The following is a 106424-nucleotide window of genomic DNA, read 5'->3' as shown; positions in this document are numbered from 1 at the left end:
TTTCTGAATCATATGCTGAAAGTATAGCTAAAATATTGCCTAATTTTATTTTCTATTTCAACCAACAGAAAAAATTCTTAATTGTTTGTTGTGTGGTTTTATTGTAGACTAGCAGCTAATATATGATGATAGTATTTTGAGCTTGTAACAATAGCAAACATTGTTAGCAACCCAATTTTTTGTGCTTTTTTTATAATTGTGTAACAGCTGGTGAAGCAGAGTTGCTTTATGAAAGTACAGTTTAAGCGTAAAAAATTTTCTTTAAAATTTTAGGTGGGCGGTATGTTTTGGCCCGAGCAAAATCGGCTCTGGCCTTGACCTTTTCCTCATTTTCCAGTAGTTCCTATTTTTCTGTGTCAATTCAATTTTCCTTTACCATTTTTCAAAATTTCCCTTATTTCTCATCCTATTTATCACATTCTGAGCTATAGGTCATTCTATGATGTTGCAACAGGGGCCCCAAACTCACGAGATGACCTCCAGTGATTGGTTCCTTTTTATTATACAGCCAACACCAAACTGTAAGTTTTTTTCTTTTATTTTCATTTTAATGTTAGTATCCAGTCCAAATATTTTCAGGCATGAAGTTTGTCTTTATCAATGTTAATGTTTATATAAAAAAGTTGTAATTTTATATGGCTTTATATTATTATTATTATTATTATTAAAATACAGCTGCCATGATAAATGGGGTTTAACACAGACATTAACGAATTATATTGGGTCATACAGAATAGCTGAAAGCTCACTTGTAATTTAATTTGTTCATCTCACTTAACCACAACATGAATTCTGTAATTTCTATTTTTATTATAGAGTTACAGTTTATTTTCAGCGTTGAATTATAATTGTAGGCTCAAAGAGCCTCTTAAAGTAAATATCGTCAACCACCCAACTTTTTTTTGCTACACAGTCAGTATTGCTGACTCATATGTCGAAGTATATAATAGCCATAACAAGGCCCTTATATTAGTTTCAGGGTCTTTATTCTTCCAAATTTATCAAGATGTTATTTTTATTTTGAAGGTTCAACATTTTCTTTTAATTTCATTTTTCAGACATTTTTAAAGCCAATTTTAAGGATCTTGAAGTGATATTTGAATAATATCAACGATAAGTAATAAATCATTAAAAATTCTTTGGCATTTTCACCAAACATTCCCGGACTTTGAAAATATTTTTTCTGTAAAAAAATTATTTTGTTACCTTGTTGGACCCCACCTTGAGTATGCTTCTAATATTTGTTCTCCACTTCTGTAATTCATTCTCTCACCATAGAAAAAATGTAAAAAAAAAACAAATTTTAACATGTAATTGCTTGATACTGAAACTCAAAAACAAGAAGCCTTCTGATTTAATTTTCTAAACAAAAAATTACATTATCATGAGAATTTTTAGATCTGCTAATTTGGTTCACATAAAATTGATTTTTTTTTGTTCAAATTAATCATATTAAAAGAATTTTGAAAAATAATTATGGAATTTTTTTTAAACTAAACATATTTTATATTTTAATCTACAATTTGATTTTTTATCTTATTATAAATAAAATAAATAAATGCAAGTAAATAAGATTATATTCAAATTTGTCTTCTATAACTCTGCAAACAATGTGAACCACTCTTTTTTTATTATTTATTAAAGAGTAACAGGTGGCATTACAAAGTTGCAAGCTTAAAAGTGTAGCTGATAATTGGAAAGTGTGCTTGCACACTTTTATCAAATTTCACTGACTTGTCTCATTCTGGACCTAATATAAAAATATATACAAAAAATTGTGCTATCCTAACTAGTACCTAGATGTTAATACAGGCCAGACATCCCGCTCTAGGAAATGCTTATATTTTATCATTCATTGATTAAGCACCACTTGAAAGTATAATGGATATCATTTGAAAAAGAAATATATACATATAATGATTTGGTTTTATTATAATCTGACACTTTACAAATGTACATACAGGTTAAAGTTTTCTTCGCTGAATTGTGATTAACAGAATCACCAAATATCTTGATCGCACTCTCTAAAACCTTTTGCAAATGGGTTGCTTGCAATTTTCAGTTGGGTTATCTGAAAACAAGAAGATATTGCGACATTGATGACATTGATTTGGCCAATTAATAATTTTATTAGACCTTCTATTGGTAATATATAATAATTTATTTTTACATTTAAGAACTAATCATACAAACCCTCTGATTTTGGTATGCAGTCACTGCTGTAAACTCTGTCTCAGCGAAAAGAAAAGTTCTAAAAGGTGCACCTTCTTGGTTTAAAAGTACATGCAGTCGTGGCTGATAACGGTGCATTGAATTCAATATTATCTGGAACAAAATTAATTTGGATGTTGACTTAGCTAGCTATAAGCTTGAGAATTAGATGTAGACAGTTGTAAAAAGTAGTAATATTTTCTTAATTTATATCTTATATAATTGTGTAGGAGTATGTTAAAAAATCGGGAAATTTGAAATCATGAGTTTATTTATTTATTTTTTGGAATGAGATATTTTGTACTTCAAGACCCTACTAAAAAAGCTCAAACTTAATGAACTTGCAAATTCAATAACTAAATGTAATGAATGTAAAACTTCTAAACTAGAACACAGTATTCAGTAGTTGACTGTATGATCATTTAAAATTTTTTTTAAACTGGGCTTAACTGTCTGGAAAATCCAACATATCGACTGTTTACGAGGTTAAAAATGTTCTTTTTACATAAAACCATTTTTGTTCTAAAGTTAAGATAAAATGATTTCCTGAAACTTATTCTACAAAATATTCAGTTTTATTTCCTACCACTTTTACCCATACTTTAAATTTACTGATATGCCATTAACAGCAAAGATCATAGCTAGATGTCACGACATAAAGCAGGGTGTGGCAGGAAACAGATTTTTTCCATTTTTGACAATTCTGTCTTTTTGCAACATTACAATCAGTTGTATTTTCAGATTAGCCACCAAAGTTAGGTGCTAAATGGCTATTAAAACTTGGTAATTCAGTCCACAATGCTGCAATTTGTATACTAAACATAGTTTGATGGAGTACTTAACATTCACCGATCACATTGCACAAAATAACTGAGCTAAGTCTAGTGGTAATATTCCAACATTGATTCTCTAACATGTATGCACGCGAATGCATATATTTACTCTCATAACAACTACTCTGAGACAAAAAGGGGCCACTCTTAATATTTTTAGTTATCTCTTACTCAAACCCTTATTATCTTAAAATATTTTGTCTGTTTTAAAGGATTAGAGGTAAATAATACACAGATAAAATCTCCCACTTATGTTTACATTGGATTTTACAAATATATTTTCAAATAGTCAATCTCTTCTTTGTCGGTTTTTCTGTAAACCTTCTTTCTAATGTTTGAAAGGTTCAATTTGTTTAAGTTGTACCATTTTTAAGTTTCAAAATAGTTTTAAGTGATACTGGTTTGGCTATAACGTAGCATTATTGGAAGATGGAAGAAGTCAAGTCTCAAGGTGCTTAACATTCCCAGACCAACTGTCTGAAGGGTCTTCCATCTCAATGAAGATACTGGAAGTTCTCAAGAAGGCATGGATCAGATTGCCACCATGTCACATCTAAAAGAGATGATCGTTTTATTATTTCGAGTGTACTCCATTGACATTCTACTTCTGTTGAGATCAAGCAATGACTTCAATAAGTTAAAATGTTAATGTCAATTTATGCACTGTAAGGCAAAGTCAGATGCAGGATGCAGAAGCCATGTGAAGGCCTGCCACTGGTCCAGAACTTCTGACCAGGCACAGAACTGCTTGGTTAAGTTTAACAAGAAATCACATCATTTGGTCTAAGCAAGATTGGATTAAAATTTTGTTTTTGGATGAGTCAAGGTTTTGTTTGAGGACTTCTGACAGCCTAGAAAAATTAAAAAAAAAAAAAAAACAGGAGAGCTAATATATTGACACAAAATTTTCACTCTGAAAAGCTATGGAGATAGTGATGTTATGGTTTGTTATTTTTGGTAAAATTGTTTTACTCAATTTAATTTTTTTATTTATCTATATCTTACATTTTTCTTTAAAAATATCCAATAAACAATTTTAAAAAAATATATAATGATTAAAAAACAACAACTCAGGACTGAGAAAGTTCTTCTGGTTCTTAAGATTCTCATAGGTCACATATCTACTTTCACTCTATAATGACCCACACATTAAGCAACATTTTAAAGCATCAATAGGGTTATTTTGTTTGTACGTTTTGAAACTTATTCGATTACTCCACAAATAAAAAAAACTTACATGACCATTGTCGTCCAATTGATTATTTGTGAGCTTAAGCTTGTCGAATGACACTACTTGTCTTGTCCAATGAGCCCCTGTAGCAGGAGAATCCGGATGAATGTACACTCTTGGAGGGCTGATTGGATCAGCCTTTCCTGCGACAACCCAGCTTGAACTGGAAAAAAATACAGGTCAATTGTATCAATTATTTAATATTTGACTCTTGACAGTAATTCACCTGTGAAATAAATATCGGTATCTTTTGTCGTCTAGAGGGACAAAGTCAACCATTAGGACATACGTAGAATCAGGCACCATCCCGCTAAACTTCACTTGAAAAGTTGGAAACATTTTTCTAAAAAAAAAAAAGAAATTTGACAATTTAGTCATTTTGTCTTTAAATTTCTCCCTTTCTCATTTTACCTCCCAGATTTTGTAACTATCATCTCAGTGCCTAAGCTGTTAAACTCCCTCCAAAGCTCCCTCGTCGTCAGAGTGGCTGTGATTCTTTCCATGTTGTTGAAGTTCTTTACGTCCGGTTTCCCGGGAGATGGTCTCACCCATTCTGAAACGCCTTGTCACAATTTCACATATCGTATATTAAATTTCACTGTCAATTAATGCGATTAAAATAGCACATGTATCAATTAACAGATTGTAAGTTTCTATGGGTGAGCAAGTCTGTTGGTAAATTGTCAGCTATGATAAATATCTAACTCACCTCTGGTTTTGATGTTTGATCATGATCTAAGTGTAATAGTTTACTAAAAGAAAGAAAATTTCTACAAGTATTACTGCTACTTACTATGTAATTCTAATATGTATTACTGTTTTTGATATTTCTACTTATATTACAAACAATAGTTTATTTTCATATGTTAATAGACAATATTAAATGGGTGAATAATTACATGTAGACAAGAATGAATATGCCATATATACCACATATTGGAAGCAATAATCAAAAAAATACCCAACAGCGCACCAGCATGCCTACTAAGAATTATTTTTGAAGTTATGTCATATACTCCTATTCTAATGTACAAAATTGTATATATACTAGGTAGGGATTGTGCTAATAAGGAAGAAAAAGATGAGCCCGCCAGATATTGTAGTACATGTAGACATACCATTCTCAAAAACTAGATTTGAAGAAAAAAGTGCTAGTAATGATGATGCAATGATGGGGCAGTTAACAACCAATATAATAGAAGGATGGCTGTTGACCAAAGCATCTCTCTGTGAAGTGTTGAAAAATTGTTACAGTTTCAGCGAAGAGTTTTCATCCATTTCATTCCATGAAAGAAGGGATAATAGTAAAATGAAAGCAAATAGTTGCACCAAACAAAATAGTGCGGACAGTTCTTCACAAAATTTATCATGGTCAGAGAGGCACAGAAGCAAAGTGGCAAGAGAAAATCTATTTTGGCCTAATATATCCACAGATTTCAACAGTTTTGTGTTGAGTTGTCCTACTTGTCATTCTATTCAGAAAAGGCAAACCTGAAGAGCCCAAAGTTAGTGAAATACCAAACAGACCCTGGAAAATAATGGGATGTGACTTGTTCAACTGGAAACAATAAGAACGTTTGATCATTGCAGATGTTTATTTAGGATTTTTCAATTTCCAAGAATTGATCATGAACACTAGCTCAAATCAAGAAATCAAACAATTGGTGTTTTCTTCCTGTATTACCTGACAAGAAAACAAGGTCTGGAGGTCTGCAGTCCAATTGCAAGCAATGTCATGATTTGGTAATGTCAAGGAACTTTCCCCCAGTTTTTCGGCCCAATTTTCTTGCTCAAATTGAACAATTGAGTGCAAAAGGCCAAGCTTTTATCGGGTTGTCCGGAAAATAATGCAGGATTTTAAGTTTTCATTAAAAAAAATCTATATAAAATATTCTGTTTACGTTTACAGGATTACTCATTTGTATGAATGTCAACACTTATTAATCCTCTTCCAAATGATATTGTTTGTTTACCTCTGTAGCATTCCGCTACTTGGAAATAATTCAGTCATCCTTACAATGTCAAAGCGAGAATTTCGTACGATTTTCTTTTACGAGTTTAAACTCGGCCGAAGCGGAGCCCAAACGGCTAGAAACATTAACCAAGTCTGGGGCGAGGGTTGTGTTAATGAGTGCACTGTGCAAAGGTGGTTTAAAAAATTTCGGGAGGGAGATTTCAGCCTTGAAGATGAAGAAGGTCGTGGAAGGCCTTCCTCTCTTAATGATGATGTTCTGCGATCAGTGGTGGAAGAAAACCCCAAAACAACTGTTCGAGAACTTGCAGAGCAACTCAAAGTCAGTAAAACGACCGTCGCTGACCACCTCAAGGCGATTGGAAAAGTGAAAAAACTCGAAAATTGGGTTCCACACTCATTAAACGATCGCCAAAAAAATCAGCGCTTTGATGTTTGTGCATCACTTCTTTGTCGAAACAAAAATGACCCATTTCTGGCCAGAATTGTTACATGTGACGAAAAGTGGATTCTCTACGATAACACTAGACGTTCTGGACAGTGGCTCGACAAAGGAGAAGCTCCAATACATTTTCCAAAGCCCCCAACTCATCAAAAAAAGGTAATGGTTACGGTATGGTGGGCTTCATTTGGTTTAATACACTACAGCTTCTTAAATCCTGGCGAAACCATCAATGCTGAATCATACTGTAACCAAATTAATACCATGCATCAGAAATTGGCAGTAATGAAGCCCTCTTTGGTCAATCGGAAAGGGCCCATTTTGTTGCATGACAACGCTCGACCACATGTGTCACGTGTAACGTCACAAAAATTATTGGAGCTTGGCTATGAAACTTTGCCTCACCCACCCTACTCTCCGGACCTCTCGCCTACTGACTACCATTTTTTTAGACACCTGGACCACTACTTACAACACATAATATTCAAAAATCAAACGGAACTGGAAAATGCATTTATTGACTTTATCAATTCTAAAAATTCTGAATTCTACTCAGACGGAATTAATAAGTTACCAACACGTTGGGAGAAATGTATTGAGAGTATGGGAAATTATTTTGATTAAAGAACATTGCTTTAAAGTAACTAGTTTCTTTTTTTTTGTTTAATACCAAAATCCTGCATTATTTTCCGGACAACCCAATATTTACAAAATGTACCAAAGAAGACTCAGACATTCATGTAGCACTTTTGAACCAGTGCAACACTCCCAGCAACAGCATCGGATCCCCTGTGCAAAGACTGATGGGTATTTGAATAAAAACATTGATTCCTTGTCTTCCAGCAATTTTAATGCCACAAACCATATCACTGAAAAGATGGATAAGCTCTAAAAATTTGGCAAATTGAGCAAAAGAAAATTGTTGGTGTTTTGATATTAGAAAGACACCTCACCAACTATTCAGAGATGGAGTCAAGATATATGGAGAAAAGCATCTCGAGAACGGGTACCTGCAAAAATTATTAACAAACATTTTGAAGGCTCCAACTCATACATTATAGAAACTCTCGATGGGACCAAGTTTCAATGAAATTCCTGCTTTCAAAGAACAAGGAATGAACGACAGCAGAGACATACCACCTATGATTCAATATAGGACACCAGAAAGAACAGGAACTTCAATGAACCAAGAAGCCACAGCCATGGGAGAGAGATACAACCTATTCTAGTACCACCTAGCCCAGGGAAACACAAAAAGGCTCCCATAGAGCATACGCCACCGAAAACCCTGGAGCCAAAGTCACCAGCAGCAGAAAGGCCCAAAAAAACTAATCTGCCAATGCTTCCATTTGCTGAGGGTATAGGGTAACTAAAAGTGGTAAGTTAGTTAAATACCCCAGAAAATCTCAGTAGAATACTCATCCTAAAAATACAAATGAGCTCCTGAAGAAAGGGGATGTCAGGAACCAAGATGTCATTGATACAATGAACATCTGGACGGACATATCATTCTTGTAAAGAGGGGTTTTTAAGCTTTAGACTAAAGAGTTGATTACAAAACAGACTTCTTGATCTTCTTTAGTAATAAATCATTGGTATTAACTTACATTATAATTAATTAATTAAAATCTAATAGGTATTACAATTTTTGATATTTATACTTATATTGCAAATAATACATTATTTTCATATGTTAATAGAGGATATTAGATGCGGGAAATAGTTATTTGTAGACAAGAATGAACGTGAAGCACAATAATTATATGAGATTTCTTGTTGAGGTCTGCAGATAGATGAACCTTTAGTTTGGTTGTTTTCTATCATTTTGGTCTTCCTTTTCTATGTTTTGACCTGTCAGACGCTTTTCACCAACTTGCCGTCTTCAATGGCGAGTATGGTAATCTAAGAAAAGGACAAACACTGGGAAACGTACAGCCCAGCTTCCGAAAATGCCGAACGTGCTTGGCAGTTTGAATGAAGATACCACTTGACTTGTCACGACTGTAGAGAACCATCCTTTTCAAATATTAAAATTGATGTACCCACTTCATCATATTTATTTTATTTTTTACGGCTTACGTCTTTATATATTCCATATAGCATTTTAAGCCTTTTGGATAATGACATCTGGCTAATATAATTCTTAACATTAGAAATGGATGTAGACCGATCCATTTGACCAATATACCTCAAGGTGCTTTGAGTGGTAAAACTTTCATCGGGCTCAATATTTATCCAAGCTGCCAAGACTAAGATTTACGAGCAAGGGAAGTCTCACGGGGCATCTGTTTACATAATACACATCTCCGGCCCATAACAGAATCCCCACGGCAAAACATGTCAACTTGGAAGAGTTACTAGTAGTAACTCAATTTGTTTGCTTTCTTCCAATTGATTCATTAAACTTTTCTTCTTCTTCTTTTTTCCACCTCACCGTGTTTAACCGGAAGAAAAAACAAACAGACTTTTCCCATGATCAAACCTCGAATTAACAAAAAATAATTTTTTTATTCAATCAAATCCTCGGGTCCCAAACACCGGCGGTTTGTGGCGTTAAATTCCCTTTTGACCCAAAGTCAGTATTTGACCCCATTATGTAATTATAAAAAAATGAACGCAAATATATTAAATTCAGTTCAAGGACATAATTTAAACAATTGTTACGATACATTGTGGTACGTAGTTTGTTTTTGTCCAATCATTTCTGGTACACCTATTCCATCTCGTTCCCGGCCGGACCTGCCATACTCGAAACTAATTACAATGGGTTCTATTTGAGGTTTATGTCTAAAAGTTTTATGACTAGCTTACAATAAAAAAATAGATAGATAGGTACAACGCTACATTAGTAGTTGTCAGTATCTGCCTACTGAATGTATTTTCACCTATCCCAGAGAAATAATTAAAATTATAAAATCCCCCAAAAACAATAAATCCCCTGGCCTTGACAACATTCATAACATCTTCCTCAAAAACCTTCCACAAAATGCCATAGTTCACCTAACAAACATCTTCAAAATTAAATAATGATTGTTGGCTACTATCCTCATCACTGGAAATCCTCTTAAGATGTCCTCATTTTGAAACCTGGCAAGTCCCCATCCGATCCAAATAGTTACAGACCTGTTAGCCTACTTAGCTCGGTTAGCAAGATATTCGAGCGTGTTACGCTCACCCGCATAGCTGCATTTCTGCATGAAAACAGCATCATTATGCCGGAGCAGTTTGGTTTCAGGGCCAGGACTATCTACCACGCCCAATTTGCCAGGATAGTACATGACATAACGCTAGTGTTTAGCTTACGAAAGCATACGGCATGGTTCTTATAGATGTCCGAAAGGCCTTTGAGACTATTTGGCATAATGGTGTAGTCAGCATAATGATAGAATATAGCGTACTTAACGTAAAAAAAAAAAAAAAAAAAATAGTCTACTCCTATCTCTTATCCAGACAATTCCGTGTTTCCTTTGGATCATCCCTTTCCCAACCGAGAGACATTGTTGCTGGTGTTCCTCAAGGCTCTAATCCTTGGACCCATTCTGTCGCTCCTATATTTTAACAAAATACCTCGCCCCAAGAATGTAAAAATGGCTCTCTACTCCTCTTCTTGGAGGATAGACACGACATCGAACAGATTAGACAACGAATGCGCTGCGTAGGACGTTTTTGCAACCGTTGGTAAATTAAAATTAATCATAGCAAAATGGAGGCAATAATTTTTAGCAAGCGTAGACCATTGCTTTATAAAAAGGTTCAATTTGAAGGTATAACTATGTCGTGGTCTCAATTTTCAAGTACCTCGCTCAATCATTTGCGCTTCTTGTCTGCTCCAATGTCAGTGACAAGCTTGTGGAAAGTTTCATACCATACCAGACTTTGTTTTTCTAGTTGCCAAATTGGAATTTGCATTAGCGGCTCTCTGTGGTTTTATACAAGAGGAACAGGAGAATTTCCATTACCTCTTCTGCATACTACACAGGTTGACAGATGAAATCTGTGCAAGTATGACCATAAGCTGCCATGGGGCCGTTCAGGAACTGCGAGAACTAAACATTAAGCATAATCAGGAAGAACTCTTCTGATATTATTGTGCACTATCCTCTATTTCGGATATTGTCATCTACACGGTAATTTTGAACTTTATATAAATTTTATTTGTGTATTTTTAAATAAGCAAACGCTCATTTTATAAGTGAAAGTAGTTGAAATGAACTTCGATTCACGCAGGCTTTGTACAGTTTTGGGTCCAGTTTCGATTACCTTAAGTTCGTAATATTTTTTTTACCAACGTTTAAACAACTCTTAAAATGTAGTATTAGCTAAGTTTTTATAATTAATGTATACAGTGAACGGATTACACTGAAAAATTTGTCTTGCCCTCTACAAAACTTCAGTAACAAAAAGTTACTTTCAACTTGCACTCAGATACTTAGGACTATACCTAGACAGCAGACTTAGGTGGAATCCTCACACAAGACAAGAGACAACTTAACAGAAGACTTGAGCAACTAGGAAGAATTTTAGTACCGAAATCTGTTTTTACCATCAAAACACAAATATGATGCGGCCACTTTGGAGTTCCGTCAAGCCGTCTAACACCTAACGCATCCAATTCTTCCAGTCAGAAGTCCTCTGGCAAATTGTCATTTAAAACAATTACATAACGAAACTCTGTCACAGTTTATCGCAATTTGACGGTTTTGTCACGATAATTTCACTTTTTTTTTTAACGTTCAAGAACCCGTTTGAACCACTTTACAATACATTTTTCATATTATTCTCAATTAAAATTTCATGGGATATGCTGGGAATTCGAACTAAAAAACGCTAGTTTGGCAAACACCATTTAGCCACCCCGGTCCCCATTCTCAGCCTTTTAACGTTCAATATTGATTTAAAACTTTGAACAAATGTGTGGTGATTAGTGATCGTTAGTCGATCATTATTCTGAGATCGTGAGATGCGGCCTGGTGTGACGTAGGTTTTAGAAAAACATTTTCTTTATTGTGACAACGTTTTTCGTTTTCTTTATCGTGCCAACGTTTCGATCTTTGGCACGATAAAGAAAATCTTTTTCTAAAACCTACGTCACACCAGACCGCATCTCACGATCTCAGAATAATCAACTTTGAACAAATTTGACATTGTTGCATCAATTTTATTTTTTCTTTTCAAGTAAATAATCTTTAATTAAGGTTTTTTATCTCAACCAAAACCTTAATTAAAGATTACTTAATTGAAAAGAATTTATTTGGTCCAGCGGACCACGAAACCTAATAAATTTATTTTTCATATCTCCCTCAGAAACGACGTTTGTGTTTCGAAAGGCCATCCATAAAGCATGTTCTCTCTATATATAACTAATAAAAATAAACGAATTATTTTAAAAAGATCGTCTAAAATAAAATTTTGTATGGCCTACAAATATGCAGTGTTCCACGCTCCACATGTTCTAACTTTTTCATTACTTGTATATTTACTCTGTTTCAATGTGGTGTATTTGTGGTATTTTTTTTTTAAAGAAGTAAAATACAATTTTACAAAACTGCAAAACGTTTTTGGTTATCTTTTACGAAAACCAAGAGTGAAATTGACATATTCAATTTTATTAAATATTTATTTGAATAATCAATAAAAAATGTCATTATAAAATTGCAATTGCGTATGTATATAAAATGTTAAAAAACAGAATATACAAATTTAAAAATACACAGTTATTCTTGACTAGAGCCGTGTACGAAGGGCCTACAAAGATCAGGAAAATATTCTTTAATTTTAAATTTTGACTATTAACAACTATTTTTAAACTGGATGCCCAGCATGCTAAAATTGAGCTGTCTCGAGACGAAATTTACTATTTCACAAATTCATCAATCTACTGCTCCTAGGTGTGCATGCAGATGTTTCGAATCCGGTTAATTATCCGCCAGCCGACACAGACTGCTGTGGGATGCCGGAATTAGGCGTTTCGAAAAAGGACAAATCCGGTGACCACATGCCACGTGATTGATGATTTTACAAATAGCTCTCCGCCCAGTGAGGGATTGATGGCACAGACGTCCACAAACCAGATGGAGGAAGATCTTTCGGCATAGTCGACTTATCAAATTCAGCCTCGACGAATCAAAAAAACCCCTAGTTTATTCAAAATTAATTTTGATCTTGACTGGAGAGTAACCGATACATCTCTTTTATTTATTGGATTAATGTGATTGATGACAAGATAATATCAGGAATTTGTTGAGATAAAAATATTATTCGTTCCCTTTATAAATTGTACATACAAATCCATGCATGTAAATTTTAAGAAATAAAATTCCGACCAATAAAAAAACCAACCAATAATATTTAAAATACATAATAAATTAATCTAAAAAAGTATTTAATTGTATAAGAAATCAACAGTTCGTCGTGAAATAAACGAAAAATTACCGACAACCGAGTTATTCCAAGCACGCAGCTCGAAATACGATGTACAAACATATGTTTATAATAAATAAAAATATATAAATGCAGTTAGTAAGTATAAATGAGAAATATTTGATCTAAGCTAACAAACCTTTTCATCAACTGTACTCCTACTTAATAATTAATTTACAACAGTAATTTTTTAAACAGTTTTTTTAGAACAATAATATAGCCAGTTTCCTTATTCTTTTATTTCTTTAGAAAATCCATTTTTCACAGCCTACTGCTATTGGTATTATATTGTAATATAATAGACTGAAAATGGGAGGTGGAAAAGTGCCCCAGAAAATTTTTCTTCAGAAATAAAAGAATAAGGAAGCTAGTTATATTATTGTTCCCAAAAATTAAAAACTGTTTAAAAAATCATATAATAGAAACGAACAAAAAAAAAAAAAGAATATTGTACCAAATAATTTAATGATTTGTTACATTAAGAAACCTTATCGATAAGATAAAAACAAAATACCCACCCACACTTACAAAAATCTGACCTTGTGTTTTTTGCAGCAAAACATTAGAAACGAATCGAGAATATATCAAAAACTTTTTTTTAAATAAAAATTTGTTTATTACCGTATAAGACATGGTTCCCAATAAAAGGGATCGACGACAAAATAAGAACAAAAAATGAAAGAAAACGGCAAATATTACCATAAAAATTACGTTTAAGAGTCCGATGAAGTTCTGAACACCATGCAAATAATTCCAGAACCTTCAGAAAAATAAAAGGTATAGCCTAAGTATAAGAGAAAATCGAAATTAGCTAGAAAATGGAATAAAGTCTTGAACAGTGGCTGTAAAAAAAAAAAAGAAGAATGAAACATTGATAAAACTACAGATATATTAAAAAGCGAGTATATCAAAGAAAACAGCAAAGACGTAAAGGATTATGATTAAGGTATATTTAACAGACTTATGAAAGTGTTGAACACAATCTAAGAAAGAATAACGACAGAGTACAGCTAAAAAATAATTATTCCGCAACCGACAGAAATAATCCAAGGCCAATTAAGAAAGATAAATTAAGAGCAACGGCCAAAATATAAGAAATTGGGATCTAAAATTTTTCCAAAATGTAAAAAATTCTTGGTGAGTGATAATAAAACAAGTGATGATAAACAAGAATGAAAGGAAACGTCTAAAGAAATAATACTTCAACGTATCCAATAATAACATGGAAATAATGAAAAGCGCAAGTATAAGAAAGGAAAAAAAGATCCAAAAGATTCGGTTTTAAAGGCTTCAGAGCCAATTTAAGTATTGACCAGCAATCACATAATAAAAACAATGTATTATATTGCTTATTTTTCTGCCATTATTTTTTATACGAATACTTCTGTATGTGTACCGTTCACTTTTTATTGGCACAAAATATACAATGACAGTGGTATAAAACATTTTCAAGCGAAGAAACGGGTTAACAAATGCAATAATATAATGAAGTCTTGAACTTCCAATGACAAGAAAGAAGAAAAAAAGAACAGTTAAGATGTAATTAATAAAACGTTAATAGACTTAACCTTTCACAAATAATTTATTTACGAATATTTTATTTTTACTCGATTAAGATAGGCCATACGAGGTTGACACACACACGTCCGGCATTCAGAGAAATACTTGGGTACATACAGAGAGCACGTTGGAATGCTACCCGATTTGAGAATTATAGTTGAGCACGCCAGCGAGTATCTGGCGTCCCCCCTGTTCTTCCAAGAAACAGGGTTGTTTTAAATAATACTGATAGTTTTGTGTCTAGAGTGTGTTGAGAGTGAATGTATTTACTGACGTGAATGTGTGTCTAACATAGCAACAGCATGTAAATAGGGTAGAATGTATTTAACAATGTGTAAAGATTAGTGACCGTTAATCGATAGTTATTCAGATATCGTGAGATGCGGTCGGGTGTGATGTAGGTTTCAGAAAAACGTTTTCTTTATCGTGCCAACGTTTCGATCTTTTATTGAGATCATCTTCAGGGCTCAAAGTGTTTGTCTTCTGTGTAATTGTGCCATCCTAGCGTGTCGTGTTGAGAGTATTTAACAATGAGGGATAGTGTGAATGAGTTTAAGTCTCAAAACTTACACCGTTGAGGGCGGGCGAAAATGACCTAGGAACAAGCTTTTGATAGACCCTGGAGCCGTGGTAGGAAGGACAAGACTGAGGTTTCACCCGGACTGCCAAAACCGGTTGATTCTCGAGACCTACCGGAAGTTCCTGGTGAGGATTTGAACTTATATAAATCAGTAATCAATCAGTATATATCTGTTCAGAAATAATAATAAAGAAATATATTATTGGCTTTGACCCCGAGGGGTATCACTCCCAATGTGCTGACTTAGGGTCTCAGGGGAGTTCATCTACCCCGTTATGCGGCTGGGTCGCCAGTAACCACCTTGAGGACTCAGGAGGTCGCTTCCCAGCCAAAGGAGTTAAGCTTCTCCCCTTTCAACGATACGTCATTTTAGCCTCTAACGCATGTAAAAATATAATCTATCCTAAAACCAACATCTTATACAATCGCGCAAATAAATATATTCACATCTATGTAAATTGCGCACATTCTAGTTAGTCGGTGGAGTACTAGATATTCTTCCATCGACCTACACAATAGTAATAAGCTAATCTAAATTGTTGATGGCGGAATATTTATAAAAGTATTCCATCGACCAATTGGAGGGGCGATGGTGAAGGTATATTTTACCATCAGCCCCTTCCCTCTCACACTAATAAATACACGCACTCAGACAAAACACGGAACCAAAAAACACATAAAACAGGTTTATACACGATAAAAGAAATATATTATTATAAGTTAAACTGTAAAGATTTATTTTTCTTGTTCATTTATAGATTGAATTTATTTTTTAACATACAATTTTTATTTGTATTTAGTTTTTTGAATTAAGTTATTCCATTATTACAATGCTGATGTTAGAAACTAAAATATAGTTATTTTAACTCAAGGATCTGACTTCAAGTAAAAAATACATGCTACGTCAAAAGACTTTAACGCTTCGTCATAACATTTATTCATGTTCGACACGACTTTATTATTTGTTAACATCAAACAATGCTATAAGTTAATTAAAACTATAAATAAAAATTAAATATGGTGGAAGAATAAATGAAAATGCAGAAATATATTAAAGCGAAATAAATCGTTATCGTCTTTTCAAAAATATTCACCTAATTGACAAGTATTTTACTATTTTATATAGACATAAATAAATAAAATTTAAACCTCAAAACTTTTTAAAGACTTTTCAGTGTATTTGTAATTTATTCGGAGATGTTATTATGTCATACAATTTATAAGATGATGATGATATGAAGAAATGTCAAAACATATTTATAATGTGATGAAGAGCATTGAAAAATTCTGGGTAGAGACCATATACAAAAGCAATCCTACAAGAAAACACCAAAAACAAAATAAGTAATGTGCAAAGTTAAATCATTTAAGCTACTCGTACATTATTATGATGAGTATTAATCAAGCTTAATTCATGAAATATTTATTTGAAAGAATCGTTTTACGATTATAATTATAATTCGTAATAAGCAGAATTCAAGCTTTATTCAAGGCAAAATGGAAAATCAATACATAAAATAGATTATATTTAATACATAAATTAATTTAATTTACCATTAATACATAAAAGACATAACCGTCATTTGAAGAAATAATTATTTATTTGAGATTTTTCGACTTTTTGTAAAATAAAATAAGACAAGGGGTTTATAAATTATATGTGTAAAATTTTCTGTAAGAATATCATGCTATAGAAGATCTATAACTCTTTCTAGATGTGGTTTTAAATGAAATTAATTGTTTCTATTGTTTTAATGTTTATGGTATTTAGCATACATTGCAATTTTATATATTCCAATTAATTTTTATTTTTGTAAATTCGTCATAGCAGTCATGTCGTCTGAACCTAATGCCATCATCAGTGTCCTGCCGACTGTCTATACATTCTTAGAACAGAAAACTGTATGAAAATAAAACAATTCAACTTACAATGGTGAGCATCCATTCCAGAGGATCGAACTACGTGAAGGACGATTATATTTTTCTGACTCGAAGGAGGAGTGGTCTCTGTACTGGCCCACGACCAATGGGGAATCCTGTTTTGAGGAGGTGTCCTGCGCTTTGGAGTTAACTATTTTCAACCTGACTTTTATAGCAAATCCCACCAAATATCGATATTTATAAATAAATAATATGGATATTTTTCCTGAAATTATTTGAGTGAATAAGAGGTCGAAAACTATCTGCCTGTTTTTCAATTAGGATTAAAATCGAGCCCTTCGGCAGTTTCTAGAGAAGAAATTTTGCGTTAGTAAAAATTCATATTAACATCATTTGTTATATTCAAAAGTACCAATAATTGATACATCAAATATATCAATGCTTGAATAAAATTTTAATATATGTTCAAATCATAGTCAAAATACTATGTGATGAGATTTCTCTGTGATGTGTAGGTCGACGTGCCTGAAATTCGGTCGTTACCGATACTTTTGGCCTGCCCATCCATGCTTGGCTAGTCTGCCAGACATGTTTCGGCATTTTGCGCTCTTCACTGTGACTAAGAACTCAAAAACACCAAAGAAGATGACGAAATGCCGAAACGTGACTGAATGTCCAACCCTGCGAGGATAGGAAGACTATCGGTAACGGCCAAATTTCGAAATATTAAAACCACATTTTAATCTCTAATTTGGTCATTCGCTCATCCTGGTCCTCCTACTCTCCATGGTGTGTTTATCAGACGTGTTTCAGTATTACACCAATGGATAGTGCCTTTTTCCATGTAGTCAAGACCTTATCATAACTGTTTTTTCATCCACGCTTTCTTATTTTAACGTCTGTGTATATTTCAAACGTCTGCCCAATTGCAATTAGAAAATTGTTTATTATATATATTTTTACTTCGATATTGAGGAAGAACCGTTTGTCCGAACAGCCACCATGAAAATGCCTGAAGTTTGCAGTCATAAACTGCATATTCAGTGCACTGGAAAACTAACTCAAGTTAAGTCAAACACATGTGATCTTAGCACATTTGACACAATAAATCATAAATTGCTGAAAGATAAATTATCGAAATATGGTATAAGAGGAATGGCTGCAGGCTTCTGCAGCTCTTCCCTTCGACAAGTGGCAAAATAAGAAGTCTAAACTTTGAGAGATAAAGTGAGGTGTTCCCCGGATTCACTGTTGGGTCCTGTATGTTTCATTCTGTCTGACAATGACCTGGTAAATAGTTTGAAAGGGATAAATACAGAGAATGCCAAACCGTATCAATTTGATGATGACTCTCCATTTGTAGTAATAGCCAAAGTCCTGCTCTGTTATAGACCTATTCTGCAAAGGCACTTGGAATAAAGGTTCCACTCAAATTCTGATAAGAGCCAGAAATTCCTCTTTTCACTAAAAAGTGATAAAATTGAAACCTCTTGCAAATTATTGGGCCTAAGATTGGACACATATCTCACACCTTGCAAGTACGCTTTCTTCATTGTGTTGTGTACTGTTACAAAATATCTGGATATCCGAAAAAGTGTATATTTCTCTCTTTTCCAAGGCATAATGTCCTAGGGACTGTTCTTTTTGGGAAATTCTAGTCATTTATATGAAATCTTATCGGTGCAAAAAAGGGTCTTAAGAATACAGCTGGGAAAATCAAAAACTTAACATTTTCAAATGAACAATTTCACATCTCTCGTTTCGACAAAAATAAGGACCAGTACGCAAACCAATAGTACCAATACTTCTTGTATAGCCGCTATTACAACTTTTGGTTTGTATGTTCATTTCTTTGCATGTTGGTATTGTATATATTAATTCTTTGAAACAAAACGTATGGCAAGTAATATAAAAATAAGTCAATGCAAAAAATCGGAAGATGTGAAATGGTATGCTTACAAGCAGATTCTGCTACGCTGAAAAAGCTGAGCATCCAAAGTGATGGAAGAACAACTTCAACGTCCATGTAACTGAGTCACCACTTTGAACACCCGTTTTCAATTTTTGTTTGTTTCGATAATTTTTATTTATGTATTTGTTTTATTGCTATATTTACTAAGAAAATATTTGAGCAAATCGTCAAGCTATATTTGTATTTGTCAAACAAATATGACCGAACGCGAGGGGTAGGGGAGAGTGGTCAGATAGTGCTGTAAGTTTCGTTTATTTAGTTTGAATAGGTTTTGACAAATTAAAACTAAACTAAAATTCCAAAAAAAATAAAACGTAAAACGTAAAAATAAAAATAACGTACTGAAAAACAATTACAATTAAATAAATGCATAATAGGAGGCGATTTGCTTGGATACCAGGTATAATCCAGTAATTTCTTATTAAAAATTGCATCCTCTCATTCTCTATTCTTAGTCTCTCTCTATGACTTTCTCATTAAATAATAAAGAAAGCTTTCGCTCATTATCTTATTTTTCCCTAGCTTTTAGCTGCCCCTCTTGCATTTTTCAACAAGGTATTGTAAATTTGCATAAGAACTTAATTCAATCAGTCTCTCTCTCTCTCATTCTCTCTCTCACTCTCTCTCTCTATCAAACTCACATTCTCTAACATTCCCCTCACTCACACGATCTCTCTCCCTCTCACGCTCCCTCTCTTTCTCTTTCGCTCACACACACTCTCTCTCTCCCTTTCTCTATCTCTTTTTCTATCTCGCTCTCACATTTCCCTCACTCACGCGCTCTCACTCCCTCTCACTATCTCTTTCTTTCTCTCTCTCACACGCTTTCTCTCCCCTTTCTCTCACTCACTCTCTCTCTCTCTCTTTCTGTCTATCTCTCTCGTTAATAGTTTTCACACATTTCGATAGTTAAGATCGCAGGTAGAAAACATAGCGAACAATTTTCAATAAAACTCATTTTCTCCACCCCAAATCAAACGGAAAATATAAATGAAAAGACCACCCCGGTTGGAAGCCGAGAGTAAATCATTTGTGGTATATATTTGTTCTGTCACGTAGATTGTAAAAAGACTTGAATCCCTTTGAACAAATACCTACGTTGATGACCGGTTTCCGGATGGCACTACCCACTTTCTGATGTAAAATCGGTGATTCCTCATCGCTTATTCTTGCATTACCGTCTAATTGGACGACTTGTCCCCCTTAACTCGAATTTATCACCGGCATGTTAGAATTATATACGGTGAAACTAAAAATAATTTCATCCCTTCTCGGTTTAAAACAAGTGATCTATTAATTAGAGTCAAATAATAATTCATAAATAGGAAAAAATTAAAAAAAGGATATCAAAATTAAACGAAAAATACACTATACAAATAACATTACTGAAAGTACAAAAAATCAGTCTTACGAAAATTCCAAATAAAAAAATAATAACAAAAAATCAAATATTTAAACGATGATGAATCACGAAGGAATACAAATATTAAACAGAAAATGCCTAGCCATTAACAATAAAATACATATTATTTACAGTAATACAAAAATAAAATAATAATCAAAATAAACAAAAATTAAAAATAAAACCTCAATAAAAACGTTCATTTATTTCCTAAAAAATCATTTCAATTTTGTAAATATTCATAGCAATAAAATACAGAACAAAAAACAAGAGATATTGCAGAGGTAAAACTAGAAACAAACTCAAACCAAAATTATATACTGTAAAATTTCAAATACAAACTAAAAAGGTAATAGACCAAAAAGAGAAAAGAAACAAAAATTTCAGGAAAAAAATTCACAATAGACGACTACTAAACAGCAATACTTGGCTTGGTAATATGTCGTTGAAGGGCTGGAATATCCGGTGTAACATTAAGTTATAACAGTCCGTACTAACTACTACTACATACTAAGTAGAGACATACTTCCTTGTTACAGAGGAACGTTCTTGCTCGGATGGAGTTGCAAAAGTGTCCGATTGCGGAGTTGATTCTGACGGAGAAAATTAGCCATTGAGTGATGATGTATCAGTCCTATCGGTGTGAGTGCTATACGCGGTATTGGTCAACGGATGATGAAATGTTGAGAATGTGTCCGTTAGAGATATTGTCGTTAAAGTGCTATAATATCCAGTATACTCAGGAGTTGACTCTGTCGGGACCGATGTTCTCTGAACTGATTCTGAGCTAGGAAGGTGGGAAGTTTGTGGTGATGTCTGAATCCCTGCCGTGAAAGTTCGAAATGATTCAGTTTGGGGGTTTGTCGTTAAAGTGCTGTAATATCCAGTATGACCGGAAGTTGGACCAGTCGGCGATTTTTCGCTAGTTGTAGGGAGATACGTTTCTGTTACAGGGACGCTAGCTGGCTCAGAAGAAGTGGCGAAAGTTTCCGTTTGCGGAGCTGATTCTGAGCTAGCAACGTGGCCAGTTTGTGGTGATGTCTGAGTCCCTTCCGTGTTAGTGCTGTACGCGGTATTGGTCGTCGGATGATGAGAAGTTCGGAATGTTTCCGTTTGGGGATTTGTCGTTAAAGTGCTGTAATATCCAGTATGACCGGAAGTTGGACCAGTCGGCGATTTTTCGCTAGTTGTAGGGAGATACGTTTCTGTTACAGGGACGCTAGCTGGCTCAGAAGAAGTGGCGAAAGTTTCCGTTTGCGGAGCTGATTCTGAGCTAGCAACGTGGCCAGTTTGTGGTGATGTCTGAGTCCCTTCCGTGTTAGTGCTGTACGCGGTATTGCTCGTCGGATGATGACTATTATTTTCAGTATTTCTTGTTTTTGTTGACAGTTCTGTGCTACCCTTGTATGATTCAGTTAACGGGTTAACCGGATTTGTAGAGTAGTTTTCTATTGAAGTTGTAGACGATTTTACACTGCTTGTTGTATGTTTCTTTCCCGTTACTGGATTGCTAGCTGATATTGATTGCGATTCAGTAAATTCTCTTGTAATGCGTTCTGATGTTTTACCCTGGCTTGAATTTTTCTCTTCGGTTTTTTCAGTGTGTTCTGTATTTGTTGTTTGTTCTGTGCTACCCTTGTATGCTTCTGTTAAAACTTGGACGTCTGGAGTTGTATAATAACCACTAGTATGTGACGGTAAGTTTATACTCCATGCTGTATATCGTGTTTCCGTTGGAATGTTCGTTTCATTCGATGTTGGAACTGTCCATTCAATTTCTGATGTTCCTACAGCGGTTGAATATCTTCCTTCTGTATTTTTGTTATATCTCGTTTTTTTTGTTGAATATTCTGTGCTACCCTTGTATGATTCTGTTAACGGGTTAAGCGGGTGTGTAGTGTAGTTTTCTATTGAAGGTGTAGACGATTTGACGCTGCTTGTTGTATGTTTCTTTTCCGTTACTTGATTGCTAGCTGATATTGATGGTGATCTCGTCGATTCCGTTGTAATGAGTTCTGATGTTTTACCCTGGTTTGAATTTGTTTCTTCGATTTTTTCAGTGTGTTCTGTATTTGTTGTTTGTTCTGTGCTACCCCTGTATGGTTCTCTTAAAACTTGGATGTCTGGAGTTGTATAATAACCACTAGTATGTGACGGCATGTTTATACTCCATCCTGTATATTGTGTTTCCGTTGGAATGTTCGTTTCATTCGATGTTGGAACTGTCCATTCAATTTCTGATGTTCCTACAGCGGTGGAATATCTTCCTTCTGTATTTTTGGTATATCTCGTTTTTGTTGAATATTCTGTGCTACCCTTGTATGATTCTCTTAACGGGTTAAGCGGGTGTGTAGTGTAGTTTTCTATTGAAGGTGTAGACGATTTGGCGCTGCTTGTTGTATGTTTCTTTCCCGTTACTGGATTGCTAGCTGATATTGATGGTGATCTCGTCGATTCCGTTGTAATGAGTTCAGACGTATTATTTTGGCCGGGATTTGTTTCTTTGGTATTTTCTTTTTTTCCTGTTTTTGTTGACAGTTCTGTGCTACCCCTGTATAATTCTGTTAACCGGTTGTTGTCGTACGAACTGTAATATGAAGTTGAACTAGTAGACAATTTGGAACTGCTTGCTGTCAGTTTCTTTTCCGTTACTTGGAATGAAGTTGGTTTTGATTCTGAATCCGTAGAGTCTGTTTGTGTAGGCGTTTCTGACGTTCCAACCTGAAAAGAATTATTTCCCTCGGTATTTGCCGTATTTATTGGATTTTTTTTGTTACTTATGTGCGATTCTGTTAACGGGTTACTGTTTAATGTACTGTAATATCCCGTTGAACCAGAATGTGTCAATTTGTTGGTTGCGGTATGTTTCGTTTCCGTAAATAGGATGGGATTAGTTTTTGATTTAGATACAGCAGTGTCAGTTTGTATTGGTGGTTCTGAGATATCAACCAGCCCAGAATTGATTCTTTCTCTATTTGCTGTGTTTGTTGGCGGACGTGTATTACTCCCATGCGATTCTGTTAATGGTGGGTAGTTTGAACTGTAATGCCATGTTTGTGCTTTTATGCTGCTCGCAGGAATTTTTATTTCTGATACTTGAACGCTGGCAAGCGTTGAACGGTAGACAAAAGTTTCACGCTGCATATTCGATTCTGTGCTACTAGCTTTGCCAGGTTTACATAGTTCATTTGGTCTTCTTGTACTGTGCGTCAAACTATTTTTTTGACTGCTCGTTTCAGCCAATTTCGTTGGGTCGTTCTCTATACTCGTGTACCGAACATGATTTAAAATTGGACTTATTTCGTATTTTTTCTTGCCTTTACTTTTGTTTCTACCGGTCAAATGGAAATCTTCACTATAAGTTGGTGTTAAAGGTACGTCTTTGTTCACATTTGTATTGTCCGTATAATTTGCTATAAACGATTTGGTATTTGTTTGTTTTCGTTTTGTCTGTTGGGCTCGTGAATGGTTTTTCTGAATCTTCCAATAATTGAATGTTTTATTATTTAAATCTTTTCCCTCTTTATTTGTTATTGTTTGCGTTAATTTTAAATTGGTGTTTACTTTTGTTGGCAGGGAATTTCTTTTTCTCAATTTTTTTGTTCGGACTGTGTGAAATAATTGTAAATTATCGACTGATTCTTTTGGCTTCATCCCATAATGGACTCTTTTAGTTGTTATTTCAACGAATGGCGACGAATCTGATGATAAATCAATCAATTTATTTAGCATATAATTTTTCGTTTTCGGATTTAATCCTCGTCTTCCATTTTTACCGTTCGATTTTATTTTCGTTTTAGTCCAATTATAAATATTCTCGTCCGACGAAGCCCTAATTGAGATTTCATTATTCTGTATTTCTTTTTGAGATTCGTTAAAATTGTATTCCGAAGTATCCTCCTTCTCTCCTAATAAGGATTTAACAGTCTTCATTGAGAAAAATGATATGTTGTAAATATGTGAGTCGTTATTTTGGGCGTAATTGGCTCGTCTATTTCTTTCAAAATAGTCATGGCCAATGGTGGCATTTTTAGCCTCCAATATTGTTTTGTTCACTTGCCGAACATCGTTCGTCTTTTGGTTATAACTATGTGAATCTGGCAGATGTGCTGCTGAACATATATTCGCTGACAAGAAATGCTGAAGGAGAATGAATCCACTCCAATATAAACCTAAATAAAAATTATAAAATTATATTTACTGGCAATGATAATAAATATTTAGCCTTTTAGAAAAAGGCAATAATCAATAAATATTTATTATTGGTGTGCAATAAAGGCTTTAAGTACTTCAAGTCCAGCCATAGCATACTCATCAAGAGCATTTTTGTTTTTTGGGAGAAAAAAATTATAGTGTTAAGTACATAAAAATTTAATCTTACCTATTTTTCTCCAATAGAGATATGGCGTGTAATATGCTCGAATATTCATTTTAAACAGGCCCCATGTTTACTTGTAATATACCACTTTCAATAGGGAACTGCCTCCCTAGTCACAGACAAATCTGTAAATAGCAAGTCCAAAATCTTTACTCTCACGTTCTAAACTTATAAAAACATGTACATATTAATATGTGCTATCATGTGATAAGCATTAACTATCTTTGATTTTTATTGATATGATGGAGTGAGTATATCAATTGAATAATTGAGAAGGTGGTTCTACTCACAAACTGATTCATTATTTGCATACATTGGGGAATTTTTAGAAAAATTAAGAATACTGAATCTTGAAAGATTTTGAAGCCATTCTGCCTTTACTTCTTTATCTTACTTTAAGATAAGGTGAACAATTTGTCAAAAAGTGAGGTATACCAGCTCACATGTGAAGACTAATATTAGATGATAAAGCGGTGAAAAATAAAAATTAGGGTTAAAGAACACATGCCAAAATCAAACAAATTCTCTAAATTTAAAGACCATTTAAATGATACTAAGTAAACATCACTTCGTCGTTAATTCAAACACAAACAGTTTGTGAGTAGAACCAGCCTTTTCAATCATCTTTGTCTCGCACAAGTCAGTTGTTGAGAAGTAAATAAGCTAATTAAAAATCTCAAAATAGAAATTAAACAATAACTAAAAGCAGACCTCTGCTGGAGGACAGAGATTGGAAATACAAGTATGGCTTAAGATCAACAACGATCATATATGGACCATAGGTGATCAGATTTGAAAAGACTGTGAACAAGAGTTCTATTATGAAATTATATTCAGCTAAAATTATTAACAGAACATTATTCTTGTTGTTGATGATGTTATTAATTGTTTGCTTTATCAAAATGGGTGAGCCAAAAGCCAGCCTGCTAAAACCCCATTAAACATCAAAAATTGTATGTTTTATTCCAGAGGTTCAAAATTAATTTTAATTTTCATAAAATTATTATTTGATTGGACTTAAAACATCACATAGTGAAATGCAATAAATGTTATTGAACCAATTAATAAAAAAGTTATTTTCATCCGTCTTTGATGTATTTGATGATGTGGATGTTAGTTAAATAGGGCTTTTTTTCTGGAAAGACAAAAACAAAAAAAGGATTATTTTCATCCACACAACCAATTGATATTATAAATTTTCTATGATTAAAGTGATTTTATTTAATTATTGATGTTTTATTATTTTTTTAAGATTAAACTTCAGAGTGAGAATATTAAATCTTTTGAAATTGTAATTGTGTACTGATAATTTTTGGCCTTTTAATTTCTACTATGAACAATTCAGAAAATGATTAATTTATTATTTGGCGGTACATCAAAATCTGGACACTTCAATTAGATTAAAATTTTTCAGTATAAATAAAATCAGACATCTGCCAGAATTTAAACAGCAGCAAATAAAGTGTGGATAAGAAAGCAAATGCTTAATTAAACCATTACATTCAAATTAACTTATTTTATTAGGTAGTGTGAGTTAATCATTGGTGTAACATAATCTTGATTACAACTTCCTTGTATTCCTAACAATTCCATCATTATTTTGAAATGTACACTATATACATTTTTTTAAATAATAATTCATTTATTTAATTATTAATTAATAGTTTATATCATAGTATAATTTAAACTGAGATTTGTATTTTAAAATGTTAATGGGACAACTAAGTAAAACATGCATATATATTTTGATTTAACTTACACTGTTTCAGCTCATAATTATGTCTGCATATCGTATGAGGGCGAGAATAACACAAGTATATCTACAATTATGCCATATTTGCAACTGAAACTCTTGTTAATAAAAAAAGTTTTTTTTGCATGAGTTAATCCATTCTTATAGCATTCCGTCTCATCACAATGAAACAACCTAGTCTGATCACCTTTATCAATAATGCTCTCGACCCAAATGCAATCTAAAAAACTTGAGTAATCTGCTAATCTATGTTGTTACCTAATAAATAAAAAAATACAAGTGGGCACTTCCAGGCTAAGAAACGCACGTACAAAAATTTTTTTAATTTTTCTTTGATGATTTGGTCTGATTGAAGTTGTTAACCAAACATCAAATATATTTTTAGATACCATTCATTTTATGAGAGCCCAACAAAAATTAAAAAAACATGAATATTACAATTTATATAAATCTTATTTTCAAATGTGTTTAGCAGGCTTAGAAAAATTACAATAAATTATATTTACTTTTTTAAATCCATCCAACAACCTAAGTAGCGTTTATCACTTTAATATACATATTTCAATTTCCTTTTTGTTAAAAATGCAAAATTATGTAATAATATAAAAATATGAAAATTCTAAGTTGTCTGTCAATCTTTCTTATAATGATCGGAATATATGATTTGGTAGTACTTACAAAACTGAACAATCTCAAACTTCCGCCTGTTGTGAAGTTTTGTTCAACTAGTGCTCAAAAAATCATTGATGACCAACACAAATGGATCAATATTATCCTCCTATAATTTTTTACAAAAATTAATATAATTTGTTTAATGATTCAATCGAGTTCTTAAATATATAAATTAAAATCAATTTTTTCTCAACCAACTTACCTCCTATCCTGAGCTATGTTGGATAATTGATATTTTCATTATGTTTGGTGGTCTACTGACCAAATTACTTCTTTCCATTAATTATTCTTTTTATGTAAGGTCTTGGTTGAGATGAAAAGCTAGTGTCTCGAGCAGGATCCAAACCCATGACCTTCGGCTTATTTATTATAATTATTTACTGCATTCTATAAAATATTCCTATGCACATAATGAAAAATCCTAATCTACCAGCATTCCAAGGCATTCCTAATCTACCAAGTTTTATCCAAGAAATCAATTCTGAAATAATTAAATGTGTTTATCTAATTTAATTTAGTTGTAGTATAATCAACTAGGCAAAGAACATTAATTTTTTTTTAAAGTAAGGTTTTGGTTGAAATGAAAGTCACGATAGCTCAAGTGGTAGAGCAGCGGCGTATTTAGCCGAAGGTCGTGGGTTCGAATCCCGCTCATGGCAGCACTAACTTTTTCATTTCAACCAAAGCCTTACATAAAAATATTAATTAATTAAAAGAATTAATTTGGTCAATAGACCACTAAATGTAAAGGAATTAATTAAAATAATATTTTTTATTTGTTCAACATAAAAACCTTGAAGAAAAATTTTATTTTGGGAGAGGAATATATATTTAGAAATTTATGAATGATTAATAGAACTCAATGGATCAATGACTTTTGAGTCTTTGGTCTATGCCTGTTAATTTTTTTTTTAATGAAGTGCAAGTAAATTCGGTTCAAATTCAGGGCTGTTGGATTCAAACCCAGTACCTTTACCTTACAGTGATATGCGCAAAACTGTCGCAGCCACTAACGCCCCTTAAATAACTCTATAACTTATTAGGCAACATTTTCCTTGATATTTTGATCATTTTATTTGTGAATAGTTGTGATAAAAATGGCTATAATTTCTATAAAAGGTTAATGTTTTTGGAGTATTTGGAATGTGGACAAACAAGGTGGATCCCAGTAGAATTAGAAGGTTATAAATAATTTTTATTGTTAAAAACATTTTTTTTTAAAATTGTATTTACACATTGCACTTAAATACTAAATTTAAAGTCTTTATATGTTCTCAGATTTTTCTTTTCCAACTAACAATGAATATTGTTTTTTATCTGTTGGAACAAGACTGTAGAGAAATATTGATGTAATAACACATGTAGCACCAAGCACAAACATAAAAGTTAGTTTAAACTGAAAAAAATACATTGAACATACACAACTTATCACTATCGCTAATGAAGTCGCAAATCCTTTAAGTATGTTATCAGCATATTTAACAACTAGCGCAACGACGAGTCCACCCCCAGCTTGAAGGAAGACAAGGTAGAAAATAAAGAAGTCATATCCGTACAACCAACCTTTAGAGTTGATTTCGGACCAATCTGTTGTTATGCAAGTGATGAATCCAAATGGGAGGGATAAAAGAGACAGTTGGACATTTCTCATCCAAACAGAAATCTCGTTTGAGCCTTTGAGTATCATTTCAAAGTAAATACCTGCAAATCCAGATAGAACGCAAGCACCAAGAGCAGCGGAGAAACCGATTACTTTGTTTTGCCCTTCCCTAGGTGATTTGCCTTCAGAACCTGAGAGCTGAACCAAAGCGACACCAACTACAAGAACAACGAGAGCAAACCACTGGCGCTGGGAGAGCTTTTTTTTCAAAAGCGCTACTGCGAAAAGGGCTGTTGTCAAAATTTTCAGCTGATAAGTCACTTGATAAGTAGCAGCATCCAAATGGGATGCAGAGACGTATAGAAGGTTATTTTGAATTATGTAGACAAAACTCGGCACACACACTTTCAATGTATCTAAAGGCTGTTGTATGACGGTACTGTACAAGGACGAAGACCACTTCTTACTACAGAAATGATTTTCTTTATACACAAGAAATAAACAAGTTAAAAGTTTCACAAGTTCAGACATCACAACAGCTGTTGAAGATATGAACATAGGTCCAACTCTTGTTCTCGCATATCGCATACTCAACCCAAGAACAGCATTCTGCAAAGTCAAAGTGACCAGGCTGGTCACTTTGAGCACCTGACTTTTGTTATCAACTGTCATGTTTTGCTGCAACCTGTTATAAACAATAAAATAAGAATTAAATCTCTTATTAAAAAAATAACTTATCAAAAGACTAACTTTAAAACTTTCACTCATGCCTTCAGTACCTCTAGTTATACATTTCACCTGTGGAAGTTCAAAGTTGGATATCTTCTGGAGAAGTGTTGATGGGTGTTATTACATAATAAACCAAGAGTCAGGAAATTAAATATCCTGTGTTACCTGCAATTTTAATGCTATAATTAAATTTGGTGGAATTGCATTGTGCACTTTACTATATTTCTTTACTTCCAACACTATTGTTATAAACTGTATGTAGTTGAATTTGGGACTTACTACAGTGACAGAGCTCTTGCCAACATATGTGATCAATAAAGATGATAAATGACAAATAGTCACCAGGGTGATAAAACAGTAAGAATTTAAAACCTAAGTACTTATAACAATAATACAACTTGGGAGTAAAGATAATAGTAAATATCATTTACTGAGGTGTTCTGTTAATGCTAGTGTATAATATAACAATAAACTGGATAACTTGTTATTAATGTATCTTTTAAGCCTGAACTGAAACTGAAAATTGAAAAGTTCTTTATTTTTTGTCAGCATATTCATTAGAGTGAATCTTTAAGCTAGATCACTAAGCTGCCTGACTTTTGGATGTTGTTATAATCCTCTTCAATAATGATTGTTTGGAGATCGTGAGATGCAGTCTGGTGTGACGTAGGTTTTAGAAAAACGTTTTCTTTATCGTGCCAATGTTTTGATCTTTATTGAGATCATCTTCTGGGTTCAAAGTGTTTATTTTCCGTGTAGATGTGTCATTCTAGTGTCTCGTGTTGATCATCAAGATCAAGAAAATGTTTTTCTAAAACCTACAGCACACCAGACCGCATCTCATGATCTCCAAATAATAAAAGAGAAAATATATACTATACTATACTAATACATCTACATCTATATTCACAGTTTTAGCGATTTTGTGTAAAGATTTCCTCACAGCTTTGTGGTCAACAATAAACTGTCTTAGCTCTCGGTAAATTTCCATGGTGGTAAATTGAACTGGTGTTTCACCTCTCAAGTTAAAGTAAAAAGCAGTACTTTAACATGAAATATAAAACCACACAAAACATTTTTGTTTATACTGAGTGGATTAAAGCAAAGTGTATGTGTACTTATTAGGCGTAACAAACAAAAGGCAGACATTTATTATATAACATTATGCTCCTCACTAATTCCAAAATGATATTGTGTAATTTTGTCCTCTAAAAAAATAAAAAATTTATGTTTTTGGCTTTTAAATACACCAGTTAGTGAATGGTTTGAAATAAACCAACTAGCTCTTGACAAGATCGCTGTCAGACGCCTTCACTCCAAAACAGTCAAATGTCAAGTGAAAGTAGTTTCTTCACCTCCTGACACCATTTAAATTTTTTTTTAAATATTTAAAAAAATAATTTTTCAGAAAAGAGTTGTGATTATTGGTAAAAGGGGGAAATAATATATATTCATTATTAAGTAAAATTAGATTGTACGGTGTAGACTTTTTTCGTCAACTTCATTAATACATATTACAGAAAAAAGTTTTTTGTTTTAGTCTTTCATTGCTAATTACATCCAAAATTTTAAAAAATGATTCTCAGAAAATATACTGTAGTTTTTTAAGACAAATTTTTAATTGCATAGCGTTAAGATCATTGAACATTTTATTATTTGTTTTAGTATTTAGTCACTGTTACACTCTAAAAGGTTGTAACATCTCAGTTGCATTAATTTTTTTCTGCTAGCGACAAGATCGTAAATGTCAGATGACAATATTCTAAAAGGTCAAATGCAGGCAGTAGTTTTTTCACTTATTCCCAGAGAAATTATTAAAATATTTGAAAACATGCTACTAGACACTTTAAACTTTGTTGTTTCGACTTGATGTTTTTTGCCACGTAATTTTAATTTGGCTTTTAAATATACCAGTTATTGAACGGTTTGAAATAAACCAACTAGCTCTTGACAATAGTGTTTATAATCAGTTCTTTATAAGGAAAATGATATCAGCATCGCTATTATTTTGTCCTTATAAGAAAACCGCTGATAAAAACTTATACATTTACCTGGTGCTATTACATAGTAGAAAAAATGTTTTTAAAGCCATTATCGTTGAAATACTTCAAACGACTTTACTCACAGAAACACGTTCAAAGGTGTACGCTGTCAGTTACCTTTCGATTGTTATAACAAGTTAACAACGTTTTCCTGATGATGAAAGCTACCATTGACAAGATTGCAACTGTCAGACGCCTTCACTCCAAAAGGGTCAAATGTCAAGTGAAAGTAGTTTCTTCACCTCCTGACACCATGATTTAAATTTTTTTTTAAATATTTAAAAAAATAATTTTTCAGAAAAGTGTTCTGTAAAGGGGGGAAACAGGGAAAATATTAAAACCCCAACCAAAAAAACAAAAATTGGCTTTTGGATTTGATTAGCCTTCCACTGTTGATAACGAAACAGAATAGGAATTGTTCACTACAAAATATTGACCCAAAGATCGTTCTGAGGGTAGAGTAAATATTTTGTATAAAATAATAAAAGCCATGTTTTCTTCAAAGTTTTTACGATTTTCTTCGGTGAGTAGGAAACGTATAAAATATATTTTGGCTGTATTAATTGTTTGTCAAATAGGCAAAAAAGGCTTTTGGTTCGAAACCCTTGCATAATGGATTCAGCAGAAGATTCTTGCACGATGAGGGTGACCTGGTTCAAGTAACTGAAATCGATGGAGTCAGGAGAATAAGGATGGTAGATAACAAAACCAAGTGAGAATTGTTATTGACAAAACTAGATTTACAAATCAATATTTTATTTTTCAAATTTATGACTTAAAAATGTTCATTATACGGTTTTGGACAAAATATCGTAGTCATTATTATACATAAATTTTAGATATACATCACATTAATATTATTTGTTATATTTAAAAATACAATTATTTATTTGTTTTAAAGGTACAAATAGGGAAAATCATTGTTAAAAACCTTTCACTTTTGTCTGTTAATTAAACAAAATATTTTGTTTTTATTTTAAAGGTACAAACAGGGCTTCAAGCCCCTTTACATGGACATATAGAAATGAATTTAGTTTTATAAACTAATTCCAAAACAACTATCATAAGAAATACGACAACTTCATAAAACAACTTCGTCACCTGATCATGATTTGATAACAGCTGAAGTTCCTCAAGAACTTCTCGAAAAGTCGTTTTTCTTACTTCTTTATTTAACGCAATATTGAGAACTACACACTTTCACATACAATGGAAACTTTCTTGCATTAAAATGATCCCTAAGCCTCTTAAAAGCTCCCCATAATCTTATTAGTTCACCTCCCCATTAACATCCTATTAGTTTGTTACCCGTTCCTTCTAAATTATTTGAAAAATCAATTTACAAAAAAATTATCTCTCTTGCTACTTTAGACAACATCTTACCAGACCATCAATTTGGCTTTCAAAAGGCCTTCAACAAAGTTTTTTTTTTTACAAGGTTTCGCAACAGCAGAGGTCATATAAACCCTCAGGGTTGATTGTCTCATTTGTAAATATGTCGGGTTCAAATGTAGGGACAGTAGATTCGATCCTGGGTCCTTTACCTTACAGTGATTAGCGCTGTGTCAACAACATCGACACCCCCCCTTATGAGGGATTATTACACTAAATAAATTTATTTTTACCATATGTCTTTTATCTGATTATACAATCGTACCTTGAGGAAAGATTTTTCGCAGTAAACCAGGAATCAGTAAGTAATGAGATGAAATAAGTGCTTGCAGGTGTGCCACAAGGGTCATTACTCCGATGTTGTATAAATTTTATGTATGCAGATGACACACCATATTAACAAACCATCCTTCTACATAAGCTTCAATTATATTAAAAAGCCACATATCAACAAGTGAAAATGAAGCAATCTTCGCTAAATAAAGTTTAACCACTCAAAGTCATAACATATCACCTTTACACTCCACTGTGGGATATACACTTAAACAATGAACCTGTTCCTCAATCTGTCAAAGTTAACTATTTAGGTCTTATATTTGATAGAAGACTGACTTGAAATCCACACATACAACTAAAAAAACAGACTAAAAATTATTTAAAATGCTTTATTACCTATTCAACCGATAATCAGAAATACCATTACAATCTAAACTTTCGACATACACATACCTACTCAAACCTATTTGGATGTGTGTGGGTGCCAAGCTTATGGATCGGCCAAATATTCCAATATTCAAAGTTCTCAATCCAAAATTTTAAGATTGTTTCTACCCCTGTCTTACGTAAACAATAAGGCACTTCACAGACATCTTCCCATGCCAACTGTTTTTTCATTCATCAAAACATATTACGGACGTTTTCACAGTAAATTACAAGATCGCAGTAACAGTACTAACACGCAAATATGATTACTTCATTCCCCACAATTACCACATAGGCGACTGAAAAAAAATATGGATAAGAGACCTCTTGAATGATTAATATCATATTATTAATCCAGATCGACTGCCAATGAGTAGCTTTCTCTGTAATGCCTGAAATATCGCAGTCACAAATTGAAATCCAATCTGTTGGTTGTATATAAAACAGGTGCATAAATTTACTAAAAAAAGTTTTTTAAACATAGAAAAATAACAATAATAATTATAAAACCTATAATAAAATATACAAAACAATAATGACAATAATACATCCTTTAAAATATTGATTATTTATAATTGATGATTAAACCACATAAAGAAAGAAAAACAGAAAAAGAAAGAAGATAAATGGAAACAGAGAAAAGAAAAGAAGATATCTCATTTTTAAAAATTCAGATGCCATGGACTTGAACCAAGTCACCAAGGAAGAATAACGTACTTCCCAGGGAAGCAAATTCCACAGTTTTGCCCCTGCAATTCTGAAAGATAAGGCTAAAATTTTAGAGGAAGTTGAAGGCTTGAAATATAAATTGGATAAGGAATGTGGGAAAAAAGTTTATAGATATTGAGGACATTTATTTGATTTAATTTTAAATATGTATATTAAAACTAAAGTTAAAAGTTTATAAGTACTTAGAATTAAGATTGCTGAAGAAGTTAAGGAAGAAATATGATCTCTTAGTTTAATATAACAGCATCTAATGCAGGGTTGATAAGCAATTTGAGGGCGATGAACAGATTGAAAGTCTAAGGAAAGTTTAAAAATAGCGCTACCGTAATATAATAAAGGAATTATTAGAGATTTAATAAGGAGGACTCTAGTTTTCTGGAGGATGAAAAAGCTAAGGCGTCAAAGAGAATGGAGGCAATAATAGAACTCACATGGTAATGCCATCTGAACTTGGAGTAATACCAAGATTTCTATCCCTGAGCAGAGTTCTTTTAACCACATAAGGATATGAACCAAAAAAGTGCCACGGGAGTCTATCGTTGCCTATATATAAGCAAACTCGGTGAGGGTTCGAATTCCTTGATCCCTTTTCGCTAATCTGAAAGAGTGGTATTACCTAGCCAATTTTTCTCTTCTTATGTGCAATGGAATACGCCCTACTTCAATTATAAGGCATTTGTGGGGTAGATGCCATAGCTTCTATAGAACAAGAGCTTTGTTTGCAGTTGGTCAAGGTGGGTTTGTGTACAATTCCCATAGAAGATGGTCCCATAGTCGAGTAAATAGAATAAAAGTTCACCATATTGTTAAACGTGTACGAGCACCATATTCATTTTTTTAAATATTTAAAGCTTATTCATACTTTTTATCCACATAGTCAATTTCAGGTTTATTGTCATAAAATCTTAATTTAGATTGATTAAAATACCGTTTAAAAATTTAATTTTCAATGGTCTTTTTATGTATAAGCATTATACTGGACTGATTGATTGTTCTTTGCTTTAATATAACAATAATAAAGTGCCTTTATTTATACATATAAACAAAATTAATATATTTTATAAACATTTTACGTGCATTCTGCAGGCTTTTTCCCATGGTCATAGACTGTCAGTGGGGATTTTGCCTTGATAAAATGACTAAACCAGTGAGAAGTACATAAAATAGTGAGATAATAAGTTGTAAGGTGCAGTTCAACTTTATTGTATGAAAATAAAAATTTAAAAATCATGTTTTTTATAACATATGATTTTTGAACAAAGAATTATGTATCAATCTAATAATAAACATTTAAAAATCCAACACCTAGCCCATCTTGGGTTGGGTTACAATATCAATAAGAAAACAAAGAAATGTACTGAAATTACCAGTGGAACGTAAATATGTTCTTTAGGCATAAGATAATGGCCGATGGACAATCCTTTACTGCGGTATGTATCACTTAATCAATCTAAAGAGGATAAGGGTTTACAAGGTTCCGCAGTTGGGAAAAGGATTCAAGATGACTGCATAACAAGAAAATGCCATTAATGCCGAATAACTGCGGGATGTAAATAAATCTCTAGATAGTCAACACAGGGGTGAGAAAGATGCCAGTGACACCAAAACATGATGTTCCTCCACTGGTCTTCGACGATTGCCCACTGGACCGGCGGCAACTTGGGTACATGAGCTGGGGCCTTCTTCACACAATAGCCGCTTATTACCCTGAACGCCCGACTTCCCAAGATAGAGAGGACATGTTACACTTCATCCATCTACTAGCAAAGTTTTACCCGTGCCGAATGTGCGCCAGACATTTTCAAAGCGAGCTTCAGCAATATCCTCCGAGAGTCAGCAGCCAGAGAGAATTCGCTGAATGGCTTTGCACTTTGCACAACAGCGTCAACCGGCGGATTGGAAAACCACTTTTTAATTGTAATGTTCTTGACCAGCGATGGAAATACGGATGGGATGACGGCTCCTGCGATGACTGAGAATAGTACAGCTCACAATCTTAAGGAAAGTCTTGTCTGTAAAAAGTTATACGTAGAGAGCTCCCTTTTGTAAAACAAAATCAGTACAAAAAAAATATAAAAATTATCTTAGAAGTCTTATCATTGTGTTTTGAATTTTTTTATTGTAATTTAATAATAGAATGGCCTTTAATTCCTTAATTTAGTTGTATAAAGTTAATGAATTACAAAACTAGGAGTCTCAATCAATAACCAATAGTTTTTGTCATGCAAGGGGTTCTTGGTTTGTATTCCGGTGTTTGAATTGAGAATAATTTTGAGTAAGTAAGTATTGTAAAATGGTTTTGACCACTCATCCAGGTTGTGGAATACTAAGTCCTTACACGAATTACTCATACACAGTAGTTGTTACAGACAGTTTATGTATTCCCAGCTCCATGTGCAAGAGTAAGTTTAATTAATTTTTGTATCTAATTATGAATCAACAGTTTTGTCATATATTCATCATAATTTTGTTAAATGTTTATGTTGGAAAGATCATCTTTAATATGTGTTATTTTTAGGGCTTTTCATTAAGGTGTTATTAACTGTTTGAATGTACAATGTTCTAGCATCCTGTGCCATTTTCAAGTACAAGGTTTTATTTCCGGAAAAATATTTTAATTTAATGTTATTCTTAATGAAAGAATAATTAAAGAGAAGAATAATGCTAAATTGAAATAATTTTGCCAGAAATGAAACATACTTGAGAAGGGCACAGGATGCTGAAATGTACATTCAAACAGCTTTTTAAAAGCACCTTCATGAAAAGCCCTAAAAATAACAAATATGAAAAAATCCATTCGTAGGATAAAAAGGACAACAAAAATTAAGGAAAGAAGAATCTTTCATAATCTCAGAAGTTAATAAAAACCAGATACTAAATTTTGAATTTGTTTAAATCTATCAATAAATTTTGTTAAAGAAAATAAATATAGTTTTTTGTTGTCATAGTCAATTATGGCTAAATAGAGTCATCATATTTGTTGTTTGTATTGATTCTTTTACATCAGTAAATAATCAACTATATTTTTGTTATTTCAGAAATTCCATGTCACTGGAAATGACAGCGGCCCTTGATAGGAATATAACAACTGGATTGCATGAAATCAGTCTCAGATGTATCGTAATATCTTCTTCAGCGTCGGTGTTCTCTTCGGGTCACAACCTCAAAGAAATTGTAAAACTTATTTTCAGCATAAATTGCAAAATGTAAAAAGCTTTTAAATTTTTTCCAGGCGAACAGCGAAGGACGAAAAGTTTTTTATACATTTAGTGACCTTATGATGAATATGATTAGATGCCCAGTGCCAATAATTACTGTGGTTGACGGCTTAGCTGCTGCAGCTGGGTGCCAGTTGGTAGCACAGTCCGATATTGTCATTGCATCACCCAATGCTAAATTCTGCACACCAGGGTATGTTTAAAAAATACTTTTCTAATAATAATTAAATATCATAATGCTATTGAAAAATTCTAGAGCAAGAGTAGGTGTATTTTGCAACACTCCTGGTATTGCTCTGGCAAGGGCTGTGCCACGCAAGTTGGCCACTTACATGTTATTCACAGGAAATGCGATCGATGCTAATCAAGCCCTCAGAAGCGGCCTTGTTTCAATTGTTGCAAAAGAAGGCGAATTAGGTTCTAAAAATATCATTAGGTGATAAATTCAGATGACAATAATTTCATTAAATTGTAGAAAATGAAGTGAATAATGTAACAAACGCAATTAAAAGTCTAAGCCGAGTGATTGTTCAACATGGGAAACAATTTTTTTATAAACAAATCGATATGACTACTGAAAAAGCATACAAGTATGTATTACTAGTATAATACAATTGTTTGTCCCTTAACCAATAGTTCATTTTAGTAAGGGAGCTAAATCCATGGATATAGGGCTGATGTTTTCTGACAGTACAGAAGGATTGAAGAGTTTTTCAGAAAAAAGAAAACCTAACTGGAAGCATTTGCATTTTGATTAAACACACAATATCAATGATAAATCTGTTAACAAAGTGTAAATACATTATTTTGATATAAATAAAAAAAATAAAACTTTTACCATTTACTGGTATAGAGTAGAGAAAACATGTGACAACAATAATTTTGTAATCTTTCATTAAATAAAAATATATGTTACTGTTAACAAGTTTTTGCCTTTACCAATCTTTATGATCATAATTTAAAAATTATATTTTATTATAAAATCCCCGAAATATTTAATGTTAAATGGTCGTTTTCAATCATCCTGACCTTGCCTAACTTCACAGGTTTGGTTTATGTTTCCCGCAATTCAACATTTCTTGATCAAAAAAGATTAATTAAATCTGTTGTGAGAACCTTCCTTTTTAATAAAGTTGATCAACTTGTTTTAAGTTTTATTTCTTTTATATATACTTGTACAGAATTACAATATAAAACTTTCCGTGGTAGCAGTAAATGAAGGTATACTTTCTCTGCATACGTATTTGCACAACATTTAAAATTATTTAATTAATGTAAACTATTCTTAGGGAAAAAGTGAAATTAAAAATATTAAAAAAAACTAATGATAAGAATAAATAATTTAACAAATTATATCAGCGAGCAAGTGAAAATATTAAGCATTGGTCTTATGATTATTTTATAATTATTTTATTTTTTCACTGAGAGAAGAGTGCACAGCAGCAGGAACAATATTTTACATTTATTTCCAAGTAAGCTTATATGGTCGTAAAATTTAACTTACTGTCCATTCATTTTCTAATATTTAACTGATGGATACCCTGGCACAGCAATATCTCTAAAATCAACCTCTGTGTTTATGGTGGATTCTTATTTTCCACCATACAAAATATTTTTCAATTTTCTTAATAGCATTGTTTAGTCTGTTACCACAGCACTGACATCCGTCGGGAAATAATGCTAGATTTTTTGCTTAATAAGCTAAGGAAAGTTATTTAGATATAATAAGAATAGGGTAGGGTCTAATACTGATCCCTGAGGTGGCAGAAATTGTATGAATAGTCAAGTTCCCATTTTCAATGTGGATTTCATATAGCTGATTCGTAAGTATGAACATTGCTGTTTCCTATTGCAATTGCTATATCGCCTGTTTTTAAACTATTGATGGCTCATAGTAGTTTTGTTGCATTTTGTAAACTTTTTTTTAATAGATAAATATTTATTACCATTTATATATATCATTGATGTACATCTTACAATTCAATGTGCTTTCCATTTAAAAATAATAATAATACCGTTAAAACACCCTTAAAAATTAATAATAATAATTATAATAGAAACAAAACTGATTTTAACTATCACCAATAAAGAATCCAAAATTGATAGTAAAAGATTTTGTTTCTTTCCTTTGAAGTCATTCCAAATTGTTTTGAGAATTTTCCATTTTGCAAAACTCACCCAAATAACTATTTAATATGAAAACATATTTTTATTTTATTTTTTTTTTTTTGCCACAGAGTATGTGAGAAATTTAACTAAATCTTATTTCATTTTCTGTGAATAGAATGGCTTTAGTCTTGCACGGATTAATTTTGATATCAACATTAATTAGAACTGGATTTAGCCTTTTAGCAAAAGTAATGTGCACTATGATGCAGTATAAAATGCAATATCTGCATACAATGCCTTATTTAAAACAGGGATGACATTCATATAAATAAATACAGTAGGCCCAAGTACAGATCCTTGGGGTACTGCTGTCATCTGCTGATTACATATATGCATTGGGCCTATACACAAGTTCTATTTGTTTAATTATGAACTTTTAAAGAGAAAAGGAATGTTAAAGAATGGTATTCCACTTTTTTTTTTTTTTTTTAAATAATGTTTATTACAATCTACAATAAATACTCATTTCAGTTTTGCTAGTTTTAGTGATTAAATCACCTTTAAAATATGGACATTACAATTAAGTACAACATTACCTAAAAAAAAATTTAATAACAAAACAATAACGGAATGGCATTTTTAAAATTTTTTTAGTAAAAAAAATTCAATTTAAACAAAAAATTAATATAATGAAATACATGTTACAATACATAAAATAATATATACAAATAGCTAAAATAATAATTAGAAAATACATTTAAACAATACAAGTTTATATAAAATAAAGCGTATCAATAAGTGATGTGTAATATTAAGTAGTATTATTAAGTACTATTTGGTTCCTGCGTAAACAAATCACAAATACTATATATATGTATGTATATAATACTAAAAATAATTCTGGGATTGTGTTTTGGATTTAAAGCCTTCCAAAAATCATCACTATGAAAATATAACTTTCAATATTCCTACATGCTAACAATACTGTGGTTGTGATTTCCAGGCACTTACGTTTGTATTTTATACCTAAAATATGAATTGGCAACTAATCAAAATTTATTCAATCGACCCCAAAAAACATATGTGCGACTAAGGTGTATTAATTTTGACATAAGATAATAGAATTTTTTTGCCAGACTCATAACATTCCCAATTTTAGAGGTAGGGTGGTTCATTTTGATAATTTTTAATTCATGCTAGCATTTGATATTCAAAACAAAGATTTTGACTTTACAGTAAATAATATATTGAATTGTAAATAAAGAATGATATTTTCATAATATAAAAAAAAGACCTGCAACATTTTTAAATCGACGACCTTTTCGGCTGCAGCTTATTCCTGGCCATTCCGAGTGTAAACGAGCAAAAATATTATCACAGCTTTTAAGATTCGGCTTTTTTCCCTTTCTTACAATGACAATTCATGGCATTCATAAAATAAAACATCCATTGCAAAAATAAAAATAATTAAGATCATTAATTTATTAGAAGAAAAGTTAGTTTGAATGTTATGAGACAAGATGGTGTAAATAAAAATTAGTAGGTTTATAGATCTCAAAAAAAAAAAAAAAAAAAAAAAGTGTGGGACAAAACTAATTACACAAAAAATTGGAAAAAATGGAACTTACAATTATTTTTGGCACAGTACACAAGCCAATGTCTATGGAATGTTGTAAGCTAAAATAAAACTGTAAAATAAGTTACAATTTGGACATATACAAACAATGTATATGCTTATATTTTTAACATGAAAACTTAAAGGCACACCATAAACAAAGATACTGTTTTTTTTAAGATTATTTTTTTAAATAATTAAATATAAGTACAATAAATACAACTTTTAAACAGAGAAATCCCTGTATTAGAAATATGGTAAATGGATGGAGGATTTCTATTTCATATAGAAAATATTATATTTTAAAGAATTCACTTCATGATTATTGATATAATTATCAAATTTCATTTCTTCCTTGTTGGCTATTCATAAATTTCAACAGATGTTACCAACAATATAAAGCACTAAAGACAAACACATTGAACATAGTCATGAATATTAAAATAAATATTTTTAAAATTTACGAACATTTATTGAGCCTTCAGGTTGCCATATATATGTTCAATTTGCCATAAAAAAACATATAATAAATATTTTATGTAAATAATAACATTTTTAAGGCCACATCTGTATAAATAAAACATTTTAAAAAATATATTAAACCCTATATTTTTCTTATTGTGGAAATGTCTGTCGTTCGGTTAAAATAGTTTATATTTAAAGCTTGTGAATATCTTTTGCCCTTTCATTACTACAATTTAAAATACTTTAATTCTAATTTTTGGAGAGTCAAGTGCCAATTCGGGTAATTTAATTTTCCTATAAGGTTTTTATCCGGTACACACCTAAAATTACATGGTCAATGATTCTTTTATAAGAAATGCCGTAATTGATTGACCCGACTTACTAACTGATTAACAATTAGTATGTGCGGAAGCTCTCATCAAAGGTACTAAAAGCGAAGGGGGGCCGGCTTGTCTGAGGAAAGGATGCTGCAACAGCTCAGCAGCAGTAGCCCTTTGGCCTGGATCTCGGACAAGAAGACGTTCGAGAAAACCTTGCAGTCGACCTGATACCTATGAGAACCAATTAGATTTATGTATAAATTAGAAAAATGGATTATTTACCTTGTGAGTGTTTTTCAGCTTGGGAGGAGCCATATCACGAATTTTTCTCATAGCTTGGAGTGGCGGCTCATTAAAGAAAGGAGGTTCTCCATCAACCATCTCAATGACCATAATTCCTTTTAAAAATAAATAAATATTAATAATAATATTAAAAATGCAGAAGTAAAATGTCCTTTTTCCTGCCTAGATTACAATTTAATTTATGGGGAAATTTTTATTACTATTTTTGGGCTTTTTCGGAAGGTATATCACCACACTAGTTCAGCATTTGTATTTATTACAGGTAAACTTAAATATTTCAATAAACATTTTTTGTGACAACCACGTGATTGGTTAGGTATATAGGTGTTGAAACATCTTCTGAATAAGCCGAAGAAATGTATTAATAATGACATTAATTTTTTTTTTAACATACCTAAGGACCAAATATCAACTTCTGGTCCATAAAGGAGACGAGAGATGACTTCAGGTGACATCCAGTAAGGAGTACCAACAAGTGACTTTCTTTTTGGCAATTCTTCAGATACTTGTGCACAAAAACCAAAATCTGACAATTTAACCTAAAAATCATCATTTGTCAAAGATATTTTAACATCAACTTCATACAAAGCTATAATTGAAAAAATTACCCTTCCGTCAGCAGCAAGGAGTATTGAATCACTTTTAATATCCCTGTGTATAACTCCTTGAGAATGTAAGTAAGCAAGTGCTTTAAGACACTGCTTGCACACTGTTGCTATTTGTTCCTCGTCCATTCTCGCATGTGTGACAATGTCTGTGAGAGCGCCTCCTTCGAGATATTCCATGACGACCCAAAGCTCATCGCCGACTAAGTAGCTTTCGTACATGTCTACAATGTTGGGGTGATGATAATCCCTCATGATGACAACCTCGTTGAAAAGAAGCTCTCTCCTCTGCTGTTTCCTTAGGTCCATTTTTTTCACAGCAACTTTTCTCCCAGTTGCCCTGTCTGAAGCAATGCAAACGGTGCCAGTCGAGCCTTCACCGATTTTCATAAATCCTTCAAGCCTATCCCTTGGGTCTCCAGGGCTCACTACTAGCTGCAGTGCAGCTCGGAACTGATAAATTCAACAATAAAATTTTGAAAATCATAATTAAAAACACTAAATTAAGGTGAGTAAAAAACAACCCTGTTATCAACTTTTTGAAATATTGTATTTCCCATTCTGTCTTCCAATTTCATTGCTATTCGTGTAATGATAGGCCTTCTCTATACTTGCCCCTTCACCTTTTTCCTTGTTAATATTTGATATTCCTTCATCCATATTACAAAATTTCAACCTGTCATTTCTACCCCATATTCCTGACCTTTCTCATTCATGTAAGTACCTTCTCTAAGCAATGGCTCATACCCTTAACGTATTGACTGTAGTAAATTACCTCACAAGTATGGACACATAATGTAATTTGCATAGGTTAACCACTCACACATGTTAAATAATTCTTTCTTTTCATTTCAAACGCCCAGTAAACATTGTGGCACACAAAGCATCACATCAATGTGTTTATACATTGGAAAACATAAAACTGAAGTAAAAGACATTTTTTAACCAAAATCAGTCCTGTCTGTCAAGGAGACCAACTTGTACATGACAATTAACCATCAAATATTCTAGTCTACAATATTCTATTATTGCAATTTTTTTTTTTAAATATAAAATAAATAAAAATTTTACAGTTGAAATGGTCATTTTTTACACACCCTAAATAAATTGTGTTGGTGTCTACCTGCTCATGGGATATCCTTTGCTGGTCTTGATGTTGCTGTTGCTGTTGTTTAGCAATACTTTGCTGCATCTGTTGGCTTTGCTGTTGTGCCGGTGTCATCGTACCGTTGACTTTATTCATATTTTGGTCTGGACTACGAATTTGTTGTGGCCCTCCATTATTTGCCTAATAAAATATAACATAATAAATATACAACGTTGGAAATGATTTCTTTGGATTTCCAAGTTAATATTTTCCTACGTTTACTTTTCTAATTAAATCTATGAAATGTGCAGTGCTCTATCAAACTAAAAACATAATATCTAATGTCATTATACAGCTTATAAAAAGAAAATGCATCATTTGAATAATAATATTTAAAGTACAAATAAAAAGTCTTTAATTTGATAATTATTTGTGAAATAAATATTTTATTAAAGCCTTAGTAGTATATTTATTGGACATTATTATTCATGTTATTGTGTTATTTTGTTCATTTGAAGTAGTTAAAAAGCAAAATGGCATATTTACAACGCATAATTTAGTTTTGTATTATAATATATGCAGTGACTTGTAAGTGAAACATAAATGTGATTCAATTTTAATGGTTTATTTCATATTACAGCATTAAAAAATAATAATGTTAGATCATGCCCCAAACAGATTTACACTGAAAATGTATTTGATGAAAACATTAAATTTAAAAAATGTGCATTTAAAAAATATATATTTTAAGTTTTAATATGTAAGTATGCAAACATAAATTTATAATGTGCAAGGTTTAGTTCAAAACAAAAATCTCTGGACAAATGGATCAAACTAGTGATTACAAATACTACATGTTTTTCATTTGTGTTAAATATACAAAAAAATAACAGTGGTTTAGCAGCGTTTGACAGGTTTGTATAAAAGCCCTGGAATAGAACAAAACCATTCAAAGCCTAAAACTTTCAACTTCGTAACTCACTCTGAAATGATGTTGAAAATTGCTCATATAGTAAGAATCGTAGTACTGCATATTACTGCTTCCCATCCACTACACAAATTTTTGTTTCATAACATTCTATTTAATGACCATGTCTACTATCTGATTTTCTTAAAATTTTAATACAACTTACTTGAGCTGGATTGTGAAAGTTGTTTCCATTCACGACATGCTGGTTTGATGCAGGATGATAAGGCGGCAAAGGAGGCCCTCTCCAGTCGACTGGTGAGTTTCCTGGTGCGCCTCCCTATTGCAGAATTAAATTTAACCTATCATAAAACTTTTATTTATTTTATTTTTTTTTTTTTAACAAAACTTACAGTATAAGGCATAGTGAGCATTTGCCCTTCTGGAACAGCAGGGGGGATATTGGAACGAGGTGGTCTCCTGAGCCTCGGAGGACTGGATGACCTGAGTGAATTAGACCTGGCGACATTTGAAGTCTTTGGAATTCCATTTGTCTGCTCTTCACCAGGACTGATTAACCCCCTAATCACTTTTGTATCACCACGTACAATTGTCTAAAAATAAATCAATATAAAAAAACAAAAACAAATAAACATTACATTTACAATTTTCTGTCTTTACTTTAAGATCGAGAATTTCAGTTGGTGTAATTTCTGACGGATCCACTAAAGGAAGAGGTCGGTTGGTGCTCTTTAGAATTTGATTGTTTCCGACAATGGAAGCCCACTGTAGAGGAAGACCAACAAATTTCCCTTCTCTCTTATCGAAGCCGGTGTGGACCCTATGTTCGAAATTGGTCGGTGGAGAGATTTGGGGCTTTCTTTTCTTCTTCGCAAACATATCTGAAATTAAAACAAAGATATTTTTTAAGTACGACTAAAATAAACCAGAAACAGAAGCATACAGAAGAACAACTGACTGAAACTATAATAAAAACAAAAATAATTTTTAAAAAAATTAACCAGCATTAACAAGAAACTATGTTTCAGGTTTACGATAAAATCAAAAGAAACTATTGCTTTGGTTTGCTAAAAGATATAAAAACAAAAGAAACAGCAAAAAATATTTTTTGCTAATGTTTTTATCAGAATGAGAACAAATAGACCATGATAACTAAGTAAAGTGTGACTGTTATATTCAGTTTAAAAAAATGAAATAGAGAAAACAAACAATTTACAAACTAGAAATTCTGATAATTTTAATACCTAAATGAGTAATTTTGTTTTCTAAACCCTACCTTTGTTATCCATAACTGGCTATTCTAGATATTATAAATGCAATGAATAAAAAAATTAATGACACTACACTATTATTAAACTGTTAAAAATGCCGTCAATGCACTTTCAAAACAATAGTCACACTGACCATTCAGTTAACAACAACAAAAAAGTGTTGTTTTCCTTTCCTTGATTGTTCCTTTAGATTGTAAATCCTTTGCAATAGTAAAATGCTGTGTTAATTTACGAGTGGGTGAACTCATGGCTGAACTAGCACTGGTTCACTTATTGGTACCATCTTCACTCACCAAAGATGGCACAATACCGAAACATCTTTGAGTGTTCAGCAAAACTGCGAGTGAAGAGGACCCAATAAGTGACCTACAGCCAGGTCAACATTAGTAAAATAATAGTTTCATTGAATGCACTCTCCTTGTCATTGATAATGCACAAATTGCTGACACTGGATTATACAGAGGTGCAAGATTTATGCTGTTATATTATATTTATTTAATAAACCTTCATCCTGTTGATGAGTTTGACCTAAATTGATGCCTGTTTCAGTAATATTTTTCATTTTTCTACGTGAACAACAAAATATAATATTAATATAGTTTAAGTGAGTGTATGATTTATTCTTATCATGTTTTTTTTATTCACCAAATTTGCCTGTATATTATCATTTTGCCAAACAAAAGCGTTGATAAAAAAACACAATCAATAATTTATTTTCAATAATTTAGTTGATTTTTATAGATTTTGTTCTGTAATAAGCAAAAATAAGACCAGAGAATGGACACCAACCTCGGAAATACTAAAGAAAATTCTATGCAATTTTTTTATGCTTGTAAGTAATTTTCCTTTGATTGATCTTTTTCATTTGTCAAATAATAAAATTAAAATTAATTATAAAGGAATTATTTATATTTTTCTTCTATAATTGGCAAGTTTTACTCAACGATTTCATTGTACAATGTGAATACTGTTGTCTGTTGTTTTGCATACAAATTTTTGATAACACCATTACCAGCTTGTACCTTATATCTTTTTTTTGGGCTATTCTAACTGATTTGTCTGTCAAATCTTTTTGCATTTTGCCAAACAAAAGCATTGATAAAAAAGCACACAGGACAAGAAGGAGATTGTAAAATGCCAAAATGCAGACCATAATAATTGGAGACGAGCAAGTTATAGGTTTATCTTGTCACAGACTTACAATTTATTTTTTTGTTGCATTCATTTGCAATATATTTCATACAAAGAAAAAAAATAGTTAACTTGATAAAGTAATGTATAAACAATTTTGCAAAATTGCACCTGACAGGCCAAACCAGCGAGGAAAAAAGAACAAAAATGACCAAACTCCATATTCTAGGTTAAATACATTTTTCTGACCCACCAATGAGGAAACCCAAAAAGATCAAAGGAAGCAGAATTTATTCTTAAAATCAAAAACTAAAATATGGGTCCTTGTGCAAGATTGGAATACATTATAGAGTAATTTTAAGAGAGACAAGGTAAGATGTAATAGTAATCCCAAGGATTTCAACAAAATGACATTTCAGAATGCATTACAACGAAGATAATGTGAATATGTGTAAATTCTGCACACAAAAAAAAGCTAGTTCTCTTGTGACAATCATAACAAAATCAAGAAATAAAATTCATAGATGACAAGGGTACTATAAGAAAAGAACAAAGGACACACGGGTTCTTGAGCCTGTAGTCTCACCATTTATATTCATTTTCCTCTGGCTTCAGTGCTGCATCTGTGTTTGGCTTTTTTAAATTATTATGATCTGTAGCAAACCTAAAATATGGCAAAATACCAAAACATGTCTGCCAGACCAAAATGATTGGAGAGTACAAAAATATAAATTTTGGCCCTGCAGACCCCATACAAAAATGTAATAAAAGTTCTTGAAGCCATAAAACACCCTGAATTTAACTTACTATGCTTAAATACAGAATTATTACCAGTATTTTGTTTTGTTTTTTTAAATAAAAACGTAAGTAATTAGTATAGCTGTTAGTTTTAATGTTTTACTTTTTAATCTGTATATGTTTAGCGGTTGTAACTGACCATATTAATTATTTCAATTAATTATTTTTTTGTCTAAGGTCTTCGTTGAGATGAAAAAGTTAGTGTCACGAGCAGGATTCGAGCCCATGACCTTCGGCTCAATACACTGTTACTCTAACTACTTGTACTCGAACAAGTGGTTCTTATCCCGCTCATGACACTAACTTGTTAATTTCAACCAAAACCTTAGATAAAAAGTAAAACTAACTAACTTTTGGGGGGTTAAATCCCCCCCCCCCCGATGATGACAGAAGCCCCACCAATAATGTCTATAAGTTCCTTCGTAAAAAGAGCCTATCATACACTGTTATACTGTAGCATAGCGCCTTTTTGGGTTTGCCAGCATTCTTCGAGGCTGAAGACATTGTATTGATCCGAGCCGATAGCTCGACAAGGTGAGTGTCGCACAAAGAGGAGAAAACTTAACTCGCAATCGAAAACTCCACATCAGATTGAAATCGTCATCATCCATCTCATATTTCATAACAACTTAGAATCACAGATCAGATGTGGATCAATAATCAGATGATTTCTTGAAGTTTTGAAAAGTAAGAGATTTGAGGGTTAATGAACAAAATAGGTAAAAATGTCATTATGTTTCTTGACTCTAAAAGGAAAGGGAAGTAATTCCTGTCCCACATGAAGGCTAACTGCCCAACTACCTGTTCGGTGTTGCATTCAAAGAGTCAAACAAGTTTACAATACATTTTATATACTATACTAAAAAAAAAAGTCTGCAGGGTTTCAATCCAGAACCTTGGAACCATGGGAAATACGAATCAGGCGCCCCAACCACTTGGCCACCAGGGTTTCCAAATCAACTTTAATTATTAACTATCGGTACATTACAAAATAAATTTTATTTTATTTTTAAAGCAATCGTATTTTATTGCCTCATTTCTAAACAAATATGCCTTTCATATTAGGCAAAGTAAGTGTAGTGTGATTTGAACCTTTTCCTACAAAATAGTAGTTCAAAATAATACCTCTTCAACTTAACTTTTAGCACTGTTTTGTTTTTTTAAATAAATACATAAGTAATCAGTACAACTGTTAGTTTTAATGTTTTATTTTTTATTGAATTTTTTGCCTTGGGCAAATATACTAGCATTTTTCATGCTATTGTTGAAAAGATCTTTTCATTTTTTCTTTTTTATGATGACAGAAGCCCCACCGATAATGTCCATAAGTTCCTTAGTAACAAGAGCCTGTCGTACTCTGTTATACTGTAGCATAAGCGTCTTTTTAAGTTTGCCAGCATTCTTCGTGGCTGAAGACATCGCATTGATCCGAGCCGAAAGCTCAACAAGGTAAGTGTCGCACAAAGCGGAGAAAACTTGACTCGCGATCAAAAACTCCACATAAGACTGAAAATCATCTCTGTCCACCTCGTACTTCATCACAAACTCCGTGTCGGCAATGACCGAATATGAGTACAAATTCGATGCTTGAATATTGAATGAAAGCATGTTTTTAAATATGGGATAAACCATGACAACATGATAAAAGTCTGTATAATTAATCAGCTTCAAAGTGATCTCCGATGCACTTTGAAAAGTTGGCGTCCTGTGGCCAATCCCATTGACGACAATGCGGACCAACTTGGGGAAGTCAAAAGCAAGGATTGACCTACTCTTTTCCCCTATACAGAAAAAGCTGTAATTTCCCGGATTGTCTTTCAACACCTGCTTACCCTTCTTACAGACTTTATTGTGGACCCCACCGCAGAGCCCACGGTCAGATGTGAAAGTGGCCAAGAAGTGATGCCAGTCGGACTGTTTTACAGATTGGCTGAAACTGTCATAAAACCTCCTGACGCAAAGCCCAATCGGCCTGGCGACAGAGACGCTCTTCTCTGCCTGGATGAACCTGGCAGCGGCAACCATCTTCATGGAGCCAGTCACCTTCTGGATGTTGCCGACCGCTTTGATGTGACTTTTCAAGTGCTTCAGACCGGACGCCATACCTTTATCTCGTCCGGTTCTCTTTTTCTTTTTAAAAACAATTCAAAACTGACAAGGCAACCGATAAATTACAAATTATACGTGCCAGACAAACCTCCTCTTCCTGTTTTCCAAAGGTGTTTCCTCGAATTCCTTCCTCTTTCCTATATCAATTCGTTAAATCCGCATTTTATACGGACGACCGGTTATATTTCACATAAAATACAATGAGTAAACCGACCATCAATAGGACAGAACAAAACACTGACTCGATATGAAAAATAATAATTCTACACCATATTTGATTTGGGTAGAAAACAGTTAGGCCAACTTAACTAAGGAATGTGAATGAAAGTGGAACACAAATTCCGTTGTAATTGACATTCTGTCAACGACTTTCATCAACCGGCTGAAACGTTTAATTACTTTAATTCAAATCAAAATTCATCTACAAATCGACATACAATCTTTAAGCACAAACATTACCAACATAAAAAAACATGTAATAAAAGGACTAAAACATTTTGACATTTTTCTATTTTTAGTAAATTTTTTGTCATCATATCATAAAAGAAATAAAAACATCAAACAAACAGAAAAATATAATTAACGAAAACATACGAAATCATTATTTTATTGTCTGCAATTCAAAAAAGCAAATATATCGGCATTCTGTCGGATAACAGTAGGTCAACGTTTAAAACTTTAAACATTGAAGACCTGTTAATTACATTCAAAACTATGTGAAATGTTCAAAGAGAAGTTTAAATATTATAAGAGGAAATCACCACTTCCTGATTTATCTTCAGTTCTAGAAATGAACCCACCTTTCGACCCGAAGGTATGCCATTCAAAATCACACAAAAGATAAAAGTGGTAATAATAATGAAGTGAAAAGAAAAATGAATGAACTCGTTTTCGGAAAAAAATCAAACGTTCAGTTAAAAGTGAACATGCCACCTTATAAAAAATAGTATCAAAAAACTCCGAATACCTTCAATGAAATTAAAACAAACCTTTAAATTAAAATAATAAAGGATTAAATTATTACAATGACTTGCAGCTGTAAACTTTAATCAACAACAAAAACCATATAACACGTAATAGTATTCAACAGTGTATGCAGATTCTGCAAAGAAGCAGAGGAGGCACCAACACCTAATACCAAACTGTGGTGCCACCATTTACCCACAGAAGAAAGTTTTGGGGTGTACAATAAGTAATAACTGTAGAAGTAATTCAACCTCTGAAACCAGCCCTACTAATCAAGTTTCTTGATGGAGTAGGATTCACCAGTGTGATATAAGTACAGAACATACAAAAGCTCTCAAAGGGCACAGTATATTATACACCCTGAACATTTCATCTACTAAATCTATGTCTAAGATTCAATATTTAGATATTAAACAATGAATATTTAGAAATCGTGATATGTGGTCTAGTGTGCTGTAAGTTTAGAAAATGCACACTTTGAGCCCTGAAGATGATCTCATTAAGTTGAATCTTTAGCATCATAAAGAAAATGTTTTTCTAAACTTACATCACTCCAGATTGCATCTCACACTCTCTAAATACTGATTAAGTAACGGTCACTAAATATTACACATATTAAACAATGTACATATATAAAATGTCTGTTGTCCATCCCTACTTTTTATTACCGTTAATAAACAGTTTTTCATTGATAGAATTAGTTATTATTATTTTTTATTTTTTTAGCTGCTGTGATGATATGGTTTAAATCGAGCGATTGTGGTGTCTGGAGCTGCCTAGACACATTATATAGTAGCGATTCTTGAATTTTCCAAGTCATGTGTTTGGGGTCATTGTATTCCCAGAAAGTCCTTTCTACACCCAATTTAATAGTGCTTTCCTTTAAATTCTGTGTTTATTGGTCCATGACCCATCTATCATTGTAAATTGACAATTCCTCAATAGCCCAAACAAGCATGTCACTACCCCCATGTTTATCCATGTGTATTGTATTCTTTAATTTCAAGTGTTCCCTGGCTTACACCACATACTTTCTACCATCAGATCCTGGGACATTAAATTTTCTCTCATCAGTGAAAATAAGTCTCCCAAAATGCATCAGGCTCTGGGTGTAAATGTTCTTTAGCAAACTTGAGGCGCTGTTCCCTGTTCTTCTTGCTTACATAGCACGTCCTTGTTTTTTATTAGTATTTCATACCGTTTAGGAGTGTATCTGGAATATTATAATCCTGTTACAGAATACATGCAAAATATTTTTATTACTTCTTGACAAGTTTTGTTCATTGACATTTTCTTCTTTTTCTGGACCATCCTTTTTTTTAGCACACCAATGGTCACATTTGTCATCAGTATGATCATATTTGATCTTCCTAGTTTTGCTATACGTTCTGGACTTGTGTCTTCTGTGGATTGTTGGGTTGATAGGTGAGAATTGATAGTCATAATGATCATGTGTCATCAAAGTATAAATTAAAATATAATTTCTGTTCATATAAACAGTGGCCAAGTGGTTCGGCCGTCCAATTTGTATTTTCCACGATAATAATAATCGATTATAATTAATAACCGATAATCTGTCAATGTTCTAGGTTCGAATGTCAGTACAGCCCTTGGAATTGTATTGATTAAATTGCAAAAAGTATCAAAGTGATTTTGACCCCTCCGTGACACCCGACAGGTTGGATGTTACGCCCCTCTGTAGAATAAAACTTACTTTTGCTCTTGCTAGTATCTATCTAAAATCTAAATATCTATCATTGTTTGTCAATATGCCTGCAGTATGATCATCCGTTATTGGCTAATGAACCGAGAGACCAAAATTACTGAAAATAATCTAACTAAAGGTTCATCACCCTGTGACTAATATGAAATCTTACTTCATTAAATGTAAAATTGACAACAATTTTGTACAGTTTGTTAAAAGGCAACAATGAACACACTTTTTAATATCAGACTACATTTTTTCTGCTATGTATTGATTATTATTTCAACAATACTTTTATTTAATTATTGATTTTCAGCAAGTTCGACGCATATCACCAAAAATGCCAGGTCCCTTAAATTTAGATTCTTATGGAATTAATAGCCTAGACACATGGGTTCTTTTGGAATTAATTCAGCATCCTGGTTAGCTCAGGTTATATTATTAATAAACTTAACTATCATATTTTACGTTCTTTTTGCTTTATTTAGATTTTTAACATTTCTTGATGTTCTACCATAATCTATTAATATTATGTCCAAATAGGTTTAATTATTTTGAGAAATCCTTTTACCCCTAAGGGACAAAGGTACTGGATAAGAAAATGCTTAGAAGAGTATACAAGACCGCCAAACAAAAACAACTTGTTGACTCATGGACTACTTTCTGAAAATGATGATTGGTGGCACATGTGCAATGAGTAAGTATTTGGAAATTTGGAATTATTTTGACTGTTATATTTTCTTTAATTATTGTCAGAGTAAAATTTTGGTAATGAAATTTATATTTATCTTGTTTTAGTAATGAAGCCAAGAGTAAAATTTATAAACAACTAAGATGGGTGACCCTTGGCTACCATCATAACTGGGATACTAAAGTAATTTATTTTAAATAGAAAAATGTATACTTGGACTGGTTTATACCCATGTAGAACGATTATTATAGGTGTATTCTGAAAATTTGAAAAATGATTTTCCGCCTGAGTTAAATGAACTGTGTAAAATCATTGGAAAATGTATTGGCAATTGGGATGTCGATGCGCAGGCAGCAATAATCAATTTTTATCACATGGATTCAACACTGTCAGGTCATACTGATCACTCTGAACCAAACAACACGGCGCCTTTGTTCTCTTTTAGGTAAAACACTTCTTTCTTTATATATATTCACTCATAGACAAAATAGGACTGGACACTCCTATTTTGTTGTTTATTATTGTTATCATATGTATTTTTACCTTTATATTAATGAAAACATGCTTCTATTAATGTAAACCAAATTAAACATGGTCAGAAATTCATGAGTTTTAATAAAAATCATTTAATTATTATGGGTTTGAAAGAAAATTCTCCAAAACACTAGAAAATTATTTAGTAATAAATTAAAATTTAAATAATTATTTATTATCTGGATTTGCACTTAATAGTGTGTATTACCTTGAGGAGGGATTTAAGTCGTCTAGGCATCATGTAATTAAGTGATCAAATTTTGTTTTATGGAGCAGAGGGTTTGAAACTGGTCAGCGATTGTTGGAAGTAGCGCACGATCTTTTTTCCCCACCTTCTTCGTTTATCATCATTATTATTAATGCATTTATATATTAAAATTGGTCAAATGGGACTATCTATTAATGAATAATGTCTTTATCATGTACCATAAGTGTTCTTTGGGATCATGTCAGGAGAACGTACTGACACTTTCATTATGGTAATCAAAGCGTTCTTCATTGTGTCTTCTCATTCAATCCTGGTCATCTAATTTCCACAAAGTAAACTGGTACTCATTTGTGAAGAGAACAGCTTCTCATTGTTCAAGAGAGATGCTGATTTGCTTTCTACTTGACCAATAGTAGGATGTTGGATGTCTAGAGACTGCTATTCACATGAAGCTTTGTGATGACAGTTTTAGAGCTCATCCTTACATTACAAACAGTTTATAGTTCATTACCTATTAAGGACACCCTTAAATAACAGTTCCATAGTGCAGTACAAGCAATAAAAAGATTGTCTCTATCATATATTGTGGTCGACCACTACCTTCTTTTCAATTGAGACTTCTGATAGCTTTAAATGCTGTAGGCCATCATGGATGATAGACAATGGACAATTAGCACTTAAAAATGACAGCATGATAAAGAAAATGTTTTTCTGAAACCTACGTCACACCAGACCGCATCTCACTATCACCAAATAATCATTAACTAATGGTCACTAAACACCATACACGTTATTAATGTTGTGTTTACATTTTAAAACAACTATTAATCTTTATATCTAGTTATTCTGGAAAATAAACAAATAAATCTGCTTTTTTGTTTTTGAGTGTAAATCCTAGTGATTAATTGATAAAATTCATTTCAGTTTTGGACAGAATGCTGTATTTTTGATCGGGGGCCAGGATATCAACGATGATGCAACAGCGATTCTCGTTGAAAGCGGAGATTGTATTGTCATGTCTTCCCAGAGTAGACTGAGTTACCACGGAGTTCCGAAAATCGTCGCAACGAAATTAAGACCTTGGAGCAACGAAGGGATGTTGTCAGAGGACTGGAAAGATTTTGAAAATTATGTAACTGAGTCAAGGATAAATATGAATGTTAGACAAGTTTTGAATCCTGGGCAGAAACATTTATAAATATTTTAATAAATTTTGTTTGGTCTTACAAAAGGTATAATTCTTTTGTTTTCTAATTATCCCTTCCAGCCTTCTAAAGAAACAAGGCTGAACAGTTTCTCAGAGCAAAAGAAAAGTATCTAACCAATAATAATGATAATAATAATTTCAGAACCTTTTTTTATTTATTTTGTTTTTTTACTTAATTTATTTATATCTACAATTGTATGGCATTGTAGAGGAAGCTATTCATTGGCAACCACTCTGGATTAATCATTCAAGAGGTCTCTTATCCATATTCTTTTCAGCCTTTGACGGGGTAATTGTTAGGCATTGAGTAATTGTATTTGTGTGTTAAATGGGATCTGGTAATTTAGTGTGAAAACGTTTGTAATACGTTTTCATGGACATAAAAATAGCATGTGAAGATCTCTGTGAAGTATGTTCTTGTTTACATAATAAGGGACAGAAGCAATTAGTCGTAAAGACTTTTATTTTTGTTAAACTTTGTAATCTTTGAATATTGGAATATATGGCCGATCTGAAAACCTGGCACGTGTACATCCAAATTGGTTTAAGTAAGCATGTATATTTGAAAGTTTTGATTTTAATGGTAATTTTGATCATTTTTTTGATAGGGAGTGAACCATTTTAAATCATTTGTTGTGTCTGTTTTTTGATCGTTTGTGCACATTCCAAGTTAGCCCCTTATCAAATGTAACCACTAATAGTTCGCCGGATATAGAAACAGGTTCATTGTATAAGTGGTTAAACTTTATTTTCCAGACTTCCATTTTTTAATTGTGGACATATGATTTTTGTAACGTATGGTTAGCTTTGTGAGCATCTCAGAAACTTTAAATACATTATCTTACTATATGTGTAGTTGATTTATTTGTAGTTATAATATACTTTTTGATTATTATTCCATGGCATAAATATTGGTAAAATAAATTTATAAATTTTAAAAAGTTATATTTATGATCTTAATTTGTCTCTGGTTTTGTAACCTTACAAATTTCTTGACCTAAACAAAGCAACAGCTTTATTTTTAAAATTTTAACACTCTCATTTTCATATAAATAAGTGTATAAATACTATAGGCATACTTTACAGTACAATATAACAAAAAACAGATATATTCGCAGTAATTTCAATTATTTATCTGAAACTTATAACAGTGTTGCATTTTGAATTTAATTTTATTTCAAGCCTAATAAAAAAATTATGTAGGATAAAAACTTTTCTTCAAATTTTCCAATCACAAATGTAACATTAAATGGAAATTAATAACAATATAATAACTATTTCGTGAGTATAAAAACGAATAAATAACTATAAATAAAACTAAGGAGAATAAGAATGAGGATAAAACATAGCTAAGGCAGGATCTTCAGCCTCACAAGTTATTAAAACGTCTCTGAATTTGTCAAGAAGCTGTAGAAGTTGAGATCTTCTTACGTTTTCCATATACATGATTTCTTCCAAGTGATGTTCACCCTGAAGATGATCTAAAAGGATAAAAATTAATATAAAGTTTCTAACTTTAAATCATTGGGTTATACCTTGTAGAATAAGCCTAACGAGCAGACGGAGTTGTTCTTGAGAGGCAGGGGTGTTGATAATAGCCGCCCTTTCAGATGCACCTAATCTGCTCAAATAATCCTCCCTGTCCCAGGACACCTGCCTGCCCGTTCCTATAGGTGGTGATGCTTCTTCACTGGACTCATCAATACTATCACCGCTTACTGATAGCGTCTCCGAAGGCGTGCTCGCATCCCCTCCTGCTATCGAGCCTTCACTTTTTGACACAACTCCTCCCTCCTAGAAATTAATTTTTTAAAATCTTCTTGTTTGGTCCTGTCGTTCGTCTTTAACTTACAGGCATGGGCAAGCCTGTGTGAGTTGGCATAAAATAAATATAAGTGTGGAGTTGTAAGAGCAATCTATGTTGTAATAACCATATTATTACTTGAACGTCATTATGATTACTTCCTACCAATGGTGACATTCTTTGGCGTATTGATATAGGCAATGAAAATTCAGACATCACCTAAAAAATAGTACAACTGAAAATGACAAAAAAATTAGAACTGTACATCTATTTTTTTTTTAAATCTACTTTTCATCCATAAAACTATTGTTTCTAAAATTTTCAACTCTTAATAGGACAAAAAATACAACATTTTAAAAATGATTTTTTGCTTGTAAAAACCTAACTTCCTACTTAACTAGCAATGTACAGTTCTTTATTTGTTTTATTACCTGAATTAAGGACTGAGCAGGGAATTGTTCAGAAAACTTTTCCACGAGTGGGGAAGATGCGTGGACTGGTGCATTCGGTGCAGTCATGTAGACATTGCTTTCACAAAGAGGGTAAATAATAATGGCTTTGCCCCAATACACGAGGTGTCCGGCTAAATTGAACACCTATTGATTTACCAACAATTAATTTAATTAAATAAAGGTTTTCTTTTTACTATAGAATTCTACTTGAGCCAGTGTTAAGTCTGCATCAGCAGAAAGTATCTGTAAAGATTTAAGCGGCGTGTAGATTTTAATAAGCCGTATAAGGGCAGGCGAGGCATCAGGTACAAGGCTGTCCAACAACTGTGTCGCATCAACGAGCAGCAACAAGCCATGGTACGGCCTTACACTCTGCAGACATCTAAAACATAAATAAAGCAGCTCTTTAACTAATCGCTGGAAGGGAAAAAAGAACGGAATACAACATAATGTAATCAGGCATTCAGCAATTTTTACACGTTCTGCAAGTCCTATTCCTTTTGACTTGTTTAACAACTGGATATTTTCTAAGACATTGCAAACACCTGAATGCTTTGTGCCACAGCATCATCTGAGTGAATGTGTTAAGATTACATTTATATGTAATGAACAAGAGGTCAGACGATTAACCAATAGTTTCAAATTTTCAAATAAAACTCCAAGAGCAATGCTTGGAATTAATAGAAAGATCACTGCAAATACAATCCAAAGTTTGTTTTCAATGTTTTCAGCTTTCGTAATAATATAATATTGTGTTGGAGTCTGAGGTGAGCCTGTTAGTTCAGATCATTCTGGAATGCCTACACCAACGAAAATGCAGAAATGCATCCAACAGATTAAATTATCAATAATATGCTGACTTGGATATTCAGGGAAGACCTAATAATCAAAATACAGTGTGAGCAGAAGGTCATGGGTTCGAATCCCACTCATGATGTTAACTTTTTCATCTCAACCAAGACCTTAGATAGAAAGTATAGTTAATTAAAATAATCAATACAGCCAATTATGACTACTAAACATATATGGATTAATTTAATAAAAAGGACTGTAACAAATACGAATCAGATGCCCTAACTATTCAGCCATAGCAATCCCCAAGTTTCTTTACTGGCAGACTTCATAAACATCTGAAAAATAATTATGCGAGTCAATATGGGATGCGTAGATCTTGAAAGAAGCAGAAGAGACTTTGTCGCATTTTTTAAAGAATGCAGATTATAAACTTTATATTTTCTTTAAAGAATATCTCACACTGGGCAAAATTATTTCAAGTAGAAAGAAAAAAGTGCCTCTCACTCAGGAAGTGACGGAATTGAAGAACATAATCGACGGCTTGTTGTTTGAATTGTCTCTACTTCTTCAATTCACCAGGGGAAACTTTTTTTATAAATATTAATAGAGAAACAACAGCTCATACTTGTCTATTGCTTCAGGATCAACAGAAAGGGCTTTGTTGTGAAGCTGATGAACTTTTTGTGGCAGGCAGAAGCTGAGAGCGATCCACCTATTCACCCTAATCTGCACCAAGCCAGAATTACAAAGATCATTGTAAATAGTCATTAAATCTTTTGCAAGTGAGCAACGCTCAAGGATGATTTCAAAAGGCGAGTAATCTTCATCATCGCCCAAGTCCTCCGGTCTATCGTCATGAGCAGATATCATAGATTTTATTTCGCTGTTGACATAACCACAGCGCCTTTCTTCATGGCGGAGCGCTGCTCCGAGGCGCTTGCTCAGCTCGTAGTAGCACTTGACAATAGAATGGTTGGCAGCGGCCTGAAGTGCGAAAACGACGTTTATGAGTATGATCGGCCTGTTGGGCGGTTTGCCCCTCCTGGAGCATGGTTGGACGAGTGTCGGATGGCCGACAAATCTGACGTTGTTCACCTTCAGCTCGAACTTGGCCTCGCAGAGCTCCTGCTTGACGGCGAAAAGGTTCGAAAGCACTTCGTCGGGGAAATTGCCCAGACAGCCGTTCTCATTGTTCTGAGGAGGCGGCCCATGGATGTCCTCAGTGATAGTCAGGGCATAGGGGTTCTTCCTTCTAGACTGCTGCCCGTTTTCGTGGCCTTTGACTTTCTCGCACGGGTACCTGAAAAGGAGCCGGTCACCCTTGCTGTCACGTTTCACAAGAATCACGCTCAGAGGGTCCGCATCCATGCCCCAAGTGATTTTTGACCACTTTTGACATAACGAACAGCCGAACTTTAACTTGTGTGTTTTGACTTTCGACAACAACAAAATGAAACCTCCATCCACCTGGTTTTATAACAGTATAAACTTTTTTTATATACAAACTTTCTAATTTGACGTCAAACATAAACACACTGATCTTATTTTCATATCGTGATTAAATCATGAATATTTAAAATTCAAATATTTATACTTACAATGTTTTTCAGTTTCAATCATCAGAATTAAACGCAATACTCTACAAAATCATGTAATTAGTTGTTTATTTAATTTTAAAAGGCTAATTTATAGATAATTATAATATATACATAATAATTTTCCTTCCATAAAATCCTCACATTCTTTATTATTAAATATTATATAAAAATGCAATAATTTTTTTTACAAATAAGTTTGATCTTTCAAATTTCCTTATCTTCTTTCCTTATCAATCACAGGCTTGTCAGTTGTCATCAGAAAACTGTTATATGTAACTCTTCGGCTGTCGATTTTGTGGAATCAAAATATTATCCTCGATATTATTTCGGATGAAATTAAAGGATAATAAAATTATGCTAAAAACTAAATTTTATATCCGTCAATAATTTGTTCACGAAGAAAAACAACAGCAATAAAAGTCCTGAAAAGGTTTCATCGCTCAGACTGGACAGATCGACGTTCCTCGAGGACAACGGGCAAAATGTATGTATTACCACTTATTTTTATACGTAATAATAATGTTTCTTTAAATTTCGTGGCTTGAAATCCTTCCTTTAAAGAAAAGGCTCGATTTATGTGATTATGTTCTGCATGAAATCATACCCATCTCTCGACGTTTGTATTTTGTTTGACAATGTTTTGCCAAAAAATAACGTGGCTTATTTTCAAAATTTGTTTCGTCTTTTGGCCATAGTAGTTTCTTTTGTTGTATTAATTCTGTTTTGAAAGGTATTTGAAGCTTAGAATAGAATTGGAATTCAATTTCTAGCCTAGTGTCCAAAAGGAAGCAGCCACAAGTTAAATTATAAATATTTTATTATTTCATTTTAAAAAACAACATAATATAGAATTTTACTTTTAAATTGTGGTTTATGCTAGGCAGATCAATCTAGGGTTTTATTTAGAGTAGGTAGACTCGACATGGCAAACTGTAAGAATTAATTAGTGTGATGTTACATTGTGAAATAGTCCATCTGTTCTGATGATCATCATGGCTTGACTATTCTTGCTGACTTTGTCTGTCAGATGCGTTTCAGCAGTCATAAACCATTAGAACCATCATCATAAAGACTGTCTTTTCAAAAAGTCCAATACTGAATATGATCGAACACAGACCAAACCAGCAAAAATACGCAGTATGGTTGTTAGGGGCAATCACAATAATAATGCACTGACAGACAAAAAATTCTACCCACTTGTAATATAACTTGATTTGTATATATTTTTATATAATCAAAGTTTCACGTTTTTTAAGGTTTAATAATTTTCTTCGTCTAAAAAAATGTAAATTACTGATGAAAATGACAAATGAAAAAAAAAAAAGACGGAAAGATAAAATTTGTTTTAATTTTGTTTTAGATTTTCAATTAATATTTCAATATCCTATATTTCCTCCTCTTGACTTAATTACATCTCGAAGACGCTTCGATGAACTTTCCACCAGTCTGGAGGTTAACCTATTCTTCATGAAGAGTCGTTTCAAGATCGTGGAGAGTATCAGGAAGTGATGGACATGCTCTTATTTGTGTTTTCAGGTTATCCCATAAATGTTCGATGGGGTTCAAGTCTGGAGAACGGGCTGTCCAAGCTAAGACCCTGATGTTATGCTGTTGAAGGTACGTTTGTACTATGTGAACGACATGTGGACAGGCATTATCGTGCATTAGATTAGGTTTGTCGCTGATTTCATCAAGGATAGCAGCATGATGTTCCAAAATTTCATCCGATAGCAAGTGGCCGTCAAAGACCATCCATGAACAACAACCAACTCTGTAAGACTCTCCATTGAAATTCCCATCCACACCATCACTGAACTCCGTTGAAAAGGTTGGCTCTGGGGGAAATTGCAGGATTTGTACCTTTCATTTTGCCTTCTCCACACTCTTTCACACTCATCTGGAGATCGTAGAGCAAGTCTACACTCAACTGTTGTACATCAGACCAATCGTCCTAAGACCATGGCTACGTTCTCGAGTAAATACAAGCCATGCTACTCCGTATGTTTCGATCAATTCTGGTCTTCTTATGGGGCAAAAAGCCATCAGTTCATACTGATTTAATCTTCTTCGAGCAGTGCGTTCAGAAATTTGGACACATTGACCTTCTTGGAGCTGATGATTGCTTGAACAACAGTAAGGTGCCTGTTTCGAAAAATTCTCAAAGTCACAATAAATGTTCATCCTAGGGTGTCCAGAACCGGGCCTTCTATGGTAGGACGTTCATAGGGAACTCCAATGGAAATAGCCTGCACACCTGATAGAACATCCATCATCACTTAGTGTCACTCTACGCACAACATCCTCAGCAATAAGTGGCACTTTTAAGTTTAAATTGAAATTAAGAAAACAAAGGGTAACACAAAGATAAACAGCTTATTGCTTCAAAATTCAAATGAGACTGAATAAAAATTTTAATTGTTACGCAATAACAGTAAACATTTATCCTTGGTCTGGGTTAAGGATTAAGTGTGTTTACCCCTAATTCATATTCCAATTTAAAACCAAGCTTAAACAAATATTTATTGGAAAAAACAATGAGACAAATGACAAGGGCAGAATTTTGTTTTATTGAGAAAAAAAAATCATTGGGCAGAATTTTTTGCCTGTCAGTATATAATTGTTAGAGGTTCTGTTTTATTACATTAATTTTGAAGCACTGTGATGAGGTTTGAACCTATAAGCATGCAAATGAATGATGTATCTTGGAAAAAATATCACTCAGATCAACCACTGAAGATGATAAAATTCCTTAATCAGCCTGAAAAACTAAACCAGTAAAAATAGGTTGATGATAAAAAATAAAAGTTGATCGTTTCAAATTATGAATGTCCATTTGATTGTAGTTTTACTTTCAAATAAATCATTAATCTCTGTTTTAAGCCTTGGGTTGAATTTTGGGTGGTGTGGGTGATTGAGTTTGGGTGGTGAGTGAATTAGCAAGTGAATATGTGAATGATAGATGAGGTATGTCAATTGCAGATAGTCCTTACCCAGACTAGCCCCTATTCTGGAAACCCCACATTTCCCAAATCTCCCTTCACTGCTTCTCGACCCTCCTCCAAATCCTTCATGCAAGCCAACTCTTCCCAATCTGCACCTGCAAACTCCCTGGTGTTTCGCCATTCAATTATGGTTTTTGGTCTATGGAGGACTTCTCAGCAAGCTTGTTAACAGACTCAAGATAATCATGCTTTGTTCGGTTCATTCTTTAACTCCCTAAAGAGATCACATGTGTCTAATAGGTATCGTGTTTCACATTCGTTCCTGCCCTTCTGATCTCTACCACTCATACAAATCCACTGCTTTTAGTCGCTCCTTTCTTATTCGTTCCCTCAACCACTGGAATTTCCTCCATTCACCATGCTTCAACCCTTTCCACCTTTAAGTCCCATCTTTTTATAACCTCCTGTTTTCGGTCTCTCCAATTGAACACCAAGTATGATTAATTTTCTGTTTTCCCAAAGACGCAAAATAAAATATAGTTTCTTCTTGTTTCTCAATCAAATGAGTGTCACTAGACTGACCACTAAAGGTGGTAGAATATTGTAAAAAACAGACCAACCAACTTGATCATTATTTTTATTCAAAAATAGTAAATCTATCACATTTTGGTGAGGTCTGAATCTTGTAATCTTCTTATAGGGGATTGAATCAAAGTGATAGGTTTAATAATGTGAAGGATTGTATGGTACCATTTCACTCTCCTCATTCATTCACATATTCATCACTCACTTAATTTTATTATTGCATACATTTATCATCTTCTTTTCTCTAGCCATTAGAGAAGTAATAAAAAATACTAATATTCATTTTATTATTATTTTTGATCCAGGCATTCAGCAAGTAAATTTTTTTTTAAATATGACTGTGTATATATAAATTACAATTTAATTTTTCATTTTATTGCAGAACAGACAAATATGGGTGAAACTGAAGGAAATGAAATCGACACAAAAGAGAAACTCAATACATTGAAAAGTTGGCTTAACAAGATAATGAAAATTGTAATGACAGACGGAAGAGTTTTAGTCGGCACATTTCTTTGTACAGATCGGGACGCTAATGTTATCTTGGGTGCTTGCACTGAATACGTCAATTTTGAAGGTAAAAAGCATTATTTTTTAAAAAATCATTAGTGGTGCTATATTGTTATTCATTGTTTATGTTGGACAACTAAAATTTCTTCTTATTTGTTTAATGAGAGTTTGAAGAACAATACCAAGGCTATTTATTTATTTATTTTATTTTTTAATGTTTTGGGTCATCAACAATAATTTTATAACAATGTGAACAGCAAATGAAACAAATAGTCATGTTGTTCTTTGAACTTCCATTAAATAAAATTTTATTGTTTAACACACATATTTCATTAGTCCGAGGTCCGTTCGAAGAGTCAAGAGTTCTAGGACTCGTGATGGTGCCAGGAAGGCACATCGTCTCAATACACTTGGACGTTTCAAACGCATCTGCTGAAAAAGAGTAAGCCAATTTGTATTGAATAAATTGTCTTATTATTAAAAAAATCATCAAACTTTTAATATTGCTTGTTTCTAGTATCTATAATATTTGGTACATAGAAGTAGTAAATTTGGACAAAATAGATTGACTGATGATTTTGAACGTAACCAATATTAGTCTAGATCATTGGCAACATACAAAGCCACCAAATTAATTTAAGGTGAAATTTTGTATTTTGTCAGATAGATTTTTTAAAAAATTTATTTCTTAAATTTTGGGAGGCTCACAAGGTGATAAATCATAATCATCTCCAGTTAAGCTGGTGCTTAAATTTTGGTTTTTAAGGTATTCATGACACTTAGCAAAATACTTAATAAACTTCATTTTATTTAGAAAAAAAGTTTTATAAATAATACATGCAGTAGCTATTTACATACTGTTAAGAAAACTTCACTATCCTACGTTTTATATTTTTAAATACAAGAAATTAAATGATGAAAAATTTACACTTTGACTGGCGTCGGCGGATTGAGCATAAGTTCGATAAAACTCTGAAATTTAAATTGGAACATGTTCATATCATGAGCTTCGGAATTATTCAGCTTTTCAATCAGTGTGAACTGCAGAGAGAGTTTTTTAGCAATGATGTACCAATATCCGTTCAGAAGGATTTTTTTATTTGATGTATGCTCTTCAGTGAATTCTAAGAATTTAATTGCCTGTGATCGTAAAACTGGTAAATACAGTACTGCTTCATCTTTTAGGAAATAATTCTTTGCTTCTTGGCTCTTATCCAATATAGAAATTAAAATTTCATAGATCATCTCGGCGATTTTAACATGCTCCTGGTAGCAGTTGTCTCTTGAGTCAAAAGGGTTGAGTTGATCTATTTTTACAAGAGTTTCAATTTCTTGTTCAGAGCACTTCAGTTGTGACCATAAACAGTTAATGCAGTATTGCGGTGGAAACAGGCCAGAGACATTGTTTTCGTTTAAAAGAAAGTTTAAGGACACGTAAGGGTTCCTGGTTTCTTCTGGTGTAGGACCTTCGACAAGGCTGTTTGCAAATTTAGAAGCTTCAACTCTCACTTCTCTAGATTCATCTTGAAGTAAATTTACAGCGGTCATCCATATTTCTGACCTAGCCTTCAGACTGTCTTGGGTCGCAGAGCGCATCATAATTGGGGATAAAAGATTTATACCCTTGGAACAGAACAGTCTCGAATGTTCACTCTTGCTCGGCTTACTCATTTGCACCAATATTGACATAATCTTATTTAACAGTTGAAAATTTGGCATTCTATCTAAAACAAAAAGTCCACAGGATACGGCTATGGCAAGACTCGACTCTTCATTGCACAGAGTTTCAATAATTGGCTCTAAATCTAAAGTAGGCACTAAATTGCTGTATTTTGATAAAATTTCAAGTAAAATATTTAAAGCAATTTCATCTGGTATTTTCTTCACAAATTTTAAAACCGCGTTTAAAGTTCCATTACTGACGACTTCAAAGTCGTTCCTCTTGATCCTTGAGCTTAGAGCTTGTAAAACAAAGATGTGAAGCTCAGATTCGTTTGTGTCCAATGCTGTATTTAAAGTTGGGAGGAGTTCATTTAGTGGACAGTCTTCTATAATTTGTTTAGAAACGATGGAAGCCCACATAGGATAACCTAATGATTTATGGGGAGAAATTTGGCTAGCACAAAGGTTCAAAATCTGTTCTCTTGCAGGTGTAGTTCTATCAAAACCAACAATCTCTTCTAAAACTGATTTACAGACAAAACTCATGTTAAGTGAGTACCGGACTGAACATAATTCCTCTATTGACTCTTCGACTACAGAATTTTGCTCTCTTAAAGCTTCAACACCTTCCTTTTCTGCCTGGAAGCGTTTGTATAAATAAAGAGTATTCAAAAGAAAACCATGAAGGCCATTTTCCGTTTTGATTTCATTCTGTAATGTCCGATCGTTAACGTAAGCAACTATTTTCCAAACACGTGTTCTCACAAGAGAAGGGAGTTGGCTTAATGAACAAAACCAAGCATTACTCCTTGCCGCTAGTTGTCTCACTTTGAACACACCACTTGACATAAGCGTTTGAAAACAACTGACTAATTTGTTAAATACACTTTCTATACTACGATCAATAATTGTAAGAATGCCAACTGACAAATTAGAGAGGAGGGTCAATAAAGGGACTAGTTTTGAATGAACTGCAAAAGCATCTTTTTGACTGCAGTTTGCTCCAGTTTCAAGTTGTGAGAGAAGAAGGTTGATGAGTTGAGGCGTATGGTAGTACAATTCTTCATACGGCAAATGATAGCAAGAGCATGTAGAGTCAAACTCGTTCTGTTTCCTTTGTCCAATTAATTTTGGCACAATTGCTCCGAAAAGTTGCAACCCTGTATTCCTTTAAAAACAAAATATAAATGTTACAAATATTGGGTGGTATTTAGTGAGCGTTAATTAATGATTATTTGGAGGTTGTGAGATGTAGTCTGGTGTGAAGTAGGTTTAGAAAAACATTGGCACGATAATGAAAACGTTTTTCTAAACCTACCGCATCTCACGACCTCCAAATAGTTACAAATAATTGAGTAACCAAATCAGTACCTGATTGCCCAACTAGAATGAGAAAGAGAATTAAAGCAAGCTGCGGCCAATTTATGATTTATCCTTGCTGTCTCTTGGGATACTGAACTGTCTTTTATAAGCACACCTAGGAGATGTAATGCCTGTGCCAAATCACCTTTACGTCTTTCAGCAAGAGACAAAACTTGGTTTAGGCATTGTTCAAGCAATGGCTGTAAAATTATGTTTATTATTTATTTAATATTAAACAAAAGTCTTGTCTTTATTACCTTATCAGGTCTTGTGTCATTCGCTACAATCCTATGAATTAAAATTATGGCTCCAGCACCTCTTGTAGATTGGGTCTGGCCGACTGTCAATCTGTCTAAAGCTTCGTTAAAAAAAAATTCCAACTCCTCGACATTTCTATCATCAGTTAATGATTTTGTTAAATTCGCTAAAGCCAACCCGGCAGCTTCCAAAGCACCTTTATGTCTTGTTTGCTTTAAAACCGAAGTTATGACTGAAAGAGATTTTATATGATCTCCCACAGGCTGTCTGTACAACCTGCTTGCCAGCATACAACAAGCCTTGAAAAATTCATTAAATATGCAATTTTATACCTTTTTAATTTTTGGTTTCAATTAATTACCTTGAGGTTCAGCCATATTGTATTTAAAACAAGCTGATGCGCGGGTGACAATTGATGTTTGTCACTTTCTTCTACATTTACTGAAGACTCTTCAATGGCAGATTCAATCGCCTCTCCCATTTCCAGAAATGAAGGAGCATAATCTTAAAACACAAGGCAATTTAATAAAGAAATAAAATTACAAATGTAATTAATACATACTCGATAAATTAGAAGTTTTTGAAGCAAGGACTTGTAAAAGATGCTGTGTCGTTGTTTCAATAATTGTTGTTAGCCTTATACCTTCAGAATGGCTTATTTTTCTGTATTCTGGGCTTTCTTTATCATGCGCTAATCTATCTATTATCCTGAGGATCCCATAAAGTGGATAGCCATTCGTTGCCGCTCTTAAAATATCTACCTTTAATTCAGAAGCATGTCTTTCTGCTAAATTAATTAAGTAAGATATCACTCTTTCTTCCTTCAGTTCAAGGCATTTGCTATCTCCTGTGGGATTTTTATAAGCGAGACATGTAACTACAAATAAAAGTAAAGCTCCTGCATCGGCTATGTAGAACATAGGGTCGCAGCAAAGTGTCAGGGCACTGTTGAACAGCTCTTTAAATCTTTGGCCTTCATATTCTGACATTTTGAAATGAGTTATAAGCAACGAAGCAGCACTTTCTCTCACTTCTTCACTCTCATCGGTCAACGTGTACAACAGAGCTTCGCGGCTTACTTCATTAGTGAATCCCCATTTTCCGACTGCTATCGCATATTTCATCACTCTCTGACCATCGGATTTTGGAGTATTTTTTCTTGAATTGCTTTCATTTGACAAGTGGCTAAGTATTACTTTGTACAATTCTAATGAGGTAGTCTTCCGCTGATAGTTGCAGCATATTTCTAAATTTGATCTAAGAAAATTATAAAGCCAATCTAAGAAAATCATGGCTCTTGTTAATGTTCGGCTTTCAACATGACTTGGTTCAATCCTTTGGTTATATCTAGTTCTTAAAACCTAGAATTAAAAGGAAATGAATTTTGGATATTGATTTGTATACAAAAGTTGAAATATTGATAGTTTTCATTGCAAAATAAACTAAAAAAGATTTAGAGTATTGCCTACCTGCAGACAAGCGTCTCTGGTACGGCATAGAAAAATTGTGAAACTGTTAATTAGACTGTGACGTAATGGTGCACAATCTGCATTAATGTTTTCAGCCAGGAATGTTTCCACAATTTGGAACTCTTCTTCACAAGGGAATATCGATGTCTTGGATGAATGGCAAACAGTTGCAAAAGCTTGCGCTCTTGTTATTTCGTCATAATGTCTCAATGCTTTCGCTAAATGAGGAGAAGTTGATATTGACGACCATCTCATCGACTCATAGCCTTCTTTCCTTCCTGTCTTTAAACAAGAAACTATTGGAAAAATTACATCCTTGTGTTTGTTCTCCAAAAGTGAATCATGTATTATTTGTAATGATATCTTATATTTTTTTATCGTGGGACTTAGCCAATAATTGAAAAAATTCTTTTTCTGCAACCTGAAACATAAAAATTCACATTTATTCAACCACTTTATTTTTTTTTTATTTGTATTTATTTATTTTTTTAAATACAAGCTTACAAATATTCAGAGGTTGTTAGAACATTTATAATGGGTTTAAGAAAAATTTGCTCCCACTGATCCAAATTCATTGAATCAATGCAGACTCTGTACAAATCTGTTCCTGCTGAAGCTAAATGAGGATAACACAGACTTGTTAGCAATCCAAAAACAATATCTTCAGAATTAGTGTGAAATGACTGGAATTTAAACAAAACAAATTTACTTTATTACAGTTATTATTATAGGTGAGATTTCTATACCTTCATTAGATTCGCTTTAGGGAGGATAGCAGCCAAGAAAAAATATTTACTCTTTGTCATCCATGACATTTCTGTTATGACTAAACCTAAAAGTGCTTGTGGCTGCAGAGGAGACGGAAGTTCTTCATCATTCTGTGTACCAGTGGCATCTGGGATTTGTGTAAAATGCAACAGTTGTTCAAGCAAGAGAAAATTCTGTTCTCTCACACCGTTCAAAGGGTTTTCCCAGTTGGAAGCAATTATATTCATTATTCTAACAGCCATACTCGAACATATTTGACTATTGATAATAGTTCTAATTCGTGAACACCATGCCACAAGTGTTTTAAAAGATAACAAAGTTAAATTTGAATAACTTAAACAATGTTTTTCCAAGATGGGAAACATTCTTCCTTGAAGAACAGTCATCCAATTAACCTAAATTTTATATTTGATTTAAAAAATATTAATTTATAAATAGCAGCTTTGTTTAAAACATACCTGACTCGAGTTCCAAAATGCATCAGGGACCTGAAGCAGTCCATGACAGAGAGAAAGCCTAAACACTTCTTCATAGATGTCAATTTTAATTCTTAATATTTCCGCAGCTTTTGATAACTTTACACTCAGCTCCCTTGAATTGTCATCCCTCGGGTGTAGAAAAGTCTTTGAATACATCATCGCAACTGCACTCGCATCTGCAACTAGCGACAGCACCAGTGCAAATGCGACGCCACATAATGTAACAGTTTCTAGAGGAATTTTTTTGGCAAGTGTTTTCAACAAAGTTTCTGCAAGTTCGGTCAAACATGGCGGCAAGAGTGCATTCGGGGTTGTTGTCAATTTTTGACACGAATTTATTATAATCTGTAATAATTAAAAATAAGAGAGATACATAAATATAACAGGAAATCTTGATGTGTATTCTTACTCTAAACTGATCAAATATTCTGTTGTTACGGAAATCTTCATTTTCTATGTCAATGTTCTTCAATGTGTTCAAACTCAATGTTAGTGCTGTTGCTATGTTCATATCGCCTGGTATTACTATTAAATATGATAAAGTAATAATAAAATAAAAGTATTTTATACAAAATTTAAGAAAAAAATTCAAATAGTACCTTTTTAAAAGGCCTCTTTGGGCGAAACTTTGCTACTAACTTCTCATCACCTGAAGTTTCAAGTGAACTGTCTGGTATACTAAAACATTTTATAAATTAAATTTAAATTAGTTTTATTTAGTACAGTTTGATAATAGAAACATAATAATTTAAAATCAAGATTCCTCCTACACTTCTTTTCAAGTTTTCCCTCCAATCTTAAAACAGCTGATACATCTTACATTCATTGTTAAATAACAAAGCTTAAAAATTACCACAACCTTAATTGAATTTTGATCATTTCCCTTAAATAAATGGATAATTTTAAAATTTACAAGCACTTTTCATCAAGGATCTTTAAAATTCATTTTCAAAGATGAATTGTAATGAATGTGAATGAATTGTAATTTTAAGTGTTATCTCATTATGAAATTGCGATTATATATAATTTTAATCTAATGTTAGAGTTAAATAGTGTACTCTTGTTTTAAAAAAATCAATATTGTATTAAATAGATTTTTGGACATGAACAGATTTGGCCTGAGGTGTAACGAATCTGTAGTTTGATCCTTTCTGATCATCTTGGTTTACTTATTCTGACTGGTTTTATCTATCAGAGTAATAACATTTATCAATGGGTTGGCCAATCAATAATTAGAGACAACCAGGCTAGATAAATCATGAAAAAAAAAAAAATCATCATCTAAACTTTTTTCTTTTTAATTTACATTTAGGTAGATACAAGTTCATGTTCATTTGCAATTTGTTTAAGAAAATGACCAACAAACGAAAAAATTAATTGTCACTCTATGTTTAAAATTGTTTGAAAACACTAATTAGTTTATTTTACATAATGTTGGGATAATATAAAATTATCTATTTTAATAACAACAATTTTAAAATATCAATACCAAATTTGTTTTATTTATCATATAAAGAAAAATTAACTTGTTTAAGTTATACGGTGACCATTTTATATGTACTTTTAGAATATCATCACTTTTAACATTTATTAATGGTTTTAAAGATTTTTTCCTCAGTTTACAGCTTTTTATTTTTCCATAACTGTTCCATTTTTTTTTAACTCCCTCAAAAATATAAAAAATTTTATTTATTGTTTAGTTTTATTCACAACAAAAATTTAGTGGTACTAGGGTCGGGATATAAAACATGTAGCTTGAACATCTATTATTATCTTGATCTGTATATCTTCATCAGTTTTATCTCTCAAGACATATTATAGCATAATCTAAAGTGATTTATTTCTTATGTTTCTTTCTTTATTTATGCTTATTCTAGTTAGTTTCTAATGTTTATCAAAATGGCAGACTAAACCAAGGAGAATAGGCAGACCAATATGATCGGAGATGATCAAGATACAAATTAAAGGTTAAAAATAAAGCGAAATAGAGAGCGATTTAGAAAAAAAGTACCTATTTACTAATTTGTTATTTCTATTTTTCAAGCTTGAAAAAATTGTGTGACTTGATACTATTTCATTTTTTTATTAAATGCATATTGTAATATTAATTGTAATAATGATCTCTTAAATAAATAAGTATGATTTTCTCATTTGGTATTCTTTTGTTTTGTTTTCCAGGCATATTAAGTCAGCACAAGAATCGTCTACATCTACTCAAGAGGGATTGTATACATAAACACAAAGTACACTGTAAATGATTTTTTAAAAATATAATTGCGATAATTTATTGTTATTATTTTATTATCTACACAATTCTACAAATATCCAATCTGTACAATTGGAAAAGTTAAAAAACAGCAACAAACGTTAAGTAGAAAGGCTAGGAGTTATTATTTTTATGCTTTGGAGTTTAGTTCTTCTAAGGGTTCGTACCCATGTTGCTCTATCTTCTCTTTGAATTTAAGATAAGACCGTTTTCTGTCAAAGTGTTTTACCTAGAAAAGAAAAAAAAAATGTAAAAATTGGAGAAAGCCAGAACAGATGCTTCATATAAAATATATTTAGTATTATAGATTTCAACGCTAAACTTGTGCACATATCTTTAAAATATACAAATCTGTATTTCCCAAAATAATCTGACCTAATAATATTCCTATTTGACTTGGCACAAGATTCAAACACATGCACTTTACTTCCCATTAGGAGATGTTGCGTTTGAAAGCCAGTTAGCTAAATTTTTTAAATGAAATTTAGTTTAATTACTGCCAGTGGTTCATTTATTGGCAATATATTGCCTGATAAGTGAAAATAAAAATTAAATATTTGTTTAAAATTATTAAAGTGAGAACAGGCATAAAACAGGACTGGAAATCGGTTGACAGGTTGTCAAATCTGAACTTTTTTTCCTGTTTAAAACAGTTAAATAAGAATGTGACAAGGAGATTCATTAGAAACTAACTTTTCATTGCTCTGAGATAAATTGGCATTCATAGAGAAATTGGACTATTTTAAATTTTTTCAATGTATCTCCATACAATTGGCAGTTTAAACAAAACATAATACATTAAGAAAAGAGAATTTTTTACACCTTCAGTTTTTAAAAACAATTCTTACATTTGCTACAAATAAATTAAACCATAAAAAAATTATCAGGGGCGTCAGTGACCAAAACAGATAAAGCATGGACACAGCACTCATCGCTGTAAAGTAAAGGTCCAGAGTTCAAATCCAGCGGCCTTGAATTTGAACCAGGCACACTTAATAAATGGGCTTTTTTTCAGTAACACTTGCAGCACCCCGAGGGTTGATAGCCCTCTGCTGTTGCGAACCCTCGTACAAAAAATAATAATAATAATAATAACTAATGAATTTTTTTAAAAATTACTAGATAAGTTATTAATCTAAAAGATAAAAAAGTGAGGTGTATTTTGACATCTAAGCTCATTTTAAATAAAATAAATTATATAGAAAAATCAGGGGAAATGTAACATAATTTTTACATTGTTATCCTAATAAAGAAGTACCTGAAATAAAAATATGAATGATTAACTGCTTAGTTTCAAGTAATTCAGATATTTCATTACAAAATATATATTTGTAAAAAAACATATGATGGTAAATTTCTGCACAAATCCATCCAAGTGTATAGGCAAACATTATTGTATTTACATAATTCATACAAACAAATAAACACACACACACACACATTAAAATAAAGTTTATAAGTTACAATTCAAAATGTAAAAAATGATTTGTAAAAATGTAAAATCTCACTACAACATATCAGATGTGTTTGAACCTTACCAAGAAATTAAGTAACATTAGAATATCAAAAAAGTTAATAAATAAACACTTCAATTTCAACATAAATAACAAAAATTATTGTAGTAGTGTGCATGTATCCATGTTTATAACATTTTCAAATATTTTTGGAATTGTGACCTTGACTTTTTCAAAGATAAGAACATGGTATAATTTTAAACCATATTGGCATATTGAAAAAGATAAATTTTTGCAAATAAACTTCTGATGGAATATAAATCCCACAGGAGCAAGCAATATGGAAGTATTAAAAAAAAATCTGCTACACTTTTGATCATTACACAATTTCTTTAAAATGAATGAAGACTTACCCACTGGACAGGACAAGACGTCTCATAAAATTTCCTTAATTGTGCACACTGTTTTTCAGGTTCGGTTGCTGTATCTAAACATTGCCAATATTTGTCTCTAGAATCCCAGCATGCTTCACGTTCTTCTTTTTTGGGGAAAGACATCTCAACCACGTTTTCTGTTTATAAAGATTTTTAACTAGGCACCAAGCGATGCCCTACAATTACTACAATTGGAGGGAAGGACTTGAAATTGTAAAAAACACATGTCTAGGTGCTGTCTGCTTCTTGTGAAATCAAAATTAAGACTGAGAAAACCTTTGAACTTACAGCTGTGAGGGTGTCGACACTCTGTGTGGTGAATAATTCAGTTGCAAGGCCGTCTTATCCGAGACTTTCAAGTCCTGTCAAAGTTATAAATAATCCTTTTTGGCACGTACAATAATTAAATGTCTATAGCCAAATTCCAATCTCATTTACTCTGTAAACAAACAAAATAATTGTAACTATTTTTTTAATTACATACAAAATAGAAATCCTTTCATTTTACAAATTTACATTAACAAGTAAAGATTGTAAAAGTATTTCCTGTCATATTATATATTTTTAGCACACATTTTATTTGAAAATTTGTGAAATTTATAAGTGTTTGGAATTCATTAATTGAATGTCTAGCATGTACCATTTCTGACGAATTTTTAAGTTTGTTTCAAATCTGATAGCATTTCAAGTTTATTGTATGTACCAATTTAACTAGTAAAAGGTTTCTACCGATTTAACAATCAACAAACAACATAAGTGGTTGAAGTGTTTTTAAATCTACTGGAAAAGAATGTTACAAACCAAGTTCCTCAAAAAGAAAATTATATCGTTTTTAAAAATTAACATTTTCTCACTTATTGTCAAATAAAACTGTTGAACTGGAATAATAATGTAGATTTTTACATATTTCTACACATTAATTTGCTAACAGTAATATTTTACTGAAACATAAAGCAAAAATGTGTTTTTGATCTACTCAATTTCTCTGCTCAGTGATAACAATTCCAGCCTCAAGAAATCACAATCAATTTTTAATACAGTTTCGCAAAAAAAGGAGCAATTTTTTCTCATTCCTCTGACACCGTTTCAAGAAATTGCAATCAATTTTGGCATTGATTCAAGAATTATCAATTTTTTGAATCACATAATTTCTGAATCATGAGCATAAAATTCTGATTGATTTTTCTACTCTTGAAGAAAAAGCTAGTATCATGAGCGGGATTCCAACCCACGACCTTTGATTAAGGTCGTGGCTTCAAATCCCACTCATGACACTAACTTTTTCATTTCAACCAAGACCTTACATACAAAGAATAATTAATTGAAAGAAGTTTGTCAATCAGACCACTAAACATAATGGATTCACACCACTTCAAACAATCATGATAAACATAAATGTCTCATTTAATAATTAATTGAAAAAAGTAATTTCATCAATCAGACCACTAAACTTAATGGATTCACACTAATTCAAACAATCATAATAAACATTAATATCTCACTTTAAAGAACCATAGACTCCTCTCTTTTTGTATAATTAAAATGTAATTTGAACTGTTTGTTCATACAGTATTTAGCTTCAACATCCTATCTTTTTAGCGTAAACAGACCAGCAACTAAATATGGTAAGGCAATGAAAGGCATCTGACAGACATATCCAGCTAAACTAACAGTCAATGCGATCAGAGATGATCAAGATCAAGCTAGATCTTCATTATCTCATAGTTAATTTCATTTTTTTTTGTCTAATGGAATGATAAATCAAATTAGACTTATTTTAATTAATTGTATGCTCAGTCTTCTGATTTAGATTATTTCCAGAGTTCATCACTGAAGATGTCACAATGTCGAAATACGTTTGAATAGTTCAAGAAATCTACGACAGACCCAATAAATGAACAAGTGCCGGTTCAGCATATTCCTAAAGATGACTCATTAGAAACGACTGCATATAGTTATACGATACATATAGTATCATCGCAATGACCTTTGTTTACCCAAAATTTTGAACAAATCAAGATATACAAGAGTAGTTTTGTTTGTTGTACCTTGTTTAAATGGCTTTGCTTTATATATTGGCTAATTCAATCTTGTAGGTGTTGAGATTTTTTTTTTGTTATTATAATCAGTCTGATGGATTTGTTTCAGGACTTGTAAGAATTCTCAAAATACTCCATTCGGTTTTGGTCAGGTTGATGTATATTATCGGTTTTATTTTTGGATTTCTTTATTTAAAGCCGTTGAATTACGACGGGGGTGTAATTTATGCCATACCGTTTTTTAGGTTGTTTAGTCAGGGGGAGAGCCGTATAAATAAAATTTACACAGTCGTCTTCTTAAAATACCTCAAAATTATTTCCAGCATATTTCTTTGAGAAAGTATTTGAATATTTAAAAACTCAGGAATATCCGACACTCACCCGTGTGCAGAAGGTACTTGTGTTGACATTTTGACAAGGGTCTTCACGGCCTATGCATACTCACCGCTAAGAATAAAAGATGAAAATTAAATTTTCAACAAACAGAAAAGAAAAGGACAAGATTTTTTTTAAAGAAAATAATTAAAAAATTGACTTGATATTTTCGCTCGCGAACAAAGAAGGTAACACGTTACAAGTTACAACTGGCAGGGATGTTTTGTTCCTGAACTAACTAGATCAAATGAACGAAGTATGTTGACTAGAAAAAAAACATACATGTGTTTTGTAGTTCACCCAGGCCCTGAAGATGACCCGAATAAAGGTCGTAACATCGGGAAAAAAAGGAAAAAGGTGTTCATCTAACTTTCAACTAATACTTAATTCCTGACTCCTCACTACTTCAACAAATTAGTAAATAACTATATTTCACTGTATTTTGTATATTTTCTTATGTGTACCTAAAGAAAAAAATATTAGTGAATTTCAATTTATTTCATGTATTCAGTTTTGAATTTAGATGTATCCATATTATAACTACCTCATTAATTAAATAACATAATTACCGTATCTCCAGCTCCTAGTTTTTTATGGGTTTACTGACAATTTATTTAACAGTTTAATGTCAATGAAAAAAAAAAACTTTGTCTTATTTTTGTCTTTTTACATAATGGATACAGCAACTTATTTAAATTTATTGTTTTATGTTCATGTACATTTTTTAAATATGTACAATTTGCAGTGTTTTTCTTTATATACACTAGAGCAAGGTATACATGCAGATTTGTCATTATTTTATTTCTCAAAAATCATTCTACAAGTCTGATTCTTATTCATGTGTAGTATATTCCTCGTAAACTTTTTTTTTTTTTTTTTTTTTTAAATTATGAGTATTTCCCATAGAGGAGAGCCATTTCCCCACACTAGCAAGAGATAGATTACGTGGAAGAGTGAAAAATGAAGTACTCGTTGCACAACAAGTGAGACAGTATCTCAAATTTTAAGCATGAGAAAGCAAAGGGAGGATAATTTGTATTTTCTTTTACATATTCAGACCACAATAAATGATTATCTATTCCCTACATATATTTTTTTTTAAATTTCCGTGCATTCATTGACATGTGGTATTTTCCAAACCACTGAGTTACATTACTCAAGGTGTTTTTGCTTGAACAGTCTAAAAGTCATCATGGGAACCATAAAAGGTGAATTATCCCACAATGAAACGTGGTGACATTTTCTATTCCAGGGGTCAAATCCTTAACCTACACAATAAATAAGAGTGGACCAAGTTGTGAGCAATGTGACACACCATGTTAACTAAATATTTCTTATTTGGAAGATAACATTTACAGAAAACAAGAGCAACACCCCTTAGTCCATGTACATTTAGCTTCTCCAACCAATTATTTCTGCCTTTATATTAATTTTGGGGCTCAGCTGCCAGCCTCTGACCTTTTGGGTGTTTAAATGTTATTTGAGGAACTTTAATAAAACACTTAACTAATTACTGTATGTACAAAACTGCCAGTTATTTATTATTTTCAATGGCATCTGAATTTTTAAAAATTACATCAATTATCCCCTTTTCTTTTCCTTGTTTGCTTTTATCTTTTTTCTTTTTCTTAATGTGGTTTCATCATTTGATTATAAATAATTTATATTTTAAAAAATATACTATTATTATTATTTTGAATACTATGATCAAAGTTGCGTATTATTAGTTTATTACTGCAAAAGTTCCTTAAAAAGAAATCTTGCACACAGAATTCTCATTCAAACACTGTCAGGAAACATTTAAAGGTATAAGAACTTGGAAAAAGGCCTTATAAAATGTCATTATAAATTTTAATAAATTTAAGAAAGCTGAAAAGTGTTGTGTGAAACAAACACTGGGGACCTAGTAACTCCTTTAAATCACTCAAAAGGTTGAGCCTTTGCCTAAAGGGTTGCAAAGTGCGACAGTTGACCAAAATATGTTACAGTCAGAACGATACGTTCTCCGCTTCGAAGATATCGAGAACAAGTTGGAAGGTTGTTGCCTATTAAAAGCCTATTGTGGATTAATTTGATGTGACCTATTCACAAATCTAGAGAGAATCACAAATTCTTTTCTCTCAAGTTCCTCAATTGGCCATTTATGTATCAACTGGCTTTATTTCTTTATTATTATTTTACTTTGTTTAAAAAACTAAATTTATTTCTAAGATGTATACATTAGGCTTAAATCCCCCCTATTTGTACCTTTAAAATAAAAACGAATGCATTTTGTTTAGTTTCAACTAAACCAAAACAAATCTGAAAAATTTATAAATGAAAAGAATAAGAATCAAGAAACATTTTGTTTAATTAACCTTTTTAACAACAACATTTTGTTTAGCAGTCACAATTGATCATATTAATTAATTCAATTAGTTATCTTTTAATCTAAGGACTTGGTTGAAATGAAAAAGAATAATTAGTTTAAATTTTTGAACGATCTACTTCATATTTTTCCTTTCCATTTATGTACTTACATTTTGTACTTTATATTATAAATAAAAATGATATTTGGTTTATTTGTCAGTTTGTTTATAAAAATACTGTAATAGTTGTGCTGTAGCATTATACTTGAATCGTAGAGAGCAGAGTTGTCACCTTTCATGGTTATCAATGTCGTGACCTCCGTGGAGGTGGAAGAGGTTGCGTTCAGCTCATAAGTTTTAATGGTTTAGCGAAGTTAACTGGAAGTTCCCTTCCCTTTTATTTTATCCCGTCCCGACCCGGAAGGGAAGATCTTCTCGAACTTCACGATTATGCTGATGTAAGTGGGATAAAAAGACTTTCAAAGGGCCGACGGGCCCGTTTCGTCTCGAATCCATTTATAAAAGAAATAATGCCATCGCTGATACTTGGCGTCGGGATAGGGACTTTTATCGTAATAACGCTCGTCTTGGCGTCGGTTGTCCTCTGCTGCATATCGCTACGGACGCAAAGCAACGTCGGGCCGATTTTTATCGTCTTCTCGACCGTTATCCTCACGATTCTTTTTGCTATACCGAGAGGTCCCGATAGCACTCATGTCACCGCTCAGAAGGTAACAGGAAGAGGCGATGATACTATTATTTCCTTCTCAGATTGATTCGTAGTTGACTTCTCTTTGAAATCACAGAGGCACCTTTTAGTTTTTGACAATTGCACCATTTTACACTTCATGAACTTAAAGTAGATTTCACAAGTGAAATGTCATCTTTCTCTCACTTCCATTTCGTAGATAGTTTTGGGTGTTCTTTAGTATAAGCCCCAATTAAAATCGATATCTCTACTATTTTCTCATGGATCTTAGCATTCAGTAATACCATTGTAAACTATACTTTCTTTAGTGTAAAGGGGAATAAACGGTCCTAGTGAAAGTGGAAATTTATACTAAAAAAACTGACTTGTGAGAAACTGTAATATAACTCCCCTTGTGATTATGTTTGTCTGACCACTGTGTTGGTTCATTGTGCTTCACTTTATTTGCTTATACTAAAAAAACTGACGAGACAAAACTTAGTATAAGTGCCCTCTCACAATTACGTTGTCTGAACACTGTGTTGGTTCATTATGTTTCACTTTATTTGCTTATACTAAAGAAACTGACTTCTGAGAAACTTCAGTATAAGCTCCCACTTAGATTATGTTGTCTGACCACTTTTAGTTCTTTGTGCTTCACTTTATTTGCTTATACTAAAAAAAAAGACTCGTGAGAAACTTCAGTATAAGCTCCCACTCACTGTTATGTTGTCTGACCACTGTTGGTTCTTTGTGCTTCACTTTATTTGCTTATACTAAAGAAACTGACTTGTAAGAAACTTCAGTACAAGCTCCCTCTCACATATTTGTTGTTTGACCACTGTTGGTTCATTGTGGCTCACTTCATTTATCAATACCTTCAATATCGATAATAATCTCTGTATAATAATAACACAGTTTGTAACATTTATCTGTTAAGCATTTGGATTGTAACAATCTTGTACAGGCTCAAGGAAAGCCATAAATGGGTCCACTTTCCTAATCTGGACTATCTTTGCCAAAGAAATTCTGCCAGGTGGTTAGGAACTTTTTTAACTTTGTCAGTGTGAATCCCTATTTTGACAGAACACCATGTAGACTCTATAGTCTGAGTTTGCGCTAAACTTATAGGATCTACAAAGTGGACTGAACGATTGATTGTCAGTTTTTCAAAATGTAGAGTTGTCAGTGTACAGTAAGCATGCCATTGATCAGAAATAATCAGTTGCCTCTTTCAATCATCCCGAATAATCAAGTTGGGATATATTTTCATCTTTGAATTTTTGTTTTGTCAGTTTCAACAATTATGCTTGAGTTGCCAATTATTTTGGATTTACGGTTTTCTGCCCAAAATGAACAACTTCTCGTCAGTAGTTCAGCCAGTCAGAGATTGTAGCCAAATTAGTGGTCACGTCATCATTAGATGTTTTCTGCTGAAGAAACATCATTTTTAATATTATAGCCGAAATAATAATTTAGCAGCACTTTTTTGTAGGACCCACAATGCCTGCTAAAAAAAAGAATTCTTGAACACAGGAATAGTTTTGTTGTATTTTTCTGCACCCATCTTCAAAATTGCATGGGCTCACTTAATGTTGACAAAAATCTATTGGTAGGGAACAGACAGGGCAGTTACGATGACTCATGATCAACCCCTTGTCTTAATTATATGTTACATACTTTTTTTTTATTTTTTTTTTTTTATTGGCCTTATGATCTTGCATATTAGCCATAGTACGAATTCTTGTGTGTTCAAATTGGGGGTTATCGGGAAAAAAGGGCCAGAGGCGACGGTGGGAATCGAACCCACGACCGCGGCGTGAGAGTCTCTTATGCTAACCACTCGGCTACCGCGGTCCCCCATGTTACATACTTGTTAAATGAAAACTATGTTTAAGAACAAGTTAAACTGACTTTACAACAGTGTAATCAAGACTATAGATTACAGTTTTTGTCTAATGAGTTTCTTTAGAATAAGCCCTTTTATTTCTTTTATTGTATTTTTTTTAATGAAATTTTTTATTTACAAACAACTTTCAATTTAATTATTGTTATTTTCTTTCTATTCACAATGGTTAGTATTTTGAAAGGAACCTGTTGAATTTGACACAGAAACAAGGAAGACTTTTTCAAAAATGAGGGCATGTACTAAAGAACACCCAAAGTTTTGTTTTAGTTTAGTTGATTTCTCTTCTTACAGTTATTTCCATTCAAATTTTAATGATATTTCACTTACAAACTTTCAATAAAATTGCATTACAAATAGTTGTACAATTCAACATTTGCATTGTACAAGCTTCAATTTTGTTTATTACATAATAAATATTGTTTTTTTCAAATGGAATTCAAGGTATTTTAAAAATTCACTAATTTTGTGGTCCGCTTGACCAATTAAATCATTACAATTAATTAAGGTTTTTAGTTGAGATGAAAAAAAGTCAATGGCACAAGCGGGATTCGAACCCACGATCTTCGGCTAAATACGCCGCTGCTCTACCACTTGAGCTATCGTGACCTCGATCCACTCGGACATCAACTTCCTATCTCAACCCCACCTTATGAGTTTTCCCTCCTTTTTGCCATTTTTTGGCGTATCTAGCCGAAGATCGTGGGTTCGAATCCCGCTCGTGTCATTGACTTTTTTTCATCTCAACTAAAAACCTTAATTAATTGTATTTTAAAAAGAAGAATTATATGCAATTAGACAATCAATTTTGAAAATATTTGAAAACAGATTATTATAAAGATTACATTATACAGTAAAAACATTATAAAGTATGTAATACTATCACTGACAACACATAGGCTGGCCAAACACATTGCAGGAGAGATTTACCTGTACCAAAAAACCAGAATTGAGTGTCGACTACTTCTGGTGAAACTGCACAGGCATCACGACCTGTTCCGATAACCTAGACCAGATTGAAATTCGATTCTTTCTACCTGCACAGTTGTCTACATTAGGCTGTGTGTATGTGATCAGTGATATTGAAAAGCTGTGTTGTGAGGTATGAGAATTCCAAAATACATAGACTGAAAGAAAATCACAATATGTGTATTTATTTACATAATAATAAAACATTTTGAGAAATACAATGAAAGAGAACTTAATAAAAAGAGCTTGGGATTAATCATTGTTTAAAAAAATTGTAAAATTTATTTCTTGCATATTGTTCTCTCATAATTTCTCTTTGGGGACTATCTACAGATATTTCTTGCAATTGGTAGTTATGCTCAACCGACGTGTTATTCTTCGTTGAACTGCTGAATGTGTCATTGGCCTTACAGCAATCATTTTGTTTGTTTATTGCCAAGTATATTTTATTCGGGAATAGTGATTATTTCATTGATTATTCGGAAATCGTGAGGTGCAGTCTGGTGTGACGCCACACATTATTTACATTAATTTTTTTCCACACCTTAAAGGCCTTGGGTAAGATTATGAATCTTAATCTAATAATATTTAAGTGTTAATTTAAGAATATTTTACTTTCCTGATGGAAAAGATTTGCTTAATGACCCTAAGTTTTCATCTGCCAATCTAAATGAATTGTTGACAGGAATGATAAAATGAGATCATTACTTTTCCATTTATCTTTGTCGGCCTATAGACAAGAAAATTTGCCCTAAAAGAAAATCTGTGTAATGTTTTTTGCAAAATGCAAACTCAATGTTAAAAAGGTTTGTCTTCATTCATTTATTTTAGTTAAGTACTTTTTAATAGCTCATAAAATAATTTTAGATAATTAATAATAGATACAAAAATATAAATAATATAGTTTTATAAATCAGGAATAATTATATTTTTTAAGGCATAAATAATTTTCAGCTTGGACTTTAGTTTGAGGCAAAAACTATGAACTATTCTATTATTTTTTCTCACACTTCTTGCATTTGTTCTTTTATTATAAATATTTTTCTATGTTGAATCTTTTTTTTTGTTTTGTTTTTACAGAGTGAATACCCACTTTTTATCTGGCGGCTTTGCCTCCTTTGCCTTTTAGCGATATCAACCTTAGGGGGGGTTGTTTTCCTGATTGCTGACTCTCTCACATCGATCCATCGCCCAAAACTTTTAAAAGTCTGAAATGGTTTTAACGACTGTTCTTCCCTCTGCTTCTACATTCTTACGAGGGCTGAGAAGGCTGAAGAACCCGTTTCTCTCTTCTTATCAAGTCAGGGATAAGAGTTTTTGTATAAAAAATAATGAAGAATTTTTAAGCAAAGTTAGTAAACCAATCAGTTAAAATTATGGTTACATCAATAATTGTTGGAATTTCACAGGTGATGAACAGCCAAATTCCTGTAATAGTCAACTTCCATGCCGAATGGTGTGATCCCTGTCACATCTTGACGCCAAAGCTCCGAGCACTCACCGACCAATCAGAAGAGGTCAACCTTGCTATTGTTGATGTAGAAGCTAACCCTGAACTCGTTCACACTTTCGAAGTCAAAGCTGTTCCTGCAGTTCTGGCAATAAGAAATGGCCTTGTAGTCGACAAATTCATTGGCCTAGTCGATGCAACCATGATCGAAAAACTCGTTAATAGGTTAACTGGAAAATGTATGAAATAATACCAAATGTTTAACACTTCCTATGTATAAACTTCAAATCAACTGTATATTAAATTGGCCAAAAATTATTTAACAGTCAAATAAATGTAATCATATTAATATTAGTTATATTTTAAGATAAACTCATATGACAATAAAAAATTAGGCTTTAGTCATTTTTTTCTTTTTTTGTTAATTTTTATTAATTAATGTTAATGTCACAGCCTTAATTATAGTAAAAATTAAATTGTTGTTCTTTTAGACTAGTTGAAAATTAAAAGTTTTAGTCTTGAATCATGACATTAGCAGTAATAAGGAGTTACGAATATTACAATATTTTGGTGTAAATGGAACAATTTAAAAAAAATTTAATTTCTTAATTATTGGTTGATAATATAAAATTTTATAAATTTATCATAAAAAAATGTAAAAACTAAAAGCACTGTGAATGTTGCATTATCACAAAAGTTATCGTTCTTAAATTTACACTTTCACTATTCTACTTGTTAATGTTTTGCTTTTTAAACATTAATGTGCATCTAGTTTATAAACAACTTAATAACATTCGGCCAGTTTCATTCGATTGTTTTCAAAGTAAATGTTTTATAATGCAATTTTATTTTATTTTTCCCCCCTAGTGTAGTGTAATATTTATATTTTTATAAGAATAGCTGGTCAGCCTTTTTGGAAGGCAAGAATAGTTTTTTATATCATAAGAAATGTTCAGTGATTATTATTCTTGAAATTATATCAATAATCAAAAGAAGCCACGTTTTTATCAGATAATAATAAAAACTATTTCAGTGCAATTTGTTTCATTATATATTTTGTAACCACATTCAATACACAAAAAGCACTAGTTTTTATTAAATTTGAATAAATTAAATATAATGAATTTTGATTTATTGATACGATTGTTTTGTAATATTGTATCAAATTGATTGTTTACAAGAAAAACAGTTTTTTATTTAACATTGAAGTAATTTTGTACTTAATTCTGTGTTCATTGGTAATGACAATAAAGCAATATTTTGTTTAAACAAATAATGTTCAAAATTTTCATTTTTTCCAAGAAAAACCGTCATTTCAATTTTCTAGTCTATCTTTATGTTACTTATGTTCAATGTTACTATGTCTAGTTAATTAGTATTGTAGTTAATAGTTTGTTTAAAATAAGAGATAATAATTAAATTTGTATCACTTGCCTTTTTATAGTTTTTATTCACATTGTTATTGTTGTATTATTAATAATAAAGACTATTTTAAATTATTGAGTCTCAATTTGTTTAAAAATGATTAAATTTGCATGTGAATACAAATAATTTGCATTAATTTAAATTAACAGGTGTAGATAAATTTTGATGGTCACTGATCTGTGTGAATGTTCATGCTAGTTTGTCTACCCAGCTGGTTTGATCTGTCTGTTGCATTTTGTACAATATCTGTTTTGCACAATCCTCACTATCGAAGATAATGAAAAGGTGAAAAGTGTCTCAAAAAAATAAATAGCATTTTTATATTAAAATTTCTATGAATATTTCTTCCTTTTGTTGATTGTTTGACTTCCTTTAATTAAAAATTCTTATGCAGTTAATTTATAGATTGATTATATTCAGATAGGCTCTTTTTAAATTGAAACTATTCTTTTGTATGGGTTTATTAAAATTTTTATTACTGGCCATTTGCAAGTAGAAAAGACAATTTTTTTAAATATAAACATTGTAAGCCTCTATAGTGATTCGTTTGGATGTGTATAGGGTGATAATTGGTAGAAGACAACCGGTGTATAGAAATTAATAAGGGAACAATAAAATAACATAAAAATAAAAATAACAAAAAACATTCAGTGCAGTACATTGGGTCGTATATCTTCGACACCGCTCGGCCAATTTCGTTCGGGTTACTGCTGCCCAACATCGGCTTTGGGACTCTAGTGAACCGTAGAAAAACCTCTTGCTGTTAGAGATGTTCGGTACTGACTGCTGGTACTAGACTTGTACGGTCCGGTTTCTAAATTGAACTTGAATCCGTTTATGTTTATGTTTGTTTCCGTATTGTAATACTGTTCGTTGGAGATGATATTCAAGCGGTAGTCGATGAAAATGGACCAGACATTACGTGCCCACCTGGCGAGCAGAAAAAAATTCGACGATGAAGGTATTCCCACGGCAACTTCGGAAGCGCAGAAGGAAGTCGAGAAGATCGTGGAAGACGTGTACCTGGAATACAGCTTGTCCAAAGAGGCCGTCGTCAACCCGAATTTCCCCGAGTTGAGGAAAGAACAGCATATAAGCTACCTGGAAAAAACGCTGTCGAGTTTGAGCTCCTATTTTGAAAAACTTGATGTTAGTAGGGCATGGTTCTGTTACTGGACTTTGCACCCACTAGCTCTACTTCATCACGAGGTGGATAGGTCTAAGAAAAAGGCTGTAATACATTTTCTAAAATTATGCCAGGCACCGGATGGCGGTTTTGGAGGTGGACCGATGCAGTACCCACATCTAGCCACTACTTACGCCTCGGTCAACGCCCTCGTCATATTAGGCACGACTGAGGCTTATAAAGCCGTTGATAGGGCTGCTTTGACTAAGTTTCTCTGGTCTCTCCGAGTAGGAGATGGATCTTTTTACATGCACGAAGGTGGCGAGATCGATGTAAGGAGTGTCTACTGTGCGCTCACTGTAGCTAAGATACTTAACATTTACAGTGATAAACTCTTTGAAAATACGGTTGATTGGCTTGTGCGGTGTCAGAGTTATGAAGGAGGATTCTCAGGTGAACCTGGCATGGAAGCACATGGCGGTTACACTTTTTGTGCAGTAGCGGCATTGGTTCTTCTCAACAGTTATCACCGATGCGACATCCAGTCATTGCTACGCTGGACTGTAAACCGGCAGATACCGTTCGAAGGCGGTTTCCAAGGTAGGACGAACAAACTTGTCGACAGCTGTTATTCCTTCTGGCAAGGTGCTTCTCTTGCAATGGCAAACATGGCCTTGCTCACTGAAGAGGGTATTGACCGTCCTAAATGTGACTCATGGCTTTTTGACAATCGTCTGCTCCAGGAATACGTTTTGATCTGTTGCCAGCATGCTCAAGGAGGATTTCATGATAAGCCTCACGTGAACCGTGATGCATATCACACTTGCTATGCAATGAGTGGTGTCTCAATCGCCCAGAACGTCCCACGAGGGAAGGGAGAAGACATCAGTGGTGGTGACAATATCTTGGATCGGGTCCATCCTGCTTATAATTTACCTATGGATAAATTAGCCGATGCCTTTAATTATTTTTATAACACTTTTGTAGAAGAACCATCGTAAAGTTTAACCTCTCATTTGTATGAATAGTTTTTCCAATATCTTTTATTAAAATAAAAAATGAAATTTTACATGAGTGTTTTATCAACACTGTCCATAATATAAGAAGTAATTTCAACTTATCTTGATCTCCATATCATTCAATTTGTGATAAATGAATCATTATTCAAATTAAATTATTAATTAAAATACAATTTGATAGACTTTTTGATTTCTTATAATTAAACAAAAGATAAAAACATCAACAACAGTTTAGTGTACATTAAAGTGAAAATGTCATTTTGTGACAATACAAGGAAGAATAAAGTTTTTGATGTTGTCCATTATATTTGGAACAGCACTATAATAATAGGTTTTTACTAAAATATTTATTGTAACAATAACATGATTAAAATTTAAAAAATCCCAGTTTCAGTACCTTCCACTGGCTTTCTTGCCGGCTCGGAGTGACGAGAGGAAAAAACATTATTAGCAGGATTATTCGGAAATCGTGAGATGTGGTCTGGTGTGATGTAGGTTTCAGAAAAACATTTTCTTTATCATTCTGAAACCTACATCAAACAAGACTGCATCTCACGATTTCCGAATAATCATCAACTAACGGTCACTAACCACCACACATTATTAGCAGGCTGTAACTGAAATAGGAAGCACCCGGTGAGTCTTACTTTTTTCCTTAGTCCCTTTTCCCGGAGTGCGCCTGCTTTCTTTGTCTGTAAATAAATTGTAATAATAAATTACAAATAAATAAAACTCAGAATAGATTAAACCTTATTGTAGTCATAATTGACCTTATTAATTTTTTTTTAAAAAGATATTTCAACTACAAGGTAATATGAACCCTTGGGGTGCCGGTGTTTTTGAAAAAAGCACATTTGTCCTTGCCCTGCATGACGGGTTCAAATGCTGGTCGGGCTCTTGCCTTACAGTGGTGAGAACTATGTTAATGTCTAAACCATTGTGGCCACCGATGCCTCCTTATTACACTTTTTATCTAAGGTCTTGGTTGAGATGAAAAACTAGTGCCATGAAGAGCCGAAGGTTGTGGGTTCAATTCTCGATCTTTTTTTTTAAATCTCAACCAAGACCTTAGATAAATGGTTAAGTAGTGAGGAGTGGTCAGGTTAGATGTATGACAAACACCTTTTTCATTTAATTGATCATCATTCATCCTAATCAACATATTTTTGTAACTTATCCAGGCCTTAAAGATGACCCGAATAAAGGTTGAGATGTCGGCAATTAAATGAAAATGGTGTTTTTCTGAAATAGATCTAACCTGACTGCTCCTCATTTCTTCAACAACTTAACAATATTAAAGTGGGGGCATTCCATTCTAGTAGAATTTTATAGGGAGTGATTTCGACTAAGGGCAGTTCTCAGCAAGGATTGCATTAAGTGATATAGCGGATCCATATCTTTTTTTTTTTTTTTAATTCCCTCCACAAACTTAAGACATTCAGCGTTCCATTGGGACTATGGGATCCAATTTCAATGTTGAGAGAAATTATCAACTTAACACTTAGATGTTTACCACTTATTTTTATTACATTATGATTCAATAATAAATCATTTAATTTTTCTAAAGGTTCTGTATTAAAATTTGGCTTGTGAATTTTTTGGAAAAATAATTTTAGTTGCTTATTTAAAACTGGTATGACAACATGGTATGACATTTCAACATAACACAATACTTTTACACATATTCGAAATTTATACATTGATGTACTGTAATGTTTCCTTAAAAAAAACAACAAACAATTTTTAAAAATTTATTTATTTAACATTTTCTTCATTGGTTTTTCCCTCAATTGTAGCCTATTTGCTGCACAGCATATCATTCTTGTTTGCCCATGCATTGGTTAAAATGTGACACTGCAGCTTCACGCTTCACTGTTATAGAATTGAAATCGTCACCTTCAATTTATTCATAATTATTCCACTTCCATAACGCTATTTATTATTTCATCATTGTTTTTAATGTAAATTTGTTCTCTTTCAGTCCATAATAAAACGTCGTGTTCTATGTTGTTCAGCCTCTGTGTCTTTTTATCAAATTGGGTGACTTGTTGGCTGATGTCATCAATGTCTGTATATTCTTCACGGATGCCCATTCCCAGCAATAGATTCTACTTGATGTAGTGTAGTTTTTGATTGAACTTCCTTCACTAGAGTTAAGAAAAATACATCTTTAATATTAAAAGCTTTCAGAGTAGATATCTTGTGCAACAATGTGGACGATTAGAGCGTTTTTGTATTTGAACTTGACTTTTTGGAATAGATTTTGTCCTTTGGTTGCAAAAGAGGCATACAATTTGGTGGAAAAACAGTTATTTTATAATCATTGCTGACTAACACACTTTCATCTAGATGAACATCTATGGTGAAAAAAGAATGACTTTATATTAAAGATTCTTGAATTTAAAATTTTTCTCACTTATGCAATAAATTCATTGTGAAACCATTCCTTAAAAAGAACAAACTTCATTCAAGCTTTTGCCTTTGTAAAAAAGTGGAAGTGTGCAATTTTTGAACACACAAGGTTTCCAGTAGCAAACATTCTTAGCTTATGTTTACCTATTGTATTTGAGCAAGGTATGAAATTTATTTTCTCTTTAGATATTTGTTGTTCACAGGCTGGAACTTAATTTTTATGAACTAAATCTTGTTGGCAAATGTCTCCAGAACAGGCCACTCTCCTCAGCATTGTAAAGATAACAAGAATTAGAGAATCAGTCATGTAATCAGATTTCTTGTTAAATGGCTTTACTCATGCATTATCACTTGATAAGTTTTCTACTGTTCTAGATAGTTAATAGTTGCAATGCTATTTATCTAACCAATCTTCATTAGCGTTAACTTTTTTGTGTACATTTAACCCTACAATTCATACATTTTGTTCTTACTAAGAGACTTTCCCTTATACCTTCACATATTTTTCAGCATTGTCACTGGTTAGGTAGGATAGTTTATTTGGCATTGTCGCTGATGGCGGTAAAAGTTTTATTCCTTCTATTTGTAAGTCATGTATATCCAGTTTTTTAAACAATGGAAACAAATTTTGTAGAAACCACATCTTTGTTTGCATGATATGAAAAAGGTGTAAGCCATTTTTTTTTTCCACCATAGAAGCGTTTTGTGGGTTGTTGGGTAGTAAGATAGCTTTTGAACTCCTTATCCTTGATGTACTTACAAATTCTGATTTATTTACTCACTTCAAATGAAAATTCCACCCAAACAATTTTAAGGCATTGAAAAGATAATTTGGTTTACTTTGAACATACTTGATTTTAAATTTGAACACAGATGTTCTTGTTAAGTAGCTGCCTAAAAAATTATCGAGTTTCCTTGTGTGATCACTTAATTTTATTTCGATTTCTAATCTAACTTTGGAAATTTTCATTTTCAATTGGCAACCTTATTAGACTATTAATATTGAAACTGAAGCCTAGGAAGCAAGTTTGTAGGACTTAGTCCTCTTCACTCATAACCCAAGGTGCTATTGTTCTTGTAGCGTTTGCTTCAATGTTCAGACGTCCTTGGAGATGCGATTAACGTTTTTGGCATATCACATTACCCAGTAATGTCTGGTCTTCTCACATATCAAGAGGTACCAACCTAGTTTCTTAGTTTGTTTTCAAATTTTTATTTGGTTGTTATTCTTTTTGGCACAGCCCCACAACTGTACGCAATTATCCAGATTGATTTAAGGATTATTTTTGCACATTGTTTTTAAATTCTGATTTTCTCTATGTATGATTATTGGCTTTATTGGAACTGGTTGAAGTTGCCAAGTATGCTGAATATTCTTGTTCATTGCGCTATGTACAGTTACAACAAAACCATTCGTTGTAATGAAACGAAAAAAAAAATTATGTATATATTTTTTTCCTTTTAGAGTTGATGATGGGTGTTGGTCTACAAGTTGGTGAACTCGTGCCATCACTGGGTCACTTACTGGGTCTGTCTCCATTCACGGTTTTTTTGTTGTAATTATTCAAACGCGTTTTGGCAATCTTCAGTGAGAAACTATCACTGAAAAGGGGGTCTAATGGGAGAAAAATGTTTCAGCCTGCTAATAATTGTTTCTCCTTTCACCACTCTGAATTGGTCAAAATGCAGGAGAATGCTTTCTCCTAAGGATTGTAACATTTTTCTCTTTTAAATTTTTGGTGAGGTTGTAGTAAAATAGTCCTTTTTATTGTACAAATTGTAGAAAGACAAAAACAAAAAAAAGGACTATTTTAAAATATTTATTAAATATTTTTTATTATTAATCTTGTGTTGTTACATGTCAGAATGTTTTATAAACAAAAATTTATATTATGGAACCAAACTTTGTTGAACTTTTAACAATTGGTTTTTGTTTTAAATCTTCTTATCCTGTAAAATCTTACTTCATAGTTGAATAAATAACTACCAAAACATAAATGAATGTTACATCTGGTTGTTAATTGTTTTGATCTTAGAAATCAATAAAAAAAATCTTTAACTTGATAATTAATCAAGGTGCACATTTTCAGCCAGTTCTGCATAATGCCTTTTTGAAAATCATTGATCACACCCACCCATTTGGTCTGGTCATTCATCTCAGACAAGGATGGTTAAATAAGACACTGGAATGGCTTATCTAAACATCTTTTTTAAAGTGTCAGTTGTATCGACGACTTTTTTACTCACAAATAATCTGGATCTTGGTATGGTCTGATGAAAAAAACAAATTCAAGCTTTCGACCTATTTTTAAGGTCATCATCAAGGCAAAACAATCTTGTCTACAAATTGACCTAATTAAGTTGTTTATAGGTGGTTTCAAATTTCTTTGAAGACTGATTCAGTCCAACATTCAATAAATTGGCAATGTTGGGCCTGGGTCACTTCAAAGAAATTTTACCAACTACTAAAAACTTAATGATGTCAATTTTTAATATGGTTTAGGGGGGAATTGAGTAGCATTAAAACCAGTTTCTCATTGGAACGTCATATTGGCACGTCACTCTTACAATTCATGATGAGACGTGTCAACCTGACAATGAGCATTTACTGCTTGAAATCCAGATAGTTATTGTAATAATAATAAATCTGTAGTAGTGAGTAGAATCATCATTTACAAAAAGTGAATCGACATACTTACCCCACCTTTATTATTTCTATCTTTAAGATTGTTTTGCCCTGCTTTTTTTTTCCTTTGTACCAACTGGCCATAAATCTATTATAGGGATTAGTTGGGGCTCCCTATCTTTTCTTCTATTTTCTTAATTTTTTTTTTTAACTATTACACTCCTCAATTCAAGAGGGTTTTATAAATGTCATTGTACTCCACCACCAATACAGATTTGTAAATGATGATTACTTTAAAATAGGTCAAAAGATTGGCAGATAACAACTGAATTTGTTTCATCACCCAGACCATACCAATATCCAGATTATTTGTAAACATCTTTTGAAATCTGCATTCCTACTATCTGTTCTTCAGTTAGCAGGGATCATACCCATAAAATATGCGAAACATGATCTTCAAATTGTAATGTGATAAAAATGACTACATTTTTACTTGGCATTTTACTCTGGTATGAACAAGCCTATTATTGTCTTTTCAACAAGCCACTGTAATTTCCTTTGAGAAGGTCAACACACAATAAGAAAAACATACATGCGGGTTTTAACACCCAAGAGATCTGTCTTAGTAACTTTTTTTTTAACTCTTGAACGAAATAGACTGGGCAAATTGTAAAAAATTTCATTTGTGCACCTATTATAAAATTAATTATATATTTCCATTTAATTTAGCATTTCTATCACTGCTACTACATGATCTTCAGGAACATTTGATAATAATACAATCATTGTAAAATGGAAAAAGTTTACTACCCACTGCATTTTCATCATTGAGTTAAAATAAATAGCAAAGTTTCAATTAAAAACTACAATAATAAAGTTCACCACAAAACTGACTTTTTATTCACCAGAAAGTGGATATTGACAATTTTTTTTTTTTTATAATTGAAATTTTATTTAATTGATAATTACAATACAAAACTTTGTTAAAATGCCATACAAAACTGTATTTATGATTATTGGAAAATAATTTACTTAAATTGTGTACTGCTTCTCCCCTAAAGCACACTGGTCTGAATGGGTTCCACTTAACAACTATCGGCTCTGAACATTGAGGCAGAGATTATGTAGGTTTGTATCAAAAAATAAAAATTCAGTTCATCTTATTTCTTACAGAATGCTTGATTATATAATAATTACAATATTAACTAGTTTTACAATCAACGAGTTAATTTTCACTTACAATAAAAGTGTCAATTCTGTTTCATTGTTTATACTGACCGTTAAGATCGCACATATCATCTCTAATGATGAATTTCATTACAGGTGTCTGGTTGGGGTTTTTTCACAGGAAATATTCGGCTTGTGGCTTTTTTGATGGTACGCCACGAGAATCTTGTGGTGCAGCTTCAAAAATTGTGAAATCCCTTTGTAGGTGTTCATTTAATTCTAATATAGCTGCCACATTTCCACACCTGTAGGGAGAATAATGGTTATTTAGTCATAAAATATTATCTAAAGATGAGTAAATGACATACCTGTAACAATAATTTGGTGCGGACCAGACAGTAAGAACAGTTTCATTGAAATGCCATTTGTACCCCTCCATCACTAGCTGGTGGGCTCTACAAATCATGTCTATTTGGTTGGCTATGTTGAACTGGGCTACGACGTCAGATCCAAAAAGATAACCAGCGCCTCTCGGAGATACGCCCCAGCCTTGGGTATCTAAAGAAAAACAGTAAACATAAATCATGATAGAAGAATAATTTGTAAAATAATTTTTGAAAAAATAAGATTTGTAGGTTCAGTATGTATATATATGTTACAGGCAAAAAGTGAATAATTGGTCATTATGTTAAAAAACTATAAGTATTCCAAATATTCCAATAATGTTATTATTATTATTAATTTTTAAGGGTGTTTTAATGGCTAAGGTCATTTCACGCCCTAACAACGCAAACCTTCTATCTTAGTTTAGATATATTCCTTCTGAGTGCTATAAAGCTCTGACTCCAAACATTCACTCGTAAACTAATTTATCCTATTGCCATCCAAGCTTTAATTTATCCTTTTAAAATTCTTAATTTGGAAGGCCAAATGTATGCAAAAATCCCATTTTAAATTACATATAAATTTTTTTTTTTAATTAGAATTTTGAATTTTTGTTCCATAATTTAAACATTTCCCAAAGGCTTGTATGGCTAATAATAATAATAATAATAATGGAGTCAGATTAGCAACAGTCTCAGCATGAGTATAGACTCATCCTTATCCTTTTATTCTTCCATTCAAATATGATAAACTAATTCTACATAAGAATAATAAGAAACAAAAAATAACTTTTTTTTTTTTTGAGGGAGCTATCTTTCTTATTTAAATTGCGATTTTGGACAATAAATTTGAGAAAGCTGAAAAGTGCTCTTCGAAAGAAACACTGGGGACCCAGTGACTCCTGTAAATCACTCGTAAGGTTGAGCCTTTGCCTAAAGGGTTGCAAAGTGGGACACTCGACTAAAATGTTTTACTGTCAGAATGATACGTTCTCCACTTCGCATAAATCGAGGACAAGTTGGAAGGTTGTTGCCTATTAAAAGCCTATTATGGATTAGCCTGATGTGTTCTATTCACAATCTAGAGAGAATCACAAGTTCTTTTCTCTCAAGTTCCTCAGCTAGCCATTTATGGACAACTGGCTTAATTTCTTTCATATTATCTTTACAGACATTCCATCTTGTCGCCCACTTTCGTTTGATAATATTTTTAACATAAACGACTATATCATCTGGAGGAAATTGATCTGTTCTTTGTGGATGGTTTGCAGCGTTCCTTGCCTGTTGATCAGTTTTTCATTACCAGAAATGCCGGCACGACTAGGAACCCAAACGAATACCACATGTTTGTTAAGTGTTCTGATTTCATAGAGATATTTATGAATTTCTAAGATGTATGTCCAATACTCTTATTTTACCAAATCCCATTTCAGCAATATAATCAGTGTACAAATTGAATAACAAATTATCATCATAAAACGCTATTTATTTTTATATAAAATAGGTATTTAATGTTATTACCATTACCTAGCTAATGAAATAATAAAAAACATACACCTAGTAAAATATTGATAAAAATACTAAAAAACGAACAATAGATATGTAGTGTTTTTATTCAAAAAGTACGAGTAACGTATTGAGGGATGTAAAAATAAAAATCATATTAGAAATCTAATCAATACTATTTTTATTGAAACAATTGGCACAAGCACATTTTGAATTGCAATTTTTTTTTTGCTTTACGGCAGTTACACTTTTTACTTTTGCACCCGCTTTTGCAACAGTACAGCAACAGCTGTACCCCTGACCTCCTGACACAGAAGACTTCCTTGTGCACTCTTTCAATGCTATTTCCAAATCAGGCACTTCTTGAGGAGAAATTAAATTTTTCTTTATAAATTGTAAACTCATTCCTGGCGTATAGTTGCAATAATCTTCCATGCTTTGTTCCCAATTTGTAAAGGTTGTTTCCCTCAACAGCCACTACTGTAGCTAAATTTTTCTTCCATCACTCCTTGCCCTATCGACAACTGGTACTCTCACAGTATCGCCAACACAAGCCACTGGGCATTTTGTGTTGGACAATTGGATCATTTTTTCTAATTGTTTTGCTAAACAGGGCAGGGCTTTCCCTTGTCCTCTTAGCATGAGTAATTTTGCTTTGGATTGGGTCATCATCAACATTCACATATTAAGTGATGATTTTTCAGTTGATGCTCAACCACCTCAACGTTCTCTTCTAACACTCGGTTTTCAGGACCCATGGCGTCGTTGTGGCTACACATTTCGTTTTCATCGGTATCACCCGCATTGTTGCTTTCATTAAGAGCATCAAGGTCTTCTTCGGTATGAATATTAGATAGTGCTTCATCAGAAACAAAAGACCACACCAACTTTCAACTTTGTCCCAAACATTGCCTCATAGGGACAATCAGCACAACAAGTATAAAATATAACACCTCGTGTTTTGTTGTTGACGGCTGATAACATTGATAAGTTGATAAAACATGTGGGAAGGCAACTCTAACACGCCCGAATGAAACCGAACATCAATCTTTCTGTCTTCTTTGAGATTTTTTTCAATTTGCTCAACAATGTGCCAGCGTAATGCAAAATGACTGGTCTAAGTGATAAAACGCAAAGGAAAACACTAATTTAATCACATGGCACATTTTCTGTGGTTATTATTCATATTGCCCTGTCATTGTACATAGTGACCAGGGTCAGTTGGAGTTTGTTGCTGTCTTATTTAGCCTATTATGTTTTGTGTCTCAATATAAGATTTATCCTAGGTAATTTTAATAGACAGATGATCTCAATAAAAATCGAAATATTGGCACGATAAAGAAATTTTTTTCTAAACCTACGTGACACAATCTCCAAATAATCATCAACCATTATATTGAATAAAAAGGACATGAACATAAAGGGATGCACAGATATAGTAAAGTAATGTAATTCCTGTCGTACAGGAGGGCTTCAATTGTCCAATTTGTTATGTGTTGCAAACAGGGGCCAAACCACTTTACAAAAATTTCTTTATATTATTCGCAATTAAAAATCCATGGGCTATGCGAGGGTTGAAACCCAGGACCGCCCTAACCATTCGGTCACCAAGATCCCCTACAGACCACTTAACACACTATTTAATTAACTTTAGCTTAATAATAAAATGTAAATATATCTTACCTTCTGGATCAGACCAAAGTAAATCGCACATAGGCCCGTCATGAGGTACTTCTTGTTTCCTATCAATTATTCTAATTTGATCGAGTGTTTGGATTGAAGGAGATAGTCCACCGTGCACACAAAATATCTATAACAATGTCGTCACAATGTTAAAAATTTGATATGTGAATAAAAAACAACAACAATAATAAAATAAATTACTTTTCCATCGATTATAGCAGAAAGGCTTAAATAGTCGAATATCTCTGTACAGTACTTCCAGACAGTCGCACTACCGTATTTCCTTAGGCATTCATCGTAGAATCCATAAACTTGGGTGATTTGACGTGATTCGTGGTTACCCCTTATTAATGTTATCCTATCAGGGTAGCGTACCTGAAAAAAAAAAAAAAAAAAAAAAAAAAATCTTTTAAACACTGTACACGTATTTGAAGGCAAAGAGAAATATAAAGCTGTAGTTACCTTTAATGCAAGAAGTAATAAAAATGTTTCGACGCTGTAGAAACCTCTATCGACAAAGTCTCCCATAAAAAGATAATTTGTTTCAGGAACATCTCCACCAACTTTAAAAAGTTCTTTCAGGTCATAAAATTGTCCGTGAATATCTCCACAAACCTGTTGACATAAAACATGATTCCATTTTATAAAGACATATAGTAATAATAAATATTGTAATGAAATAATTTAGTACAAAAAAAGATGATCAAATACGATGTAACTACATAATGATTGTACTCGAGGTTTGGTCAAATTTGATGCAATTATTGCCAATCTGCCGATTCTTGCTGTTCCTGCCACATTTCCACATTTTGCCATCTTCAGCACTTAGTTGTTGATTCCCCAAATGTATATTCCTTTCAAATTCCAATGATTTGTAAAATGCTGATATTGTACTGTTAGATAAAACGAACAAGAATAAGCCAAGTTTATCAGATGCTACATGTTTTCGTTACCTTTAATTTCATTCTAGGATTTATTCTAGATGACAACATAGTAGACAGATATTTAACTGATCATGAGAAACGGTTGATCAAATATGATGTAATTATTGCTAACACATATTTCACTATGCTTTCTTCTTTATTCTCTAATCATTTTGATCTACCTGTAGTTGTCTGTCAGCCATGTTTCAGAATTATTTTATCTTCAGTAGTTGATCATTAGTCCTCCCACCGTCTTTACATTCTTTTTTAAAGATTCTAATGGTTGACAAAATGTGTTAGACAAAACCAGCAAGAATGGACTAGGATGATCAGACCTCACCGACCACAATATATTATTTCATAATTTATTCTGGTTGAAAATTTAGAAAACTTGATGATGAGAAATAGTTGATCAAATTTACCAATCCGCACATTTTTACTGTGCTTTCTGATCAACTTGATCTGCTGATTCTTGGTGGATTTAACCGTCAGACAACTTTCAGTATTTATTCATTGGTTCCCCTTATTTTGACAGATTTTCACAATTTTTAAAAAGCTGAAATTGTACTGGGAGACAAAACCAGGAAGATTAAAACAAGTTTATCACAGTGATCAAGCTTCAGGTCTTTGTAAACTAACAAACCCCATGCAATGTCTCACAATTTATTTTAGTCAACAAAATAACAAACATCTAAGGGCAATGACAAAACTTTTTGCATTTTGGACTCAACAAAATATTAAATAAAAATATTAAAAAGTCAAAAAGTGGTGGTATCAATCATACAAAGAAAAGCCATGGGTATCCCACTGAATTTAATGCAATTACTGAAAACTAGGAGTTTTCAAAACCGACTCACAGAGTAATCTCGAACTCTCGACCACTATCAGACTCAAATTCAAAACTGACAAGCGGCACACACTGCTACCCACATTGCACAGTGCTACAACTATGGATGAATCACAGACTCGGTTTTCCTCTCGATAAACACTTTGGTCAAAACTGCTGTCTTTGTCATTACCTAACTGATAATGAGAAATGTTTGACCAAAACGTTGCAACTCACACATTTTTTACTGTTTTCTTCTTTAACACATTCACTGTGGATGACGCCACGGTCGAGTCAAGCAATCAATTCTTTTAAAAAATAACATTGTTCAACCTATGTTTATAATCTTTCTAAAGATTCTAATAGTTGAAAAAATGTGGAAACATCCATTATTTGTATTCATTACTTTGCAAAACTTAACGCAATATTTCATAATTTGTAGTTTAAAACGAAAGTCATGATGATGAGAAATATTTAATCCAAAATAATGCAAATATTGTCAACAGATATATTTTTTACTCCACTTTGTTCTCCGTGTTGGTTTAAATGTAAAAACCCTATTATAACAATTAATTAAATTGTTGGCAAATGACACTTCATATTGTTAGCACACTTGATATAGATGACAGTTTCGACCACTACCAGGCTCAGTTTCAAAACTGACAGGCAGTATGCACTATGCACCGTTACTTGATGACGGTATGGTTGTATCATAATTTATAGTTTAAAACATAAGACACGATGATGAGAAATATTTGATCCAAAATTATGCAATTATTGTCAACATATACATTTTTTTACTCCGCTATGTTCTCAGCGATGGTTTATATGTAAAAACCCTAGCTAATCATAAATTAGTTTGTTGAAACATGATGAAAGTGCTGTCAACGTTATATTTTTTTTTAAATGCACATTTTACTTATGAATTTTAATTTATATTACCGTAACAGGAGAGTCGATACGCTGAACGTTGCTCTCTTCAACCAGAATCTCTCTTGCCTTTGCACAAAGGGCTTTGACTTCATCTTCTTTGATGATCTCACATTTCTTTAACTGTTCTATCTGCCTGTCGAGATTGCTTGTATCGTCCATTCTCTTGTAAATAAATTATATTAAAGCTCAAATGGTGTTTGCAATGTTGAGGGGAAATGATGCAAGCGAGCTGCAAAAACAATTTTTAAAAAAATACAGATATAAAAATCTGAAAGTGTTTCCTCAAGTGATATCACCAGACTGGAAAAGTCCAGTGTTTCCCTCTAAACGGAAACTTTCACCACTCACCTATTACTGTCGTGAAGAGGCACCGCTTGTCCTCGTCGCTCGCGGATCAATCGAAGCACGGCAAACTTGCCATTATCATTGGAAACGAAGTCGGAAAAAAAAAACCGGTGAAATTTCCAAGAAAACGGCAGATTAAAACTATCCTGGACCGACAGAAGAGGGCCGATGTTTAGCAAGCGGTACAACACCGGAGTTTAAAGGTTAAGTCGATGAGGGAAAGTGACAAGGGGTCCGCGTACAGTGTTGCTCGTCGTCGTTCTTCCATCAATCGTGAAATCCCGTTCAATCTTGATCAACAAAAGAATGCGACAGAATGATGTCCTGAAACAAACTTGCTTACTAGATTTAATCAACTCACTCAAACGACGTTTATATTATTGCACAATTGTACAAACGTTGGGCAAACTGGTATTTCATAAAATAAAATCATTTATAATTTTTTTTAAATTTTATTAAACATCATTTTAAAAAAATCCACTTCTTTAATCCTTACTAACGATCAGACTGTTACATAAAACCTTACTTAACAATCAAATTAAAATGAGACAGTAAGGGAGAAAAAAATTTTACAGAAAGATTGCGGTGAAACATCAAATTAGAGTTCCCTTCCCGCTTCGTATTCAAGCTGTTTTCTCTTTGAAGACAATTGTGTTACCTCGTTTCTTTCTTCTTGACTTGGAATTAATTGTATCGTTGTGTTCAAGAAAGAAGTAAAGAAGTTGAACACACCCAGTAAGAAAACATTAGGTCAATTTTTTAATTCAAACATTTACAAGATTTGTTAAATTTGAACTCATTTATAATACACCAAGTATGCTGAAAATGAAACTGAAAAAAAAAAAATGAAAAAAAAAAAAATTATTGGGTTGTCCAGAAAATAATGCAGGTTTTCATGCTTTCTTTCAATTACCCCTCTATATAATAAACTGTTTACATTTGAAGGAATTATTTTTTTGAAGTTGAATACACCCAGTAACAAAACATCACAGTCAACTTTTTAATTTAAACATTGACAAGATTTGTTAAATTTGAACTCATTTATAGTACACCAACTATGCTGAAATTGAAACTGAAAAATAAAAAAAATTATTTGGTTGTCTGGAAAATAATGCAGGTTTTCATATTTTCTTTCAAATACCCCTCTATATAATAAACTCTTTTAATTTCAAGGAATTATTATTTTGTATGTCAACACTTTTTAATCCTTTTTGAAACAAAAATGTTTGTTTACCTCAGTAGCAATTCATTACTTGGGAATAATTTAGTCTTTACTAATGTAAGATGTCAATGCTGATTTTTATAATTACTCGTTTAGTGTTTTTCCTGGTAAAGTTCAAAAATAATTTTTATTTATTTTTGCTTTGGTATTATTTATGTTATTTTTAGGGTTTTTTGTACACTTCACACTTCTTATGGTTTTTTTTCTGCAGAGGAAGTGGTGTATTTTAGATTTCAGCAGGCCTACTGAAGATGGTGAAATGCAAAAACCAGTGATACTAGACAAACCAGGATGATTAGAGATGGTCAATTTCAATGGTCAATTCATCTTTTCAAAATATTTGTTGATTCTGTGTTTGCTCGCTTTAAGTGAAATTAGCGAGTTAGATCTTTAAGGATTGGTATATGTCGGTGAAAATCAGTAAGCTAATTGCTTCTATAATTTTGCTGTGATGAGTATTCTTTTAGTTTTATTTTATTATTTTTTTTAGTAAAGTACATACGACTGATGGTTGTTTCTAGAGTTGTGACAAGTGACTTCCATGTTATGCTCCACAGTCATGCTTATCGCATGGTATTTTTGTTAAATCCCAAATAATCCTGCCAGCTAGAAGTTGATCAAAATGAAAAGCAACTTCAACCATAAAACACTAAATGTAAGCTTTTCTGAAACTGGTGTGTTATTTTGTTGCATATTTATTATGGTTCAAATGCACGAATTTTTTTTTTTTAAACTCTAAAATTTAGGTCTGCATTATCTACATGTTCTAGCAAAGCCCATGGCTTTTTAAATTGCAAATAATGTAAAAAAAAAAAGTAGTATAAGGTGGTTTATCCCCATTGTTCACAACATGCAATAGTAGGAATTGGTAGATATGACAGTAATTAATTTACTTTTTTTCTCTTTATTTTCATATTTCGTAGTTGAAGATGTCTGAGATCGAGTCCAGTAGTTTCATTTTTATAAAAACTTTACATGAATGTATGGCATTTATTTCAGATGACAATTTGAATTCACAAGCATTGGGTCCATAATAATCTGAGATAGTTCCTACTAAGTGAAAGAAATTTTGCTGAAGGACCTAGTTATTCAATTAGATTGTTTGGTTCCCTTTATTTATTTTTTTTTCTTTGACCCACTATATAAAAGCTTTAACTAACTATTAAATATTTAAATTGTGAGTTTTCCTTCTGTAATCTGTGGGGTGATAAACCAATTGTTTGATAGTCACCTATTACCATCCTGGTCTACCTATCCTCGCTGATTTGTGTTAATTCATTAAATATTTGTCATAATCGATCAATATTTATTAGCAGTTGTTCAATAGATCTGGATTTAAATCTGAGGTGTAAGTAATCAAGTCAATTAGTGGTTATAGATTAAAACTATTATTTATTGCATCATTGTACAATTTAATTTAAAAAAAAAATACTATATATAAAAACCTAAATACTCTAATATAGGTTTGTTTCCTTCTGATAGAACTCTCTAAAATGATAAAATTTTACGATCCAAAAAAGGTCTATCTTGTTATGTTATGTTAAACCTTTTCTATTTATTTTTAATTTTGTACTTTTAAGAAAACTCCAACAATTTATCAATTATTACAGTACTAATATGGATAAAAATAAATACATGCATGAATTCAGCACGTCGATTATTGGAAGCCCTATTGCAACGAGCTCGCCTTCCAAAATATCCCAAAACAATTTTCAAATTTATTTTTCAGATTGGGGTAAATATAATGTGGAGAGTTAAACAAAAATATCATGTATCAATAAACCTGGATGCAATTTATTTACAGTTAAACATGCCACTCAAACTCTAGAGGAACATAACAAAATTAGACTCAACACCATCAAGCACATAAAAAAATTAGCCGCAGAAATACTACAGCCGGTGGCTGATGTTGTTTTCTGTGATGCTGATCACATTTACTTGGTAAAAACATTTTGCACAAATGTTTCATTTTTATAATTTTGATTGAATTTTTTTTTTTTAAGCCACCACTTACCCTTAAAGATGTCATCAAAAATCTCATTGTAAACAGCAGAGGTAAGTTTGGTTTTGTAGGTTTACACCTTCATTTGTAATAAACTGAATAATTTTATTGTAGATAGTGGAATAACAAAATCAGAAAATGTAAGAACTCTTTCCTTTTATTTAATTTACAAAAATTATATTAAGGATTGCACATATTGTTTATCATTTGTAGGATTCAAGAAATAGTTCAAGATACAGTTCAAAAAATAGCATAGGATTCCTTAAATCAAATAAATGTAGTAGACGAGTTTCTTCTAACATAGGTAAGAAGGCTATTCATAATAAAAATACTTTGTCTACATTTCAGTTGAACTTTATTACAGGCACTTTGAAGATAGAAAACAGAAAATCTAATTTACATGTGAGTTTTTTTAATCTTTATTTATTACTTACTTTATCAATGTTCCTTATTTTACAGGTGAAAAAACAGTCAAAGAAAAAGCAAAATTCAAAATCTAAATCTAAGAATAGTAAGCTTGATTGAATTATTTCACAATTTTTTTTTTAAACATTTAAAAAATTCAAGGTAAAACTGTGAATAATGTCATGTGCACACCGATGCAAAAAATTCCATACAACAATTTGGCAGTCGTCACCCCAGGGCCCAATATAAATACACCATCTCGAGTATTTAGAAAACCGAATGATGGAGAACCTGTGATATCTCTTGGCGGAAGCCCGATTCTAGCCTCGACAACATCTTTGTGCTCCAAGGTACCACAAATGCACATACCTTTAAAGGATGGCAGGGTAAGAATATTGCGTTGATCCTCAAGCCTCGGATTGTTATTAAGGTAATATTTTTAAGGTCTATGCTGTGATGGCTGAAGAGGGCTTGGAAAACTCAGAGTTTCCAGATGTTGATGAAGAGACACTGAACAGGATTAAGCGACTACATGAGTTCATTGGAGATCAAATACTGGGAATACAAAAACATTAATCAGTTCTGTACCTAAAAAATGAATGTACATTTTTAAAAAAACAACATTTAAGACCATATTTTCGTTCTGTTGAATTAGACCACATTTTTAAAATATTTTTCTAATAAAACTACAAAAATATTAAAATTTGTGCAAATTGCTTTTATTTCTTTTTATTCTTTTAGAGTGTTAATTTGTTGTTTGTTATTGCTTCATTTTAGATCAATACATTTCAGCAGTGATTGATTTGCCAGGATTCAAGAAGCTGTAAACCAGATATGGTCTCAATCTGCTCTACAAAGTATTTTTAGAAATTTTTAGTCAAAACTGAATTTAGGGGTCATGGTATAACTGTCATCCTCATTGTTCTGTTTAGCTGAAGCTCTCCTCGATGTTCCTTGTTATGTGGGTAGGCTACTGGAGCCTGTCCCTCCATTAGCCTATGAATTGTAGCTCTGGCCTCTCCCTGGATAAAGAAGTGTAGTGGTGGTAGATTCAGAAGGACTTCCGGGGCAGCCTTGAGGGTTGTTCTCATTGCCCCAGTTATGCTCAGACATGCCAGTCTCTGTAAAGATTGTTTAATACTCATGAAATTTTTTTCTTTGTGTTCCTAGTTTTGTTTTATGTATCATTATATTTTATATATTGTGAAATGTAGATGATTAGTCAAGGTGTATTTTATACTGTACCCTTGAAGAGGTATTGTATCCAATGTTCTGTGCTTATAGCATGCCTGTGAGTCCTAGTTCATCGAGGGAATTGATCAGTAGGCCCGGTTTTAGTGGTTGAATTTCTTCTCCAGTTACACTGTATTTCCCAAAGCACTTCCTTTGCATGTGTAACACCACAGTTTGTTAATAGGTGTTTTGATGTTTCCTCTGCTTCTTTGCAGAATCTGCACTCGCTATGTTGGGCTATTCCAATCTTCTTCAGAAGTCCATTTAGTTTTCAGTGTCCTATTAAGAACCCTATTAGGATTCACAGTTTTTTCCTGCTTCCTGTAATACATGCTGTTTCTTCCGAAATTTGTTAGGAGTTACCTTGGATTTATTGAAGTAAAGAGATCAGGGATGAAGCCATGTAAATGAAAAAAATCAACTTTTCTGCTGTTGAGCTTTCGGCAATATTTGACACCTTCCTCAGGACTTTGAAAAACTATTTTAAAAAACTTTACAATTAATTTGGACATGTGGTCCAAATAGAAGGGGCCAGATAACTCCCTTGGATTATTTGTGTCCAATGAGTGATTTCCATTTTCCCTCATTTTCTCTTCTGTCTGAGGTGCCACAGAAGGGTTCGAGTCCTATCTGTTGTGTATCTTCTCTTTCTGTAAGGTTTTCCGTTTGGACCCAGCAGAGGCTGTGTTCTGCATACCAGTTTGTTTAGTTCAGTTTTTCAGTTCAGCACCATCTTTGAACTAATGATGTTTGAACTTAGTGCTTTGATGGCTGCTTGGCTATCCGTCATGGTAACAATGTTCT

The 106424-nt window shown here is 32.6% G+C and overlaps 15 protein-coding genes across 35 annotated transcripts; 6 read left to right on the top strand and 9 right to left on the bottom strand.

Annotated features, from left to right (window-relative positions):
- Window positions 1-1908: 1908 nt before the first annotated feature.
- Window positions 1909-19784, bottom strand: LOC106665254 (T-box transcription factor TBX10-like). Of its 4 annotated transcripts, none has more exons than XM_014391550.2 (6): window positions 17179-19784; window positions 4687-4837; window positions 4502-4618; window positions 4282-4438; window positions 2194-2325; window positions 1909-2071 (listed from the first exon to the last, which is right to left on the bottom strand). In XM_014391550.2, exons 1-6 carry the CDS (start codon window positions 17192-17194, stop codon window positions 2000-2002), a joined length of 645 nt encoding a protein of 214 aa, XP_014247036.1. In that variant the 5' UTR covers window positions 17195-19784; the 3' UTR covers window positions 1909-1999. The 4 variants fall into 4 exon arrangements, with proteins under 4 accessions (XP_014247036.1, XP_014247040.1, XP_024084560.1 ...); XM_014391554.2 differs by having other exon boundaries at window positions 4687-4828; window positions 17179-19782; XM_024228792.1 differs by lacking the exon at window positions 17179-19784 and adding an exon at window positions 5960-6043.
- A 908-nt stretch (window positions 19785-20692) lies between these two features.
- LOC106665253 (mucin-5AC-like) lies at window positions 20693-26792 on the bottom strand. Its single transcript, XM_024228790.1, has 3 exons — window positions 26642-26792; window positions 24886-25007; window positions 20693-24676 (listed from the first exon to the last, which is right to left on the bottom strand). The coding sequence occupies exons 2-3, from the start codon at window positions 24932-24934 to the stop codon at window positions 21111-21113; spliced, it is 3615 nt and encodes a 1204-aa protein (XP_024084558.1). The 5' UTR covers window positions 24935-25007; window positions 26642-26792; the 3' UTR covers window positions 20693-21110.
- Window positions 26793-28528: 1736 nt separating this feature from the next.
- Window positions 28529-31879, bottom strand: LOC106665257 (UDP-galactose/UDP-N-acetylglucosamine transporter srf-3). 5 transcript variants are annotated; one of them, XM_014391563.2, is made up of 3 exons: window positions 31688-31834; window positions 29687-29801; window positions 28529-29592 (listed from the first exon to the last, which is right to left on the bottom strand). In XM_014391563.2, the coding sequence occupies exon 3, from the start codon at window positions 29577-29579 to the stop codon at window positions 28572-28574; it is 1008 nt and encodes a 335-aa protein (XP_014247049.1). In that variant the 5' UTR covers window positions 29580-29592; window positions 29687-29801; window positions 31688-31834; the 3' UTR covers window positions 28529-28571. The 5 variants fall into 5 exon arrangements, with proteins under 5 accessions (XP_014247049.1, XP_014247052.1, XP_014247051.1 ...); XM_014391566.2 differs by having other exon boundaries at window positions 28530-29592; window positions 29658-29801; window positions 31796-31879; XM_014391565.2 differs by having other exon boundaries at window positions 28530-29592; window positions 29658-29801; window positions 31762-31842.
- Window positions 31880-32045: 166 nt separating this feature from the next.
- Window positions 32046-38641, top strand: LOC106665259 (enoyl-CoA hydratase domain-containing protein 3, mitochondrial). The gene is made up of 7 exons (XM_014391567.2): window positions 32046-32201; window positions 32257-32390; window positions 37540-37675; window positions 37734-37912; window positions 37976-38136; window positions 38195-38309; window positions 38366-38641. The coding sequence occupies exons 1-7, from the start codon at window positions 32169-32171 to the stop codon at window positions 38475-38477; spliced, it is 870 nt and encodes a 289-aa protein (XP_014247053.1). The 5' UTR covers window positions 32046-32168; the 3' UTR covers window positions 38478-38641.
- Window positions 38642-41410: 2769 nt separating this feature from the next.
- LOC106665262 (serine/threonine-protein kinase PAK mbt) lies at window positions 41411-50852 on the bottom strand. 2 transcript variants are annotated; one of them, XM_014391574.2, is made up of 10 exons: window positions 50549-50852; window positions 45812-46032; window positions 45544-45744; window positions 45357-45470; window positions 45206-45274; window positions 44260-44424; window positions 43140-43589; window positions 42926-43070; window positions 42511-42626; window positions 41411-42459 (listed from the first exon to the last, which is right to left on the bottom strand). In XM_014391574.2, exons 2-10 carry the CDS (start codon window positions 46028-46030, stop codon window positions 42298-42300), a joined length of 1641 nt encoding a protein of 546 aa, XP_014247060.1. In that variant the 5' UTR covers window positions 46031-46032; window positions 50549-50852; the 3' UTR covers window positions 41411-42297. The 2 variants fall into 2 exon arrangements, with proteins under 2 accessions (XP_014247060.1, XP_014247062.1); XM_014391576.2 differs by lacking the exon at window positions 45206-45274 and having other exon boundaries at window positions 50549-50850.
- On the bottom strand, window positions 49630-50454 carry LOC106665155 (ATP synthase subunit gamma, mitochondrial-like). The gene has a single exon (XM_014391377.1). It carries the CDS (start codon window positions 50452-50454, stop codon window positions 49630-49632), a length of 825 nt encoding a protein of 274 aa, XP_014246863.1.
- A 271-nt stretch (window positions 50853-51123) lies between the features above and the next one.
- On the top strand, window positions 51124-56620 carry LOC106665233 (nucleic acid dioxygenase ALKBH1). The gene is made up of 6 exons (XM_014391504.2): window positions 51124-51274; window positions 53448-53553; window positions 53675-53828; window positions 53930-54005; window positions 54074-54267; window positions 55489-56620. Exons 1-6 carry the CDS (start codon window positions 51182-51184, stop codon window positions 55760-55762), a joined length of 897 nt encoding a protein of 298 aa, XP_014246990.1. The 5' UTR covers window positions 51124-51181; the 3' UTR covers window positions 55763-56620.
- Window positions 56621-56704: 84 nt separating this feature from the next.
- Window positions 56705-60353, bottom strand: LOC106665232 (GATOR complex protein NPRL3-like). The gene is made up of 6 exons (XM_014391503.2): window positions 59448-60353; window positions 58235-58409; window positions 58007-58171; window positions 57624-57794; window positions 57307-57565; window positions 56705-57252 (listed from the first exon to the last, which is right to left on the bottom strand). The coding sequence occupies exons 1-6, from the start codon at window positions 60188-60190 to the stop codon at window positions 57089-57091; spliced, it is 1677 nt and encodes a 558-aa protein (XP_014246989.1). The 5' UTR covers window positions 60191-60353; the 3' UTR covers window positions 56705-57088.
- A 101-nt stretch (window positions 60354-60454) lies between these two features.
- On the top strand, window positions 60455-72748 carry LOC106665234 (N-alpha-acetyltransferase 38, NatC auxiliary subunit). 2 transcript variants are annotated; one of them, XM_014391505.2, is made up of 5 exons: window positions 60455-60473; window positions 60661-60904; window positions 64330-64524; window positions 64794-64899; window positions 72634-72748. In XM_014391505.2, the coding sequence occupies exons 3-5, from the start codon at window positions 64341-64343 to the stop codon at window positions 72689-72691; spliced, it is 348 nt and encodes a 115-aa protein (XP_014246991.1). In that variant the 5' UTR covers window positions 60455-60473; window positions 60661-60904; window positions 64330-64340; the 3' UTR covers window positions 72692-72748. The 2 variants fall into 2 exon arrangements, with proteins under 2 accessions (XP_014246991.1, XP_024084570.1); XM_024228802.1 differs by lacking the exon at window positions 60455-60473 and adding an exon at window positions 61957-62037.
- Window positions 65246-77324, bottom strand: LOC106665231 (thyroid adenoma-associated protein homolog). Of its 4 annotated transcripts, none has more exons than XM_024228800.1 (14): window positions 77306-77324; window positions 77030-77095; window positions 74898-75048; window positions 71055-71133; window positions 70865-70980; window positions 70435-70800; window positions 69955-70371; window positions 69713-69891; window positions 69209-69629; window positions 68302-69100; window positions 68101-68243; window positions 67739-68038; window positions 67491-67681; window positions 65246-67287 (listed from the first exon to the last, which is right to left on the bottom strand). In XM_024228800.1, the coding sequence occupies exons 5-14, from the start codon at window positions 70964-70966 to the stop codon at window positions 65382-65384; spliced, it is 4824 nt and encodes a 1607-aa protein (XP_024084568.1). In that variant the 5' UTR covers window positions 70967-70980; window positions 71055-71133; window positions 74898-75048; window positions 77030-77095; window positions 77306-77324; the 3' UTR covers window positions 65246-65381. The 4 variants fall into 4 exon arrangements, with proteins under 4 accessions (XP_024084568.1, XP_024084567.1, XP_014246987.1 ...); XM_024228799.1 differs by lacking the exon at window positions 77306-77324 and adding an exon at window positions 77184-77287; XM_014391501.2 differs by lacking the exon at window positions 77306-77324 and having other exon boundaries at window positions 76955-77035.
- On the bottom strand, window positions 72711-74891 carry LOC106665235 (cytochrome c oxidase assembly factor 6 homolog). Its single transcript, XM_014391507.1, has 2 exons — window positions 74589-74891; window positions 72711-72950 (listed from the first exon to the last, which is right to left on the bottom strand). Exons 1-2 carry the CDS (start codon window positions 74730-74732, stop codon window positions 72852-72854), a joined length of 243 nt encoding a protein of 80 aa, XP_014246993.1. The 5' UTR covers window positions 74733-74891; the 3' UTR covers window positions 72711-72851.
- Window positions 77325-77362: 38 nt separating the features above from the next.
- LOC106665289 (thioredoxin, mitochondrial) lies at window positions 77363-84715 on the top strand. Of its 3 annotated transcripts, none has more exons than XM_024228798.1 (3): window positions 77363-77380; window positions 84015-84285; window positions 84344-84715. In XM_024228798.1, exons 2-3 carry the CDS (start codon window positions 84148-84150, stop codon window positions 84632-84634), a joined length of 429 nt encoding a protein of 142 aa, XP_024084566.1. In that variant the 5' UTR covers window positions 77363-77380; window positions 84015-84147; the 3' UTR covers window positions 84635-84715. The 3 variants fall into 3 exon arrangements, with proteins under 3 accessions (XP_024084566.1, XP_014247097.1, XP_014247098.1); XM_014391611.2 differs by lacking the exon at window positions 77363-77380 and adding an exon at window positions 79664-79829; XM_014391612.1 differs by lacking the exon at window positions 77363-77380 and adding an exon at window positions 79822-80102.
- Window positions 84716-86537: 1822 nt separating this feature from the next.
- LOC106665237 (protein farnesyltransferase subunit beta) lies at window positions 86538-88282 on the top strand. Its single transcript, XM_014391515.2, has one exon. The coding sequence runs from the start codon at window positions 86710-86712 to the stop codon at window positions 87934-87936; it is 1227 nt and encodes a 408-aa protein (XP_014247001.1). The 5' UTR covers window positions 86538-86709; the 3' UTR covers window positions 87937-88282.
- A 218-nt stretch (window positions 88283-88500) lies between these two features.
- Window positions 88501-101051, bottom strand: LOC106665238 (serine/threonine-protein phosphatase 4 catalytic subunit). 3 transcript variants are annotated; one of them, XR_001340284.2, is made up of 8 exons: window positions 100762-101051; window positions 100423-100642; window positions 98194-98346; window positions 97933-98106; window positions 97732-97858; window positions 94528-94717; window positions 94271-94464; window positions 88501-88646 (listed from the first exon to the last, which is right to left on the bottom strand). XR_001340284.2 is itself a non-coding variant. In XM_014391516.2 (7 exons), the coding sequence occupies exons 2-7, from the start codon at window positions 100570-100572 to the stop codon at window positions 94335-94337; spliced, it is 924 nt and encodes a 307-aa protein (XP_014247002.1). In that variant the 5' UTR covers window positions 100573-100642; window positions 100762-101051; the 3' UTR covers window positions 93687-94334. The 3 variants fall into 3 exon arrangements, 1 of the variants encoding a protein (XP_014247002.1); XR_001340285.2 differs by lacking the exon at window positions 88501-88646 and adding an exon at window positions 89693-90101; XM_014391516.2 differs by lacking the exon at window positions 88501-88646 and having other exon boundaries at window positions 93687-94464.
- On the top strand, window positions 90108-105090 carry LOC106665239. 5 transcript variants are annotated; one of them, XM_014391519.2, is made up of 12 exons: window positions 101134-101493; window positions 102192-102400; window positions 102471-102635; window positions 103591-103715; window positions 103785-103921; window positions 103984-104035; window positions 104097-104122; window positions 104196-104286; window positions 104347-104384; window positions 104442-104493; window positions 104550-104773; window positions 104832-105090. In XM_014391519.2, exons 4-12 carry the CDS (start codon window positions 103598-103600, stop codon window positions 104961-104963), a joined length of 870 nt encoding a protein of 289 aa, XP_014247005.1. In that variant the 5' UTR covers window positions 101134-101493; window positions 102192-102400; window positions 102471-102635; window positions 103591-103597; the 3' UTR covers window positions 104964-105090. The 5 variants fall into 5 exon arrangements, with proteins under 5 accessions (XP_014247003.1, XP_014247007.1, XP_014247005.1 ...); XM_014391520.2 differs by having other exon boundaries at window positions 101134-101508; XM_014391517.1 differs by lacking the exons at window positions 102192-102400; window positions 102471-102635 and adding an exon at window positions 90108-91543 and having other exon boundaries at window positions 101334-101493.
- Window positions 105091-106424: the final 1334 nt, after the last annotated feature.

This window comes from Cimex lectularius, unplaced genomic scaffold, assembly GCF_000648675.2.
Source record: "Cimex lectularius strain Harlan isolate CLEC.00 unplaced genomic scaffold, Clec_2.1 scaffold298, whole genome shotgun sequence".
NCBI classification, from domain to species: Eukaryota; Metazoa; Arthropoda; class Insecta; order Hemiptera; family Cimicidae; genus Cimex; species Cimex lectularius.
This window is presented reverse-complemented; position numbering and strand designations above follow the sequence as displayed.

What these genes read in the sequence shown, in the direction of transcription:
- LOC106665254 (XM_014391550.2), bottom strand. An exon ending in ATAGTTACAAAATCTGGGAG is followed by an intron (nt 4,619 to 4,686) that starts GTAAAATGAGAA and finishes TTTTTTTTTTAG; the next exon opens with AAAAATGTTTCCAACTTTTC. An exon ending in TACCGATATTTATTTCACAG is followed by an intron (nt 4,439 to 4,501) that starts GTGAATTACTGT and finishes ATTTTTTTCCAG; the next exon opens with TTCAAGCTGGGTTGTCGCAG.
- LOC106665253 (XM_024228790.1), bottom strand. Translation starts at nt 24,934, where the DNA reads ATGAATATTCGAGCATATTACACGCCATATCTCTATTGGAGAAAAATA. An exon ending in TCTCTATTGGAGAAAAATAG is followed by an intron (nt 24,677 to 24,885) that starts GTAAGATTAAAT and finishes ATTTTTATTTAG; the next exon opens with GTTTATATTGGAGTGGATTC.
- LOC106665257 (XM_014391566.2), bottom strand. Translation starts at nt 29,579, where the DNA reads ATGACAGTTGATAACAAAAGTCAGGTGCTCAAAGTGACCAGCCTGGTC.
- LOC106665259 (XM_014391567.2), top strand. Translation starts at nt 32,169, where the DNA reads ATGTTTTCTTCAAAGTTTTTACGATTTTCTTCG. An exon ending in GTCACAACCTCAAAGAAATT is followed by an intron (nt 37,676 to 37,733) that starts GTAAAACTTATT and finishes AATTTTTTCCAG; the next exon opens with GCGAACAGCGAAGGACGAAA. An exon ending in GCTAAATTCTGCACACCAGG is followed by an intron (nt 37,913 to 37,975) that starts GTATGTTTAAAA and finishes GAAAAATTCTAG; the next exon opens with AGCAAGAGTAGGTGTATTTT.
- LOC106665262 (XM_014391574.2), bottom strand. Translation starts at nt 46,030, where the DNA reads ATGTTTGCGAAGAAGAAAAGAAAGCCCCAAATCTCTCCACCGACCAAT. An exon ending in AAAGGATATCCCATGAGCAG is followed by an intron (nt 43,590 to 44,259) that starts GTAGACACCAAC and finishes TGAATTTATCAG; the next exon opens with TTCCGAGCTGCACTGCAGCT. An exon ending in AGCTGAAAAACACTCACAAG is followed by an intron (nt 42,460 to 42,510) that starts GTAAATAATCCA and finishes TGGTTCTCATAG; the next exon opens with GTATCAGGTCGACTGCAAGG.
- LOC106665155 (XM_014391377.1), bottom strand. Translation starts at nt 50,454, where the DNA reads ATGGCGTCCGGTCTGAAGCACTTGAAAAGTCACATCAAAGCGGTCGGC.
- LOC106665233 (XM_014391504.2), top strand. Translation starts at nt 51,182, where the DNA reads ATGTTCAAAGAGAAGTTTAAATATTATAAGAGGAAATCACCACTTCCT. An exon ending in ATCATAACTGGGATACTAAA is followed by an intron (nt 54,006 to 54,073) that starts GTAATTTATTTT and finishes CGATTATTATAG; the next exon opens with GTGTATTCTGAAAATTTGAA. An exon ending in GCGCCTTTGTTCTCTTTTAG is followed by an intron (nt 54,268 to 55,488) that starts GTAAAACACTTC and finishes AATTCATTTCAG; the next exon opens with TTTTGGACAGAATGCTGTAT.
- LOC106665232 (XM_014391503.2), bottom strand. Translation starts at nt 60,190, where the DNA reads ATGGATGCGGACCCTCTGAGCGTGATTCTTGTGAAACGTGACAGCAAG. An exon ending in CAGACTTAACACTGGCTCAA is followed by an intron (nt 58,172 to 58,234) that starts GTAGAATTCTAT and finishes GTAAATCAATAG; the next exon opens with GTGTTCAATTTAGCCGGACA. An exon ending in CTGCTCAGTCCTTAATTCAG is followed by an intron (nt 57,795 to 58,006) that starts GTAATAAAACAA and finishes ACTATTTTTTAG; the next exon opens with GTGATGTCTGAATTTTCATT.
- LOC106665234 (XM_014391505.2), top strand. Translation starts at nt 64,341, where the DNA reads ATGGGTGAAACTGAAGGAAATGAAATCGACACAAAAGAGAAACTCAAT. An exon ending in TGAATACGTCAATTTTGAAG is followed by an intron (nt 64,525 to 64,793) that starts GTAAAAAGCATT and finishes ATATTTCATTAG; the next exon opens with TCCGAGGTCCGTTCGAAGAG. An exon ending in AACGCATCTGCTGAAAAAGA is followed by an intron (nt 64,900 to 72,633) that starts GTAAGCCAATTT and finishes TTTGTTTTCCAG; the next exon opens with GCATATTAAGTCAGCACAAG.
- LOC106665231 (XM_024228800.1), bottom strand. Translation starts at nt 70,966, where the DNA reads ATGAACATAGCAACAGCACTAACATTGAGTTTGAACACATTGAAGAAC. An exon ending in AAAAACTTCTAATTTATCGA is followed by an intron (nt 68,244 to 68,301) that starts GTATGTATTAAT and finishes TTGTGTTTTAAG; the next exon opens with ATTATGCTCCTTCATTTCTG. An exon ending in CATTCTAGTTGGGCAATCAG is followed by an intron (nt 67,288 to 67,490) that starts GTACTGATTTGG and finishes TTGTTTTTAAAG; the next exon opens with GAATACAGGGTTGCAACTTT.
- LOC106665235 (XM_014391507.1), bottom strand. Translation starts at nt 74,732, where the DNA reads ATGTCTTTCCCCAAAAAAGAAGAACGTGAAGCATGCTGGGATTCTAGA. An exon ending in CGTCTTGTCCTGTCCAGTGG is followed by an intron (nt 72,951 to 74,588) that starts GTAAGTCTTCAT and finishes TTTCTTTTCTAG; the next exon opens with GTAAAACACTTTGACAGAAA.
- LOC106665289 (XM_024228798.1), top strand. Translation starts at nt 84,148, where the DNA reads ATGGTTTTAACGACTGTTCTTCCCTCTGCTTCTACATTCTTACGAGGG. An exon ending in ATGAAGAATTTTTAAGCAAA is followed by an intron (nt 84,286 to 84,343) that starts GTTAGTAAACCA and finishes GGAATTTCACAG; the next exon opens with GTGATGAACAGCCAAATTCC.
- LOC106665237 (XM_014391515.2), top strand. Translation starts at nt 86,710, where the DNA reads ATGAAAATGGACCAGACATTACGTGCCCACCTGGCGAGCAGAAAAAAA.
- LOC106665238 (XM_014391516.2), bottom strand. Translation starts at nt 100,572, where the DNA reads ATGGACGATACAAGCAATCTCGACAGGCAGATAGAACAGTTAAAGAAA. An exon ending in TATTACTTCTTGCATTAAAG is followed by an intron (nt 98,107 to 98,193) that starts GTAACTACAGCT and finishes TTTTTTTTTCAG; the next exon opens with GTACGCTACCCTGATAGGAT. An exon ending in CTGCTATAATCGATGGAAAA is followed by an intron (nt 97,859 to 97,932) that starts GTAATTTATTTT and finishes ACATTGTTATAG; the next exon opens with ATATTTTGTGTGCACGGTGG.
- LOC106665239 (XM_014391521.1), top strand. Translation starts at nt 103,598, where the DNA reads ATGGATAAAAATAAATACATGCATGAATTCAGCACGTCGATTATTGGA. An exon ending in ACAGAAAATCTAATTTACAT is followed by an intron (nt 104,385 to 104,441) that starts GTGAGTTTTTTT and finishes CTTATTTTACAG; the next exon opens with GTGAAAAAACAGTCAAAGAA. An exon ending in TACCTTTAAAGGATGGCAGG is followed by an intron (nt 104,774 to 104,831) that starts GTAAGAATATTG and finishes AATATTTTTAAG; the next exon opens with GTCTATGCTGTGATGGCTGA.